Genomic DNA, 144179 nt, shown 5'->3' on the forward strand with positions numbered 1-144179 from the left:
TGGCCACCTGATATGAAGAACTGACTCATAAGAAAAGACCCTGATGCTGGAAAAGATTGAAGGCAGCAGGAGAAGGGGATGACAGAGGACAAGATGTTTGGATGGCATCACTGACTCAATGGACATGAGTCTGAGCAAGCTCCAAGAGGAGATAGTGAAGAACAAGGAAGCCTGTCATGCTTCAATCCATGGGGTCACAAAGAGTCGGACACAACTGAGCGACTGAACTGAACTGAACAATTCTCGAGTGAGATTTTGTACGTCGGTTGTCTTTGTTATCATTTCAAATGGGTGTTCAGAGTCTATTAAAAAAATTTATTTAACTTCTTTCAAACACATGTAAAAGGGTAGAAAATAGTATAATAACTCTCCCTATGAGTATTACCTGCTTCTGTAAGGATCAACATATTGCCTTGCCTTTCTGTAATTCTGTTCAGTTTTTTCAATAATAAGAAATGTTACACTTCCTGTGGTAACCTATGCTTGGTATTTTTAAAACATTCTGACAGCTGATGCTACCTTCTAAGGAAGACAAAGAAAGCAAGATAGAAAAACCTAGTGTTAAGTCAGCCCCCTAATGACAGATAAGCACAGTAACTCTCTTTTTGACTGTACAGAATTCATCATCTCGACTGCCCCCTGAGTCTACGAGATATGTCCGCAGACAAGCTGACTGCCTGCACCATAGTCAACAGTCAGTAGCATTAAGCTCCACCTGAGACAGATGTGTTTCCAAAACGCACAGAGGGATTTGCTGGCCTGAGCACAGCAAAAGTGTGATAACTGAAAAATAAATAAATAAATAAATAAAGTGGGATCATGCCCACCCATCCCTCCAGCTAGACTGCATGTTTTGTGCACAAAACTATGTCAGGGTAGCTCCTCCTCAGGGTAAAGAAAGAAAGAGCTATGGCCTGAAGAAGCCGTGGGCCTGGTATGCTGGGAGGGTCTGCTCTTCCAGGGTGTGAAGCTGGTCATGACAGACCCAGGGATGTGCGTACTTTGTTTAGCAAGGTGCTCAAGGTTTGGCACTTGTCAGTAGTTTCTATGGCTCAGCATTCTTGAATCGACAGTCTGATGCACTAATACCCGCCCATGAGAACTCACAGCTCCTAATGTTTTTTTATTCAAAAGTTAACCATTGAATGGAAAACAGACCAGCCAAAAAGACTCTACCCCAAACAAACAAAATACAAATAGAAAAACAAACAGCGCTGTTCAGAGCTCAGCTCTGTTGACTGTTCAGAGCAGAAATCAGAATTAGGCCTCATCTAGTTCTTTCAGAGAGTCTAGGGCAGAAGACAACTCCCTGGGTGTCAGCCGTGGTCTGAAGTCACCAGAATCTGGAACACATGAAGAAAGGGTGCAAGGATTCAAGGTAAAGGCAGCCGTGCGTTTGGTTTGGTTGTTTTGTTCTGGCCCTGCTCACCTCAGGAACACATGAGGTCAGACACCTGGCCCTAAGAAGGCTGCAAAGCATCTGATCCTACTGCACGTCTGCCTGGTCTCCTAGAAGGAAGGGCTTTCCTGCGGAGGAAGCTGGCTTACTGTGAAGCTTACCAGAGCTCAAGCTCCCGAGGGGTCACTAGCCTGCCTGCCCAACTCCCTCCCATAAACAATGCCCTTTGACTACAAAGTGGTGAGACTTATCTCGGGAGCCAGACTTGGAAGTATATCTCGTTGCTGTTTGGTTGCACTGGGTAGGTGACACACTTGGAACACCTCAGAGGACAGAGGGGTCAAAAAGGTGTCACTTTTTACCTAAAGCACTAAAACCTGTTCATCATGGGTAAGAACAGGGAGGGGAAAGAAGGGAAGACAGGAAGGAGAAGAGGAGGGAAGGACAGGAAGTTCCTTTTAAATTGTGGGAGAGTCTTGGGGAGACGGTCCCTTAGTGATGCCACATCTTGCCCTGATAATCTTCAAGCTCGTTATGTCCTTTTTTTTTTAAACTGAGGTATAGTTAGTGTATAATATTATATAAGTTACAGGTGTATAACATATCGAGTCACAATTTTTAAAGGGTATACTTCATTTATTGTTATCATAAAGTATTGGCTATATTTTCTGTGCTGTACAATAAATCCTTGTAGTTTATTTTTTTATGCTGCTTCAAATTACGTTTTATTAAAAGTTAGGACACCAGTACAAAACAATGCAGAAATAAAAAGGACCATTTTCTTTTTTTGAGAGGGGATAATATTTTATAGTTATTATAAAATATTGGCTATATTCCCTCTGTTGTACAATATATCCCCATAGCTTATTTATTTTATGCACAATAGTTTGTATATCTTAATCCCCTATCCCTATCTTGTTCCTCCCCTCTTCCTTCTCCCCACTGATAACCACCAGTTTGGTCTCTATATCTGAGTCTGTTTCTTTTTTGTTATATTCACTAGTTTGTTTTATTTTTTATGTTCCACATATAAGTAATATCATACAGTATTTGTTCTTCTCTAACTGATTTCACTTAGCATAATATCTTCCAAGTCCATCCATGTTGTTTTAAGTGGCAAATTTTCATTCTTTTTATGGTTGAATAGTATTCTGTTGTATATGTAGGTCACATCTTTATCCATTTTCCTATTGATAGACACTGAGGTTGCTTCCATATCTTGGCAAATGTAAGTAATGCTGCTATGAACATTGAGGTTCATGTATCTTTTCAAATTAGTGTTTTTGTTTTCTTTGGATATATACCCATGAGTAGAATACTTGGGTCATACAGTAGTTCAATTTTTAGCTTTTTTTTGAGAAACCTCTATACTATTTTCCAAAGTGACTGTACCCGTCCACTTTCCCATCAGTAGTGTACAAGGGTTCCCTTTTCTCTACATCCTCACCAACATTTGTTATTTGTATTCTTTCGTTGATGGCCACTCTGAGAGGGGTAAGGTTGTGGTTTTTATGTCTTAATTTCATGTGAAGTTTACCTTTGCATTTTGCATTACTATTACAGCAAAATGGCTTTCTCTCACACTTTCTGTTTCTAAAGTTGCTTTATTCATCTTATCACAACATTTGTTATTTCCCCAAGTGAAGAAAAACATTGGACCAAGTGGGAGATAGCAATTTAACCATTAACTGCCACCCATCCCCCATCTCCGTCAGCAATCACAGGACCAAACACAATGCGTCTTCCACGCCCTGCTTAACATAGCAGACATCACCAGACATTGCCATATCACAGAATTTGTTGGGGCTAATTCAGGTAATTGCAACTTCCACCTGAAGTATCTGGACAAATGCCCATAGCCACTGGCTACCCATGGCTTCTTGGAAAATAAATGCCTACCAGGGGTAACATTTTGTTTTTCCTGTGTGTAAGAAACTCAGCAGTTCTGGGAACTATTTGCCCACATTTAGTAGGTCATTCCTCCCTTGAAGGGATTTGAATAAGGAGCCAGAGGAAAGGGCTCTTTCTTTCACAAAGCCCGCCCGAATGTCTCTCTCCTGGGCCACCTGGCCCTCCTCAGCCCTGTGCTTTTGTTCAGCTGGTGTTGACATAGGTTAATTACACGGTCCTGTGTCTACACGTGAATCTTCTAAAAGGCAGGCAGCAAGTGAGCTGCGTGAAGCCAAGTTGTAAATCTCATTTACTTGTCCTTCCATCTTTCAAATCTCCGACTGGTGGGAAAAATTCACACACATCCCTAGGATGCAGGTAAACAGCATCATCCCCTCTGTGTCAGTGAAGAAACGGGGATACGGTGGAACTTTCTGATTCAGGGTCCCTGTATGGTCAGGCCATTCAAGATGGCTATCCTCTTGTCCTCTGTATCCCCAGCTCGACCAGGTCCTGCTTCTCTCACATGACTACCCAATTCTCTTAATTATAGGGCATAAGTATCCCTGGTAACTGAGCCCACCTGATATTAATTCCCGCAGAAGATCTCGCCAGAGTAACAAAGATGGCGGCCGCATCTGCTCACTGTCGTCTGCCGCACTAGGCGGGGTGTCTCTCCAGGACTCTGAGTAAGGCTCCCCCTGTCTGATAAACCACTGGCATCTCTGTCTCTGTTCTGGGCTCTTTCTTCAGTCTCTGGGCTGGATGACTACGAGGCTTGCAGCCATGCAGGGTGCAGCCCAACAGCTGCACAGCAAGCACTGTCAGCCACAGACCGAGCAGCACTCACGGGGTGAGGCTCCTGGGCCTCTGCTCCCACTCTGGGCAGCTTCGCCTCTCAACAGCATGTACTCCCAGGGTGGCTCAATTTGACAAAGGGAAGAAACATGAGACAATGCATATTTTAAAATGCAGCACTGATTGAGTGCTCAGAACCTCAGCTTGTCAAAGCCTCTAGCTCTGTATTAGAATTATTGAGGGCCAGGCTTTTGGTGGAATATATAAACTGGAAGTTTTACAAAGGCAGGGAATGTTGATGTTTTCTTGGCCGTTGTATGGCCAGTGCCTAGACCTGCTCCTGACTCATGGTAGGGGCTCAGTAAATACTAGATGAAGGATGAGGAATCTGGGCTGTGTTCTGTTAGCCTCAACGCTGACAGTTGGGCCTTGGCTGGCTTGTGCCTGTGTGAGTCTTGTACCTCCTAGAGTGGTGGTATTAGGAGTATGGCCTTCGGGTGGGGCCCTCGTGTTTTCTCTTTCTTCTCTTTCTGGCACAGTAAGAACATGACCATTCACAAATCAGGAATAATCTTCACCAGAGTCGGGCCAAACTGGCACTCTGATCTTGACTTCCAGCCCCCAGAATGGTGAGAAAATAAATTTGTTTAAGTCAAGGGTCCCCAACCTCCAGAATCTAATGCTGATGATCTGAGGTAGACCTGATGCAATAATTATAGAAATAAAGTGCACAATGAACGTAATGCTCTTGAATCATCCCCCATCGCCAGTCCATGGAAAAATTGTCTTCCATGAAACAGGTCCCTGGTGCCCAAAACGTGGAGGGCCATTGGTTTAGGCCACTGAGTATCCTGTATTGGTGGCCCCAGCTGACCAAGGTAATAACCGCATATGGGCTTTTCTCATACAAACTTGATGCAGGGTTAGACTATACTCATGGCTGCCCTGGAAACCCATCCACAGGTTCTTGACAGAACAGTTCTGTAGAGGATTTAAAACTACAGAGAAAGCTTCGTCCTTAATCTTGTGCCCTCACCTCTGCACAACTGAGTGGAGACACTGGCTCTTATTTGGTGTTCATTCAAAGGGGAGGACTTAAGCTGGGCTTGGCGAAATGAGCCTTTCTACGGGGCAGCTTTCTTAATTAGAGGGCATTTGGTTTCAGAAAGATTCAGTGGATCATATGAGTGGGAATCATAACCTCACTCCTCATTCCACATGCCAGGAAGTGTGTCTCTCTCTCCACCTTTTCCCCTTAGGCAATTTAAATCACTTGTGGGAAAATTCTTACTTCCTGGACAGAAAATCTAAGGCAGGCAGACAGATGTTTGACAACCTGTACGGAAATATATTGGAGAATCTTAACTGAGACAGGATTTTAGCGTTACCTTTTTCCAAAAGCGTGTATATTTCTTAAACATAAATATAACCTTCAATTTTCTTTGAAGGATATTTTACAAAAGGTCTGAAAAATATATGAAAAGGAATTATCTAGAATCCTTCAGATCAACTTGGGTCCCTACATCTTTTTTAAAAAAATTAATTTAATTTTGACTGTTGGGTCTTTGTTGCTGTGCGGGCTTTCTCTAGTTGCAGTGGGCAGAGGCAACTTTTAGCTGCGGTGCACAGGCGGCTTCTCTCATTGCAGAGCACGGACTCTAGAGCGTGCGGAATTTAATAGTTGTGGTACATGGGCTTAGTTGCTCCACGGCATGTAGGATCTTCGCAGATCTGGGATTAAACCCATGTCCCCTGCATTGGCTGGTGAATTCTTTACCACTGAGTCACCAGGGAAACCCCTGTGAAAGACTGCCAGGAATGAATTCCCTGGAGGTGGTATGTCTGGTAGGGAGGAAGTAGAGAGCTGACAACTGAGGCTGTCTTTGGACAGATGGCCCTGCAATGGCTGCTTTCTCCAGGGTCTTCAGATATGGAGAACCAGGCCCAGGGGGTGACTTCAGGACTACTCTTTGGGGGTGCATGGGGGACTTGCAGCTGGAGGTAGGGGTCAGCTGGGAGACTTATTCTAGAAGCTGTGCTTTCGTAACACTTTAAGCTTGAGAAAACACTCACTGTCTGTTTAAAGAATTGGCAAAGGTGACGAACAAGGATTAAAGGGTCTAAACCCCAGAAGCCTCCCCCTTGACTTGGCACTGGCTCCTGAAAGCCTACATGCAATTGCTATATAAGGAACTGAGTTAGCAGGCTTCTCTAAGAATTCTGAAAAATGTACTTCCTTTAGCAATGAAGATGAACCTACTTCCTGCATTAAGACTGAGAAGTCTTTTCCAATGGGAAAATTCACATGGCATTGCCCTATATCTCCCAGAATATATAACGTCCAGAAAGCTCAAATAACATTTTCATGTGTTCCTGGTGCCAAGCCAGTTAATGGGCGGCAAGAAATGTTCATACCAACAGTCATTACTAAAGTTTCCCACACGGCTGAATCTAATTAATTAGGCCTAGCTGAAGCTGCCAGCCACGCCCGGGACCCAGAGCATAACCCTTAGAGGATTTAGAAACACCCCTTCGACAAACACTCATTTATTACCACCTGTATTCAGTGAATCACCTCCATAACAGATACCGCCAGACAGAACTTCCTCAAAACTGGGTTCTTTATGAACTGAAAGTCCAAAACTGCTGCTTTATTTTTCATTAAGATCTCTCTAGGCTCTTAATAGAGCAATGGTGCTTGACATTCTTTATGCCACTTTACAAATGTTTGAAAAGTGTTTTGACACTTTGACACATAGTTTGCTTAAAATGAAGGATAGTGCGATTTATTTTTGTTCAGGCCCAGATCAAAGAATTGGATGGTTTCTACCAGCCCAATTTGTTTTCCTCAGAATTGTAGGGGCCTTGTTTTCTCTCTGAGGCCTGTAAAATATTCTCAGAATGGGTTAAAAACTTCTCTAAGCAGCACCCACCTCTCTTGTTTGAGGGCTCCGGAAAGTTATCCCAGCGCATATGTGCATCCTTTGTACCAGAGGTACCTTTGAAGCCAGGGCTTCATTCAACACATGCACATTGAGTGCCAGTTTTGTGCCAGATTCTGTTCAAAGTACTGGGTCATTGTGCTTCCTGCCCTCCCAAGGCTTACCTTCTAGTAGGCAGTGGCAGGGTAGAGGGAGATAAAGAAGCAAGGTAATTATCTGATAGTTACAAATGATGGTGATACACAAAGGATAATGCAGGGATTCCCAGCCTCAGGGATTGAATGCCTGATGATCTGAGGTGGAGCTGATACAATAATAGTAGAAATAAAAGTATACAGTAAATGAAATGCACTTGAATCATCCTGAAACTATCCCTCCCAACCCTGGTCTTTGGAAAAATTGTCTTCCATGAAACCGGTCCCTGGTGTCAAAAAGGTTGGGGACCAAGGGAATGGGCTAGAGTGTGCCTGAGGATGTGTGTGTTGGGTGCTCAGGGAAGTTTTGGAGGGAATAACATTTGAGTGAAGACGTGAATGACAATATTATGTCAGTTGTATCATGTTCTGATACTCTCTGTATTTAAAGCAATTCCACAAATACAAACTCAAATAGAGCAGAGATTAGGAAAGCATTGCTCTTTCATACTTTTTTCTTTTTTGAGTTGAGGGAGGTAGGCAAGGAGTGCTGGTAAATGGTTCAGTCTCTAAGGTCAAAATTGCAATATCCACTAAAATTAAAAATGCATTATTTGAAATTCCCTGATGGTCCAGTGGTTAGGACTTGGCACTTTCACTGCCAGGGCCTGGGTTCAATCCCTTCAGGAGGAACTAAGATCCTGCAAGCTGTAATATGAGGCTTAAAAAAAAAAAGAATTATCCTTAAACCCAACAACCCTACTTATAGAAATTTATTCTGTAGACACAATGGCATATATGCAGGAAGATGTGTGTGTGTGTATGTACATATGGATGTTTATCACAGTATAGTTTGTAATAGCAAAAGACTGAACAGCCCAAATGTTCATCACTAGGGGATTGGCTAAATTATGAAACATTCATATGAGAGAATACTTTATTGTCATTAAAAAGAATGAGGTTGAGCTCCAAGATAAATTTTAAGGCAGAGAAAAACATTCAAGAATTATGTTTACTATGCTATAATCTTTTAAAAACGTATAGACACATTATCTTTGGAAGGGTATACTAGGAACTCATAAAATTTTGCCTCAGCAGGGGTTAGAGGAGAATTCGGGAAATGCTGTATATTCTTTTGTAACTTCAGCATTTTTCACCTTGTGTATGTCTTAGCTATTTGATAAACATGTTGAAAATAGAGCATTGCAGTATAATTATATATAATCTTCATACAAAGATCTTTTCATGTGTACTCACACATCACAGTTCTGGCTGGAAAGAATTTAAATGTTAAAAGGGGAAAAGCTCTTAACATCAGTGTGTAATCGTCTTCTTGGCTAGCTCGATGTGTGGGCATTTCTCAATCAGGCTTGGATATGGCTTCAGTGAGAGTGAGTTTAGGACATATTGTAAGAAAGGCATTTTCTCTTAGAATGGGCCTCCTATTTTGGAAGACAGTGTACTCATTTCTAATCCATTTGAAGATCTGAACAACTGAGCTGACCAGTGTTCAGAAGAAGAACTGAAAAAAGATTTTTCTTGAAAAATACCTTCTAATGCATATGCAATATCATAATCTTCTAAGTTATAAGAGGCCTGGGTTTCTAAGAAGGAACTTGTTCCAGCAGGAATATTCTTCTTAGCTCTCACAGCTATTTCATGTTCTGGTCCATTTATAATTATGGCCTGATAAGAGTCTTAAGCTACTAGTAAAATTTTTGAAATATGATGGAAATCAAATGTTTTCAGATGTCTGTGTTCAGAGCATAGTCTGTATGGCTTCCTATATCAGTGTGCCAGAGAGGACAGCAAACAGTGCTTATAACCTCTGTTCTTCATGGTAATAAAATCTGCCCCATGTTAAATAAATCATATGTGCATATAAAAGTTTTATTGAAAAAATTGCCATCGATAATCTGCAATGCCCATGGAAATGACATTCAGTATCTATTTTAAAAATGCATTAAATATGTATCTAGTAGAAGTGTGAGGAATTAATTTGCTTGTAGGTGGAATTTCCATCAGCGGCAAGGTGGCTGTGAGAATCCAAGCCAAGGCAGAGCCTGGGGAATTAGCACAATGGCCTGAGGTTGGAGTCCCAGTGGGGCTGCAGAAAGGAGAAATGGCTCATTAGGAAAAAAAAAAAAACGATGGTAACACTCCAGGGAACAGCTGCATGTGAAGCTGAGTCAGAGCACAGCCTGATCAAGGAGGGGCACGAGGAACAGAAAGGGTTCACCTTCAACACGTGGCAGCAGCTTTGAATGCTCCATTCAAGAAGAGAATACCATCCATTCTTGGCAGAGGTTCCCCACTCTGGGAAGCTGGCACAGCACTGATGAAAGGTGTGTTGGAACTTTGGGCTCCCGGGCCATTGGCTTGCACTGCCGCCTGAGCCCCAGAGGAGGAGGCCAGAGTAAATATCCCTGAAGGCCTTTCCAGGTGGTAGTCTGTTATCTATTAAAAAGCGGGTCACTGGTGAGGACTGGGCCCACTCCACATCAGGGTACCCTGTCCTCATGATCAGGTTTCAGGGCAGGCTTTGGTGGCCCTTGCAAACACATGTTTTCTGGTATTCTTGGAGGAGGAAAGGAAAGAGTTATGGTGTGGGCACTGGCTAGTGGATGTGGAGAGAGAGAAACCTGAGAAAGAGAATAATTCAGGTAAAACTCTAGAAATTAAGACTAAGATTGGTTGACTCCAAGAGGAGCTGCTCATACAGGCAGTAAATGTTTGCAAGTCCTGTGGAGATCAGGGAGAGTGAATAATCTGGGTTTCGACTTGTATTTCCCACCTTCTATTTTTGAGATTCCTCTTTAGAGTCACAACCCTGAGTCACATGACTTCACGAAGCATATTATGTCACTAAGGTCAAGGTCTTCAGTATTAATGACAGACTTATTTCTTCATCTGTCTTAGAATCATTGAAGGTTGAGTAGAGACCTGACTCAGTCATTTGGCAGATAAGGAAACTGAAGACTATAATGGCTGGGTAACTTGGATGAAGCTATCAGAAAAGCTGGGACTAGAGTTTAGCTTTCCTCCTCCAAGCTGAGTCCTTTGCTACTTGTAAAGTAACATTAATTTCCTACTTTTACATTCTACCCACACCTCTGTTCACTCCATTTCAAACTGGTCCATTTCCCTATCCGAAAGAGAATGAATATGTTGATTCAGCAGGAGATTTTAGAGAACTGAGCTGAGAAAGCACACAAACCTATAGATAAGGCTCACTAAGAGTAGCATGACTGGAAGAGTCTTAATTGACAAATAATGTCCAGGCTTAACAACACTTGAGATATATAAAATGACACCAGCTCAAACATATGAAATACAGAAGACAGGCTTAGCCTTTATTTTCAGGGGAAGCCACACCTTGGTTAAGGACCACACGTCATCAGCTGGCTGGTGTTTTGACACGGTCCGGGACTCTGCCCTTAATCATTATAGGTAATATTCACGCGATGCCAAGTGAAAAGGGATTTGGCATTTTCCAGTTCAGTAAATCTAAACAAACCACATAATTTGGGATGAAGTAGGTTGTGTTTTACCAGAATTTTCCAGTTCTGCAATCCGTGTTGATCAAATCAACTAAATCATTGCCACTTTAACTATCTGTGAAAAAAACCTGGTTTATGCTTACCTTGCATCTCCTCTTGCACATCTCCTGATGATGGTGAAATATCCCTTTCTCCTGAGTCACTGTAATTTCTTCCCTCCCTCCCTCAGTGAAGCGGTGCTGAGATGCACAGTGACACTTTGGAGACATAAACTGCCTTATATTTTTATGTGTCTTATTTTGAAAGGGAAAGTGTTAGTGTCATGGAATTCTCCAGGCAAGAATACTGGAGTCGGTAGCTATTTCCTTCTCCAAGAGATCTTCCCAACCCAGGGATCAAACCTAGGTCTCCTACATTGGCAGGCGGGTTCTTTTATCATCTGAACCACCAGAGAAGTCTTGTTTTAGCTAATCTTACATTAACCTTATTCCTTAAGAAAGAGTTGAAAATTCTGTGGCTCTTCTTCTGTTACCTCTGTATTCACTCACTCAACAAATATTATTTATTGACTGTTCATGACACTTGGTTTCTTAAAAAAAAGTTACTGATAATACAAAGATACCATCACGGAGCTCCCAGTCTAGTGGTAGAGACATACCTTTAATTAAATTACAACAAAAGAGTGTGGTAAAAGCACAACAGCTTTGTCTGGATAGTGATGAGAAAGTCTGTCCAAAGCCCAAGCCCTATTCTGTCTCTTCTTCCACTGGTTCATCTGTAGTCCTCGACCTTCGTCCTTGAAGGAAGGCACTACATTGCCTCCCCACTCCACCCACCGTCTGTTAGAGGCAGTAAACACCCGCTCCTTCATTTCACCTCCCCTTTTATCTCAGTGACCTGCTTTCACAGGCAGATGTGCTATAGTTCTGAATGAAGACCTCAAAAGTGGGGTGTAAAAAATGATCAACAGAGATCAAAGACAAAAATTTGGAACATCTATTTACATTCATTTTAATCTAAAACTGTTTAAGAAAAATCTTGTTTCCCCAGCTTTGAACTTTGTCATAGGCTAATGGACAGAGAGGCCTGGCATGCTGTGGTTCATGGGGTCTCAAAGAGTCGGACGCAACTGAGCGACTGAACTGAACTCAGGCCTGTCTGTTGGATGGGTACACATCGTGTACGGTAGGCGTGGTACCCTCATGAAAAAGAGAGGTTCCCAGAGCAGATGGAGACACTAGCATTCTTTTCCCTATTGGAGTAACATATGGCAGGTTATCTCTGCTTGGTTGAGTGGATTTAAGGATTAGATCACCCTAAGTCTTGTGTTGGCCAACTATAGCCACAACCAAATCCCAGCTGATACCTGTTTTTGTAAATAAAGTTTTATTTCCACAGCCATGCTCCTTGGTTTACTATCATCTTTTTAGTATTATCAACAGCTGAACTGAGTAGTTGCAAGAGACTATATGATCTGGAAAACCTAATATATTATATTTCTATCAAAGCTCTTATAGAAAACGTTTGCCAAACCCTGTCTAAATAATTTTATTTTTGTAAAATTTTACAAGTTGGGTATGGAGAATTGTGACCATGAAAATCTTAGTCTCATATGTAGGTTCACTGGTTATCTTCTGACAAAAATGCTTGAAAGAACGGTAGCATTAAAAATGAGTTGTAAACTTTTATTTTATGAAAACACTAATGTTTCAAAGTTGCTGACTTTTCTTCTGATGATAAATAGCTGACACTAGTGACCTAGAAGATATTTTTGAAAAAACACAAAGCAAGCAATTTTGTCTTTTCAAGTGAAATTGTCTTTTCACTTTTAAACATTGCACAAAAATCTATTTCACAAGACATCTACTTTGGAGAAAACATTTTGAAAAAGAATATTTTGATGTGTTTCCATTTCATGTAATTCTGTTTCTAAAAAATATATATATATCACATAAAAATGCTCTCATGTACCTTCTTAGAAACATTTGGAAGTGAAAATTTCCATTTAAAAGTCATCTAAATGAAGAGTTTCAATGGAATTTAAAGCTATATGCTAAAAATACAAAAATACAACACCTTTTTATTAGTTTGCAAGAATGACTGACATCTAGAAGTATGAATATTTATTAGCTGAATTTCAACAGAAAATTTTGTCTAAGGAGGTTAAAAATGAAAAAAATAGGTATTAAGATTTACTAAGCTTAGTCAGTGATGGACATCTTCCATTTGAGTATTTTCATGATATATTTTTTCCAGCTACTACTATTATTTTTAGTAAGAACAAAAATATTTTTGTACATTTAATAAATTTAAAAACACTACAGTTCTTGTCTTTAAAATATTAAAAGCTGTTTATATTATAGTTGATTTATAATATTGTGTTAGTGTCATGGGTACAGCAAAGTGATGATTCTGTTATACATGTATGTATATCCATTCTTTTTCAGATTCTTTTCCCATATAGGTTATTACAGAATATTGAGTAGAATTCCCTATGTTACTAGGTCCTTATTGGTGATCTATTTTATTTATAGTAGTATGTATATATTAATCTCAAATTCCTAGTTTGTCCTTCTTCTCACCTTTCTCCTTTGGTAACCAATCATAACTTTGTTTTCAGTATCTATAAGTCTGTTTCTGTTTTGTAAATAAGTTCATTTATATCATTTTTTCAAACTCCACATATAAGTGGTATCATAGTATTTGTCTTCCTCTGTCTGATTTATATCCCTTTGTATGAAAATCTCTAGGTCCATCAATGTTGCTACAAAGGCATTGTTTATTCTTTTCTAAGGCTAAGGAATATTCCATTGTATATGTGTACCACATTTTCTTAATGTATTTCTCTGTTGATGGACATATAAGTTGCTTCCATGTCCTGGCTATTCTAAATAGTGCTGCAATCAGCATTGGGGTGCATGTATCTTTTTAAATTATGATTTTATCCAAATATATGCCTAGGAGTGGGATTGCTGGATCATGTGGTTTAGTCACTAAGTCATATCCGACTCCACAACCCCATGGACTGCAGCACACCAGGCTTCCCTGTCCTTCACCATCTCCCGGAGCTTGCTCAGACTCCTGTGCATTGAGTTGGTGATGCCATCCAAACATCTCATCCTCTGTCACCCCCTGCTCCTCTTCCCCTCAATCTTTCCCAGCATCAGGATCTTTTCCAGTAAGTCAACTCTTCCAATCAGGTGGCCAAAGTATTGGAACCTCAGCTTTAGCATCAGTCCTTCCAATGAATATTCAAAGTAGATTTCCTTTAAGATTGACCAGTTTGATCTCCATGTGGTCCAAGAGACTCTCAAGAGTCTTCTCCAGGACCACAATTTGAAGGCATCAATTTGTAGGCCCTGAGACTTCTTTATAGTCTGACTCTCACATCTGTACGTGACTACTGGAAAAACCATAGCTTTGACTATATGAACCTTTGTTGACAAAGTGATGTCTCTGCCTTTTAATATGCTGTCTAGGTTTGTGATACTTTTCTTCCAAGGCACAAGCGTATTTTAATTTCATGGCTGCAGTCATCATCTGCAGTGATTAGGGAGCCCAAGAAAATAAAACCTGTCACTGCTTCCGCTTATTCCCCATCTATTTGCCTTGAAGTAATGGAACAGATAGATGAGGAAACAATGGAAATAGTGACAGACTTTATTTTCTTAGGCTCCAAAATCACTGTAGAGGGTGACTGCAGCCATGAAATTAAAGGATGCTTGCTTCTTGGAAGAAAAGCAATAACAAACCAGGACAGCATATTAAAAAGCAGAGGCATGACTGCCTATAAAGGTCCATCTAGTGAGAGCTATGGTTTTTCCAGTAGTCATGTATGGATGTGAGAGCTGGACCATAAAGAAAGTTGAGCGCCAAAGAATTGATGCTTTTGAACTGTGGTGTTGGAGAAGACTCTTGAGAGTCCCTTGGACTGCAAGGAGATCCAACTAGTCCATTCTAAAGGAGATCAGTCCAGGGTGTTCATTGGAAGGACTGAAGTTGAAGTTGAAGCTCCAATAGTTAGGCCACCTGGTGCGAAGAGCCGACTCATTGGAAAATACCCTGATGCTGAGAAAGGAGAAACAGGGGATGACAGAGGATGAGATGGTTGGATGGCATCACCAACTCAATGAACATGAGTTTGAGCAAATACTGGGAGATGAAGGACAGGGAAGTCTGGGGTGCTGCAGTCCGTGAGGTCACAAAGAGTTGGACATGACTGACTGACTGGACAACAGCAACAATGGGACCTAGATTTTTGCATGTCTAGTTTTAAGCCAGCATTTTCACTCTCCTCCTTCATCTTCATCAAGAGGCTCTTTAGTTCCTCTTTGCTTTCTGCCATTAAAATGGTGGTATCTGCATATCTGAGGTTATTGACATTTCTCCTGGTAAACTAGATTCCAGTTTGTGATTTATCCAACCCAGCATTTCACATGCTGTATTATGCATATAAGTTAAATAGGGTGACAATATACAGCCTTGATGTACTTCTTTCCCAATTTTGAACCAGTCCATTGTTCCATGTCCAGTTCTAACTGTTGCTTCATGTCCTACATACAAGTTTCTCAGGAGGCAGGTAAGGTGATCAGGTATTCCCCTTCCCTTGAAGAATTTTCCACAGTTTGTTTTGATCCACACAGTCAAAGGCGTTAGCGTAGTCAGTGAAGGAGAAGTAGATATTCTTCTGGAATTCCTTGCTTTCTCCATGACAAAACAGATGTTGGCAATTAGATCTCTGGTCCCTCTGCCTTTTCTAAATCCAGCTTGAACATCTGGAAGTTCTCAGTTCACATACTGTTGAAGCCGAGCTTGAAGGATTTTGAGCATTACCTTGCTAGCATGGGAAATGAGCCCAATTGTGTATTCGTTTGAACATTGGCATTACCTTTCTTTGGAACCGGAATAAAAACTGACCCTTTCCAGTCCTGTGGCCCCTGCTGAGTTTTCCAAATCTGCTAGCATATTGAGTTCAGCACTTTAACAGCATCATCTTTTAGGATTTGGAATAGCTCAGAGGGAATTCCACTGCCTCCCCTAGCTTTGTTGGTAGTGATGCTTCCTAAGGCCTACTTGACTTCACTCCAGGATGTCTGGCTCTAGGTGAGTGACCACACCACCATAGTTATCTGGGGCATTAAGGCCTTTTTTATACAGTTCTTCTGTGTATTGTTGCCATCTCTTCTGCTTCTGTTAGGTTCTTGCCGTTTCTATCTTTTGTTGTGCCCATCCTTGTATGAAATGTTCCCTTTATATCTCCAATTTTTTAGTCTTTCCCATTTTGTCATTTTCCTATATTTCTTCACATTGTTCGCTTAAAAAGGCTTATCTCTCCTTGCTATTCTCTGGAACTTTGCATTCAATTGGGTATATCTTTCCCTTTCTCTTTTGCTTTTCACTTGTCTTCTTTTCACAGCTATTTGTAAGTCTTCCTCAGACAACATTTTGCCTTCTTGCATTTTTTTCTTTTGGATGGTTTTGGTCATCGCTTCCTGTACAGTGTTACGAACATCTGTCCATAGTTCTTCAGCACTCTACCAGATCTAATCCCTTGAATCTATTTGTCACCTCCACTGTATAATAATAAGGGATTTGTTTTAGGTCATACTTGAATAGTCTAGTGGTTTCCCCTACTTTCTTCAATTTAAGGCTGAATTTTGCAATAAGGAATTTATGATCTGAGCCACAGTCAGTGCCAGGTCCTGTTTTGGCTGACAGTATAGAACTTCTCCATCTTTGGCTGCAAGGAATATAATCAATCTGATTTCAGTATTGACTATCTGGTGATGTCCAACAACTCTACAGTTATCTCTTGTGCTATTGGAAGAGTATGTTTGCTATGACCAGTGTCTTCTCTTGGCAAAACTCTGTTAGCCTTTGCCCTGCTTCATTTTGTACTCCAAGGCCAAACTTGCCTGTTACTCCACGTATCTCTTGACTTCCTATTTTTGCATTCCAATCCCCTATGACGAAAAGGACATCTTTTTCTGGTGTAGTTCTAGAAGATCTTGTAGGTCTTCATAGAACTGCTCAACTTCAGCTTCTTCAGCATTAATGATTGGGGCGTAGACTTGGATTACTATGATACTGAATGGTTTGCCTTGGAAATAAACCAAGATCATTCTTTCACTTTTGAGATTGCACCCAAGTACTGCATTTCGGACTCTTTTGTTGACTATGAGGACTATTCCATTTCTTCTGAAGGATTCTTACCCACAGTAGTAGATATAATGGTCATCTGAATTAAATTTACCCATTCCCATCCATTTTAGTTCACTGATTGCTAAAAGGTTGATGTCCACTCTTGCCATCTCCTGCTTGACTATGTCCAATTTACCCAGGTGGTGCTAATGGTAAAGAACTCTCCTCTCAATGCAGGTGGTGTAAGAGATGCAGCTTTGCCCCCTGGTTTGGAAGATGCCCTGGAGAGGTGCATGGCAACCCACTCCAGTATTCTTGCCTGGAGAATCTCATGGACATAGGATACTGGCAGGCTACTGTCCATGGGGCTGCAAAGAGGCGGACACAAATGAAGCGACTTAGCACACAGAGTGGACCTAACATTCAAGGTTCCTATGCAATATTGTTCTTTACAGCATCAGATTTTACTTTTACCACCAGACACATTCACAACTGAGCGTCATTTCCACTTTGGCCCAACCTGTTTATTCTTTCTAGAGCTATTTCTCTGACACCTACTGAACTGATAGGCTCGTCGTCTGTGTCGTCTTTTTGCATTTCCATGCTGTTCATGCGGTTCTCAAGGCAAGATTACTGGAGTCATTACCTTCTCCAGTGGACCACGTTTTGTCAGAACTCTTCACCGTGACCTGTCCATCTCAGGTGGCCCCGCATGGTATGGCTCCCAGCATCACTGAGTTACACAGGCTGTGATCCATGTGGTCATTTTGGTTAGCTTTCTGTGATTGTGGTTTTCATTCTGGAGGCTGTGGGAATGCAGTTCTCGCTTCTTCTGTCTCCCCTCTGATGAATGGGGATAGAAGCTTGTGCAAGCTGGATCATGTGGTAGGTTTTTTTTTTTTTTTCAAGAAATCTCCGTATTCCTCATAATGGTTGTGCCAACTTATATTCCCATCAACAGTGTAAGAAGGTTCCCTTTTCTCCACACCCTCTCTAGCATTTATTATTAATAGATTTTTTTATGATGGCCATTCTGACTGGTGTGAGGTGGTATCTCATTTATAGTTTTGATTTGTGTTCCTCTAATAATGAGTAACTTTTCATGTAATTTTTGACTCTCTGTATGTCTTCTTTAAAGAAATATCTATATAGATCTGCCCATTTTTTGGTTGGGTTGTTTGCTTTTTTTTTTTGGTATTGAGCTTCATGAGCTGTTTATATATTTTGGAGATTTAGCCCTTGTTGGTCACTTCATTTGCAAATATTTTATCCCTTTTTGTGGGTTGCCTTTTGCTTATGGTTTCCTTTGCTGTGCAAGACCTGTAAAGTTAATTAGGTCCACCTTGTTTTGTAAAATTTTTATTACTCTAGGAGGTGGCTCACAAAAGATTTTGCTGCAATTTATATCAAAGAATGTTCTGCATATGTGTTCCTCTAAAAATTTTATAGTATCCAGCCTTATATTTAGGTCTTTAATCCATTTTGCATTTATTTTTCTGTATGGTGTTAGAGAATGTTTTAGTTTCATTCTTTACATGCAGCTGTCCAGTTTTCCCATTACCACTTATTGAAGAGACTCTTTTCTCCATTATATATTCTTGTCTTCTTTGTTGCAGATTCATTGACCATATATGTGTGCACTTATTTCTGGGCTTTCTGTCCTGTTCCATTGATCTCTATTTCTGCTTTTTGTACCAGTACCAAATTGTTTTGATTGATGTGACTTTGTAATATAGTCTTAAGCCAGGGCACCAGATTCCTCCAGCTTTGTTTTTCTTTCTCAGGATTGCTTTTGTGTTTCCATACAAAAAATTTTTTTAATTTAAATTCATTTTTAATTGGAGGATAATAGCTTTACAATGTTGTGTTGGTTTCTACTCTACAGCAACATGCATCAGCTATCAGTTCAGTTCAGTCGCTCAGTCGTGTTTGACTCTTTGCGACCCCATGAATCGGAGCACACCAGGCCTCTCTGTCCATCATCAACTCCTGGAGTTCACTCAAACTCACCTCCATCGAGTCGGTGATGCCATCCAGCCATCTCATCCTCGGTCGTCCCCTTCTCCACCTGCCCCCAATCTCTCCCAGCATCAGAGTCTTTTCCAGTGAGTCAACTCTTCACATGAGGTGGCCAAAGTACTGGAGTTTCAGCTTTAGCATCATTCCTTCCAAAGAACACCCAGGGCTGATCTCCTTTAGAATGGACTGGTTGAATCTCCTTGCAGTCCAAGGGATTCTCGAGAGTCTTCTCCAGCACCACAGTTCAAAAGCATCAATTCTTTGGTGCTCAGCTTTCTTTATAGTCCAACTCTCACATCCATACATGACCACTGGAAAAACCATAGCCTTGACTAGAGGACCTTTGTTGGCAAGGTAATGTCTCTGCTTTTGAATATACTATCTAGGTTGATCATAATTTTCTTCCAAGGAGTAAGCGTCTTTAAATTTCATGGCTGCAGTCACCATCTGCAGTGATTTGGGAGCCCCAAAAAATAAAGTCTGACACTGTTTCTACTGTTTCCCCATCTATTTCCCATAAAGTGATGGGACCAGATGCCATGATCTTTGTTTTCTGAATGTTGAGCTTTAAGCCAACTTTTTCACTCTCCTCTTTCACTTTCATCAAGAGGCTTTTTAGTTCCTCTTCACTTTCTGCCATAAGGGTGGTGTCATCTGCATATCTGAGGTCATTGATATTTCTCCCAGCAATCTTGATTCCAACTTGTGCTTCTTCCAGCCCAGCGTTTCTCATGATATACTGTGCATATAAGTTAAATAAGCAGGGTGACAATATACAGCCTTGACGTACTCCTTTTCCTATTTGGAACCAGTCTGTTGTTCCGTGTCCAGTTCTAACTGTTGCTTCCCGACCTGCAAACAGATTTCTCAAGAGGCAGGTCAGGTGGTCTGGTATTCCCGTCTCTTTCAGAATTTTCCGCAGTTTATTGTGATCCACACAGTCTATAAGTATACACATATCCTTTCCCTCATGAGCCTCCCTCCCTCACCCCCGTATTCCACCCCGTTACGTCCTCGCAGAGCACCGAGTGGGCTCCCTGAATTGTGCAGCAGCTTCTCGTTAGCTATCTGTCTTACGCATGGTAGTGTATATATGTCAGTGCTACTCTCTCAAGTCGTCCCACTTTCTCCTTCCCTTACTGTGTCCACAAGTCTGTTCCCCATGTCAGCTTTTCCACTGCTGCCTTGCAAATAAGTTCATCAGTAGCATTTTTCTAGATTCCACAGATATGTGTTAGCATGCAATATTTGTTTTTCTCTTGCCAACTTACGCCACTCTGTGTAACAGGCTCTAGGATCATCTACCTCACCACAGCTGACTCAAATTCATTCCTTTTAATGGCTGAGTAATATTCCATTGTACATATATACTACATCTTCTCTATCCGTTCATTTGTCAATGGACATCTTGGTTGACTCTATGTCCTGATGATTGTAAATAGTGCTGCAATGAACACTGGGGTGAAAAAATTAACACTGGGGTACATGTGTCGTTTTGAATTATGGTTTTCTCAAGGTATATGCCCAGTACTGGGATTGCTGGGTCATATGGTAATTTTGTTCCTAGTTTTTTAGGGACTCTCTCTACTGTCTTCCATGGTGGCTGTGTCAACTTACATTCCCACCAATAGTGCAAGAGGGTTCCTTTTTCTCCACATTCTCTTTAGCATTTATCGTTTGTAGATTTTTTTATGACGAGCATTCTGACCAGTGTGAGGTGATATCTCATTGTAGTTTCAATTTGCATTTATCTAATAATGAGTGATATTGAGTATCTTTTCATGTGCTTTTTGGCCATCTGTATGTCTTCTTTGGAGCAATGTCTATTTAGGTCTTCTACCAATTTTTTTGTTTGGGTTGTTTTTCTGATATTGAGCTGCATGAGCTGCTTGTATATTTTGGAGATTAATCCTTTGTCAGCTGCTTCATTTGCAAATATTTTCTCCCATTCTGGGGACTTTTTGTTTTGTTTATGGTTTCCAAGGCTGTGTAAAAGCTTTTAAGTTAATTAAGTTCCACTTGTTTATTTTTTAGTTTTCATTAGTCTAGGAGGTAGATCAAAAAAATATTGCTGCAATTTATAGAGTGTTCTGCCTGTTTCCCTCTAAGACCTTTATAGTATCCAGCCTTACCTTTAGGACTTTAATCCATTTTGAGTTTATTTTTGTGTATGTTAGATGTTGCATGTGTGCTAGGTCGCTTCAGTTGTGTCTGACTCTTTTCAATGCCATGGACTGTAGCCCACCAGGCTCCTCTGTCTGTGGCATTCTCCAGACAAGAATACTGGAGTGGGTTGCCACTTCTTCCTCCAGGGATCTTCTCAATCCAGGGACTGAACCTGCGTCTCTTTTGTCTCCTGCATTGGCAGGCAGGTTCTTTCCACTAGCACCACCTGAGAAGCTAGAGAATGTTCTAATTTCATTATTTTACATGTAGCTGTTCAGTTTTTCCAGCATACTTATTGAAGAGGCTGTATTTTCTCCAACTGTATATTCTTGCCTCCTTTGTCTTAGATTAATTGACCATAGGTGCATGCATTTATTTCTAGACTTTCTATTCTGTTCCATTGATCTATATTTCCGTTTTTGTACAAGTACCAAACTGCTTTGATTACTGTGGCTTTATAGGATAGTCTGAAGCCAGGGAACCAGATTCCTCCAGCTCTGTTTTTTCCTTTCTTAGGATTGCTTTGATTCTTTGGGATCTTTTGTGTTTCCATGCAAATTTAAAAAAAAATCTTTTTTCTAGTTCTGTGAAAAATGCTATTGGTAATTTGATAGGAATTGCATTGAATCTGTAGATTGTCTTGGGTAGTATAGCTGTCTTCACAATATTGATTCTTCCAATCTAAGAACATGGTGTATCCATCTGTTTGTGTTATCTTCTATTTCTTTCATCAACATTCTTATTTTCAGGGTATAACACTTTTGCTTCCGTAGGTAGATTTATTCCTAGATATTTTATTGTTTTTTAAGCAGTGGCAAATGGGATTTTTTCCTTCATTTTTCTCTCTAATCTTTCACTGATAGTGTATAGAAATGCAAAAGATTTCTGTGTATTAATGTTGTATCCTGCAAGGATTTTCTATGTATAGTGTCATGGTTATCAGCAGTTACAGTTTTACTTCTTCTTTTCCAATTTGGATTCCTTTTATATCTTTTTCTTTGATTACTGTGGCTAGTAAACATACCAAAACTATGGTTAAGAATGAAAAAATTACTATAATGATTTAGTAAGTTTTGTCAGTGATGGACATCTTCCATTTAGATATAGTCATGATATACTTTTACCAGCTATTAATATTATTATTTTTTTTAGCAAGAGTAACAATATGTATGTACATTTAATAAATATAAAAACACTACATTTCTTGTTTTTAAAACATAAAAAAATTATTTCATCTTTCTCTATTTTCATATTTATTTTATAGTGCATATAATTTATTAGTGGAGAAGGTATATACATATATGTATATAATTTATGAATAAATAAATATACATAGATTATAGTGCATGCCCTGAAGTTTTTAATTATGGGAATGTATCATCACAATAATTGGAGACCAGTGATTTTCAAGTATGAGTTTGGAATTTAGCAGACAGGTTTAAATAGGACTCTGCCACTCACGGGCTGCATTCCCGTGATCTAAATAATCTATTATAGGTCTTGTTTTCTCACTGTAAATTGAGATAAGGCCCACAAAGCATCTAATAGAGTGTACCATGTAGTAAATGTTCAATAAATATCATGAATGTTCGGTAAACATCAGTAGACATTATCATTGTGCCTAAGTATTTGCAAGTTCTCCAGTCTTCCAGGATCACCCTTTTCTTTAATATCACAATAAATAACTCAGTTCCTCCCACCTTACTTATTTATGAGAAGACCAGCATATGCCCCTGAATTTCGGTAGGAGGTGCTTAAATTCTTTTGGTGGTTACACTTCTCTGGTGGCTGCCTGATGTCTCTATCCCGGCTCAATTGTCCATCACCTGTAGTCTTTCATCCTATTCCTTCTCTACATGACTTTCAAGAGTGGACATAATCTCCTTTCCAGCATTCCTTGAGACTCAAGATTATTCTAAGATTTTCCTTAAGATTTGTGGATAACAAAAGGTAAATACAGTTTGCTGTTGTTGTTCAGTTGCTGAGTTGTGTCTGACTCTTTGTGACTCCATGGACTGCAGCACGCCAGGCTTCCCTGTCCTTCACTATCTCTGAGTTTGCTCAGATTCATTGTCCATTGATTCAGTGATGCTATCTAAATATCTCATCCTCTGCCACCCTCTTCTCTATTTGCCTTCAGTTCTTTCCAGCATCAGAGTCTTTTTCAATGAATTGGCTCTTCAAATCAAGTTGCGAAAGTATTGGAACTTCAGCTTCAGCATCAGTCCTTCTAATAAATATTCAGGGTTGATTTCCTTTAGGATTGACTGGTTTGATCTCCTTGCAGTCCAAAGTTCTTTCAAGAATCTTGTGCAGCACCACAATTCAAAAAAATACAGTTTACCCTGTATTTACCTTGTGTTACTAAGGGAATCAACTTAAAATCTTGATATCACACAATGTCCTTCTGAAGTTCATGGACTGCTGTCCACTGTTGGGAATCTCTTATTGATTCTGTGTGGCTTTGGGCCTGATCTGTCTCCCTGTTGTTAACACTAAGAACTTTTGAGAACTTTCTTCCTTCTTAGCTCTTCCTTGAATCATTGCCCCAGTTTCTCAGACCACTACAGGCTACTGTGTCATGCCAATGCCTTAAACATAGCTGCACTCTGAGCTTTAAACTCCTCCAGGGTGCTATTCACACTGATGTGTGAGTAGCACTTCCTGGAGTTACACAGTAAGGCAGCCCTGACCCTTTTCACCATGAGTGGAGGTGGTGAAAAAGCTTCACTTTCAAAATCAAGACTCCTTTAACATATTTTCCTAAAATTAAATAAATAAATAAAAATTACCATAGGTCTCTCTTTTTTACTAAACAATTAAAAGCAGTGTTTGAATCTACTGTTTTTCTTTTTTGACTTCAAAGTTATAAGATTGAATTCTGAGGCAGGGATCAAGGTCAGAATTTTTTTTACTTTCCTTGTGAGTCTTTATAATGGAGCTGGACACTACATAATTTATTACCCCTACTTTCTTTCTAAATCAAGTACTAGATGTCTGTTTTTGCCCCCTCTTTCAACCACCACCACTACGAATAGCAACAAAGCTATCATCACTATCATCCCCACCATGACCTACATGACCTCCTTGGCCAAGAGCATCACTCTCTCCACTGCCACCATCACCGTCACTTTCTCCACCACCAACACCATGTCAGCATCAACATGATGATCACCTCCCCCGTGATCATCATCACTACCACCATAGCCGTCACTACCAACTTGACTTTTCTGAGATCCTGTGGCAATTCTATGAAAAGCCATCAGAGCTCTCTGGAGGTCTTTCTTTTATCTATAGGTATGTCTGTGAGTTTCCAGCATTTATTTTGTTTTGTTTTTGTTTCTTTTTTGCTCATCAGATACCCTTTTCTTCCATTTCTGGAGAGAAGACCAGAATAAAACCAATGTCCCAGTCCTGATGTCTTATAGATCAGACATTGAGGCCTCTTCAGACTTGGCGCTGATCCTGAGCCTTATCAAACATATGGTCATAGTTCTATAATACAGTTTCTACCCTTTCCATCTTGTTGTCTCCCATCGTCTCCAGAGAACTTCCCTGGGCTATTTCTTGGCTCTAGGAAACCCCACCACCATCTAGACAACTCTAATTTTTTTTAAAAAGGGGGGTGAGTTATTATAAGTGACCTCTTGCCTTTAGGGACTTCTTTAGGTGCTTGGCCATCCTATGACCAAAAATCCCAAGTCAGAAAAGTTTTCCATCCCCTTGGTACCATAGTAAGGGACTGACCACCTGCCATTAGTGGATCCAGTTAGTTTCTCATCTACTCATGGTCTAATGGGAGGTTTCTCATAGAACATCAACAACTGGGTTTCCTTTCAACTGGGGTGTCTATCAGTGCAATGATGGACACCTTTCAATGGTGGCCTCATGATCCGCTGCCCCCAAAGTGGAAAACAGGCCTTTATAAGTAATGTTGGCCACGAGAACATAGCCTTCTTAAAGGTTTTCAGTCTTCTTTTTGAGTTGAACATGGTCTAATATAGGATAGAGAGGGGAAAAAATATAAATAAGTAATAATGCATTCCCTATAATTAGGAGCACAGCTACAGTAGGAATTAGAAACAAAAATTTGATACAGTACCTGGACATCTCAAGTAAGAAATAAAATTAACTTTGGTTCAATTACACTGAGTGAAAAGTGCTATACAGCATAGGTGACCTGAGGCTAGGATAAGGTTTTATTGGATCATAGCTATTCTCATTCACTTACACATCATCTGTGGCTGTTTTTGTGCTACAATGGCAGGGTTCAATAGCTGTGAGATTCTGTGTGATCCACCAAGTCTAAAATATTTATTATCAGGCTCTTTATACAAAAAAGTTTGGCAACCCTTGCTCTAAATAATGACTATTTTTTCTTCTTAGAAATGGTTTTTCTTTGTGTCATAGAAGTGAAGGCTTAACTTTACTTAAGGCATTAGATGTAGAGAGTAGTTGAAGCAGGGCTTCTATATATCCTGCTAGATCCAGGGTGTTTGGTCCTAAAACTATTGATAGAGTAGCCTCTGCCTTTCAAGCTTTAGTCCAATTTACTGTATTGGAGATTAGAGTCAAGACCTTGGCTGATAATAATCTCTTTGCTTAGTTCCTTTGGGCAAATACTTTCTCAGAGACCTTGTGGGAAGGTGAAGTGATAGATCCAAAGCAGAACAGGTCACACTCTTGATGGGGTATTCCTGAGTTTCTCAGTCAGATACTACCTGTTAGTACCTTAATTGGGTTGGGAAGATCCCCTGGAGGAGGGTATGGCAACCTAGTCCAGTATTCTTGCCTGGAGAATCCTATGGACAGAAGAACCTGCCAGGCTAAAGTCCACAGGGTCACAAAGAGTTAGACATGACTGAAATAACTTAGCATACATACATGATATTGTTTGTGTGCATGAATGGAGAAAGCTAACTGAGTTAGTTGCTGGTAATAAGACAATTTAAGTTTGTCATCTCCAAGTAGTTTTATCTCACTGCCACAAATTCAAGGCCTATGGTGGTCAGCACATCCTGACGTTCAGTTCAGTTCAGTCGCTCAATTGTGTCCAACTCTTTGCAACCCCATGGACTGCAGCATGCCAGGCTTCCCTGTCCATTACCAGCTCCCGAAGCTTACTCAAACTCATGTCCATTGAGTCAGTGATGCCATCCAACCATCTCATCCTCTTTTGTCCCCTTCTACTCCCGCCTTCAATCTTTCCCAGCATCAGGGTCTTTTCAAATGAGTCAGTTCTTCACATCAGGTGGCAGTTTCGGCTTCAACATCAGTCCTTTCAATGAATATTCAGGACTAATTTAATTAGGATGAACTGGTTGGATCTCCATGCAGTTCAGAGGACTCTCAAGAGTCTTCTCCAACACCACAGTTCAAAAGCATCAGTTCTTTGGTGCTCAGCTTTCTTTATAGTCCAAATCTCACATCCATACCTGACTATTGGAAAAAACATAGCTTTGACTAGACGGACCTTTGTCAATAAAGGAATATCTCTACTTTTAAATATGCTGTCTAGGTTTGTCATAGCTTTTCTTCCAAGGAGCAAGTGTCTTTTAATTTCATGGCTGCAGTCACCATCTGCAGTGATTTTGGAGCCCCCCAAAATAGTCTGTCACTGTTTCCATTTTTTTCCCCATCTATTTTCCATGAAGTGATGGGACCAGCTGCCATAATCTTAGTGTTTTGAATGTTGAGTTTTAAGCCAACTTTTTCACTCTCCTCTTTCACTTTCATCAGGGGCTCTTTAGTTCTTTGCTTTCTGCCATAAGGGTGGTGTCATCGGCATATCTGAGGTTATTGATATTTCTCCCAGCAATCTTAACTCCAGCTTGTGCTTCATCCAGCCCAGCATTTCGCATGATGTACTTTGCCTATAAGTTAAATAAGCAGGGTGACAATATACAGCCTTGATGTACTCCTTTCCTGGTTTGGAACCAGTCTGTTGTTCCATGTCCAGTTCTAACTGTTGCTTCTTGACCTGCATACAGATTTCTCAGGAGGCAGGTCAGGTGGTCTGGTATTCCCATCTCTAAGAATTTTCCACAGTTTATTGTGATCCACACAGTCAAAGGCTTTGGCATAGTCAATAAAGCAGAAGTAGATGTTTTTCTGGAACTCGTGCTTTTTCAGTGATCCAATAGATGTTGGCAATTTGATCTGTCATTTCTGCCTTTTCTAAATCCAGCTTGAACATCTGGAATTTCATGGTTCATGTATTGTTGAAGCTTGGTTTGGAGAGTTTTGCACATTACTTTGCTAGCGTGTGAGATGAGTGCAATTGTGTGGTAGTTTGAGCATTCTTTGGCATTGCCTTTCTTTGGGATTTCCAGTCCTGTGGCCCCTGCTGAGCTTTCCAGATTTGCTGGCATATTGAGTGCAGCACTTTCACAGCATCATTTTTAAGGGTTTGAAATAGCTCACCTGGAATTCCATCACATCCACTAGCTTTGTTTGTAGTAATGTTTCCTACGGCCCACTTGACTTCACACTCTAGGATTTCTGGCTCTAGGTGAGTAATCACACCATCGTGATTATCTGGGTTGTGAAGCTCTTTTTTGTACAGTTCTTCTGTGTATTCTTGCCACCTCTTCTTAATATCTTCAGCTTCTGTTAGATCCATACTGTTTCTGTCCTTTATTGAGCCCATCTTTGCACGAAATATTCCCTTGGTGTATCTAATTTTATTGAAGAGATCTCTAGTCTTTCTTATCTCTCCTTGCTATTCTTTGGAATTCTGCATTCAAATGGGCATATTTTCCTATTTTCCTTTGCCTTTTGCTTCTCTTCTTTTCTCAGCTATTTGTAAAGCTTCCTCCGACAATCACTTTGCCTTTTTGCATTTCCTTGGGGATGGTTTTGCTCACCACCTCCTACACAATGTTGCAAACCTCCATCCATAGTTCTTCAGGCACTCTATCAGATCTAATCCCTTGAATCAATTTGTCACTTCCACTGTATAAAGGATTTGATTTAGGTGATACCTGAATGGTTTAGTGGTTTTCTCTTCTTTCTTCAAAGTCTGAATTTTTCAATAAGCAGTTCACGATCTGAACCACAGTCAGCTCCAGTTCTTGTTTAGGCTGACTATAGAACTTCTTCATCTTCGGCTGCGAAAGATAGAATCAATGTGATTTCAGTATTGGCCATCTGGTGATGTCCATGTGTAGGGTCTTCTCTTGTGTTGTTGGAAGAGGGTGTTTGCCATGACCAGTGCATTCTTTTGGCAAAACTCTATTAGCCTTTCCCCTGCTTCATTTTTTTACTCCAAGGCCCAACTTGCCTGTTACTCCACGTATCTCTTGACTTCCTACTTTTGCATTCCAATCCACTATGATGAAAAGGACATCTTTTTCTGGTGTTAGTTCTAGAAGGTCTTGTAGGTCTTCATAGAACCATTCAGTTTCTTCAGCATTAGTGGTTGGGGCTTTACATTCTATATCTCAGTCCACAAGCAAACACTAAGATTGTGTAACTTTCTTAGACAGGCTTGTGACTAAGCCACTGCTCTCTGTGACAGTAATTCATTGCAAAATTGAGTAACAATGATTCACAAAATCTGCATTCCCACTCCTATCTAGCACTGACTTATATATGCCTACAAGTTAATTATAAATGAGACTACAAACTTTTTAAGAAAATGCATTCATATGGGTAGAAATTTACATTTAGAAGAAATTCAGCTGCATTTATGAGTGGTTGGAACTAAAGCTAGTAGTTACTGCTTTCAGTTGGCTTAGATCATTGAGAATAATTCTCATTCAATTTACGGTTGCTACTCTGAAGTAGAATAGTTTATTGCACTCAGCTTAGAAATTATGATTTAAACCCATAACAAAGATACTTTGAAATGCAAACCTTCAAGTAGGACCTTTGTCAGAAAAGTGTGGGTAATGCCCCAAATCCATTACTGCTGCTCAAAAAAAAAATATAAACTGGTGGCTGCATAAGGAATTCATATTAGCTTGGAAGAGTCCCACAGTCTCATATAGTTGGATAGCATCTCTTTACTGTACTCTTGCCACTCAGACCTGTTAAAATACTGTACTTAATGTGCTGTGAAACACTGAAGTGCAGTTGATGTATGTAGACAGAAGGCCCAACCAATGACAATTTGGCACCTAAAACTTATAAGAGAGGCTTCTGAACACTGTGTTGAGCCTCTGAGCTGATTTGATTAAGGCTAAATTTTAGGGTTAGATATAATTAAGGAGATAAAGTTATAAAACTTGAATTTAGAAATAGTCCAGCCCGGTTGTTTACAGCCTATTAACTTTAGCAGCATGTAGGAATTATTCTAAGGAGTCCATTAATACTCATGAGCCCTAAATCTTGTTGAGAAATTAAGTATATCCTACACATAAAATGTAGATATGGTTGTCATGTTAATATGAATTTGCTCTAAAAGATCACTGAATTCATAGGAGCTTTTGGTCATTTTCATCTTATTAATTAGGTACTTAAGCACAATTAGGACTTCCCTAGTGGCTCAGACAGTAAAGCGTCTCCCTACAATGCCTACAATACCTGGGTCAGGAAGATCTCTTGGAGAAAGAAATGGCAACCCACTCCAGTACTCTTGCTTGGAAGATCCCATGGATGGAGGAACCTACAATCCATGGGGTCGCAGAGTCGGGACACAACTGAGCAACTTCACTTTAAGTACAATTAAGCCCTTAAAATTCTAACATCATCAAAGTGGGTGGCTATCTGTTCTGGTTTGGAGAATTTAGCAGTATTCTAACATACAAATCTCCCACATATATGTAAGATTGGCTTCCCTGGTGGCTCAGAGGTTAAAGCATCTGCCTGCCGTGTGGGAGACCCGGGTTCAATCCCTAGGTCGGGAAGATCCCCTGGAGAAGGAAATGGCAACCCACTCCAGTACTCTTGCCTGGGAAATCCCATGGATGGAGGAGCCTGATGGGCTATAGTCCATGGGGTCGCAGAGTCGGACACGACTGAGCGACTTCACTTCAAAGCCTTAAAAGAGCTGCCATCTGAGAGTTCTAGTCAGGCATTAGTCACCCAAAATATATGCTGAAGAGTGAGTAAAGCAATAAAAGACCAGCTAATAATGGTGATGAAACTCTTCAATAGCATCTTCTTTCTGCCTATGATGATGATAGCTTGTAAGGTAAGCAAGCTAAGGAAAAGTGGTCTTATTTATTTTGCCTGCAATAAGAGTACCTAAGTCAATAAACTAAATGAGTCTGTTTTTAAAACCTGACACTATCATTGCTAAGGAAAATGCTTCTGGCTTTTTTTTTAATACTGAAGTATAGTTGATTTACAATGTTGTGTTTTCTGCTGTACAGCAAAGAGGCTTATATACATTTAGACATTCTTTTTAAAATATTCTTTTCCATTATGGTTTATCCCAGGAGATTGGGAAGTTTCCTGTACCATACAGTAGGACCTTGTTGATATATGTACATCCTATATATGCTAGTTTGCATCTACTAACCCCAAATTCTCCGTCCATCCCTCTTCCTTCTCCCCTCCTCTTTGGCAACGACACATCTATTTTCTGTCTATGAGTCATATGGCACCAATGAGTTTTTCATTTGTACCATATTTTAGATTCAACATTAAATGATATCATATGGTATTTTTGACTTATTTAATATGATAAATGCTGGTGCATCGATATTGCTGCAAATAGGTATTTCATTCTCTTTTATGGCTGAGTAGTAGTCCATTGTGCATCTATACACACACACCACATCACCTTTATCCATTCATCTGTCAGTGGACATTTAGGTTGTTTCCATGTTTTGGCTATTGTGAATAGTGCTGCTATGAACATAGGGGTGCCATGTTTCTTTCTGAATTGGTTTTGTCTGGATATGTGCCTAGGAGTGGGATTGCTGGATCATATGGTAATTCTATTTTTAGTTTTCTGAGGAACCTCCGTACTGCTTCTGGCTTTTAATTTGTATATAAATATTATTGGTTTGTATAGCATAAAAACTGGATTGTAAAGTCTCAAAGAACATTCTTATCATTTGTAGTCAGGAAGAAAACCTACAAAGATGAGAAAACTGACCACACAAAACCACTTACCTTCCTTAATTAATGGAAACCCCTCTGATTTAAAATGACCATACGGGACTGTTTGGGCATTATGTTTAAAAGTCATTTTCAGACCTAGTATCATAAAAATTTTCTCAAAGATCAATATTTCAGGCCCTAATGATGATTTTTGTATCTAAACCATTTACTGAAGGTGGTTTACAGCAAAAAGGTGGATTGGGCTTTAGAATTTATAAATACAAAGGGCCCAATATTTATTAACCTTACACATGTAAACTTTCTCGTCCACAGAATTGTATGACACTGGAATATTAGTTTGCAGACTTCTCCTAAAAGTCTTAACCACAGTTCCAGCTTTCTAAAATGGTATAAATTACAGTGGTGCCAGGAAGGAGACAGATTTGCTGAATCCCTTTCAGTGTTTTAAATCCATGGAACCATTACAAAATTTGGTCTGCCTCCACAGGTCTTTGCTTAGTTAAAACATACAATACTATACATGAATTTAAAAATCACACTGGAGAGAAAGTACATCAAAGAGGCTTATGTTTACCAGTCAGGTCACTTTAGGTTAGCTGAAAGCAGCTAAGGCATTGAGGGGGTTCCCTGGTGGCTCAGTGGTAAAGACTCCACCTGCCAGTGTAGGAGACCCACTCAGGTGTTTGATCCTTGAGTATGGAAGATTCCCCTGGAAAAGGAAATGGAAACCTGCTCCAGTATTCTTGTCTAGAGAATTCCATGGACAGAGGAACCAGGTGGGCAGTTAATGAGGCTGCAAAAGAGTGGGACACAACTGAGCGGCCAAACAGCAGCAGCAAGGTGCTTGAGAGCGGATGAAATTTTTACACTTCCTTTTTATATTTCCTTCAACACCTGCTGAAGGGGACAACCTGGTAATATATATATATTTTCTTACTATTGCTGTTTGCTAATATAAAACTTATCCCTTTCCCTCAAGCACTTATCTGCAAAATATTTACTATTCTCTTGTGATTTAAGTCACTTGCCAGATAATGCACTTTTTTGCTGATTTCTCAGAGCACAAGTGTTTAGTCTCTGGTTAGGTCTGTTCACTCAGTCATTCAATCACATGTTCATTCACGCAACTGACCAGCATTTACAGATCATAACGTGGCTGTCTTAAAGAGAACCAAAACAACAAAGTTTTTTAAAGAATTACCAGAACTTTTATTTTTGCTTTAGTTTTATTAAAAAAATAAATATGTCATAAAGCTTTTTTTTCTTTTAGGGAGAAAAAAAGGAACAAGTTTCATAAAACCAAATAAGCAACAGTAAGATGTCTTAACTTGAAAAAGATTGGGAATTACTGGTTTACAAGTTACAACTGAATGAAAGGACAACTATACCAGCCTCAGCTGGCTATTTCATGCCAATGGCAGCAAACAAAAAGATCAACAAGGGCAAAATAAATAACTGTGTGGAAGCCCTGGTAAGTGCTTAAACAGGCCAAGTCACTGAGACATCAGGATAGATAGATCTTGCTTTGAACAACACAGAAGTTCCTGAAGAGTTGTGTATAAATGAAATAACTGCAAACATTCTAGGAGAGCTTGGAATCTGAAAGAATTCCATAGTGAATTCTTTTGTGAACAACCACTTCCACTTTTGTATATCCAGGTCTGTTTGCTTTGCTTAAGGCAAAGTACACCGAGCGGCTACCTCTCAGCTCAGGCAGAGGCCCGGTCTCCTAACACTGCTCCTGCTGGGTCAGTGGCACAATTTCCAAGTCTGTGTTTCTGTGAAGTAGTGTAAGATACAGAGTTGACCAGGGAACCCAGCTACACCTGGCAAAGCAGGCAGAGGGGTGGGGGTCCACTTTTAATATTTCCATGTCAACAAATACTTTTTTGAGATCTACTTTGTGCAAAGTACAGTAATAAACTCTAACCAATTCAGTTACAGATGTATTAATTCTTTCTCTAAAACCTTCAGTCAGGGCCTACGTCTGGAACCCTAAAAGTAATACTTTTAATTCTTAAGACTGGCTTTAACCAAATCAGGTGCCCAACTCCTTCAAACTGGGGTGGACGATAACAAAAGACTGAGTTTTCTAAGGCTGAAGTTTAACAGAAGAACCATATTTTATATAACTAGTTAATGAAAAATTTTGCTGGTGACAAATTTTTCAAATGGTTCTTTTTTTTCTCTTATTTTCTCTAAACAGAACTGAGTTCTCAGGCAAACTCTGCAGAACAGTTAAAGTCATTGATTTAACTCTGTGGTAGGGTGACATATTTCAGTCCTACTGATAGAAACAGAAATTTCTTTCCACCCACCAGAATGCCATAAACTCATCCTACACCACAGCAGCAGTGCTTTGGACAGAGTAAATATGGTAGTACTAGTTCCAGTCAGTTTTAATCTTTGTAAATAAACTGGATCCTCACATTTGCTCACAGCCTCCACTTGGCCAAACTTCTACCAGGCTTAAGCCACATTTAGTTAGGCTGTTCCGTTTCTTTATTAAAAATGCTTCTAATAACATTGCTGCCTATAATGTACAGGTGTGAATGAAAAGAGTATGCAATCCGTAGTCTTTTCCACACTGAGTACACTAACAATTAGTAAATAATTAAAGAATAAGTGGTCATTTTAAAACTTGTGTTTTTCTTAAAAAAATTTTTTTTTCACTTTCTAGCACTTAAAAAAATGGTCTTAAAACTGCCCTATTTCCAGTGCTGTTCCCTGCTCTGCCCACCCATCCAAAACCTGCTACAAACGCTGGATTGAGTTTATACAAATAATTTAGCAGTACCAAGATTTTTCAGATGGAAACAGTGTTACTGACTTCTTCATATTGGATAACAAAATAAGGGTAACTCTGGTCGTCATTAAAAATGACAAAAATCTGAGGCTCAAAGAAATTATCGACACAAGAGTCATACAGGTCACTGGTGACGCTGCCAGGGTTGACGGGAGGGGGCCTTCTCATGCCGTGACTGCCCATCGTGTATCTGCCAGTTAGCACTTTAGCCAGAAACATGAAATGGACTCCTTTGGAGGACTTCTTAGAAAAGTTATGAGAGTAGCTTGCCTTCTTTGCAAAGTAACTGCCCTGTCCAAACATTGTAGCATGCTTTCCACAGACTCGCGGATCAAAGTTGTGCTTGCAGATCCCATCTACCACATCCTGGGATGTTCCATGAAATAAATGTCTCTCATTTATTATTCTGTCACGGCCAAACATTTTCCGGTTCATATATTCCTTTTTCCTAATGCAAAAAAGTGGACAGGAAATTCAGAAGAAGGAAGGTATAGATCAGTTTAATAGGCATGATATTCTCTTTATGGTTTCAATGGGGAGGAAATGTTAACATTGCCTTCAAGGGCAAAAATATCATCAAAGAGCATACTGCAAGTTTAAACTTCTCTTTTGCACAGCAGACAAAAGCCCTTTCCCTCTTTGCTCCACCAAACATTTGTTCACTTGTTCTTTTCAAATCTAGCGTTCAGAGCTTACCTTCTCAGGGTGACTTCCTTACCTAATTCCACCAACCTAAAGTCTCTCCAATTCTGAGGTTCCTCAAATCTACATGCAAGCTCCCCCCTACCAAATTACATTAATTTGTGGCTGACCTGAGATACAGCACCATCAAGTGATCAGTAACAAGGCCTCTGGTGCTAGCCTGCCTGGGTTCAAATTCCAGCACCATATCTTATTAGCTGTATGACCTGTGGCAAGTTATCTTACATTTCTTTCTGTAAAATGCAGACTGTAATAATCCTACCTGGAAGGTCTGTTATGAGAATTATGAATTAATATAAGAAAAAATATGACATTAGTTCTATACAAATCTTTACTATTATGTTCTGCATTTATCATTAACTACATCAAGAAAACCTCTCTTGAACTTTTCATACTGCTGACTCACCTTTTATATTTTTCCCAAAGAAACTGATTTTGGACTCTCAATATTTGCAAAATTCTATATTTAAACTCAGGCACAGTCTTATGAAAAAGATTATAGATAATTCGGTAACTTTTGTCCTCTGCAGAAACAGGCACTTGGATGAAGTCCTGAGAAGGATGCATATAAACCCAAGTTTCAGGGTAAAAGTTTGCTGAGGTGACCCCATCTGGGCAGATGATCTGCGATGACGAGGTTGCTTCAAGAGGTGGAGGAGCCTGTGTGGGAACACCACCAAGTGTCCTGGAAGGGAGAGGGAGGAATGTCCATGTAAAACCTCAGCATAAGTCCAACTCACATTACACTGCTCTAACATTATCATCTGAATAACTTAAATGCATATTTAAAAAACAACTGGCTGATACTCCAATATAAAATAGTTTTAAAAATTATAGAAAATGCTATCAATTAAAGGAAAGAAAAAAATCTTAGAATGAACACTGTACAGATAACCTATTATTAGCTCCCCCCGGCTTCCTTATGGAGAAAACTCTGGAATGTACTCCTGCAAGGCAAGAAAGCAAGCAAGCACCAATTTATAAATATCTTTTCCGAGTCCTGGATTCCTCTTTTGCCTATATAGTTACACTCCATTTCAAGTTAACAACAATTCGTATGTGTTCCTCAAACTTCGTTGTACTAAGCAGAAAACATATCACTACTAAAGGCTACTTAGATGGGGAAGCATAGTGAATGGAGACAGTAAGGCAGGTGGATAAGAGGGAGCTTACAGGGAGATAACAGAAAATATTAAAAAAAAAAAAAGCAGCTTATACTTTTAGTTTTTGTATAAAAACAGATCATGGAGTAGGCATCAAAAGAAAGCTAACATTTGGCATTTGCTTGTTTTAAATATCACGTTTAACAACAAAACCATCAATAGAATTCAAATGTTATAGCTTTAGATGTACTTAAGATAGAGCTAATTACCTTAAGCCCTAGACACTAGAATATCCTTGAATTTTAAATTCAGGTTTATTACTCTAAAGGATGAGTTTAGACAAGCAGTTACTTATTCCTGCCTGATAAAATGATTTAAATCCTATTTCTTGGCCATTTTCAAAATAGAGCAAAAGGAAACAAGCAGAGATAAAGGGAATCCTAACCCTGACGCTCAGATTCAGGGCACAGAAGGCCTGCCAGTTATCTTCTGGAGCATCTTCACAAAGACCTGACAGATTCCTCCAGAGCCTTCCTTGTCTGGTACATTTTTCTGAAAAGAGGCCCCACTGCTTTAATCAAATTCTGACAGGTACGTAACTCCTTAAAAAGCTGTCACTATTCTAGAGAAATGGCAGGACACAGACTGTAATCTCCTTATTTTTAGCTGTTCCCTCTATTCCTGCTGTGTGAAGAGTCTAACTTCTAACCCACCAGGTTTCCCAGTATTGTTAGGGGTTGATGTTACCAACGGAAGTTTCTGGGTTGAAGGAGGAAGGTAAGATTCTCCCAACCACTCTGCCCAAAATAGGTTATAGGTGATCACAGCTGTACTGAAAACCTGGCACTGACACCAGAAGAGACGGTTCCTCTCCCTTCTGCCATTCCTGCCAGGAAATCAGTGCACAAAACTGAAGCTTCACATTCAGCTCATAGGTATTCCAGTGACACACTGCAAGCTTCCCACAGACCTAGCCTTCTCTAGGGAGCCAGAGTCAGTCAAAGGCTATGGAGCATATACTCAAGGACCTCTGAAGAATGAATTCTCCTAATCTAAGGTCACCGTTTATCACTCTCCTTCCCTCCCCTGGCCATTCTGAATGACATTTCCTAACTTCAGTGATGAAGTAAAATTTAATTTTATCCTTTTGGGGAGGGGTCCCCAACCTCCCAGAGCTAATGCCTGATGATCTGAGGTGAAGCTGCTATAATAATCATAAAAATAAGGTGTACAATAAATGTAACATGCTTGAATCACCCAGAAACCTTCCTCTGACCCCTAGTCTGTGGAAAAACTGTCTTCCATGGAACCCGTCCCTGGTGCCAGAAAGGCTGAGGATCGCTGCTTTCTGGGTCTCAGGTCTTATCAAGACCATGAGGTGACTGCACAGGACAGATGTCCTGTCAACTGAAATGGACTTCCAAACTTCGAACACTGGTATTTGTGTGTTTAGCTCAAATATGCTAAGAATATTCAAGAATAAGATTTTTACTCAGTTCAGTCGCTCAGTCATGTCTGACTCTGCAACCCCATGAGTCACAGCACACCAGGCCTCCCTGTCCATCACTGACTCCCGGAGTTCACTCAAACTCATGCCCATCAAGTCGGTGATGACATCCAGACACCTCATCCTCTGTCGTCCCCTTCTCCTCCTGCCCCCAATCCCTCCCAGCATCAGGGTCTTTTCCAATGAGTCAACTCTTCGCACGAGGTGGCCAAAGTATTGGAGTTTCAGCTTCACATCAGTCCTTCCAATCAACACCCAGGACTGATCTCCTTTAGGATGGAGTGGTTGGATCTCCTTGCAGTCCAAGGGACTCTCAAGAGTCTTCTCCAACGCCACAGTTCAAAAGCATCAATTCTTCGACGCTCAGCTTTCTTCACAGTCCAACTCTCACATCCATACATGACCACTGGAAAAACCATAGCCTTGACTAGACAGACCTTTGTTGGCAAAGTAGTATTTCTGCTTTTACTAGCCCTATTAAAAACCAGCAAGCACATGGAAAAAAATTTAACTATGAGAAACACTAGCTAAACTTGATTGTGGTTAATATTTCTGCAATATATATAAAGTCATTACGCTGTGCACTTTCAACTTACAGTGTTTTATGTCAATAATGTTAATACAACTGGAAGGGGGAAAAGGCAGGAAAACCCTTTAAAAAGAGCCAACTTTGCAGGAAACTCATGAGCTAAGCTTGTACCCCGCCCCCCCCCAACCTCCCTACTCGAGCATTCCCAATTCTTAGGTATCTCTGATCCCCTGATAGCTACAGCCTTTTTGACCCCTATGATTTTCTTGGACCCTCTGCACTTACTAACACTTCAAAACAAAACTTTCTTCCTGACTAAGATCATGGTCTCTCCAGAAATCCATTTCTGAAATCTGTTTTTGGAATTGGTCCTCCTCTTTCTCCCCTCTAGGCCAGCCCTGGACTCTAGGGCAGACAGGAACTCAATGGCTGCATGCACCATCACACCCTGGTGAACCTGCTGCTACTCTGTTCTTTTCTCGCTGAAATGTCTGCATAATCTCTTTGATTTGCTAAGCTCTTACTTTTTACCTGATGATTACTGTTCCAGATAAGAAGACTAAAATAGGAAATTTTGAAAAAGAAGAGTGACTTTCTTTGTTCTCTTGTAAGCCAACATTATAAATAGGAAGGCCGTATTTGTGGCATTAACTCTACTACTGCTCATACTATTTTAACAGTTCATACTTCTACAAAACAAGTCTAAGATTAAAAAAAGTGAAGGGAAGGGTATACCGTAATTGCTAGTCTTAGGATCGAAACAAATCAACTTTCACTCTTCCGTAAAACTCTCCCAACAATGCAGCATTCAACGAGCGTTCTTCCTCCCACTCAGAAGCTGCATCATGCTTGATTGGCCCAGCATGCCAAGCTGCGGGTCTCACTGATGAGCTCTACTGTCTCACCAGGAGGACAGTATGTTCCTAGCTACTGGACGCTGACACTGTCTCCAGCTGTGCTAGTGCAATTACAGAACGGCATTTTTATTAGTTTCTAATAAAAAACCAAACCACAGGGTAAAATTTTCACACCTAAACTAAAAAGAAAGCACATATTTACCTCAAGTTTAGAAACACATATTTCTAAAATCTGCCTTACTGACAAACTGCTTTTAGGCACTGAGCATTTCAAGGATTTTTGTTTATATTTTGTTTTTAATGTTCCCTTTGCAATCTAAGAATCATTAAGACTACCATAATGATATGCGGAAAACACACTTTGGACTTGAAATAAACTACCAGTAAGAATGTAAGATGCCAACCACTATTACCCTAGATCTCCCCAGTTCACAAAACCAAGTAAACCAAGTTGTATTTTAAAAATCAAGCTCTAAATATGATCTATCTGACTAGAGTAGATAATGATTTCCCTAGAGACACTACCTTTCAGAGATGGCCTTGCTAATGGCAATGTGCCCCAGCTTTTGCCATCTATGGAGATATGCCAGTAGGCTCTCTAGAGAAAAGCAAAATGGCACTGGGGAAACTGGAAGGAGAGCTCACCTTTAATTCAGAAGGATGAGTTCAGTCTCAAACCTAGCAGTATGACAGGTACTTTCAATGAGTGTTAGAGGAAAATGGGCCTTACTGAGCAAATGAGAATGCAAATTGCTTGAAAAGGTGAATTCTCTCCATGCAAATTCACTGAAGGGAGATGAATGGAGAACACTACCTTGAGGGACAATCTCTACTTGCCAAGGCAGTTTACCTGGCCTAGAAAACAGTCCCATAACATGGAAGGGTATCTCAATCTTCCATGAAAGAGGCAAATGCAAACTCTGACTTAATCTAGATAGAACTACTTTTAGTTGTGGAAAAATGTTTACTTTGCTTTCTAGTCCAAAAAAATGCAAGAGGATGCTCATTCTTTTAGTGCTGGGTTAATTATAGCTCATCTGAACTCTATTTTTGGAAGAATTAAACTAAAAGAATAACTCAATTTTACATTTTAGAGATAATCAAGTTAGTCTTTTAAAGTCTTTTTGGCATTAAAAGTTATATATTTACATAAAATGGTGAGAATTTCTGCTGGACACTTACTGTAAATATGGAAGCAGTATAAAACACGAACGGAAAAGGGGTCTCCTTTTTATTTCTCTTCTGAAGAATGAGTTGTGGAGAATGTAGTGGTTGTTCCACATCATAAATCGGACTTCTTTCAAACCTCGAGAGTTGGCTTCTTCAATCAATCGAATAACAGACTATGGAGGAGAAAACAGAAGGCAAAGAAAAAACACAGCGAGTTAAAAAGCAATAAAAAGTCACTATAAGATAGGAAAAATGTTAATGTAACAAAAGGTAAAAACAGTTAACTTTGCTGTTAACATCAGAAGAGTGCCAAAAAGTACAGTGAATCAAATTATTTCCTGTTATAGGCAGGAATTTTATTTTTTTCTAAGATGCAGAACAGAAAGATGCTTCCATGGATCTCCCACCTTATGAAACATGTGAAGGGTTAGTCTATCCTAATTAGAGGCCTTACAAATGTCCTGGAGATTTTATTGTTTCTATTCCTTAAGAGAGTTTCAGAAGAGGATTAAAGATGGTAGTATATACTGCTCACATAAATCAATTAAGTTCCAAACCCAAGAAACCTCTCAAGAGGAAAAACACAAAGACAGTCCAACACATTGGACTATCCAAATACACTTTAAACAGCTTCTTATTCTTTTCAGAAGATACTAGATACTATTGACTACTTAAGAATAAGAAATTTTAACTCAATATTATGTTTTATACTAATTAATATACTAGGTTGTTTTCTTTTGCTGTTTCCTTAAAAGAAAATGTAAGGTAGATAAGTCAGTTCTCCCTTTTTGTAATGCTGGAAATGAATTTAATCAATTAAAGAAGTCAGATCTTTGGAATGTGAAATTAATCTTTAAATCCATTTCAGGGCAATTAATTGTGACTCAGAATTCTCATTCAGAGGAAAAGTAAAGTACCATCATTTTAAAACCTCACTGTGTAATGGATGAACTATTCTTACCATCTCAGACTACGGATACATGTGCACTTGTCATAGAATTTTAAATGACTGATTTGCTTGACCACACGGTTCAATAAACATTTTCAAGTACTTCTTCCAGGGGCTTAAGGGCAATTGTTTTCCCCAGTCTTCTAAAATGCTAATAGTGTAACACATGATCCAATCACCAGGAGCCAGATATAGCCAAACGTTACAGTAGTGCTCATCTCATTAAAATTACTCCAAAGTTGGCACTGAGTCTGAATACTTATCACAGTAAATACTTGGTCCCTATTGTAATAGGATACTGGGAAAAGCATTTTCTCTCTGATAACCATGGTATTTCATTTATGGGCTCCAGGAAATTAATGGTAAAAAAAAATACATTTCCAGAAAAATCAAGACAGAAAAGTATTACTCACTGTCAACAAGACTCAATTTTATATCCATAAGCTCTTTGGTTTGTGGTTCTGTCTAGTCATCGTCAGAAAGGAACAGTGAAAGACAAAAAAATTTAAATGCACTTTTTGGAAAGAGATTCTGTAAATACCTCAGGATACTCCCTCCATCCAAAGTGGTCCCTACAGAAGAATTTCCAGACTGTGTGGTAAATAGAGTTGGCATTGCTAGAGGGTGGTGTGGACAGCCTTCGTAGTTGGTCAAATTCAGCTGTTTCATACACATTCATGGCATTCAAATCTGCCCAAAATTCTTGTCCTCTAAAAAGACCCAAGAAAAAATGAACTGTTAACAGCAGTACATTTGCAAAACAGAAATACCTAAACATCTCATATGACATTACAAATATCTAGTATAGTATACTGTAGAATTTTCAAAGCTTGTTTTGTTTGGAGTAAAAAGATATCATTGTGAGTGGTTTCCCCATTTCTTTTATGTCTTTTCTTAACAAGACCAAAACGTCCAAGCCATGGAGCAGGGATTGATTCTCTCCTACAGCATCACTGGCCTGAACCAATCAACATAGTCCTGCTCTTCCCACCACAGTAGGATGAGCCAAACCTGGTCTCAACCAATCAGGGAGTCAGCTCTAGGACAAGGCTGACATGGAAAACAGAGAGAGAAACAAAAGAAACTTCTCTTGAAGCCTGTCTTTTTTTCAGAGGCATCAGTTCACCTAAGCCAACATAGGAATACACAATACTGCCTGATGAAAGATAGGAAAAATAAAATGACCTCAAATGAGGCAAGTACTGCTAATCTACCTAACATCATCTTTTATTCTGTGGGTGGAAAAAAAAAAGGTTGACAAAATATGATGAGAAAAAAAGTCTGGGACAAAATATGATGAGAAAAATCGTCTGGATTATCGTCACGTTCAGTTATGAGAACAGTCTTGTCATGTTGTTCTACAGTCTGCTGCTGCCGCATCCATACTTTACTGGGGGGGGGTCCCACTGTATAGATCAGAATCACCTAAATTTATAAAGGGTGGTACAAAAAACTTGTGTTTCTTTTATAATGGACTTCATCTAGAGTTTGACTCATCTGAACCATTAATGGCAAAATGTTCGTTTTTCTTGTTGTGTATATTTCAACATTTCCCTAAGAAAACATAACATCACAGCTATAAGCAGAGTGACTAAGTTTTTAAATGCATTGTTTCATTCTTTCCAGCACAAGTTTCTAAATGAATGTCTTTAACACATATCCAGATACTCCAGATCCAGTGGCACACAAAACTGGCTCATATGAAATCAAGGTGTTTGGACAGATATTCCCAATAATTGACATGTTTTCTTCTCATAAATTAGGATTTTGAAAAGGGTATGAATTTTGACCTATGGGTTTTGTTGGTTACTGTGAAACTCCAGACTGTGCTCTTAAAACACTTGTTCCAAGGACTGTTAAATAGGTACTCTGCACAAAAAAACATTCTGTGGTCAAGTCTGAAGAAGTTGTCTATACGGAGTTAAACAATTTACCTACTGCAGCTGCTCCTCTGTCCCTTAAATATGTGAAGGTAGATACTGAAGTATCAATGCCATGATGAGGGCTAGAAAGTACTCTTCCAAACCTATGACAACACTCTCCTTTTTACCATGAACACCTATTAACACCTCTCACTGAACACTCCTGGCAAATGTGAGGGAAAGAAAATATTTCCTACCCTCCACCCCAATGTTCATAATTTGTGAATTAGCTTCTCTTTGGGAAAAAAACAAAAACCAAAAAACTCAAAAGTCATATACGAACTGATGCGGCCATGGAGCACATAACTTGTAAAAAGCAGTTATGTTCCTTTAAAAATTCCTAAAGAGCTTCCCCAAACCCTAATTTCTTACTTAATTTCAAGTGAGGATTAGAATGCCTAATTTCATCCTAACTAGCAGGATGCAGTCTTAAAAAGAACATATAATTTTAAGTGTGAAATGGGAAGATAATAAAATGCAGTTTATATCACATTTGAACACTACTTTGTTTAAAATTATTTATGGTAAATAGGAATACATAATCCAGAATTTAAAAACAATGTTTCTGGGAAATTCTACAAAAAAGAAAAATATTGAAAACTGGAACTCCTATACTGAAACTTCACATCAAGTTGCTTTAAACAATTTTCCCTTAATTTTAGGAGAATCTGATGTTATCGAGTGGAGAGATATTAACCTCTTTCTTCCTCTTAAGTTCACTTCCAGTTTCTAAACAGATTTTCCTGCTTTATTTCCCAGTAACTGTTTCCAATTATGAGTCAACAAATCCTCAGTATTTTCTTTATGGAGTTCTCAGTAGTGCAGTTAATATGTTAACATACATTATACTATAAACAGCCAATGCTTTTTGCTGTTAAAGTATCAGATTTTATTCTGGACATCTCTCTAGCAATTTCTGTTTACGCCTATGTTATTAAGACTTCATAGATAATGATTTGCATGACAAAGACATCCAAAACTGCAGCCTTTGCTACATTCTCTGAGAACTTCAGTCTTTTGGGCATTATGAAATTTCTACGACAAATCCTAATTTACTACAATCAACTATTCTGTGGATTGATGTATCAAAGTACTGTTTTAGCTCTATTTGAGTTTCAATATGATTTTCTAGACTTGACAGAGACAGAATAACAAATCTGAAAAACATTAAATTATCTTTTTATAAGATTAATTTTACCACCTGCTCTCCCTTACACAGGGAATGCTTAAAAAATCCAAAGCCAAGAGTTTTTATTCTCTTCAATCTGCAACAGTATAAAATTCATCCAACATGAAAGCCAAATGTTCAACATTCACCACTCTTATCAAACCATTGTTTTGTATTATCAGAAACCGGTTATGAGTCGTGTGTATGGAAATGGCGAGGGTGGGCTGTTTTAGGCAATACACAAAGAATCAAACAGATGTAGTCCCTGGCTTCAAGAGAGAAAAAACTAACAAAATCTAAAACCAAAGAAGCAATACATCTGCCTATCTAACACAAGTACATTCTGGGAATGAGAGGACAAAGAAAAAGCATGCAGCATTATGGGAGCGGAGGTGGCTACTGCTCCAGGAATGGATAAAGGTAAAGAAAAGTAAGACGCTTTACAGTATCAATCTTTCTGTAAGAGAAAGAATGTTAGGAACAGTTTAATAGGAAATAGGGATTCCTCGGTAGTTCAGACAGTAAAGAATCTGCCTACAATGTAGGAAACCTGGGTTCGATCCCTAAGTTGGGAAGATCCCCTGGAGACAGGAATGGCAATCCACTCCAGTATTCTCGCCTGAAGAATCCCAAGGACAGAGGAGCCCAGCGGGCTACAGGCCACCGGATCACGGTCAGACATGACTAAATAACCTAACACTTCACTTCAACAGGAAATAATGACCAGAAAGTGAAGGTTATATGGAAGAAAAAAAGTTCTTCAAGTGTTTTGCTTGAAGGGTAGGGACAGGCAATAACAGGGCCAGAGTTGGAAAAGGAAACCTTCTCAACAGGGATACGTAAGAGATGAGAAAATGTGAACAGCATACTACATGGCACAGTGTAAGATGTCAGGCCATGAGCTAAGGAGGCAAGTCTAGGGTCTCAGAGCCTTAAATAAAGGTTGGAATTTAGACTGTTGAGCAGATGGGGGTAAAAGGTCAAAGTGGTCAATACAGGATGTGTATTAACTGAGCAACAGAGACAGTGCTAGAGATGGGGTTGGAGAGAGGAGACAGAGCTTCCTAAAAGCAGGGTGCAGCCATCCTGGCAGATGGGGACCCTGCCTGACCTAAAGACAGCCTGCCTGCGGGACAGCCAGAGAAGAGCAGGAGAGGGCCGCCGCACAGTACGCTCTAGAGCCAGTGAGACGCACCACGTGGCTGCATCGAGCCATCTGGACCCACCCAAAATAAAACTTTATCACAATGAATTAGGAAAAAAAACTGTGAACCTATGGCTGATTTTCTCTTTAATGGGAAGGAGGCTGGCCTGAAGAAATATCAACAATTCTGGGTCAACATGCTTCACCAAACACACCAGCACACACACCAATGTAAGAATTAATTTTGCAAAATTAATTAAAAATTCTGAAGAGAACACCCATTCTCATAATTTAGATGCTTACTAACAATCTCTCTTCCCACTCAACGAATATCTTGACATACCAACATTTCCAGCATATTATCAATGCACAGTGTACCAACAGCTACACCATCATTTGTTCTAGAATGTGTATGTCAGACACTAAAAAGTAAAAAGGGCTTGCCACATAAATGACAGAATGTAATGTAACGGAAACCAAAACTATTAAAGAAATAGTTGCTGAGTAAACCAGAAATTAGGACAGAATCCCTTCACTGGATAAATAGTTCATGGGATTATGCGTATGCATTTGGGAGCTCAGGAGAATATAACCACTTTAGGCAATTTCTCTATTTACAAATTGTTCAAAACCAAGAAAGAAACGTGACAACAAACAAAAGTAATCCTAAGTAGACACAATGACTAAGTGCTGGGCTATGGCCAGGATAAGATGAAAAAGGTAAAATGCCCAAAAGTCAGTGGGGAAAGAGACAAGCAAACTCTGTGGCACTGTGTAAAGTGTGGCACAAAGGTGGTCTGGGAACAATCCAGAGGCAGAAGGCCTAACTGCTGGGAAAAGGGTCACGGAAGGTGGTCAAGGGACGTGTCCCAGAGTAGGTGAAACGAGACCAAGTCTGGCCAGCCACCAGGCAGACCATGAGAGGCAGGACACCACATGCAGAGTGACTGACACGTGCAGAAGCCAACCAAGCGCGGCTCAAGCGAGCCAGAGCAAGCAGCACATGCAGTTCATGTGGGAGGCCAGGGTGTGTGTGTGTGTGTGAGCGGGACGATAACAGATAAGCCTGAACTGAACAGGTTGGCTGGGGCCAGATAATGAAGAGCTTTGTGTGCTGGGTTAAGAGGTCAGGACTTGATTCTGTGGGCTACAGGAATCACCGGTGGATTTCAACAAGGGTCAGATTCGCCTTTTATAAAAGTCACTCCAACAGCAGTGGTAGGGAGGGCTGATTTTGGTAGAGGGAGGTGGGGGAAGGGTGGAGATAGACACTTATTTGCTAAATATTTATTAGCATGTTTATTATAAATATTTTTATATTATGCTTAGCCATCTATAGCTACTAGAACTGCAAATGAGACAAATTATGGCAGAGAACTGAGGAGGCAACAATGGGGATGATTTGAGAGTATTTAAGAGTTAGACTGTTCCAGTTGATCTATTTCAAATCCTGAAAGATGCTGTGGTGAAAGTGCTGCACTCAATATGCCAGCAAATATGGAAAACTCAGCAGTGGCCACAGGACTGGAAAAAGTCAGTTTTCACTCCAATCCCAAAGAAAGGCAATGCCAAAGAATGCTCAAACTACCACACAATTGCATTCATCTCACACGCTAGTAAAGTAATGCTCAAAATTCTCCAAGCCAGGCTTCAGTAATACGTGAACCGTGAACTTCCAGATGTTCAAACTGGTTTCAGAAAACGCAGAGGAACCAGAGATCAAATTGCCAAAATCCGCTGGATCATGGAAAAAGCAAGAGAGTTCCAGAAAAAAACATCTATTTCTGCTTTATTGACTATGCCTTTGACTGTGTGGATCATAATAAACTGTGGAAAATTCTGAAAAGAGATAGGAATACCAGACCACCTGACTGGCCTCTTGAGAAACCTATATGCAGGTCAGACAGCAACAGTTAGAACTGGACATGGAACAACAGACTGGTTCCAAATAGGAAAAGGATATGTCAAGGCTGTATATTGTCACCCTGATTATTTAACTTATATGCAGAGTACATCATGAGAAACGCTGGGCTGGAAGAAACACAAGCTGGAATCAAGATTGCTGGGAGAAATATCAATAACCTCAGATATGCAGATGACATCACCCTTATGGCAGAAAGTGAAGAACTAAAAAGCCTCTTAATGAAAGTGAAAGAGGAGAGTGAAAAAGTTGGCTTAAACCTCAACATTCAGAAAACTAAGATCATGGCATCTGGTCCCATCACTTCATGGCAAATAGATGGGGAAACAGTGTCAGACTTTATTTTCGGGGGCTCCAAAATCACTGCAGATGGTGACTGCAGCCATGAAATTAATAGACGCTTACTCCTTGGAAGGAAAGTTATGACCAACCTAGATAACATATTCAAAAGCAGAGACATTACTTTGCCAACAAAGGTCCATCTAGTCAAGGCTATGGTTTTTCCAGTAGTCATGTATGGGTGTGAGAGTTGGACTGTGAAGAAAGCTGAGTGCCAAAGAATTGATGCTTTTGAACTGTGGTGTTGGAGAAGACTCTTGAGAGTCCCTTGGACTGCTAGGAGATCCAACCACTCCATTCTGAAGGAGATCAGTCCTGAGTGTTCTTTGGAAGGAATGATGCTAAAGCTGAAACTCCAGTACTTTGGCCACCTCATGCGAAGAGTTGACTCACTGGAAAAGACTCTGATGCTGGGAGGGGATTGGGGGCAGGCGGAGAAGGGGACGACAGAGGAGGAGATGGCTGGATGGCATTACTGACTCGATGGACGTGAGTCTGAGTGAACTCCGAGAGTTGGTGATGGACAGTGAGGCCTGGTGTGCTGCAATTCATGGGGTCGCAAAGAGTTGGATGCAACTGAGCAACTGAACTGAACTGTAGAGTTAGACTAACTGCATGGAGGGGCTGAATGGAGTGGAAGGAGTCCAGGATGTGTTCCATGTTTCTGACCTGGTAACTGGATTAATGGTACCATTACATGAGACTAGAATCACAGAAGATGGAACACATTTAAGTGGGAAGATGATGCAAATAAGATATAGAACTCAGACTTTAGCAAACGTCAGTTAAGTGAGTTTTCTGGACCTTACTCTGTACAGTTTTAACTAGATAAGTTGGACTTCGGAACCTTGGCTTCCTGCCTATAAAAGTTAACTGGTTTCTATAAGGATAAACCTGTGACCTCAAACTAATCAACACCCACCCTAACCAGCTGGATTAATCAGACACTATTATTTATTACTATGATATAAAGGGAAAATGTCACCCCCAGCTGAAGGTCACGATGAGAGAAGGATAAAGATCAAATGCAGTATCGAGAGTTATTTAGGCTCTTCTGCTACAGACTTGAGACAAGCATGACAGATGGGGTATGTTTGCTGCTGCTAAAGAAATTCCACAGGCACACGATATATAGCTGGCGTTTGATACCTGGCTTTGATGTTTCCAGGAACTCATTTAGCAGTGCTGGAATATCTGGCAGCTTATAGATTCCTTCAAATATGTTACAAGGTGATGAGAATCAAAGCCATGGCAATATATAATACCAAAATACACTGTGAAAGCAGTGTAGTTATTAAACTTCAGAGGACTATGTACTCTTTCTGCTTTAGAAGCATAATAACTGTCATTTATTCTGTCACTAAGATTTTTGCTAACACTGACTTGAATACATAGCAGGAAGTTATTTGGGGAGGCAATAAAAATTATCTATCTTTATATGTTGCCTACATACAAAGCAACATCTTTCACTGTTTACGAGGTTAAATTTCTCTACTTAACTTCTACAGTATGACTTTGGGTCCTGGTAACAACTGGGTTTTCCCCCTTGATATCCAGAAGTAGTTATAAATACAGATGTACCTACAAATCAGAACTCAAGAGTTTTGTTTTGTTTTTATTTTAACGTTACTTTGCGTATGACCCTCAGTAGTTACAAGCAAGCTAAGAATCAAATGTTGACTCGCAATTAAATCTGCCCACCTCTAAGGAGACCCTGACTTATTCAAGGTAGGATTGCTGAGACTTAGAGCACCCTGTAAAACAATTAACATTAAACTGGGATGATATATTTACCTCAAAAGATTTGGGGATAGGTAAAAATATTTCCCACTTTAAGATTCAACAGGGCTTCGAGTGTCCGGGGATCAACTTTCTTAGAGCAAACTTCTGGCTGTGTGTGCGGCTCTCTTGGTCCCTCCTAGGACATCTTGGAAACAGGTGAGTGAGATGGCAGTAAGTTAATGAGGGGATTTATCCACACAGTGGATAATCTGTGTGCTAAACCACATGCTTGATTTACAAATTGTCAGACACCTAATCTGTGGTGTTAAAGTGATTCTAGAAGTGAACACAGTGAAATAAAAATGAGAGGATAAGAAACAGGAGGAAAAAGGCAGGCAGGTAGGCTGTCTATATGAAAGGATACCTTGTTTTTTAAGTTTTTATAATTCTATATTATCCAAAAGCATGCGGGGAACTAAAGAGACACATGACAGTTTATTCTCAAAGAACTCTGTACCAGGACGTGGCCCAGACCTGAGTACACCTAAGTGTTTCCTACTGCTGCTGCTGCTGCTAAGTCATTTCAGTCGTGTCCGACTCTGTGCGGCCCCATAGACGGCAGCCCACCAGGCTCCCTTGTCCCTGGGATTCTCCAGGCAAGGACACTGGAGTGGGTTGCCATTTCCTTCTCCAATGCATGAAAGTGAAAAATGAAAGTGAAGTCGCTCAGTCGTGTCAGACTCTTAGTGACCCCAAGGACTGCAGCCTACCAGGCTCCTCCGTCCATGGGGTTTTCCAGGCAAGAGTACTGGAGTGGGGTGCCATATCCCTAACAAATCATAAGCCCTCTCTACCTCAGGCAACCCCTGAAAGCAAATTACAATAGCTACCTGAAGAAAAGAACCTATTAAAATACTGTTATGTTGGGCTTTTTCTTAAATTACAAAACTATCAGTTCAAAGCCAAATAATTCAAGAGAACTTTTTAATAATATGTGGATAAGCCTAAAATCTTTCATAAATAAAAATTATATTCTGAGATCAGAAGATCTTGCAGCTATCTGTTTATGGAGGCATGGGCCTAAATTTCACACCCTGAAGACATCAAAAATGTCATACAGCCTTAACTTTTATCCCAGTTCAGTCACATGTCCTGAGACTCTCAGAAGGTAACTTAAGTGAGACATCTCAATCACAGCCTGAAGAGGAAGTGAAACAATTTCTATAAGAACAGCTGGGATAGGAAACATATAGCAGATGAAAAAGAAATGTATCATGTCTTAGACTACCTTAAATTATGTAGTTATCACTTTTAATGAAGATTAGTAAATATCCCCTTGTCAAGTGAAGTATTTTTAAAGAAGTTTCTAATCTCAAAGTAGAAAATAAAAAATGTCTGTCATGTACTCAACTGATTAAGTTCTGTGATTATGAAATCTGACAATACTTAAAGTAGGCTGAATTTTATTTACTTATAAAACTTTTCCACATAATTATAAAATCAATTGTATGCAAACTGCTTAAAAATAATTATTTTCAAATAACATCAATTTAGAACTTGTTTACTCATAAATGAAATACTAATTATAAATAATCATAAAATTTATCTCCTAGTAGCCCCTAGACTAGGTACAATCTATTAGCTTATTTCTGAGTTGACTTTTAAATTTATAAATAACTCCTTTAGAGAAAGGTTTTTATTTAAAATTTTGCATGTAGCTGATTCACTTTGTTGTGTAGCAGAAATTAACACAATACTGTAAAACATTTAAACTCCAATAAAAAAATAAAATTTTGCCTTTCCCATTTAGTACAAACTAATTGATAAATGACCAAATTAAAAATTATTTTTTAGTAACATTAATTGTGGAACACTTTACATAAGTGGCATTATTTACTGATGAGTGGCAGCATTTGGATGATCGTTACATCAGAAAGCAAAGTTCTTCTGTTTTACATTCTCTGCCCTCCATTCAAAGATGTCTTTCTTTTATTACCTTGGAAGGCAAACCTAGTATTTCTCCTGTGCTTATTTTTATTCTTGCAATGCCTGGAAATGAAAGAGCGAAGCCAGGTGACAGTCAGAAACCAAAGACCAACCGCAGCAGGAAATTATTTAGAGTAGTTTGTGCCATTTGCCCTCCCTACGCCCAGATCAGCTGCAGGAACTGTGAAGAACACAAGGTGCAGGCAAGATTCTGAAAGTTCACTGCAAGCAAAGTTCACTCTTGGACCCTAACGCTGCCATTCTTCACTGACTATTCAGTGCTGGTAAAAACATAGAGCAAAGAAAATCACACAAACTTTATGGCTATATGTCAAATGAGAAGGCAACAGTTTAAGAAGTTCTTAATCCAAAAAGGGGAAAAAATTAATGAAGAGAAATTCCTGTAAATGTGGCCTAAACTATTTTCCAATCATTGTGAGAAGTGCTAGGTTTCAACATAAGACTATTCACAAATCCTTCCTTATGCTCAGAGGCAACAACACCAAAACAAATGATATCTATGTGCATACAGAATACAAATTTCCCAAACTCTTTCTCAGCAACTTAGTCACGAGGGATTTTAATGCACTCCTTACACATTTTGCGGTACACACATCCACAAATCACTGGTTTCTGTAGAACATGAAGCAGAACAGTTGCTCTAGCATTCTCACTCTTGTAACACGCTTATCCTTTCATTGTGATGACCATGCAAAGGTTCTTTACTGGCCAAGTGGGTGTTACCAGTAAGTAAACAGCACCGAGCAGAGAAAGATCGAGGAGACAGATATATTTTGTTGTGTGGTCACAGCAAACAGAAGTGCTTAGTTAACTCCCTTCTGTGCTTGTCTTAGCAACACCAATTGGCTAGGTCAGCAAGGAAACCTGGAGTTTTCATAATCAGAAGTTTACTAATATAATCAACTTTCTAAAATGAGCTCCTGCTCACAGAATTAGTCACATTTATTTAGCACAACACTACTATTTTTTGCACAAATCAAATATAAATCAAACTACCAAGCTCAGTAAGTGGAATTTATTTTTACATAAAATCCTTCATTTTTGAAGATCTCAAAATGTATCTCAGAAACTATCCCTTATAATTTCAAATCCTCCTATTAACAAGGAATTAATCTACATTAGAAATTTGAGGCTTTCAGCTAATGTGTTGGGGATTGGGCTGGATTATGTTTAACACTTACAGGGATTTTAAATAAAGGCGAGTCTGTGCAGTATGATCCCTGGTCCCTAGAAAGCACTGCCATAAATAATCTATAAATATAAAAATAACATTTTGTTCTGCTACGGGAGTCCATGTCTAAAAACATGACTTGTTTGCTCCTAGAAATGGTGAACTTTAATTAGAAATATTTTATTCTTCTGTACAGTTTCTGCTGATGGTGTTGCAAAGTGCAGTTCACCTCAGGATCTTAAGCTGTTACCTACGGATTTCAAGCCCAGAGTGAAAACACAAAATGGCTCAACCCTCAGCACTCTGCTATCTTCCAAAGATTAAAACATCATTCATATTCACTTCCTTTTAGCTTAATATTCTCAGATTTATTTAAAAGAGAAACTCTACTGCTTTTACAAAGAGAGTTTCTTGTAAAACTTACCAATGTCCAATCTGAACCAGCCTTACAAAAAATTTTTCCAGAATAACCAAGAATCATCTTGTAACTCAAAAATAAGCTTTCCTTTCACAAGAAGCCAACTGCAACTAACAGGATACTGGTAATGATCAAAGAGTACTGACCTAGGTTAAGAGGATCTCAGGTCCTAATTTTAAATGTGAAAAAAAATTATTTTTTTGACAAAGTATGCAGAATCTGGTGGTCTCAAATCAGGGGATAAGATACAAGAGGCCACAGGCAAACAGTCACAATCTTAAATGGCTGCATTTTATTCAAATTCCCTAAGTAGGCAAGGTTTGTAAGGGTTACCTACTGCTTCACACCCTTTAGAAATAGTCCCCAAACCCAATATGAAACTAAGAGTCACTAAGATCAAAGATGCACCCAGAAGAAATTTATGATTTTACCTTTGCTTTATGGTAGAATGCAAAGCTAGAATCTAGAAATTCTAGTCTAACAATAGGGAGTAGTTTTACAGGAACAGAGCAATCAAAAGTTGCATTTTCTGCACGTTCATATATGCAGAATGAAGTTTTAAATGTTGAATGGAATTATTATTTTTTCTATTAATAATAAAAAGTAAAAGCTTTAGAGTCAACAAGAAAATGTATAATGTATCATGCAATTATTTTTAGGAACTATCAGATAACCTTGTAAGTTATTTCCTCCAACTGTCTGATTTAAAAGTTAAACATCTTTGCTCTCTACAAGATTCATTTTCATGACCATGAATATATCAGGAACAGACTGACCCCAACCTGAAGCCAGGTGACAGCTGCTTCAAAAAGTCTAATCTGCTTACTGACAAAACCAGAAAGGGAATAAATGAATGATTGCTATTGATTCTCATGAAGGCGCTACACAGACCCAGTAACTTCCCTGGATTAGTATAGACAGAAGCCAATTAGCTTTATTTCATATGTAAATAGCATCATAAAGAGGTACAGAAAATAATTCACTGGATTGCTTTCTCCTGAAGCACAAGGCACACATTTTAAAAGTCACTTCAAACACAGTTCTTGCTTATGGAGCTCTCTCTTTCTCTTCGGCAGGAATTTTTTAAATAAATTCAAACTCATCCAGCTGTGTATATTCAAGAAATACCAAAAAGTCACAAGGCATAGTAAGTTTCAGCTGTTCTCCTCTCTCTGTGTTATCAATAACACATAATGAGTTAGTTCATACATCATCACAGCTGTGCAGGCCAGAGCTAACTTGGCTAATTTAACTATTCCAGTAGAGTTCAGTCAGGAGCTTGGTCTACTTTAGATAATCCACTCTGCAAGTCATATAGAAAAGAACCGCATGTGCTCTTCATTATCACTAATAAGCAATTCTTCTTTCACACAGTTCCTGTGACGTCTTCTAATGGTACTGTCCCTTGGACAGTTTTTTAAAAAACAGAAACAAACTTCTAAGAGCACTGGCAATCAAAATCACTCAAAACTAATGAACTACAGCTATGACAACACTCTAGTCTTAAGCCCCCAAACTTCTTTTATCAATGTTTTAATTCTAAAGAGGAGAAAAGAACACTATCTTCTGACAAAAATTAACCATGGAGTCAGTGTCTGCAACTTTCTTCTTCATCCTTCCCTTTTTCAGGAAATTCAGAGTTACAAATAATCACTGGTCATATTTTCAACTATAGGTTACCTCCAAAATAAGGTCAGCACAGTGCCTCTTCCTTATGGGTGATAATAACTAGGAGACTATTCTGGCACACTTTAAAATGAATGTAATGTGAAAACTAATGGCGATCTCAGTTGCTAAAGGGAGATTTGCACATCCTCCACAACGGTATTCTGCACAGTTCGTAAGACCCTTTTAAAACCGCTTAGTCCTGCCATTTAGTTATCATTTTCTACTAAGGATGAATGCCTAAACTGGTCAAAGACTATGTTTTCTTAATGGAAAACACAACATGTTTTCGATGTTGTTTTCTTAACTGTGTATTTGGATTTGGAAATTCTCCAAAGCTCATCCTGTGTGCAAAAGAAGCCTAGGCAACTAAATATGGGGAGTTCATACATACAACTAGTTTTCAGTTGATGTTGCAGATGTACAAAAGCAGTGAGAAAGCGAAGTGGAATAATATAATTTGCAGTGAAGGCAAAATTGGAAAAGAACAGTTAAAATAATTTCATTATAATGAACCAAATAAGCACTTTTATTATTGCAATCCCATTTTCATACGTGTTTTTAGTAGCTAAGCATCCTAACTAATAGTTGGAAGATACCTGTGAACTTATCTAGCTCAACTTTCCTTCCATTCACTCTTAAGAATAAAATGAACACTGCACATCTCATTGGAGTTAAGTCAGATGTTAAATCCATTTGCAAAAACCAAAGAATTTCATCTACACAGTTTGAAACTATGAACTCTTATCTTTGCTAGAGACGCAGAACTATGAACTTTCCCCAAGTTCCACACAATGAACTATTATGGGTATAGTATGTAAGAATGATTTACCAAGTCATATAAACTGCTGAAAACAAGTGGGATAAACAACTGCCATTCATTATTCCTGAATCCAGAGACTGCCAGGTTCGACTTGGGCATATACACAGCTGAACACACACTTCCTGGTTATGTGCAATCTGCACAGATAGACCAGCTTTACAGGCCTGACCACAGAGATTAATAGCTTTAGCCAAATAATGTGGTAACCATGTGAACCTGGGCTGCTCCAGCTTGTTTGTGAATCTCTCAGCAAGGCTCAACATGCCGTTATCTGCATCTTGTTGCCAGGAAACACAACATCGCTTTGGAATACAAGGAAAACCAGGTTGCAGTGACCACAGGTCAACTTCCCAAAAACCCATTTTTGACACTTAGCTATCTACAATCTTACAACATTTCTTACTGTAGTCCACGGCGAACTTCACTTTACTAATAATTAACAATATTTTTGGCTATTTTTATCAGGGCAGGACCACTTAACCACCAGTTAACAATACAGTGCCAGCAATAGTAACTATAATGATAATTCTCTCAAACTTTTCCTCTTAAGTGTCAAATAAACACTTACTTCCTTTAAACTGGGTTGGAAATCAAGCACTCACTGTAACCACTTTATAACTGATCCAACAATGAATGCATATGGGCTTTCCTCTATGTCTATTTTTCAGTAAAGAAAGTCTACCAAAGGATAAAATACTCAATACGCTGCTGTCCTAAGAATTCCTGGATTTTCTGGGATCAAAATACCTGTCTTGTCTTGCTCATGGTAAGAGAACATAATGTGTTGGACAATAATCCTGCTAGTTTCTTCCCAACCAATTCAAACAGACAGAAACTTAATGTACCAAGATGCTCAAGTACTCAGCAGACTGGAAATCTGCTTCATAAGAGTGAAGTGGGAGGCCACTGTTATGTACAGTTTTGCAATCTGGAGATGGAAGGATTAGAGAGGCTTTGAGAGTATATAAAATTAATTACCCTTGACATACCAATTAGAATTGCTAGCTCATAGGCAACAGAGATTTTGGACAATACCTTATTAAAAAGAATTTTAAGGCAAAATGGAAAACATTTTTCTCTCTTTCAATGCTGGCTTAAAAAAATAAGTCAAAAGTAGTTACAGGATCTAAGAATTCTGCTACCCAAGCAGGACGGGATCTTGAGTGCATTATATTATCAAGAGAATACATTTATGATCAGGAAAACTGTATTCTTGATATAAGCTTTACTTTTATCCCAAGAGGTCTTCTACATAACAATGCCTCTAAACTTGGGCTTTATATTGCTTCTCATCTTGCTCCACAGGTAGCTTTTGAAACACAAGATGCAAAATTCCACTCTCATGTAATTAAATTGCTAAAAAAACAGACGGGTCTGTGTACTGAAATATTCAAAGAAAACCACTTACCTAATACTAAATGGGAGCAAGAGAAGTTAAACAAAGGCCAGGTTACTGTGATGCCAACAATGCTCTGGCACTGTTAGAACACAGAAGGTTAACATCAAAACTAATAGGATTGGACAACATGGAAATGGTTCACTACCACCATTTGCCTTCAGACTCTCCAGACACTTGGGTCATATAATTTATCAGTGAATAAAACTGACTCAAAACTGAACTTTTGAGTTAGGATAGTCAGCCTGTTGTAAGTCCCTTTATACTACAGGAGAAACAACTTAAGAATACAAAGATCAGTGCTTATTATACAACCGTTTTTGCACTAGCAACTTTATATGTAGCAACTATTATTTCTCTATTTTCAAGTTCATTAAAGAACACAGATGTGGAAATTTCAGTTCCCCTATCAGTGAATAATGCTTGGATATCCATACTAAAAGAACCAATTTATTTATTGAGTTGGCCAGAAAGGTCATTCGGGTTTTTCTATACAATCTTTTTTCCAAATGAACTTCCTGGTCAACCCAATATAGGTCTTGCACACAAAAACATGAGGATAACTGCTTTTATGTAAATGACAAAAAAATATGTCCATTAGCATAGATTTTCCTTCACTCACTGTTAAAAGACTCTTTCAGGTTTAAAAAAATACTGAGTTGTGGAACAATTTATCTGTAAGATAAATAGAATAATAAAATTAATGATAAAAAGCTTTAAGGAAACTAAAAAAGAAACTTCACATGTTTGGGCACAATTCAGAAGTTTGGGAGGGTCTCAGAGTCATTCACAGAAAAATTTTCTGAACTATTCAAAATGAAAAGAGGGTCATGAAAATCTCCAACTACCACTACTTTCTTTTAAAAATATAGCAACTTCTCAGTATGCAAAACTTTAAAATTAGATAAATTAAGCATTCATAATTTATAAGATTCACCATAGATTTTCTTTCGAAAGCAAGCTCTCCTGTGTGATTAAAACAGTATTTGATTCACAATATTCAATGTATATGCAACTTCTCAGTCACACACATATTGCGCAGAGTGACATCTGAATTGTTCAAATCATAAAACCTTCATTGTCTGGTTAGATAAATAGCCTGCATTCAACTGCCATGAAAAATCAGGATAGCACACAGCCAAAAGAACAAAAGTAGAAAAAGAGGATAAAACCTGTTAGGTTACTACTGAAAGAAACCACCCTACTAAGCCTTTAGCCTTTTTACCTTCTCTCTAGGACTTCACAAGAGCTTTAGAGTAGTTATGAATACATACCCATACTTCATTCTCATTCTATCATTTTCTGGGTTACAGTAAAATCTTTCCAAGTGTTCCTGGGAGTCATTGGATACACTCTGCCACTTTTGCGTAGTTGTCCTCTTGATCTGCCAGTGATATGGCAAGATCGTGTGGTGCTTCAAACAATCCCTGCCATAAATACAAGTGCCTTGCAAAAAGTCCATGCAAATTTCAATTCCATTCTCTTGGTGAGTGTGGTACTGTAGCTGGTTCACCAGCTCAAACACAAGGTCAAGGGAGGCCTCCTCACTTTTGTCCTGAAAGAGCTCGGTACTCAACTTGTCACTGGTGTCCAAAATGTACTGGATTGTAAAACTGTTATCTTGGAAAACCCCTGGAACATAATCCATGACTTTGTCTATGCAGTCAGGACTAGCAGGAACATCACTTGAAACTGGGTGCAAAAGGTCAGTCTGGAAGTGCCCTGCTGTAGAATCTGCCACTGTCCCACTGATGGTTTCTGGTGGAAAGCTATGATCCTGGATTGGAACCACCTGCTCCGGAGCATCAGTGGGAGGATGGGCTTCTGGCATCTGGGCCCCAACATTTGTCCCATCAGGAATCAGGACAGACATACTGTTTTCAGTAGGTGGACACGATGTATTGATTTCCAACGGTTTCTTCACCATAGGTTCATGTAAGCTGCTCTCTTCTGCACTCTGGTTTCTAGATCTAAAAACCCCATCAAGTGAGCCAGATTCTAACAAAGTGTTTAATATTGGCCTCAAAGACCTCAAGGTTCCGGTTCCCAACCTCTTCTGATCTTTCTTCTTAAAACAAGTCTTCAACGGAGTGATCTTCTCAGAGAGTCTCACTGGGCATGAAAATTCATCAGGAGAAGGAGGCTGCACTACACAGTCTGGCTCAGGTTCGGTGGTTTCCACTTCCATGATGCAGATTAGCTCCAATTGCTCCTCAGTCTAAAAATCCTACCAGGAAAGGAAAGAAGATCATTTACAAGCTGACAACAACGGAATCCTTTTCATTCATCAATATGTTTTGTTTTAGTCTCTAAGTTCCTGAAATCCTTCCTCCTAAACTATATTTCATCTTTATATGTCACTTTTTAATTTTGTTGAGAATCAAGGCTCCAAAGGAGCCAAGGCTATTCAAAAGCCCACAAACAGGTAAAGATGAAAGAGAGAGAGACAGCATCTTCCACTAGGCTCCATTTATTTGTGGACTTAACAGATAATGATTTGTAATTCTGCTGGGATATGAATTTTTACAGTTTAAGTCTAGGATGGAGTGGAGAGAGGGGTAGAAATATGTGCATCTATGACAGTGGGGAAACCACATCTCTATTGCTCTGTGGTTCTCTTCACAGCTATTTATGTATCTCCTGTCTCATGAGGTGACAAAAACTGTAAAAAAAAAAAAACTGTCAAATGCAGGAAAAACTGCAAATTAACTGTGAGTGAATTTGCGGTATGAGGCTATATGGAGGAAGCAGGCTCTCAACTGAAATATTATATGAGAGAAAACCAGGAACCTGTTGAAGCATGTCTAGATGCAGAAAGTTCCAATATATTCCCTAAGAATGTTAAGGGTCTACTTTTGCAATCCCCAAAACATTACCACTACTAGTGGAAGAATACCAGGGTTTATTTAGCAACATAAGCTATATCAGCAACAACCACTGCACACTGTTTTAGAAACCAAAAGCAACTTCCTAATACAGAAAGGGGCCTCCCTGTCTTCAGAAAAACTACATATGTGAATTAAAAAAAAAAAAAATGAAGGCACAGAAAAAAAACACAAGAAAACAAAATGCACCAAATTTCAGATTCCTAATGAACTACTCAGGGACTTAAAAAGTGCTTTCTTTGTAGAATCAGACCTATTGAAAAAAACTAGAACTTAAAAAGCAAGGAAAACTTTGTAAAATGATGAATGGTGTCTCCTCCACAATCTAGCATTCATTAACTAATTCTGAAAATATTTACTGAGCATTATGCCAGGTGGAAAAGGGGTGGTGATGAGCAATTAATCCTCTTCTCCCTTATCCAATAGACTGAAAGAAATCTTTGATGCAAGGGCTCATGACTTCACCAAGTAGGCATCCAGGGTACAGTGCCTAGCACAATGCACACAGTGGGTGCTCCATAATATTTTCTAGCTGAATTATTGAAGAAAAAGCACCAATTAAATGGCAAGTTCCGTGAGCCTTTATGGGTCAAGAAAAGCAACATAATGAAAAAAATTGAGTTCCCAGAAAAAAAGAATAAAATATTTAATTGGAGGGACTTATAAGTCTACATTTGTAAAAAGTGCACAATAAACTCAGAAAAATTAAAAACAGTATATAACAAGGCGTTAATGTACAGGGCAAGTACAAAAAAAAGGTAGAAAAAGGAGAGTTCAGTGTGAGCTGGCATTGTTAGGGAAAGCTTCACGAAGGAGGGACTTGACATAAGACATAAATCAACTGGAAAGCAGCCAAGCCAGGCGTTATTATTCATCATTTGGTGCTCTTGCCTTAAGGCACAATTGGCACAGATTGTGGTATTCCCTCTCCACACCAAACTGGCCTGTGCCTTCCCCCACGCACGCACTCACACTCACACACACACACACACACAAATAACCACTCCTATCACACCCAATCAAGGCAAAACAGGCACGAAACCCAGTTCATTTATACGAGGGCACACACACGCCACAACTTTTCTTATTTTTGTCCTCTGTCAAACTCAGAAATAAAACCGAGAAAGAGGCAGAGAACTGGAGGAGTGGCTGGAGTGAGGAAGTCACTAGAACCTAGTTCCTCAATTAGTTTGCATAACAGAAAAAAAAAAGATTGGAAGGACACTTCCTCTAGTCCCTCCGCCAGCGACCTACAGCTTCACCATTCACCTCACGATGCCCCCGGGTGATGCCCCAGTTCTCAGGCACTCTGCACCCCACCGCCGTCGGGGAAACTGCCCCGCTCCCAACTCAGGACTCCGTCTGGGCGTAGAACGCCGCTCGGATCTCGGCCGGGGGTCCGAGGGACGCCTCCTGCCGGCCGCGGCGGTTTGCGCAGCTCGGCGCCCGGGACTGCACGAACTCTGCCCGGCGCAGCCGATTCGCGGCCAGATCCCTGGTGTTCCCGAGTAGCCCACCCCCTCCTGCTCCTATACCCCCGGGCCGGCCTCCTCCCACCCACCCAGCGACCCCCCGCCCCGGCTGCCCTCCCCCTTCCAGAAGCCACTCGCGGCGCCTCAATTTCTTTCTTTCCTCGACCGACCTTCCCGAAAAGATTGTCCTGCGAGGCTCGAGGACTCGGAGGACCGACCTGAGCAGAGCGGAGGAAACGCAGAGGGCGTTTCTCGGGCTGGCGGGGAGGAAGGCGAGGACTTTAAAGTTAATCTGAAAACAGCTTGCAAACTTCTGGGCTGCAGCCGTAACGCGGGTCTGCCGGAAGGCTCCCCTCAGCAGCCGTGCTCTCCCCCGCGATGTGCGCCTCAGAACGCCAGGGGTCTGCCCGGCAGGGGCGACCGCATAGACGCGCCCCCAAGCCTCTCTTACACAGTGGAAATGGGAAGCCGCCGGCGCCCTCGACTAAACCCAGTGTCTCACTCCAATTTATACACCTGCCAGAGACCCGAAGTGACTAAAAGTGTAAATCAATGCCACCCTGATATTGACTGGATCCAAGTGAATTCGGTACAAAAAGGTAGTCTAAACACCAATCACCCCAGATCTGTGAATGCAGGCAGCAAGGCCGGCACCCCCTTCCGCGACCACCATCCCAGCGAGGGTCCCTCACCGGCGCCTCAGAACCGAGTCCTTTACCTGAAACGGGCTGTCTGAGAGAACGGACCACAGGAGCTGAGCCGGGCGACGCCGGTTCGCAGGCAGCGTTCGCGCCAGAGGGTGGGCGCGGAGGGTGGGCTCCGGCGTCTAGGGGTCATAGGCTGGAGAAGCGGCGAGCGGCACTCGGGCCATTCTGCCGCGACTGCACTCCCGAACCAGCTCGCTCGCCTGTCACCTCGAGCTCTGCTTTAAAGTGGCTTCCGGTCGCCTCCTCTCAGCAGCCCTGTCGCGGAGGCGGAGCCTGAGGAGCAGGGGGGTGGGGTGGGGTGAGGGGACTGGGAGCTCAGTGGGTGCCGGGAAGGCGGCCCGCCCCACGTGCGCGTGCGCGCTCACTCGCGAGGAGGCGCGCGAGAGGTGTGCGTGCGGGGCCGCGTGCTCCCTGGAGGAGGCGTGTCCTTTGGCCGCCTGCTGTGTCGTGGAGGGTCCGCGTCTACACGCGTCTAGGGTTGAGCAGCTGTGAGGAGGGGAGGTGCGCGCGGCGTGGGAGGGGCGAGCTCCACCTGCCTGCGGACAGATGGAGGGTCACTTTGTTCGGAGGAAACCCGAGGGAGGATGTGAAACAGAACAACCCGTTTTTGTGCGGTTGGCTTTGTTTATTTGCCTCCTCACCAGAGGCCTCCTGCCGCTGAAGCCGCCGACCCCGAGAGGAGGTGATCGGCTGCTATGGCTGCTGCGGCCAGACGGGGTCGCCCGCCCCGTTCCGGACGGGCGGGCGCGCACCGCACCGGGGCGAGCGCTTGCCAGACCTGGTTGCAGGCATTCCTGTTTCACGGGAAACATTCGCAGCATTGCAGAAGGGAAACTTAGTTTTGGGGTGTTGAGGTATAAGCACGTTTATGTGTGTTTTAAAGGATACAGACACCATGATGACTTGTCTTTTCATTCAACAAATAGTTTTTCGAGTGCGGATTGCGTGCTGAGGGCTAAGTGGAGGTTTAGACTACAGCAGTTCTGATCAGCCCAGACACCTTCCCTGTCCTCATGGAGCTTTTGTAGCACCATGTACTCGCCTCTAAAATATTTGCCGTATATCCCAAATTTGCTATATTTTCTGGATTGTAAAACATCCTGGATGGTGAATCAATCTATTGAATATTTCTTCAGCGGTGGAGGAAGAAGCACTATTCATATAATCACTATATATGGAAAAAGTGGGGCTTCCCTTGTGGCTCAGCTGGTAAAGAATCCGCCTACAATGCAGGAGACCTGGGTTCGATCCCTGGCTTGGGAAGATCACCTGGAGAAGGGAAAGGCTACCCACTCCAGTATTCTGGCCTGGAGAATTCCATGGACTGTATAGTTCATGCGATCACAAAGAGTTGGACACGACTGAGCGACTTTCACTTCACTATGGAGAAAGTAGGCCCGGGTCAAAATCAAGGAAAATTAATCACGACCGTATCCCCATCAGCTGGTAGAAAAAGAACACAGCTCCCAAAGAGTTGCTCTCCTGTGACCTGAAATCTAAAGTGACTTAATTCCATAGCTTGGAGGCATTATGGGCTGAAAAAGTCAGTATTAATATAACTTTATCAAGCTTGTTAAAAAATAAGAAGGGATAATAATAAATACTATGGTTCCAAGCCTTTCTTAAATTGTTATAAACCAAACTGAGTGACACATCAGCAAAGAAGAGATTAAGGGTAGTATCTGGGTTTCCTAGGTGGCTCAATGGCAAAGAATCTGCCTGCCAAAAGAGGAGACACGAGTTCAGTTGCTGGGTAAGGAAGATCTGGAGAAGGAAATGGCAACCCACTCCAGTATTCTTGCCTGGGAAGTCCCATGGACAGAGGAGCCTGGCAGGCTACAGTCCATGGGGTCATAGAGTCAGACACAACACAGTGACAACAATATGCTCCCCCAGCAGGCCTATTTCATATGCATCAAGACAGGGTCTTTAAGGTGAGAATGTTATGGACAGAATTCAGAAACTACTAAGTAAAAGACAAGAATTTCCAAGCTTTAAAGATTGTACTGAGGGACTTCCCAGGTGGTCCAGTGATTTAAAATCTGCCTGCCAATGCAGGGGCGGAGAAGGAAATGGCAACCCACTCCAGTGTTCTTGCCTGGAGAATCCCAGGGACAGAGGAGCCTGGTGGGCTGCTGTCTATGGGGTCGCACAGAGTTGGGCACGACTGAAGCGACTTAGCAGCAGCAGGAATACAGGGGACACAGATTAGATCCCTGGTGTGGAAAGATCCCACATGCAAGGGGGCAACTAAGCCTATGTGCCACATCTACTGAACCTGGGCTCTCGAGCCCCTGAGCTGCAACCAGGGGACTGCAAGCCACAGATACTGAAGCCAGCACAGCTAGAGCCCCTGTGCTCCACAAGAAATGTCAGTGTAGTGAGAAGCCTGCACACCACAATGAAGAGTAGCCCCCCTTCACTGCAACTCGACAAAGCCTGTGTGCAGCAACAAAGATTCAGCGCAGCCAAAAATGAATAAAAAATTTTTAAATTGTATTGAGACAAATCTTGATCTGTGTCTGTTCATACATGGAGTTTCCTAGAATCAAGTATCTGAGTTTAAATCTGCCAGTTCACTGTTTGCTTTCTGTTTGTCTCATCTGTTTTATGTTTTTTCCTTTCATGCCTTTTGGAGTATTTTAAATTCTATTGTCTCTCAACAATTAGGTTACTTGTTATACATATATATTCTTTATTCTTTTAGTAGTGTTTCAGTTACTTATTGCTGTGAACAAATGACCCCAAAACTTATGACTTAAAACAACAACTCTTATTTACCTATGATTCTGGAGTCTCTGGCTGAAGAATCCAGTCAGGGCACAGGGCAGATGGCTCATCTCTGCTCCACCATATCTGGAGTCTCAGTTGGGGTGGCTCAGATGGCTGGGGCCTGGTTCAGGGAGGGTCATGTGTCTGTTCTGGCTCTTGGCTGACTTCCCTGGCTTTTTTTCCTACAAGAATTCTTCATGTGACTAACTTGGGCTTCCTCACAACATGGAAACTTCTCGCGTTTCCAAGAGGGAACATTTCAAGGGGACAAGTCTCAGTGCACAAGCCTTTGGTTGAATCATGCTTAGTAATATACTACGAGCCAAAGCAAATCACACAGCCAAGCTCAGAGTCTACGTGGGAGGGAAAAGCGAGGCTGGGAATATTGGGAGACACTTAGAATAAAAGCAGATCACTGTAATCCAATCAAAGATTAATAATCAAAAGTTACTCCCAGGGTGTAGCCCTTTGGAATTCCAGCTTGTTTTTTACCCATCGCTCCCTACTTACTCCTTTTGCTGCAACGGAGAACTCTAACTAGCTCTCAACCTCTCCACTACTGTTTTCAGAGTGTCAGTTGGCTCAAAGGGGAAAATGGCACCAAAACCTGGACTCACCAATCTTGGGTCTAGGCTCCTTGTACACAAATTTTACTGCTCTGAAAATGTATCTCCCCCACAATGTCTGCCTCAGATGTGATCCCGGGAATTTAATGCAGTAATAAGATCTTCTTGAAGAACAGAACCAGGAGCTGACAGATTAACTAACTGGCATGGATTCTTTGCTCTAGCCAACAGGATTTGAGATGCTCTGTGGACCAGTGACCACTGTGTTTCTGTCTTCCTTTTTCTGAATAGGGGTTTTAAAAACTTTTTGTTCCTTATCAGTTCAGTCGCTCAGTCGTGTCCGACTCTTTGCGACCCCATGAACTGCAGCACGCCAGGCCTCCCTGTCCATCACCAACTCCCAGAGTCTACCCAAACTCATGTCCATTGAGTCGGTGATGCCATCTAACCATCTCATCCTCTGTCATCCCCTTCTCCTCCTGCCATTAATCTTTCCCAGCATCAGGGTCTTTTCAAATGAGTCAGCTCTTCATATCGGGTGGCCAAAATATTAGAGTATCAGCTTCAACATCAGTCCTTTCAATGAACATCCAGGACTGATCTCCTTCAGAATGGACTGGTTGGATCTCCTTGCAGTCCAAGGGACTCTCAAGAGTCTTCTCCAACACCACAGTTCAAAAGCATCAATTCTTCGGTGCTCAGCTTTCCTTATAGTCCAACTCTCACATCCATACATGACTACTAGAAAAACCATAGCCTTGACTAGACAGACCTTTGATGACAAAGTAATGTCTCTGCCTTTTAATATGCTGTCTAGATTGGTCATAACTTTGCTTCCAAGGAGTAAGCATCTTTTAATTTCATGGCTGCAGTCACGATCTGCATTGATTCTGGAGCCCCCCAAAATAAAGTAAGCCACTGTTTCCCCATCTATTTGCCATGAAGTAATGGGACCGGATGCCATGATCTTAGTTTTCTGAATGTTGAGCTTTAAGCAAATTCTTCCACTCTCACCGTTACTTAATTACTTATATCATTACATTGCAAATAACTTTAAAAAAAAACTGATGCTAGTACATGAAGATACACATTGCTACTGCAGAGTATCCCACATCATTGGGATTTCTGAATCTTGGACTCTAAGCTCATTGCGGAAACCTTGGGATTTCTTTTTTCTCTTAGGGAGGGGTTGAGTATTCCTTATATGAGAAGAAAGGAAAGACATTGCTTGTTACCTCTTTTTTAATAGAAATATTCTGAAACTTTTTTTTTTTTTTGAGAAGGGCTAGCAATGTGCCTAGCCTCAAAATGCATTCCCTAGATCCTGTACACGTGTAGGTGGCCATGAGATATGGTTCTAGACGTAGAGTGATGATTTCTAAAAGAAAGATTTTTTTTTTCCTAATATAAAGATACCCCAATTCTTTACTTCCTTTTTTTTTCTTCCTGATAGAATACTAACATGAAGATAGAACTGGAACCTCATGACAAAAATGAAGGCGAACATAATGTGGAAAAGAAGAAGATGGTATCTACAAGCTAAGGACTCCGGAGCAGAATTATATGAGAAGCTGGGTCATTCATGGCATCTTAAAGCTGCTACAGTAGTCCTAGAGTGGCTACCCCTGGACTCATTGTTATATCTGAAAAATAAACCCCCAATTTGGTTAAACTGTTTTCTGTTACATGTAGCTAAACATATTCTTGGCTAAAGCAGAAACTGCCACAAGTTATCTTCTAACTAAATCTTCCTGCTTGCAGGCTCAACCAATTAGACAGCAGCATGACCTAGAATGTCAGAAACATAAGAACTGTCACAAAGCAATATTTCTACTCCTATAGCATTTCCTGCCAATTCCAGATATGCCAAATTATATACATGTTATATAGTACATATATTATATAACATTTTATAATACATGTTTATTAAAGAAAAAGAAAGCAGAGAGGAGACATAAGACTACCCATAGGTGAAACTTCCCAAGTCTCATTTTAACATTTTGCTATAGCTGTTGTTGTTTAGCCACTAAATCATATCTGACTCTTTGCAACTCCATGGACTGCAGCCCGCCAGGCTCCTCTGTCCATGGGATTTCCCAGGCAAGAGTATTGGAATTGGTTGCCATTTTCTTCTCCAGGGGATAGTCCCAACCCAAGGATCAAACCCTCATCTCCTGCATTGGCAGGCAAATACTTTACCACTGAGCTACCAGGGAAACCATGGTATAGCCCTGCTATAGTTATTCTGTCTTATTTTATTCAAAGGTTTTTTATTATAATATTATAGTATATTCATATTTTACCTAACATTATATTATAAGCAGTTTTCCATGTGGAAACAAATAGCTGTTTAACTTTCCAAGTAACTAAGGTTTACTTAACTGGTTTCTTGTCACTGAACTTAACTTAAAAAACTTCTTAACTTTTCACTTAAAAAAATCATTTATTCACTGAGTACTACATTCAAGTCACTAGATTAAATATTAGAAGTACATGTACATGAAGAAGTGCCTATTCGAATGCTCTTCAAAACTACAAGACACAAACATATATGCAATATATATGGCAGATGCATGTGCATACTTTCTATATGTGGCCCTAAGTCATCTGTTTTTAAATATGCTTATAGGATTGAAATATTCCAATTTCTTTTCAATGGCAACCCACTCTAGTATTCTTCCCTGGAAAATTCCATGAACAGAGGAGCCTGGCAGGCTACAGCCCATGGGGTCACAAAGAGTCAGACACGACTAAGCAAGCACACATGTACTCCTTTTATTGCTAATTCGCATGATTCTTTTCTGCTGGATTTACTTTAGTATGACTGCTCGGTTCAGTATAGTACTTCCAATGAACAATTTATTCATGTAAAAGCTGAGATTACTTGAAACTTCAAGTGACTGAAGATCTCCTGTTTTCATTTTTACTAACAGAATGTGTGCTGTAAAGTATTAATATCTCTTTCTTGCTTTCTGATTTCACAATTATTAGTAATAGTTAATTCCCCAACAACCTTCTGGTGGAAAGACAATCATTTCTGGTTCCCAGTCCAAGAAGGAAACAGTGACTAGCATGACTCAGAAAGCACAATGAAGACCTGAGACTTTAAAACAGAGGGCTTGGCTCTCAGCAATTTCGTTCTGAGAACACAGCCAATTTGCATAAATGGCAGGTTGACAATTCCTTATCTTTGAGTGCTAAGTCCAAGCTGTAATTTTTTCTGGCTGTGTATATAAGGACAGCTTATTCTCTAACTCAAAGTACATGTATGTGATATATTCAAAGTGAGAGAAAAGTCATACTATTTTTATGCAACTGAATTACTGATGTTTTAAAACATGAAACCTATTGGTGAAAACCCTATCTTGATGTTGTTACTAATGGGCCACTCTTGGAATTTATCTGAAGGAAGATTTCCTATTTTCCTGAGAGGCAGTTCTCTACTCTTGGATCCTAGAGTAAGAAAAGATTCTGGCTGAAATTTATTTACCTCAAGTGGATCTTAAATATAGTGTTGGTGGGAGAAGATTGGAAAATGCTACTAGACAATATGTCACAGCAACTAAAAGTAGAGAATTTCATCAGCAGGAATGAAGGGTGAATTAATGTAAAGCTCAGAGGTAAGATGGCTTAGAACTTAACATGAACATGTTTTGATAAATGTAAAGTTAAGATTCATATTTTCAAAAAGTGATAGAATGTTCACTTTGCAGACCATTTCCAAGTTTTAAAAATATTTCTCATTTATAATCTCCTTTTATCTTGAAACTCACATCTTTTCTCCACCTCTGATGAGGCAACAAGATACTTCTGTCTGGGAAAAAGTGAAGGCTTACTGGAAAATGATACAGAGAAAATAGAATGAATTCTAAAATGCTTATGCCAGATCACAATCTATTGTGTTTATCCAAATTTTATTTGTAAAGTGCCTAATAATCTATTGACCTGTTCTTTTTTTTTTAAATAATTTTATTCATTTATGACTATACTGGGTCTTGTTGCTGCTCTCAGGCTTTTCTCTAGTTGTGGCAAGCAGGGGCTACTCCAGTTGAGGTGTGTGGGCTTATTGCAGTGACTTCCCCTGTTGCAAAGCATAGGCTCTGGGGCACGCAGGCTTCAACAGTTGCAGCACGTGGGCTCAGTAGTTGTGATTCCCAGACTCTAGAGCACAGGTTCAATGGTTGTGGTGCACAGGCTTAGTTGCTTACTGGACTGTTCTTATCTTCATAGAATCCATGACAGCCAGGTGTAATCTTTAATCCCCTTCATTTTAGACCTGTTGGTTAATTCATGCAGCACACAATCAAAGTTTAATCTAACTGGTTTTCATCTGTATTAAATGATTCCTTCAGAGAAGTCCCACAATTTTACCAGGCCATTCATTCAGTTTATTCAATTCACTTCTATTGGGTGTGTACATACCAAGTACTAGTTATGCAATAATGACTAAGATAAGTCCTACTTTCTGTTGGTTGTTTGTGAACTGACCACCCAGATCACCTGGAAAAGTCAGCTACAGATTGCCTAGCCCCACCCTAGACCTCTTGAAATAGAAATGTCAAAAGGCAGAGGATTCTGCACTTTCAAGATGTTCCAGACACTGCTGCTTTAAGAGTTCAGAGTTTAAAACACTCTGGGGTTGGAGGAAGGGAGAATGTCAGGGGGGTGGAGAGGGGTGGACTTGGGGAGATACATATGCTAGGAGGGAAGGGAGGCTTGGCGGGTATGGCCAAAAAGTAAAACAAATAAATACATTATAGTGTGGTGGGTGCTTTAATAGTTATACATGCAAAGTGCTAAGAATATATAGTGAGGAAGAATTAAGCTGAACTACATATCGTCAGAGAATTACTAAGATTTCTAGAATTATTATATCTAGTATTATTGATATTATTTCTTAGCATGTTAAGCAACTCAGTTGTTTATACTCGAAGTACACCTAAATTTAATAGGGAAAATGTTTATATATTTAAAAAGTGAATTCCCAAGTAATAAAGATTCCCAAGTAATCTTGAAAATTGTATGCAGGTACCATTTGAGTTAAAAGCATTTCTCCAGCAGCAGCAGCATCATCTGAGTTAAAAGCATTTCTACTGTGTGAATTTATCCTAGCAATATAATTAAGGTGTATGCACAGGTTTGATAACAAAGTTATTCCCTGTAGTGAATAAATTGTGACCAAGTGTTCATTTTCATCAAGTCCCAGAATCAGTTCTCCATAGACAACCTCCCTTTTCCCACTTATATATTGTCATAAGACATTCTGGACTATAAACAGTTTCCATTTCTTTTCATGCCCTGCAAAGCCCGTACTCTGTCTATACTAAACGTTTTCCAGGGACAAAAACAGAATTTAGGAATTTAATTCATCATTAGCCCTGGCCAGTCACACTGGGCAGGATCATGTACAGAGCATAAATTTTCATGCTAATATCCAAGTTCAGTGTGTTGATTTTGATAGACTGGACATGCTAGCCATTCACTGAAAAGAGATGGCTTTAAAGTCCACCTGCCTTTCATCTCTGACTCCTCTAGGCATATAGCACCTAGACCATAGGTTTTCAACTTGGCCTGAGAATCACTTCAGCTACTTATTATATATGTGTGTGTGTGTATCTGTTTATATATATAAAGAATATATATGTATATATTCTTTACATAAGACCAATCAAACAAGAATCTCTCAGCTGGGACTTATGCATTGAACATAGACCGTCTTAGCTTCTCCTGTCTAATTCACAGGAGAGCATTTAACATTCAGTTCAGTCCAGTCGCTCAGTCGTGTTCGACTCTTTGAGACCCCATGGACTGCAGCACACCAGGCTTCCCTGTCCATCACCAACTCCCAGAGCTTGCTCAAACTCATGTCCATCGAGTTGGGTCTTTTTTAATGAGTCAGTTCTTTGCATCAGGTGGCCAAAGTATTGGGGTTTCAGCTTCAGCATCAGTCCTTCCAATGAATATTCACGATTGATTTTCTTTAATATTGACTGGTTTGATCTCCTTGCAGTCCAAGGGACTCTCAAGAATCTTCTCCAACATCACAGTTCAAAAGGATCAATTCTTCAGTGCTCAGCTTTTTTTATAGTTCAACTTTCATATCCATACATGACTAATGGAAAAGCCATAGCTTTGACTAGATGGACCTTTGTTAGCTAAGTAATGTCTCTGCTTTTTAACATGCTATCTAGGTTGGTCATGACTTTTCTTCCAAGGAGCAAGTGTCTTTTAATTTCATGGCTGCAGTCACCATCTACAGTGATTTTGGAGCCAAAAAAGATAAAGTATCTCACTATTTCCACTGTTTCCCCATCTATTTGCCATGAAGTGATGGGACCAGATGTCATGATCTTAGTTTTTTGAATGTTGAGTTTTAAGCAAACTTTTTCACTCTCTTCTTTCAGTTTCATCGAGAGGCTCTTTTGTTCTTTGCTTTCTGCCATAAGGGTGGTGTCATCTCCATATCTGAGGTTACTGATGTTTCTCCTGGCAACCTTGATTTCAGGTTGTGCTTCATCCAGCCTGGCATTTCACAGGATGTACTCTGTATATAAGTTAAACAAGCAGGGTGACAATATAAGCCTTGCCATACTCCTTTCCCAATTTGGAACCAGTCTATTGTTCCATGTCTGTTCTAACTGTTGCTTCTTGACCTGCATACAGATTTCTCAGGAGGCAGATAAGGTGATCTGGTATTCCCATCTCTTTAAGAATTTTCCACAATTTGTTGTGATCCACACAGTCAAAGGCTTTGGTATAGCCAATAAAGCAGATGTTTTTCTGGAACTCTCTTGCTTTTTCTATGATCCAACAAATTCAACATTTAACATTAGCATGTACTTAATGACCTATTCCCTCATTCCTTCAACACATTTACTGAATATTTGTGCTCTAAGCATTTCTAAGTGCTAGGGATACTAGAGAATAGAAAAAATGCTCAATTCCTATCAATATTCTAATAGGAGGAGACAGACAGATGGTATCAGGTAGTGATGAGTGCTATAAAAATAAGACATGGTAACAGTCTGGAAGCTTCCCTGGAAAAGGGAATGGCTACCCACTCCAGTATTCTTGCCTGAAGAATTCCATGGATAGAGGAACCTGGCGGGCTATAGCTCGTGGGGCCAAAGAGGGTCAGACATGACTGAGTGACTAACACTTTCACATTATTTTTTCAAGGGTAGACAAGCCACATAATGCATCAAACAAGGACACATTGAGAGTAATTATTTATAGTTATGTTAAGAGAATGCAAATGAAACTAGGACTGTCCTGGATAAAGATATACAGTCTGGGTAAGATGTTAAAAAACATAGTTTGAGTAAGTAATGAGGGCCTTTTAAAAAATGATGTGCCATTCAGAAAGGCATTTCCTTCAAGAGAAACATCTAAGCAGAAGCCTGGGGAAGATACAGTCACTAGCCATGAGGATATTAGGGGAAGAGCATTTCAGGTAGGTGGAATAGCATCTGAGGTAGAGGCAAGTTTGGCATGTTAGGAAAAAAAAATCTATAAATCTAAGCTAATTTACAAGTCTTATTATCTAACTTTGTTAATGAAGATCCCATTGGGGGAAGCTATGAAATTAATTTGAGTCTAAAAAAACAACTGACATTTGTATGGGTTCTATTTGTTTAGAGGAAGAAAAATAGCCAAGTCAAGTATATTATAATATGAAAAACAAATTTATTAAAAAAAGAATTGAGGGACTTCCCTAGTAGTCCAGTGGCTAAGACTCCACATTTCCAATGCAGGGGTCCTTGGGTTTGATTCCTGGTCAGGGAACTAGATATCACATGCCACAACTAAGGGTTCAAATGCCACAACTAAAGATCCTGTATGCCACAACTAAGACCCAGTGCAGCAGCCAAATAAATAAATATTTTTAAAAAATTGACACAGGTGCATACAAGTTTCTAGCAATGTAAGCCAAAGTCTGGTTTTAAAACAAAAACCTATAGTAGCAATTAGAGTTCCCATTATTTATTGACTTCTTGCCTACAAACTTTTAAAAAGCAGCTGTCTTTTATTTTCAAATGCAAAGCAGATGGAAATTTACCAGGGAAATCTATATTAAACAAAAGGAAATATTTGCAACATTATTAACTGAATTCTTTTGACTCTATCACCTACCTGAGACTCTGACTTTTATTTTTCACTTTCTAAAGACTTCACTTAATTGGAAATCAAGGCTCTGAATTGGTTATTTCTCCATCAGTGTGTTTACACTGAAACCTCTTGGTTTCAGAGTTATGTAAAGTCATCAAAAAACATCAAAATGTTTCTTTGGTTAAAAAGAATCTTCTACAGACATGAGATCAATGTGACCGTAAGAGAAAAGGAAACTGAAACTGTTTATCAGGCTTCAAAGTTAAAAGCCAGGAAATTGTAACAACATCAACAAAATCCTGTATGTGGACCCGTTGGTAAAAAAAAATAAGTGGGCTAATTGCATATGTAAGTGACCTAGAAAAGGAGTGTTGATTGACAATTAATTTTATTCATTCTTCTATTTTGTTGAATGCCTGCCACAAATAGTTGCTGGGTGTGTAATGGTGAGCAGAACAGACATGATTCCTGCCTTCATATAGGATATGGAAGATGACAGATATTACTTGAATAATCACTCAAATCAATCTAAAATTACAAACTTTACTAAATGCTTTGAAGAACAGCAGGGTGTCATCACTGAGACCTACCTAGGCTGGGGAAGCCAGGGAAGGCTTCATTGACGAATAAACATTTGACTGAGCTCTGAAGATTAAGGAAGCATTAACTAGCTCAGAGTGAGTTGGGTGGGAGAAATGAACAGAGGTCAGGAGATGGGAACCGCAAATGCAAAGCCAAAATTGTGAAGGTGTGGCATGCAAAGAGAGCAAGTATGTCTAGAAAGTAGAAAGTGAGGAGAGTGGCTAGAGATGTTGTGGGGATATAGACCTTCAGGCTTGATTAAGAATTTGGCAGAAATATAGGCAGTCACTTCAGTGTTTAAATTAGAAAAATGATGTGACCATAGTTTATTTTTAAAGGTCAGCTCTGGGGTCAGGAGAACTTCCACTTCCAGTAATAGATTAGGTAATTCAGGCTAGCCCTCTTACCCAGACAACCCACAAAGTTGGAAAAAAAATCTTTTTTAATTATTCCAAGAGCTAACATAAAGAATTACGGTAATTAGACCTGAGAAAAGAAGACTCAGAGGTGAGCAGAACATTTCAAGCCACTTTTCCCAAAGAGGTGGTTGAGAAGCTGAAGTGAACTTTTGACAGCCTAGCAGGGATCGAGGTATAAAAACTGAAGTTCAGGAAAGGTCAAGAGGAGAGACGCCAGGTTTGGGGTTGGGACCCAAAGGACTACATGGGGAGTGAGGGTAAACCAGAAATAGACCAGCCCTCCTAGCTTCAAATCCTCTCAGGTTCTGCAATTGGATTAAAATGATCTAGGATTGCTAGTGGCCTTAACCTCTTGCCAGAAGCAAACATAAATCCTCCTTGGAGAAAGATAATATTATTGTAGGCCTCAAACTATTTTTACAATTATCTAAATGCAATATCTGGCACTCAATTAAAAGCAACCAGATAAGCATTCCAAACTAATGGGATATGTCAAAGGACACAGAAGCCAGATTTAAAGTTTCTCCTACTGGCCAAAACAGGGCAATTTGAATTCTAAAAATAATGATGGCAATTCATTATAATATATTGAATGAAAAAGAATCTATGAGTCAATCAAAATACTCAAAAAAAAAAAAAAAGAAAGAAAGAAAGAAAAAAAGGCAGGGAGTGGAGGCAGGGTACAGAGGAGGACGGAAAGCTCTTCTTTACAGAAGGGTTCCAGGTAATAAATGTAGATGGATCGACAAGATTAGAAAATCATCATTTCATAACAACTAATAATTGACAAGGAAAGATCATCAGTGGATGTTAACACTACTGGGTGAAAGGTTGGAAAATAAAACATTCACATAGTCTCCAAGTATCTCCTTGTACATTGATAAAAAGAAAAAGTGAAAGTGTTAGTCGCTCAGCTGTGTCCAACTCTTTTTGACTACATGGACTGTTGCCCACTAGGCTCCTCTGTCCATGGAATTCTCCAGACAGAAATACTGGAGTGGATTGCCATTCCCTTCTCTTGGGGACCTTTCTAACCTAGGGATCAAACTTCGGTCTCCTGCATCGCAGGCAGATTCTTTACTGTCTGAGCCACCAGAGAAGCCCAAACATTACTCATTAATAACTAAAGGAAAAATGGGATTTCCCTGATGGTCCTATGGTTAAGAATCTGCCTTGCAATGCAGAAGACTTGGGTTCTACACTTGGGTTCCCTTGTTGGGAAACTAAGATTCCTCACGCCTCGGAGCAGCACACTCCACAACTATAGAGTCCATAAAGTGAAGTCGCTCAGTCGTGTCCGACTCTTTGTGACCGTGGTCTGTAGCCCATCAAGCTCCTCCATCCATGGGATTCTCCAGGCAAGAATACTGGAGTGGGTTGCCATTTCATACAAGGCAACAAAAGATCCCAGATGATGTAACTAAGATCTGATGCAGCCAAATAAATGTTTTTTTTTTAAAATAAGTAAAGAAGTAATCTGACCATTAAAGAAATCACACACTAGCTTAACCCAATGGTCAAACTTAAATGACTGCTAATAGACATTATAAACCTGATATGATGAACAAAAGAAGACAAACCATCATCTATGTAGTATTCTTGTCAAATATATTGACCTTTGATTATAGCGTAAGGCATGTGTTTGGAGCTTTAGATGAATGAGACCTTAAGATAAAACTTTGTCTTCTCTGAATTCAAGTTAATAAATAGTTCATGAGGTAAGCCATCCATGAAACTTATAAGAATTATTTTCTTTGCCAAGGGTAAAACAGCAATATCACAAAGATCTGCAAATGCCCACCTGATCATCCAAGACTCTAGCTCTCTCCTATATGAACTTATCAATAAAAACTGTTAACACTCTGAAAGCAGTGCTTTAATGAAGACAGAGTTTGATATGGAAGTCTCAAGTTTACCTACTGAGCTATATGGCAATTTAACTGAACAAAAAATTAGAGGTTCTATTATGCCTTGGCAACTGGCTGGGCACTGAACATATTTCTCAAAAGGAAAACTCTCCTCTGGGAGATGTGACTTTTTTAAACTACTGGTAGTCATTTCAAGTTTAGTGAAAGAGTTTTCAGTCTTTTCTGGAGAGTGCATTTTGACTGGAATGTGCAGGCATTTAAGCACCCAAGGGGTTAAAAGAGGACCTGCTCTAGAAACAATAGAATGAAGGAAGTGCATGATGGAATTTCAGTCCTTCTCAAGAATGTGTGGGAGGGTTGAGGGAGCTAGTTGTAGAATAGTTTGGTTTTGTTTTTTGGAGAGAAGAGGATTGGTTAGTTACTTGGTTAAGGAGAAAGAAAGGAATATAAAGAAAAGAAGGACATTACAGAAATGTCAGCATACCTTCCCATAGCTACCAGGGGCCTGGTTGGGAAGTGGGAGTAGGGTAGGTGGAGGCAAAAATTTCTAGAACATAAATGTCTTAATCTAAGCATGAGAGAATAATCACACAAATAGTGGGACACTCTGCAGAACTCAGTAAGGAATAGCAGTGTTATGAGAGGAAAAGAAAACAAAAGCAGCCAAAGTATTCTAGGTTAAAGGAAACTAAAGGCCATGTCTGAGCTTTATATAGACATTAGATATTAAAAAATGCGGCAAAAACTATTATTCAGACGGTTGGGAAAATTTGAATACATAATGGATATATGTTATTAATGTCAAACTTCTTGAGAGTGGTAAGAGAGGTATTGCGATTATGTAGAAGAATGTCCTTGTTCTTAAGAGACAGAGATACATGTTGAAATATTTACAAGATGAAGCATCATGACATCAAATGGTTTAGAAAAAAAAAAAAATGTGTACATATATGCAGTCCTCATTTTGCCTGGTAGTGCAAAACTCAAAAATGACCACGTTAAAAAAAAAAAAGACTGGTGGCATAGTGGATAAAAATCCACCAGCCAGTGCAAGGGGACATGGGTGTGATCCCTGGTCCTGGATTATTCCATATGCCAAAGAGCAACTAAGCCCAGGTGCCATAACTACTGAAGGCCACGTATCTTAGAATCTGTGCTCTGCCGCAAAAGCAGCCACTGCAGTGAGAAGCCCTCACACTGCAATGAACAGTAGCCCTTGCTCACTGCAACTAGAGAAAGCCTACACAGTGCAACCAAAAATAAATAATTTTTTTAAATGACTGTGTAAAGTGAAACTGTGCAAAAGTATTTTTAATGATCAGTGGGGGAAATGATCACTGTTCTATGACCTGTAAACAGTTATATCAAAACACTATAAACTCTTATGTTCAGTTATAAATATAGGAAAAGGAAAAGAAGGAAATGGCAACCAACTCCAGTACTCTTGCCTGGAAAGTCCCATGGACAGAGGAATCTGGTGGCTACAATCCATGGGGTCACAAAGAGTCGACATGACTGAGTGACTTCACTTTCACTTTCAATTTTTGTTTAGTATGCTATCATTCAGTTGCTAAATCATCTCTGACTCTGCAACCCCATGAACTGCAGCACACCAGGCTCCTCTGTCCACTTCTATCTCCTGGAGTTTGTTCAAATTCATATCCACTGAGCTGGTGATGATATCTAACCGTCTTATCCTCTGCTGCCCCCTTCTCCTATTGCCTTCAATCTTTCCCAGCATCAGGGTCTTTTCCAATGAGATGGCTCTTTGCATCAGTTGGCCAAAGTTATTGGAGCTTCAGCTTCAGCATCAGTCCTTCCAGTTAATATTTAAGGTTGATTTCCTTTAGGATTGACTGTGTGATCTTGCAGTCCAAAAGATTCTCAAGAGTCTTCTCCAACATCACAGTTCAAAAGCATCAATTCTTTGGCACTCAGTCTTCTTTATGGACCAACTCTCATTATCCATACATGACTACTGGAAAAACCATAGCTTTGACTGTAGGCACCTTTGCTGGCAAAGTGATGTTTCTGCTTTTTAATATGCCGTCTACGTTTGTCACAGCTTTCCTTTCAAGGGGCAAGCGTCTTTGAATTTCATGGCTGCAGTCACCATCTACAGTGATTTGAGAGCCCAAGAAAATAAAATCTGTCACTGCTTCCACTTTTTCCCCTTCGATCTGCCATGAAGTGGTACTGTAATTTAAAACACTAGAAATATTGAGGATTAAAGTATTTCATTTCTTCATAAAAACTGAAGAGTAGTTTGAACAGTTCTTCTGATCATGTAACTATATAGAATCTTCTCTATGCCTTTCAAATTGTCATACTCCTAAGTTTGAGTCAGTTTGCCGCCTTTCATCTCTTTCACCTACAACGTTATGAAATATTTCCAAACGCTCCTATAAAGTGAAGTGTTTGATACTGTCACTTCCCTGGGACATCGTCATCCTTTTCATCACAACCGCTTTCCTCATTAATCTTCACTAAGAAGATGGATAGATTTGCCTTCACTAAGTTCCTCTGGCTGCATTTCCAGAGCATATCTAATGGTAGCAGTGTCAATATTCCCAGTTAAGTCTTGCATAACTCCATTTATGTTTGATTTGAATTTCACTTTCAGCATTATTATTTATCATTTCTTTCTTGCATTTTCATCTTTTTTGGTCAATACCCTTTTTATAAAATGTCTTGTGAATTTATCACTGAGAGGCAAGGAGGCAATACAATTGTATGCTGTGCTATCTCTGCATAAACTGAGTAACAGATGTGTAGTGACCATTCGAACAGATTTGAAAGACATGTCATGATTGGTCACTGTCACAGGTCATTACAAGCATCTGTTAATTATGTAGCTATTTGAAGACTGAAGCGCTGGCAGTGAAGTTTGTACTTTACACAGTTACAGTTAGTGTACCATGGTAATTGAAATTCGAATCATGTCATTGTGTAACTGCCTCTCTCTGTGTGTGTACACCTATTCATGTGTGTGAATCTCAATAAAAGATATATAGGTACCCATTGCACTATTCTGGCAGCTTTCTGTAATTTCAAATTTGTCATAATAAAAATTGGAGCAAGACGGGGAAAGAAGCAGGTCGTGGAGGAAACAACGAAATAAGAAAATGTAGAGAAACAATAGGCAACAGAAACAGACCAACAGGGAATCCAGAGAATAGAAAAGCCTGTGGGATTAGACTGCTTCAGTTTGAATCCCACTTTACCCATCAGCTGTATGATCTTGGACAAGTTATGTACTCTCTGAATTGATTTCCTCTTAAAAAAAAAGGAGTTAAAAAGGCTACCTACTTCACATGGTAATATGATGACTAAATAAGTTGTATATGGACTTCCCAGTTGGTCCAGTGGTTAAGAATCTGCCTGCCAATGCAGCGGACACAGGTTTGACCCATGGTCTGGGAAGAATCCACATGCCTTGGATCAGCTGCGCCTGTGCACCCTAGAGCATAGGCATGGCAACAAGAGATGCCACCGCATTGAGAAGCCAGCACACAGCAAGTAGAGAAAGCCCAAACTGAAGTGAAAGGAAAGTCGTTCAGTCGTGTCCAACTCTTTGTGACCCTATGGACTCTAGCCTACCAGGTTCCTCCGTCCATGGAATTCTCCAGGCAAGAGTACTGGAGTGGGTTGCCATTTCCAGAGAAAGCCCAAGCACAGTCATAAAGACCCAGTGTAGCCAAAAATAAAGAAATACATAAATTTTTAAAAATATATAAATAGGTTACATATATAAAGTACTTAGCACAATGGTGATACACAGTAATTACTTTATGTAAGCTATTGCAGGTTTGTTAATCTAGGGGAGACTTTAATATATTCAGATACCATAGAAATCCAGATTGAAGAAGCGTTAATGGATATGGTTCCTAAGAAAGTGAGAGGGAATGAGATCTGAAGAAGAGACAGAGGCATTGGTCTTGGACCAAAGTATGAATACCTCTATTTTAACAGGAGGGACAGAGAATACCGTGGGTGCCCATGTAAGTTGGGTGGTAAATATGCTAGGGAGAAGGTGTTACAGTATAATGACTTCTGTTTTCTCTAAGAAATAAAAGATAAGATATTTTCTGAGTGAGCATCAAGGCAGGAGTTTGGAGATTGAGGAGTGTGGAGAAGATCTGAAATGGCCCTTGCAGAGAATAAGAGAGCCCGTTGGCCAAAGAAATATAACAGCATTGTTGGCAGTGAGGGCCCAGAGCTCAGTTCAGTTTAGTTGCTCAGTTGTGTCCTACTCTTTGCGACCCCATGGACCACAGCACGCCAGGTGTCCCTGTCCATCACCAACTCCCGGAGTTAAGGAGACAAGGGACTTACTGAAAGCATGAACCATGAAATCTAACCTGGGATGCAGGGAGGCAGGACATGTCCTGTGGTGAAAGTGAAGGGAAGCATGGATTAAGGAAAGGTCCCCTTAAGATCAAGGAATGGTCCCAGTGAAACTTGTTTAACAAACAAACTAGCCATTTCCTAAATTAGGGAGCAGTGCTGTATGTAAACAGGATGTTCAGTAGGGGCTCTTTCTGTTTTCCTTTTGGCTGAAGCCCTAAAGATTGAGAAGAAAACAATAGGTGCTATAATGAGGGGCTATATCACCAATGCAGGGCTTGTAAAGGGGGGTCAAACTGGTTTTGTGACCTTAAATCCACTCAACTGGAGTATGTATAAGCACAGGGGTTGAAAAATTGGGAGACATTTTCTTTTAAGAATTGGAATACCTTGACTGTTTCTTCTCCCCTCTCCTAGGTGAAGGGAGTGGTTCTCCTCTCTTCTCAAACCAAGTGAGAGAGATAATTTAAGAAAGCACCCGAAGAGCTTCCAACATGCCTCCTTCGGTTCAAAGAGTATAAGGACTGGTAAGAGAAGCTCTGGCCAAATGGGAGGTGGTGGGGGCCGCTGAGCTGCGCTGGAAGGCCATCTCCCGGGCCAGAGGCGAGGAGCATTGCTCCTGGACCAGATGTGGGCCTGTGGGAAGAGGCGGTCTGGAGCTATCTCAGATTTCAAGATGGGCTAGAGGGAGTGGCCACCAGATGGCCTGGGGCTGAGGGAGGAATGTAGGAAGCCAGTAGGAGGCAAGAGACATTGCTTTCACACTTTAGTGTGATACTGCTGATGTGGCTGTGGGAGGGGCTGGCTTGAAAGGCCTGGACTAGAAGGTCACTGAGGGTGAAGAGGTCAAGATAGGAAAAGTCTGCTGTTAGCTGAGTCTTCTGTGTGGATGATGATGCATCCACGATGTTGGCAGAGATTGGGGTAGAAAGACTGCAAGCTATATATGCCCAAGGCCAGAGGTTCTCAGACTGGAGGGCACCATTTAGAAGATACAGAGGTAGGCTCATTGAAATAAGATAGAGACTGGATATCTGTTTATTTTTACCAAGTTCCCAGGTGATCTGGAATATCCAGCAGGGTCTGACAACCACTGCCCAAAATTTAGTGCAAAGAACAGAAGATTGTTCAGTACATAACAGTTTCTACCAGAAGAATACTTTAAGAAAGTAAGAGACGGCAATTTACCCAAATAACAGAGGCCTTAGAAGCAATTTTTTGTTAAAACAGGGTAGGGAAGTAGTGGTCTGTAAACATTAGCCTTCCAATGTATTACCCATAACTATCACTTTTCTTTCTTCCTCCCTTCCCTCTCCCTATCTTCCTTCCTGTGAACATGAGCATTATGGGATGAATTATGTCTCCTCAAAAAAAAAAAAAAAAAAAAGAAAGATAGGTTGAAATCTTTATCCCTAGTAAGTTAGGATGTGAACTTAATTGGAAATAGGGCCACAAAAATTTGGAAATAGATATAATTAGTTAAGATGAGATCATACTGGAGAAGGGTGGGACCTAATTCAATATAATAGTGTCCTTGAAAGACACAGCCACAGGCAAACACAGAAGCACATAGTGATGAAAGCAGAGACTAGTTCAGTTCAGTTCAGTTCAGTTACGCAGCTATAAACCAGTAAATGCCGAAGGTCACTAGCCAACCACTGGAAGCCAGAAAGAAGCAAAGAAGACTTCCTCTGTAGGTTTCAGAAGAGAGCAGGGTCCTGCTGACATCTTGATTTGGGGCTCCTAGCCTTCAAAACTGGGAGACAATACATCTCTGTTGTTTTAAGCCACCCATTTGTGGTACTTTGTTATGATCACCCTAGGACAATACTACAATAATGAATACAATGAGATAGTCCTTTCTTGATGCACCATAAATCATCTATCTCTATTACATTCTGCCCATTTTGTGTCCCTGTCTCCTCTTCATTGAACTTCTCTTGTAGCTCTGAGTAAAGAATCTGCCCGTGATTCAAGAAACCCAGGTTCAATTCCTGTGTTGGGAGATCCCCTGGAGAAGGAAATGGCAACCCACTGCAGTATTCTTGCCTGGGAAATCCCATGGATAGAGGAGCCTGGCAGGCTATAGTCTACAGGATTGCAAAAGCAGGACATGACTGAGTGACACCACCATCACCACCACCACAGTCTCTCTCAGGACACTGAGAGCTCAAGTGTAAGCCAAAGGATGTCCTAAGAACAAGAAAAAGTTCACTACTTGACATGCTTAAGCTGAAATACAATACACTTTGTGTTCTTGATGAAACAGTCAGCCTCCACACTGGCTTCTGCACTTAGTATTGACAAATGAGTCATTTCATGTAAGATGGGTAGCTTATTTGAGTAGGTGGATGTTAAAGTTATTTTGAAAAAAGGAAAAGAAGCCTGTAAAATAAACCTGTATGCAACTCTCACAAGAAAGAGGTCCCATGAGGAATCTTAAAACACAGTCTAAACCAAAGCGTTGAGAAAAGTTCTCAGCAATCATACATAATGGGCTCCACTTCCAAAAATCCTCCCACTTTCTCTAATTTTCATAGCTATTCTCTCCTTCGCAACACTGAAAGAAAGTCTTGGGCCATTGAATGGCTCGAGAGGCCACACTTACTGACTAAAAAAAGAGGAAGAGCCTGATTTATTTAGCAAAGACTACAGAAACCGAGCAGAAGTAAGGGTACCACTCAGAGCAGGAACAGAGAGAGACAGCATATCTCATTCAGCTATCTCCAACCTCCCACGATCATGCCTCTGACATGTCAGATCAATATGTATCTTGTGGCCCAGAAATGCTACTTCTAGAAATTTCACTTATTAAAAAAAAAAAAAAGAAGAAGGGTCACAGAAAGGACTAGGGTGGCTTATGGAGAGAGGAAAGAGCCAGTGGTTACTAGGTGAGTTCATCAATAGTCTCCCAAGACTTAGGTCTAGAAGAGAAATAAGATGCTAAGTCTCCTATTTTACATCAGGACCTTGAACATGGACTGTATAAGGGGACAGGGTATATTAAAAGGGCATCTGGGCCAGAGATGCCTGCTCCCCAGCTTTGGCTGCACATACATGGTTCCAAAGTTCCCTCTCAAGTCATTTAGCCTTATGTATGATATTTTCACTTAGATGTTCCACAGTTACCCGAAGCTCTCCACACCTAAAAACTTAGTTCATCTCCACCCCATATCCCTTCCCCTAATCAATCTCTTCCTCTTGAATTTCCTTTTTATGTGCTCTCTGAATCTCCCTCAAGAGTTATCTGCTTATACTGTCTCAAATTGCTCAGCTCTGTCATGCTCTCCAATTGAACTGGTTAAGGCCTCCAGTGACCTTGGTGTTGGCCAATCTAATAGTCACTTTATTCTCCTTACACTTCTCAGTGGCTTTTGAGCGGCACACTTCTCAGCTGACCATTTCTTCTCTTGACCTCTGGTACATTGCACCTCCTGCTTTCTTTTCTATTTCCTTTCTCCATTCCTTCTCTATCTTCTTACCCTCTCCTCTTCAATCCCTAAAATACAGAGTCCCACTAACATATCATTAAATACTGTTAATATACACTGATCGACCATATATCCAGTAGGCTCTAGATGGTACAAATACTTACTTACTTGACATTTCTCTCTCAATCTCTCTCAGGCATCTCAAACACAACATCAGTTCAGTTCAGTCACTCAGTCTTGTCCGACTCTTTGCGACCCCATGAACTGCAGCACGCCAGGCCTCCCTGTCCATCACCAACTCCCAGAGTTTACCCAAACTCATGTGCATTGAGTCGGTGATACCATCCAACCATCTCATCCTCTGTTGCCCCCTTCTCCTCCTGCCCTCAATCTTTTCCATCATCAGGGTCTTTTCAAATGAGTCAACTCTTCGCATCAAGTGGCCAAAGTATTAGAGTTTCAGCTTCAACATCAGTCCTTCCAATGAACACCCAGGACTGATCTCCTTTAGGATGCACTGGTTGGATCTTCTTGCCCAACACAGCCCCAGTCAAACTCCTGATTCTCTTTCAACTTCTCCCAGGTCAACCTGTCCTCCTCCAGTCTTCCCAACCCAGTCAATGGTATATTCAGTTTCACGTAATTGTGCCAGCTGGAAGCCTCTCCCTCTCCCTGGTCCCCTACATCTAATCCATATGTAAGCTCTATGGTTTCTACCTTCACAAAAAATCTTAAATGAATTTCTCTATATTCCTCTTCTACCACTTTGGTCTAAGCTAACACCTAGCCTTGAGACTGACTTCTCTGACATATCTCTTACCACCTTCACCCCAACCTGCATCTCTTCACCCAGTTAGAAAGTGAAATTTTAAGAACTTCTTACTACAACCTACAAGGCCACACATGATGTGGCTTTTCGCTAGCCCCTCCAGGCTTATCTCATTCCCTTCTCTCCTTCGCCCACAGAGCTTAAACCTCCTGTCCTTTCAGTTCCTGGGACCAGCCCAGCTCTTTTCCTGCCTCAGGGCTTTTGTATAAACTGTTCCCTTTTCCTTGAACACTTTCAGCCTACTCCTTTTATGTGTATTCAGTTCAGTTCAGTCGCTCAGTCCTGTCCGACATTTTGAGACCCCATGAATCGCAGCACGCCAGGCCTCCCTGTCCATCACCAACTCCCGGAGTTCACTCAGACTCACGTCCATCGAGTCAGTGATGCCATCCAGCCATCTCATCCTCTGTCATCCCCTTCTCCTCCTGCCCCCAACCCCTCCCAGCATCAGAGTCTTTTCCAATGAGCCAACTCTTCGCATGAGGTGGCCAAAGTACTGGAGTTTCAGCTTTAGCATCATTCCTTCCAAAGAAATTCCAGGACTGATCTCCTTCAGAATGGATTGGTTGGATCTCCTTGCAGTCCAAGGGACTCTCAAGAGTCTTCTCCAACACCACAGTTCAAAAGCATCAATTCTTCAGTGCTTAGCCTTCTTCACAGTCCAACTCTCACATCCATACATGACCACAGGAAAAACCATAGCCTTGACTAGACGGACCTTGCTAGTTGAAACTAATTTGGCCATTAAAACTGTTTTTCTTCTGTATTTGTAATTTTAATTATTTTAGACACCAGGACATGAATTCTTAGGTAATTTCCATCAAGAGGAGGAAGAGGATGTGCTGCTGCTGCTGCTGCTGCTGCTAAGTCACTTCATTCGTGTTCGACTCTGTGAAACCCCATAGACGGCAGCCCAGTGGTGTACCACTCTTAGTGACCCCATGGACTGCAGCCCACCAGGCTCCTCTGTCCATGGGATTTTCCAGGCCAGAGTACTGGAGTAGGGTGCCATTGCCTTCTCCAGGAAGAGGATGTAAGTATCCATAAAGTAAACATTTCTCCATCCATGTGCTTTAGAAGTATCTAAATAAACTAAATGATATTTTCAAGCTGTCATTTTGACATTTCCTAAAAAATGACCATGTCAACAAAATCACTGTAATGGCACCCCACTCCAGTACTCTTGCCTGGAAAATGCCACAGATGGAGGAGCCTGGTAGGCTGCAGTGCATGGGGTCGCTAAGAGTCGGACATGACTGAGCAACTTCACTTTCACTTTTCACTTTCATGCATTGGAGAAGGAAATGGCAACCCACTCCAGTACTCTTGCCTGGAAAATCCTATGGGCAGAGGAGCTTGGTGGGCTGCAGTCCATGGGGTCGCTAAGAGTTGGACATGACTGAGCGACTTCACTTTCACTTTTCACTTTCATGCATTGGAGAAGGAAATGGCAACCCACTCCACTGTTCTTGCCCAGAGAATCCCAGGGACAGGGGAGCCTGGTGGGCTGCCCTCTATGGGGTCGCACAGAGTTGGACACGACTGAAGTGACTTAGCAGCAGCAGCATAGAGGTGTTCAAGGGATGCAAGCAAATCATGTTTAAAAAGTTCTAAAGAAGAAGAATACTAATCATAAAATCATTGAATAACTTAACACCAGAACTCAAGATTTCAATCCATAATTTTGCCAACAGGTTTTTGCTAATTCTTTTATATTTTTATAGCTTTTGTGTGAGAAGCAAGCTGTAGTTTAGTTGGTGGAAATTTTATGTTACTAGACAAATGCTTGATAGATCAAGATTTTTGGTTCTTAATGCACCCTGTGATGGACCCAATCTCCACCTCTTTTTCTTCGAGATGTTCACAAACATCCCCATCTTCAGACTTTAAAGGCCTTCACAGTAAACATTTTTCTCCATATTTTAACCACAGACAAAACAACTGTAGTGACTCTTCTGAGGTTATTTGTAGCCTTTGCAAAGCTAAAATCCAAAGCTGTGGGTTCTTTTTCATTAGGTATTTAAGAGTTTTTCTTTTATTGTGGTAAGGTCCATAACAAAATATGCCATTTTAACCATGAAATTCAGAGGCACATTAACTACACTCACAATATTGTACAACTGTCACCAGTATTTATTTCCAAAACTTTTTCATTACTCTAAACAGGAGCTCTGTATCACTAAGTATATTTTATGTAATATGTTGATTAAGTGCTTATTCATTAAATAAATAGTTCATCCACAAAGAAACATTTATTAAGTACCCACTATGCTTATCATCCCATGGTTGATACTGGAGATGAATAAGGAGCAACGGAAGAAAAATAAACCAACAGAGGGAGTAAAAATATTTCATTTTTGAAATATTTGTGCCTTTCTATGGATAGTCATGTGACCAAGAAAACAATATTATATTTGCTGTCTGATCTAAGCACATTCTGTATATTCATTCATTTAATTCCTATAACAATTCTGTGAGGTAGGTACTAGTAATATCATGTTGATGCTACAGATGATGACATGGAGGCTAAGGGAGATTAAACAACTTAACCAAGTTTACATCACTAATAAAGAGTTGGAGCTAGGTTTCCAGCGTAGGCTAACGAGTTCACCGTGTGTGCCCTTAAAGAAAAGTTAGATAGTTCTAACTTTTCAAAAAATAAGTATTGAGATATAATTTCCTTAAAATGTGCCTAATTTAAGTTATAGTCTAATAAGTTTAAACAAGTGTGCACAATCATGCCACAATCATAGTCAAGAAACAGCACATTTTCATCACCCTAAAATGTTCCCTTATACTCTTTTGCAGTCCATTTTTCCTAGATCCACAACCCCTAGTTTTAGGCAGCTACTAGTGTGCTTTCTGTAACTAGATTAGATTTCTCCTTCCTCTACTTTCATATAAATAGGATCATACAGCTTGTACTTACTCTTTTATGTCTAGTTTCTTTTGCTCAGCATACTATTTGAGATCATTGATACTGTTGCATGCATTACTAATTCCTTTCAATAACTGAGTAATATTCCACTGTATAGATACTTTATAATTTATCATTTTATCCATTGATAGACACTTGGTTTATTTGCAGCTGTGACACTATGAATAAATCTGCTAAAAACATTCATATATAGATATATACACCCTTTCGTTTGTCTTGGGTAAATACTTATGAATGACATAGGTGGATTGTATGGTAAGTATATACTTAACTTTTTTAAGAATCTGCCCGATTATTTTTCAGAGCTGTTGTAGCATTTTCTGTTTCCATCCACCAGCAATGTATGACAGCTCTAGGTGCTCAATATCCTTGCCAACAGTTGGTATTTTGGGTCTTTTTAATTTTAGCCTTTAAAATGAATAAGTTGTGGTGACTCATTGTGGTTTTACTTTGCACTTTCCTGAAGACTAAGGATATGAACCATCTTTTCATGGGTTTACTGGACATTCATATATCTTCTTTTGTAAAGTTCAAATAATTTGCCCCTTGTTTTATTGGATTGTTTTATCTCCATACTGGACATGGACTAACAGACTGGTTCCAAATAGGAAAAGGAGTACATCAAGGCTATATATTGTCACCCTGCTTATTTAATTTATATGCAGAGCACATCATGAGAAATGCTGGGCTGGAGGAAGCACAAGGTGGAATCAAGATTGCTGGGAGAAATATCAATAATCTCAGATATGCAGATGACACCACCCTTATGGCAGAAAGTGAAGAGGAACTAAAAACCTCTTGATGAAAGTGAAAGAGGAGAGAGAAAAAGTTGGCTTAAAGCTCAACATTCAGAAAACTAAGATCATGGCATCTGGTCCCATCACTTCATGGCAAATAGATGGGGAAACAGTGGAAACAATGGCTGACTTTATTTTTCTGGGCTCCAAAATCACTGCAGTTGGGGACTACAGCAGTGAAATTAAAAGATGCTTACACCTTGGAAGGAAAGTTATGATCAACCTAGACAGCATATTAAAAAGCAGAGACATTACTTTGCTACAAAGGTCCATCTAGTCAAGGCTATGGTTTTTCCAGTAGTCGTGTATGGATATGAGAGTTGTACTATAATGAAAGCTGAGTGCCAAAGAATTGATGCTTTTGAACTGTGGTGTTGGAGAAGACCCTTGGACTGCAAGGAGATCCAACCAGTCCATCCTAAAGGAGATCAATCCTGGGTGTTCATTGGAAGGACTGATGTTGAAGCTGAAACTCCTATACTTTGGCCACCTGATGTGAAGAGCTGACTCATTTGAAAAGACCGTGAAAGACTGAAGGCAGGAGAAGGGGACGACAGAGGATGAGATGGTTAGATGGCATCACTGACTCGATGGACATGGGTTTGGGTAGACCCTGGGAGTTGGTAATGGATAGGGAGGCCTGGCGTGCTGTGGTTCATGGGGTCACAAAGAGTTGGACACAACTGAGCGACTGAACTGAACTAAATCTTCATACTACTGAGCTATACACGTATTTCATATATTCTGGGTACTAGTCTTTGATTTAATGTGTATTTTGCAAATATTTTTTTCCAGTTTGTGGCTTTTCTGCTTTTGTTTAAGAGCAGAGGTTTTTCATTTCGATGGGTTCAATTTTTTTCCCCCCTTATCTTTGTTTTAAGAAATCTTTGCCTATCTTCTGAAGAAAGCTTCAGAAGACTTTCTCCCCATGTTTTCTCATCCAATCTTTTACAATTAAGTATGGTGTTAATTGCAGGCTTCTGTAGATTTTTTTTTTAGCTCAGGTGTAAGAAGTTCCTTTCTACTCCTGATTTGCTGAGAGATTGTCATAAATGAATCATTTATCAAATGATTTTTTTGTATCTATTAAGATGATCATATTATCCTTTATTTTGTTAATATGGAAAAGTGAAAGTGTTAGCTGCTCAGTCATGTCCAACTTTTTGTGACTCATGGACTGTAGCCCACCAGGCTCCTCTGTCCATGGAATTCTCCAGGCAAGAATACTGGAGTGGGTTGCCATTCTCTTTTCCAGGGGATCTTCCTTAGGGATCAAACCTGGGTTCTCCGGCGTTGCAGGCAGATTCTTTAGCATCTGAGCTACCAAGGAAGTCCAATTTAACAATTACCATATTAATAATAAATATTGATCAATTTTTGAATTTCAAATCAATCTTGTTTTCCTGAGATAAATCTTACTGGATCATGACAGGGTCTCCTTTTAATCTTGCCGGATTCAATTTGCTAATATTTTGCTAAGGATCCTTACATATACATTCATGAGGGATACTGGTCAGTGCTCTTATAATATTTTTAACAAGCTGTCAGTAATGCTGGCTTCTTAAAATGAGTTGGAAAATTTGCCCTCCTCCTCTGTTTTGTGAGGGAGTTTAGGTAGAATTGATACTATTTTTCTTTAAATGTTTGGTGAAATTTACCAGTAGAGTATTTGCATCTATTGCTAGGCCCAGATTTGGGCCTGACTTTTATTTATTGATCGAGTGAGGCAGCTTGTGGGATTTTAGTTACCCCACCAGGGATTGAACCTGGGCAGCAGCAGTGAAAGCAGAGTCCTTATCACTGGACCACCAGGGAATTCCCAGGCCAAATTTTAATATTTTAAATACATAGTAGGAATTCAATTTCTTTAATGAAGCTAAGCAGGTTTCCCATTTCTTCTTGAATCAATGTTGACTGAGTCTTTTAAGGGATCTTTTTCATTTCATGTAAGTTGCCAAATTTATTAACAAAGGTGTTCATATTACTTTATTAAGCTTTTGATATTTATATAATCTATAATAATGTCCCCTCTTTGGTTTCTAACATTCTTCTTTCTTTTCTATTGGTTTTATTAATCTTTATAAAAAATTAGCTTTGGGTTTAATTATTCTACTAATTTCTGGTCTTATTGTCTTTCCTTCTGCTTACTTTGGTTAAAGTTTTCTTTTTTGTAGCTTAAGTTGAAAATGTTACTGATTTTATACCTTTCTACTTTTCTAATAGAAGTCTTTAAAGGTAGAGATCTCCCGCTAAGTACTGCTTTTGCTATGTCCCACAAATTTTGATATGTTATGCTTTCATTTTAATTCTGTTCAAGATGTTTTCTAATGGTTTTGTTTTTTCTTTGATGCATAGGTTTATGTGTAGCATAATTCCAAATATTTAGGGATTTTCCAGATATGTTACTGATTTCTAATTAATTTACCTTGTAGTCAGAGAATATCTTCTGAATGATTTGAACTGAGACTTGTTAAATGGCCTTGAATATGGTCTTTCTTGATGATTATTCTGTGTGCACTTGAGAAGGATGTGTATTCTGCTACTGTTGGGTAGAATAGCCTATAAATGTCAATTAGATCAAGTTGATTGCTGTTCAAATAGTCTATATCCTTTTCTGTCTACTTGTTCAATAGATTATTGAGATAGTAGTATTGAAATCTGACCATAACTGTGGATTTGTCTACTTTTCTTTGCATTTCTGTTAATTTTCACTTCATGTATTTTGAAGTTCTGTTACTAGGTGACATCAAGGACACTTGAGCTGTACAGAACTCAAATGTCTTCCAGGACTATGTGAACACTGGGATTGGCTTACAGCTTCCCAGACATTATATGAGCTCTTAAAATAAGCTGGATACTGTGTCCATCAGTGAACACAGGCTAGGTTATGTTCTAATAACAGGCAACCCCCCAAAGCTCAGCGGCTTATAGCTTACAACGTAGTTTTCTTTCTTACTCATGCTGCATGTCCACTGCATGCTGGGTTGTCACTATTCTACATTTTCTTTACTTTGAGACAAAGTTTCAGAATAGTTGCTGTCTAGAACATTGTTGGTTGTTATGGCAGAGAGAAAAGGGAACATGGCAAACAGTGGCTCTTAACTTTCTGTCTCAAAATGTCCTAACTCACCTTCATTCATATTTTATTAGCTAAATTGGCCCTCATGGCCAAGACTAATATCACTAGAACTGAGAAATCTTCTCCTCCTCCAGGAAGGAGCACCGAATGTTTATGAACAATAAAATAGCCCACCATAACTATATTATGCATTCAAATGCATTCTCCTTTAATTTTCACAACAGCCTTCCAGAAATAGGTACTATTATTATCTCCATTTTACAGATGAGGAAACTAAGGCTCAGAGAGTAAGCTGGCAAGAGTCAAACAAGAATCAAGGGCAGGGCCTGGCCCCAGTTTGTTCGATCCCATTGTAATAGTGCTATCCTGCCAAAGGAGAAAAGGAGTGGGAGGAGTGGGAGGAGTGTGGGAAAGAATGTAGCAAAGAGACCCTGAAGGGAGACACCAAAAGTAATTGCAAACAACTTCCTATGGAACTCCAATCCAGGGATCAAAATGGGGTAAGGGGAAGAGAATGGGGAAGGCCAGAGACAAGAAAACTCCTCTCACCTCAGTTCTTTTCAGTCCACCTTTCACTGGATGTCCATACCATTCTATAGATCCCTCTCTCACCAACCCTGGAAAGCCCAGCTCCTGCCTCTCCACATTTCAAAGGCCCTGATCCTATTACCTGCACTGAGATTCCTTGAAATCTCAATCTATTTTAATTGATTATTTTGTTTATGTGGTACACTCCTCCCCCAAAATGAGTTACCACATGAATTCAGAATTCACCAAAGATATTTCCATTATTTATAGCTGGCATATTGTAAAAATCCCAACATTTGACACTTTTGTATCATTGTCTCTCAAAGCATGTATGTTAGGAATTTGCACCTGCCCTTTGAGCCAAAAAAAAAAAAAGTCCAATGCTTTCTTTAGCACTTGTATGAGAATTGGAGGTGGACATAGTTCAATAGCACAACTTTAGAATTACATTAAAGAGAAAAAATAAACTGGAAAATATTGTTGGCATATATTAAAAAGGCTTAAAACCTATATTCTAGAGGATATTCATATAAAAATATCAGGTCCTTACTGTAGTAAATGAGTTGGGGAAAGAAATAAATACTACATTCAAAAGGAAATATTAATAACTGATAAATATAATGAAACAAATTCAATTTCATTAATGTAAAAGAAATGCAAATTAAAACAACAGTGAGAACCGTTTTACACTTATTAAAGGGACAGACAACTCTTTAAATGTCACTACTTGGTCATGGGATTTTTTTGTTTTCTTTTTCCCTTCAGAGTTAGTGATGCTCCTTGTTGAGAATCATGTAATAACATATAACGTGTTCATATGGGTTAAAGTTCATAATATTTAAGCCTACATTTTCCTGAAATGGACCATGACCTTGTCCCAACATTCTAGTAGCGGAACAGCAACCATTTGATAAACCTCTGATGGATAACTATCCATCTCTGATGGAAGAGGTGGGAGTCCATGAGTAGGGACTCTCAGAGCCCCTTGGTCAAAGGGTAAAATCAAAACCAATTCACATCCACTCATTTGACCTTCTATCCTATTTCTTGGAATGTATTCTGAAGAAACAACCCAGAAGGAAAAAAATCCAAATGAACAACGATTAGCTGCTACATTAATTATTATAAAAAAAGATTGCAAAATAGATGTCCAACAGCAAGGGAATAATTTAAAATATGGTATAGTAATTAAACTTTAAATTAGAAAGACTACACAGAACATGGAACATGCCTCTGAGATGGTATGAACTGAAAATGGGAGAATGAACTCATGGCAGTTTTTTACAAGGGCTGCATGGGAGCAGGTTCAAATGAAAAGTCAGCTGTGCTGAGGTGACTGGATTCTGAGCAAAAGTTCTCTCAAACTTATTTAGATTTATTGTGTCATACAGAGAGAATATTTATGTAATAAGAAATCTATTTTTAGAGAAAAGGAGAAACAGGACACTATGAACCTTTCTACTCTGCTTCTCATTGGAGGCTCCAGGATTTCATTAAAATGCAAAACTCAAAATCAACCTCATTTCTGGCTGGTTCTGATAAATACATTATAAGCTTACTCTGTATTTGAATTGGTCATCCTCACGAGAAGGTTTGTGTGTTGATAAATAGCTCTATTAATCCAATTAGCTCAGAAGACTGTAAGGGAATGCACACCCAGTATAGTGTCCACTTGTTAAGGTTTTTAAATTACAGGGTGTGATATGGAGTGTTTGTAAAATCAGAAAGCATGGGAGAAACTTACGTTTTAAAGCTGAGTATTTACATTTTACATAATGTTCAATATGTTTTTGTTTTCAACTACATTTCAGATGAAGAATCGCTCTCTTTTAAAATAGTGTATTTAATTGTTAACATGAGAAAACATAAAATTTTATCTGCGTTTCCAGACTTCTGGATATGCCTGTAATGTTTCATTGCACTTTTCAGATTAACAATTGGGACGACTACGTTACAGTTTAGAATGCTTCACCTGAAAAAGGGTTCGGAGGTTGAAGAAAAATATTCAGCGTATTACTTGGAAATGTAACTAAAATACTGTTTACAAACCAGTGTAGCTGACATTTTGAGCACCTTGTGGTATCTTATCCTTAGAACTGCATCTCATCAATGGCAGAAATAGAAAAGCAAGACACAGTCTCCCAAACTAGGGGGCTGGGAGCATGGAGGCAGGAGGGCAGGGGGATGACGACTGTGGGGGAGGTGGGAGGGGAGAGGAGGAGACAGAGGTGGTAAGTGTCTGTGGCAGTCTTGACTGAGAAAGTTAGGTTTGAAAAGAAGACTTGAGGGGACTTCCCTGGCAGTCCAGTGGTTAGGACATTGCGCTTCCAATGCAGGGGAGAACTGGGATCCCATGGGCCAACATGGTCCGAAAAAGAAAGAAAAGAAAACTTAAAATGAGTTATGGGCTCACTCATCAATGGGAATGAAATTGAATGGAGAGAACAGGGGAAAGGAAAACAATGTGCCCTCCATACTTCTGGGAACAGCTTTCTCAGTGTCCCACAGTAAGGCAGAGATAAAGTTGCAAGATGGGTGAAGCTCTAACTACTTCTCTCTCCTCAGTAGCTTTCCTAGCCCTCACAGATGACATTGGGAAGTGTATGTATTTATTTGTGTGTGTGTGTGTGTGTGTGTGTGTGTGTGTGTGTGTGTGTGTGTGTTTGGAGTTGGGGGGGGGGGTGGAAGCAGAGGCAATGGTATGAGGAAGGAGAAAAAAAATTCTGAGAAGATAATGAGGCTGTTGAGTGTGGGAGCCCAGAGCAGGAACTATTCTGGGGCTTGAGAGAACAGGAAGGCATGTGTATAAATAAGTGTGTGTGTGTCTTTTTAGATCCTTTCATTCAGGAGGCATCTCCCTGGAGACTAAGGAGATGCTAGGAGTCCCCTGGGGTACAGTCAGCTCCATTTACTGAACTTGTGGAGAAGGAGTGAAATACGAGGTAAAGGAAATGTTTCCAGCCAGCTCCCAGGGAAAGGCAGGGCAGGGAGAAAGGAGTGGGGAGCTGAGAAGGACCTCCGACTGAAGAGGTTTCCGCATGTGGTTCCCTGCTTACCCTCCCAAACTCACTGCACTAGTTCAGGAAGGAAAACTGTACTTTCCCATGATGCTCTCTGGCCCCAGGACAGCTGGACGTATGCTCCCCAAACTCATGCGTTCCCCTTCCTTACTTCTGGCCAAACTCCAAGGCCCCCAGCTTCAAAGAAGGGCCATTCCTGGGACAAGTCCAGGGAGTATGGCTAGAAAGCCAACACCTTCCCTTCAGGGTCTTCACAAACTCTATGTCCTATCAAACATTCTCCTCCACCACCACACCCCACCCACTGTCTGTTCTGCCTCCTTGCCAACGCCTGACTCCCAGAGGTTTATTTCAGAACAGGAGCCACTAGGGGCAAAGGAAGTTTGTGGGGCTGATACGTCACACCATACATTTGCAACAGCCTTCTTGGCCACTCTTTTTCATTGCAAATGTAAAGTAATCCATCTGCAGTGTGGCTTCTGTGGTCCTATTTATATCTCTGTTTCCGGGGAAAGTGTGCTCCGTCTTGGGTGGAAAAAAAAGACCCTGATAAACAAACGTTTGGAACACAGATTCTTTAAAGAATGTTGTCTCAGGACTTCCCTGGGTCTAGTGGCTAAGACTCCCTGCTCCTAAAGTGCAGGACCAGGGTTCCATCTCTGGTCTCAGAACTAGATCTCACTTGCTGCAACTGAGGACTCTATGTGCCGCAGCTAAGACCAGGTGCAGCCAAACAAATAAATGTTAAAAAAAAAAAAGTGTTGTTTCAAGCCTCTGAAAATGGCACTTATTTACTACAAGAAGCATTGCATGCGTACATTACGCCAGACTGGGACATAGTGTGTCTGTGCTTTTACAAACTGGGTTGTTGCTACTGGTGGGATGGCTTTAGGTTGTACACAGGCATGGCAGCAAATGCCATTGATTTGCACAGTGAGAAAGTTATTACCACTTGAATTCTCTTTCATTCTGATTACACCAAGGAGGAGGTCTCAGTTGGGAACTAATAGATCCTTAACACTGTTCCAACACTTGTTTATCGCTGCTGCTGCTGCTAAGTCGCGTCAGTCGTGTTTATCACTAGTATTACTATTTTCACAGGTGTAGGCTCAGAGCTTTTGGCTGGTTTGTTGGTACAGAGGGCAGAATTCTAATGGTGTCTCTGCAGCTGGATTGAGCCAGCAGGTATGGTTTGCACTGTACAAAAAAAAAAAAAAAAATTTTTTTAAGCCAAAATTTAAAAGCTCAGGAAACTTTGCCTCAAAATTCAGATTTCCAACTTCTGTTGAATCATCAGAACATTGGGCACCAGCAGGTCCCAGATTTCCTCTTGGCAGCAGCTGGTCCCCTCTCCCCTTTAAACAGCACACATGCTCTCCAGTTTGCTCTGCCCAGTCTCCACCACTCCCTACTGTAGTGTGGGTGTTACTCATCTCCATTACCTTCCCAGCTCCTCTAAGCATTTGGGGCCTATTTTAGGAATTTTATGGCTGAAAAGGTAGGTTATAGTTGAATTTGAGTTCCAAGATGAGGTATTTGGTCTTCATTATATAGGAAATGAGCTTCCCAGGAGGCACAGTGGTAAAGAATCCACTTGCCAATGCAGGAAAAGCAAGACTCGGGTTCGATCCCTGGGTCAGGAAGATCCCCTGGAGAAGGAAATGGCAACCCACTCCAGTATTCTCGGCTGGAGAATTCCATGGACAGAGGAGCCTGGCAGGCTACAGACCATGGGGTCGCTCAGAGTCAGATATGAGAGCTATTAATTTCTTAGCAGGGCAGCCAAGGCTTAAAGCAACTCTTTCAAAAATTATTCTTTTATTTGAAGCTGGGAACAAGGGGAGGAGACTAGAGAGGGTGGGGGTGCTGGTGGAGAGGTGACTTCAAACCTCCTTGCCTGGGGAGATGTGAGCTGAGGCCTTTGGCTGGACTGAGGTGCTAGGAGCTGGTCTAGGCAGTGAAAGGAGTGGGCCTGGCCTACATGGCTTCTAGGCTTTCATTTAAGAGCAGAGTTAGGAGCCTTGGGCAGTGCAGGAAGCTACAGCTGGACTGGAAATGCAGTGAGGTGAGGCTGATGGCTCAGAACCTCGAGCGACTCCTTGAAGCACAGATACAAAAGGAGGGGGCCTTAAATAGGGACCTATGAGCCAGAAAGGAACCACCAAAGAGGTCAAACTGGTTCTAGTCAGGAGACCACACGAGGGTGGGTGCTACGCGAATGGAAATAGCTAAAGAGACCTAAGAGGCATCTCAAAGGAAGATTCAATAGAACTGATGACTCATAGGAAAGAAGGTCTGAAGGAGGAATGCAAAAAAGGACTCTAAGACTAACTAAATTGGGAGCCAAGGAAATAGTAATGCTAGTAACACACATTGCGTAAAAAAGTGAAGAGGAGGAGGAAGAAAAGTTTTAAATGAAATATGAGGTACCATCATGTCTAGTAGGCACTGGAAGGACTGGAATGTATAGAGATCTAGGCTGAAAGTAAACAGTAAGCCATCATCTGCAAAGAGATAAGAGATGAAGATGGAGGAAAGGCAGAGGGAAAGGGAGGGGGGTAAGGGTGAATCTGGGGGTGTATTTACTTAGGGAGCCTGGGAAATTATCAAGAGTGGTGTGAGATGGAAGAGGAGAAACCTGTAGCTCCATGCTGGTCCAGGACATGGCCAGGTGCTCAGTTAAGTCAAAACCTTCAAGGACCAAAGGAAATGAGAGCCGAGAAACAGCAGCAAATCCAAAGGAAAGTATTTTCTAGAGAGATCTCCACATTCATTCATTTGACAAATATATGAGAACCTGGCCCTTATCCAGGCCCTGAACCAACTAAGATGGGCAAAACAGAAAGCACCCTCAGGGGTTCACATCCTGCTGGTGCAGATGGACAGCACAGACACGTCATCACCAGTACAAAGATCCATGAAGCCGGTCAATAGATAAGACAGTGACAGGACATCTCCAGGAGGAGATGGCTCTGAGGAGGTGGCATTCTGACAAAACCATAAAGCAAGGGAGAGCATCCCAGGCTGAGGGGACAGCAAGGGCCAGGCTGGAGTCTGGCGCATGTTTGATGGGCGTGCAAGTGGCAAGGGGGCCAGAGCAGTATCCTTGGAGGGTTGAAAGAATACAGTGACATAGTGTTGCTTCACTCTGAAAAGGACTGCTCTGGAAGTCTATCTGTGGCTCAAAGGGCAGGTCCAGGGAGAGTACAAGAGGGCACGGAGGTGGTCAGAAGGTCCCAGCAGTGTGGAAGTGAGAGACAGTGGTTTGGAGCTGGAGGGTGGAGCCATGTGAGACGGAGATCTGGAAGGAGCTGTGGGAGGGGAAGGGCATAGAGGGAGGAGAGAGACTGTTTCATGCTCATAAAATCATCTACAAGCAGGGCTGTTCAGAAGTTCTGCAGACACAAGGAAGACAGGATACTCTGGCCTGCAGCTGGTTGGGTTTTTTGGTTTTGCAGGTCTCTGTGAAATGTCTATAGGTGTCAGGGGAAGGCAAATTTGGCAATGTGGAAAGTCAGTTCCTTTGGGGAGGAAACTTGATTTTGTGTTTCTTATGTCAGATAGGAGAACGTCGACCTCTCCAGACCTCAACCGTAGGTCTAGAACAGAGAGTGGCTCACCTCAGACTAACCAGAGTTTTCAAAACAACACCTCATGAAATCTCTGCAGCCCGACTCCAGTTTCCTGGACTCTGGGTACCACCATGGGGTGGCCCTGTGCCCCATCCTGAGGGCCACCACTCTCCAATCCTCTCCACACAGGCAGCTTGGTCTGTCTGACTCTCCAGTCTGCAGGCTGGTCACTAATTCAATGCTCTCAAACCACTGCTTGGATCACATCAGGTTTTTTCTCAAAAACCTTCAATTTAGCAAGTTGAAATAAATGCCTCTTCTGAATGGCCCCAGCCTATATCTGTGCCCCATTGGTCTCCAATTTAGACCAGGATCCAGTCAAAATGTCATTGCTTGTTTTTCTCCAGGTGTGTGTGCACACACACACACAGACACACACACACACGGGCTTCCCGGGTGGCTCAGTGATAAAAAAATCTGCCTGGCAGTGCAGTAGACTAGGGCTCTATCTCTGGGTTGAGAAGATCCCCTGGAGCTGGAAATGGCAACCCACTCCACTATTCTTGCCTGGACAATCCCATGGACAGAGGAGCTCAGCGAGTTATAGTCCATGGGGTTACAAAAGAATTGGACACAACTGAGTGACTAAACAACACACATTCACTCACTCACACTCTCACACACACCCCCACACACCACCTTTTCTTACCACCATGCTTTTGCTCCTGTTCTTCCCCCGATATTGATACTCTCCCCATGCTTTTCTGCCTGTAGAAGACCTACTTACCATTCCAGCCCCACCTCTAATACCACACTTTCTCTGTCAGATCTTTTGAAGGTGACCACCCTCAGGATCCTTTTACAACTCACACAATTCTTATGGCGCTTGCCAGATCCTTTGTGTTGGGGTTATCTGTGTGCTCGACTCAGCCTCTCCTCTTTCCCTACATAAGTCTGGTGGATTAAGGACAAAAGATGCCTCTTCTTCATGTTTGTCTCCTCTGAGGTTGGTAGCACAAGGCCTTGAAAACAGTTAATAAATACTGACTTGGTTGCTTTTCAGATGAGACAAACAACAATTCTCAGAGAACTAAGAGTGGGAGGAAGGAGGCTTATGAGCAAACACTCTCCAGTGCTGGAATGTGTGGCAGGGGAATGAGGAGGGGTGGCCAATGTGGTGGTTGCGGGCGTAGGGGACAGCTAGTCCCAGGTGCCTGCGGTGAAGGAGGCGCAGGCCTGGAGTCAGGACCACAAGGGCACCCTCCCACATGTGGCCCTGCGCTCTCAACTAGCCACCCAGGGGTCCATAGACAGGAGAGACTCTGGGCACTCTCACTGGAGAAGGCTGGCTCTCCCACTCTAGGCTCCTGCAATGGGCTAGGACTGTTGCTTAGTTGTTCAGTCCTGTCCAGCTCTTTGCGATTCCATGGGCTGTAGTCTACCAGGCTCCTCTGTCCATGGAATTCTCCAGGCAAGAATACTGGAGTGAGTTGCCATTCCCTTCTCCAGGGGAAATTCCCGACCCAGGGATGAAACTTGGGTCTCCCGCTTTGCAGCCAGATTCTTTACTGACTGAGCCACCAGCGAACCCTTCCACTTCTGGCTAAAAAGGGCTCAGTCTTGCAGACCTGTATAGACTCCGCTCTCCTTGTTTATTCTGGTTTTCTGTTTTTCACCTTGAAATTATCCCAAATCTGGGCCTTGCACCTAACCATCAAAATAATTTGGTACAAAAGAAGACCAATCCCCCCCAAACAGCTATTTCTGCTTTTAGAGTGGGAAACACCCTCTACTATTAGTACTGAATTCAGTATCTTCCCCACCCCCAACTAGGCTGCAATGCAAAATCGGCCACACACATTTCCTGGGCCCCACCTGTGGAAATCCTGATTCAGTAGGTTGCGGTGGAGGCCCAGAATCAGAATTTTAACACACCTCTGGGGCAGTTCTCACACAGCCCTGGGAATGCTGACCTGACCTCTTCTTGTCACTAACAGCACTTCCTCAACACCTCATAGGGTACCTTACTTTACTTGATCTTCCAAGAACTTGGAGGCCTGTTGTTCTCACAGGCTCAGCCCCAGTTCTCAGAGGAAGGCAAGCTGCTCTGGGACAGGCGAGTGACTAATCTAAGTTCTCACTGTCAATGAACGGATCGAACCTGCACTTGGATTTCTTGAGCCCCAGTCCTGCCATTTTTAACTGAAAAACAAGGGTCCGGCACCCAAGCATGAGGTGGATAGGGCTGGGTAGGAAGGACATTCCAAATCAAAGTCCACATAGTTCTGACCCCTTGTTGCTTGAGGTCACCTGAAAGAAATGAATAGTGTATAAAAAAATGCATTAACTTACCACAATGTTCACAATCTTTATCATGACAATTTAACCTTTTACACACATTTTTCACCTTGAAACTGTTCCAATACACAAACTCAGAAAGAATAGAATGATAAGTTCCTATTTATCCCAAATCCAGATTCAACAATCATGATTCTGCCCTAGTTGCTCTTTCAAGCCCCTTTTATTTTTTCTCTTTCTTCATTCTCTGCTGAAGTTCTTAAATATTTTAAAAACATATCCCAGACCTCATGTCATTTCTTTCCTTTGTATGCCTGGCTGCATCTCATCAGAACATCCAGGCTTTGTGTTGGGAGTGTGACTTTGTAGACAGAGCCGGCTGGGCCCCCTGTATCAGCAGCACAGGCTTCAGTGAACACCACAGATACACCCGGGTGCTGGCAGGGCGGGCTGAGTCTGGCACCACATGTGGGTTCTCAATCATCCCAGCGAGCAAACACATTCTGGGCTCGCTCCAAACCCTCTGACACATTCGAGTGTTGACTTAATCCAGTCTCAGTTTGCCAGTGGCTGCTGAGTGCTACCTTGCCCGCTTCAAGACTGTCAGAACAGGAAACTGGGAAGTAGCCTCAAGACAGCCGTTACTCAACTCCTGTTCACAGGTAGAATTGTAACTAATCCCTTTCCGCAGCGAGAGAGAGGACATCTAATCCTGCTGCCATAAATCTCAGACAATCACACCGAGAGAACTCAGCTGGAGTCTCTAGTGTACATCAGGCAGGGAAGTACAGTCATTATTTTTAGCAACTACTTGTTAAATATTTGCCAGGTCGGTACTGGGGTGCCTACCAGCCACACTAAGATGACAGGTAATCTAAGGCCACCTCTGCAGCAGGCAGGCGGATGTGACAGAGGGCCCTTTTATAGTTCACTTGGTTAGGGCTCTCCGGCTACAAGCCACCAGCTGTTGCCATCAGTACAACACCTATGAAATCAAAAGCGAGAGTCATGAAACGTGGACTGAAACACATCCATCTTAGCTTCAGTCCGGAGGCTCTGTCTCAACCAAAGTCACGTGTGACTTCCCTTCCTGCGCCCAGCCGGCGTCCCTCCCTCCCTGCTCACCCTCAGGAGACATCCTTAGGAAGCTGCCGAGTGTCAGGCCACTCAAATGCCTCACCGTGCATTCTGCTGACGCACCATCCAAGCAGGCAGCGCACAGGAACCACAGCTTTGGGTTGAGTTACCCACACTTCTATTTCTGGGAGACCGCAGCATATATGTGTCCTAAAACGCTTTTGGGAAACCAGGAATAGCCAAGCTTGACACATATTTTTACAAACACCTACTAGTTTCCACTTTTAATTCTAGTCACCGATACTTGAGTGCTTTGTAGCTAGAGGAGGACCTCAGTCCTGGACTCTGCCTCCGCCACGCCTATCCAACACCCATTGACTCACTTAATTAAATTCTTCTCTCACAAGATCACGTTTCTGTTTTCATGTGGGTGAACAGGGGCGGAGACAATCAGCTCTATGGTTATTTTTCAACTCAGAAGGAACGGGTGTCACCTGACACTGAGATGCAGACCCCAAACTGAAATTAAACTGTGGCATAACTTACGTAAATAAACGTATGTGTCTTTATGATGCTGGAACCACCACTGCTGCAAAATTAGATAATTCAGTTGATTTAGCTGATGGTTTTGTATAAAGGATTATTTGGGGTTGCCTCTTAAAGACAGGCAGTACCTGTTAATGTATCTAATCTGAATCAGAGTAGACAATAGGGTGAGAACAAATGAGGTGCCTAGGGCACAAAATTTAAGGGGGCACTCACTCTCAGGGGCAACCACTCTGGGAGTGAGTGCCCTTTAAAATTCACCCCTGGACTCTTTGCCTCACCGTAGTCTCAGCCACCACGTGGGGACTGGGGCCAGCAGGGAGCAGAAGTTAACTTGTTAAGTTGTAGAGTTTCCCAGTACAAATCTGGGCGATTCCAATTCAGAACATCAGGGTGAGCTTCAGGAATCATTTAAAATAAGTTCTTTTGTGTAATGCTGATATGTAGCTAGAAATGTTTAGAATTAAATAGAAGGCAACAATCCTTTAAACTTAGGTGACAGTCCTTTAAATTTAGCATTAGCTCCAAGTATCAATATTGGATCCAATTCTGAGTTTTCTCCAAGTAGATAGTACTGGGAGATCTGATTCTCTATCAGTTAGGATAGTGTTCTGCTGCAACCACTGTAAAATCCTCCTATGGCTTAAATAAGTAGTAATTTATATTTCCCATAACTACAAGTATGGAAGTGGGTTACTGCTGGTATTGGTTAGCAATGTACTATAACCAGAAGCAAGATCTATGAGATTCTCTTGGGCTTTCCTTGGGTTTGCTTGCCTTGCAGCCCCCCAAATGGCAGCTATAGTGCCAGGGGCCTCCTACCTTCAAGATGGCAAGGAAGGATGAAGAAGACACATACTGTCAGCCTTGTCAGTCCTCCAGCATCAAGAAAGTAAGAGCTTTCCCAGAAGCCACCTCTTCCCAGACCTCTACTAGGTCTCATTGGCCAGAGCTGGGTCGCATGGCCATGTGTTGTGAGGCTGGGAAATTAGGGACCAACTTCATGGTAACTGGCTTAGTTACTAGACTAGTGTTTGTCAAACTTCAGCAAGCACTGGAGTCACCTGGAGGACTTAAAACACCACTCATCGCATCCCCCGCCCCGTCCCCTGCCCATACCCAGCACCTCGCCTGAGATTCTGATTCAGTCAGCCTGGGTTAGGGCTTGAGGATTTTATTAAAGTTCCCAAGTGATACTGGTACTGCTGATCTTAGGGAAATGCTTTGAGAACCACTGACTTGTCACCAATGGCTCCCAACCCTGGTAATGCATTAGAAACACCTGGAGAACATTTTTAAAGGTAAATTAAGGTTCCCTGTCTTCCCTGGTGGCTCAGACAGTAAAGCATCTGTCTACAATCCGGGAGACCTGGTTTCGATCCCTGGGTCGGGAAGATTCGCTGGAGAAGGCAATGGCAACCCACTCCAGTACTCTTGCCTGGAAAATCCCATGGATGGAGGAGCTTGGTGCAGGCTACTGTCCATGGGGTCGCAAAGAGTCGGGCACGACTGAGCGACTTCACAAGGTTCCCTAGTCCCACCTCTAAATGTTCTAATTTGTTGGTGGGGTCCAGGCATTCCTAATGTCAAAGCTCTACAGATGATTTTAATGTTACTTAGGGATGGAAATTACTGTTCCCTGATTATGACTGCTAATCTGGCGCTGCTATTTGAAGTTCTATTACCAAGGAGGAAGGAGAGGAGGAGAACAGGCCAGTAGCAGGTTCAGACAGGGGTTCAAAAACTTGTCCACAATTTCAAATCATTTGGAAATCTTTTCAAAATTCCAGAGTTCAGGACGTACCCAGACAATTAAATAACAATCTCTAGAGGTGGGACACAGGCTCCAGTAGTTTTTGAAGCTCTCCAGGTGATTCCAACTTGCAGACAAGTTTGAGAACCTCATGTTTGAGAGACGATTACCATGAAGATGATGACATTTGAAAACAATGTAACAGATAGGTATGAAGAAAGGTTATTCAGATTGGAAAAGAGAAACCTGAAGATTTACATAATTATAGCTTCCAAGTGTGTGAGAAAATTTCACAAAGGATGCTGTTACCCATCCTGAACTGAAGACCAGCAAGGAGGAAATAGGATTAACCTCATCACAGCCCTTGGCTTCGATGCAAAGAAGAATTTCCTAGCTGCAAATTATTACAATGAAATGTGGTGCAGGGAGAATGGGGTTGTGCAATCTTGTCACTTAAGAGCTGTAAAAATAGTATAGATTCTCATCCGCTTGGAATGTTTCAGTGTCATTTTTTCTGAAGGTGAAGAGGTGGATGAAATGACCTGTCTAGATTTCTTCTTTGAAAATTTTCCATTTTATTCTTCTTCTCCTCCTTTCACATCTCAACTTAGAAGACAGGCCTCCACATTAACAATTCAAAGAAACATAACCTTTGCCCACCTATCGACTTGAATGGATAAAATATCTGACAGCTAATAATAGGCTGAGATGCCACTGGCCCAGACTGTTTGGATCTCTAAAATGCTATTTTGAGTTTCTAGATGACAAACATACTGCCAAATAGAGAGGGTCATCTGAATTTGATTTGAATGAGTTCTTGTGTTTGAAATATAAATGCTCAAGGATGATACTCCATCATGTCTGAGCCTTGCCATACATACACACACACACATGACCAGAATTGCTATTTTCATGCCACACAGAAATACTATATGTGTTCAGATATAGCTACAATTAAAATATGTTTTCCTCTGTATATTAAAATGTCACAGGCTATTGTCGGGAGGACATGCCCTTGCGGGACTGGTAATGGATTCACCTTGATCATGAAAAGCACATTAGTCACTCAGTTGTGTCCAACTCTTCCACTCCCTGGGCTGTAGCCTGCCAAGACCCTCTGTCCATGGAATTCTCTGGGCAAGAATACTGGAGTGGGTTGCCATTCCCTTTCCAGGGTATCTTTCTGGCTCAGGGATCGAACCTGGGTCTCCTGCATTGCAGGCAGATTCTTTACCATCTGAGCCACCAGGGAAGCCCTGATAATACCTAGCCGTGCTACCAGTAATATGTATCAGTCCAACTGCTGGGGCCTCAATTCAGAGGGAGAAATAGAATGAAACAATTCAACATGCAGCGGATCTTAGGTTAAAGGGCAAAAATGTAGAGTCTTGTTCCCAAACTTTGCTGCATGTTAGAATCACCACAGAGAGCTATTTATGTAGAAGCCAAGCATCACTAGTCTTTGAGATCCCCTTTGAGATTCCCATGCGCAGCAAAGTTTGACAAATACTGCCTTAGCCACCTTCATTATGGGGTCTAAATGTCTCATCGAAAGAATTTCTTTTAGGTCTCAGGTCAAGAGTAGAGGTGGAATTAGGACAAATTTTCTCCTTGTTGGGTATAACAGAGATTAATTGTCCCAAATATTTACTCTTCCTAGTTCCTCTATAATAAAAGAGTTCTAATAGTTCTCTGACTACACGACCACTCAAAATAAAGCCCCCCTTGTAGCAGAGTGTGGCTTTACATCTAAATTCTGGCCAATTATATTAATATAATTAACTTCCACTTAGTATTCCTGGACAATCCATAAAAGAAATGCATGTATTTCTCTCCTCTTCTACCTTCTTGCCAGCTGGAATGTAAACATAGTAGATGGAGCTCCAACAGCCAGTTGGACAATGAGATGACTTTGGGGAAATGGAAGCCACGCAAAGCAAAATAACAAGGTAAATAAAGCCTGGTTCCCAATATGACAGAGCTTGATACCCACCCTAGACTGACCAGCTATCTCTGAGCTTCTTAATGGATAAGAAGAATAAACTTCTCACTTGTTCATGGCACTATTTCTATTCATTGCTGCTGCTGCTGCTAAGTCACTTCAGTCATGTCCGACTCTGTGAGACCCCTATAGATGGCAGCCCACCAGGCTCTGCCATCCCTAGGATTCCCCAGGCAAGAACACTGGAGTGGGTTACCATTTCCTTCTCCAATGCATGAAAGTGAAAGTGAAGTTGCTCAGTCGTGTCCGACTCTTAGCGACCTCATGGACTGCAGCCTACCAGGCTCCATCGTCCATGGGATTTTCCAGGCAAGAGCACTGGAGTGGGGTGCCATTGCCTTCTCCGTCTATTCATTGCAGCTACACTCAATTCTAACAGAGTCAGTGATTCCCAAATTTGGGGTTATATCAGAAACACTTGTAAGGCTAATGAAGCATATTGATGATGGTGATTCTATTACCTAAGTTTGAGAACAACTATTCAGGTATCACTGGAAGGTACAGACAGGAAGTATGAGTGTGCTTTCTCAGTCATGTCTGGACTCTTTGCAACCCCAAGGACTATAGGCCACCAGTGTCCTCTGTCCATGGGATTCTCAAGGCAAGAATCTTGGAGTGGGTTGCCATTTCCTCCTCCAGGGGATCTTCCCAACTCAGGGATCAAACCTGTGACCTGAAGCTCCTTCATTGCAGGCAGATTCTTTACTGCTGACCCACCAGGGAAGCCTTAGAGAGAAGGTACAGTGAAGGTAAAAATTTGAAAAGTAATGAGTGGTTACATTCATTTTGGAGAAGCAAACCTGCAGAATAAAATATTTAGCAGGATAGTGTGATGATTAAGTATCTCATTTCAGGGGGTAAATATACCCAGACTTAAATCCCGGACTTGCCACTCACTGGCCGCAAAGTCAAGCCAAGTTAACTTTTCTAAGCCAATGAGCCAGAAATGGTAGCTATTGCTGGTGGTATTGAGAGAATTAAATGAAATAATTTAAGATGGTGCCTAGTATAGTAAATGTCACTTAGTAAAGGTTCATTAAGTGTTGGCTGGGGAAGAAAATGAGAGTTGAATTCATGATCTGACTTCGAGTTACATTTTAATCCCTGACTGTTGGTTTCACTCTCCAATGTGGTAGCTACTAACAACATTTGTCACCACATTTATTAGAGGATGACTACGGTTAAAAAGGACAATAATGGTGTTGCCTTGAATGTGGAAAAATTGAAAGCTGTATACATTGCTAATAGGAATATAAAATGATGCAACCACTTGGGAAAACAGTTTGGTACTTCCTCGAAATGTTAAACACAGACTTATCCCATGATCCAGTAATTCTAGGTATAAACCAAGAGAAAAAAAAAAAAAAGCCCACACAAACTAGTACAGAAGTAGTCACAGTACCATTATTCACAATAGTCAAAAAGTGGAAAAACCCAGATGTCTATCCACTGATGAACGGGCAAATGAAATATTACCTGCAATGGAATATTATTTGGCACTAAACAGGAAGAAAGTACTGATATGTACTAAAGTACAGATGGACTTGAAAACATTATTCTAAGTGAAATCAGCAGTCATGAAACCTCATATACTATATAATTCCATTTACATGAAATATCCAGAATAGACAAATTCATGGATATAGAAAGTAGGTTTGTGGGTGCTGAGGGCTGGGGGTGGGGGTAATAAGAATGACTGATAATAGGTATGGGGTTTACTTTGGGACAACAAAATATTCTCAAATTAGGCAGTGGTGATGGTTGCACAGGACTATGACTGTACTAAAGACCACTGGATTGTAACCCTTGAGAAACCTATATGCAGGTCAGGAAGCAACAGTCAGAAATAGACATGGAACAACAGACTGGTTCCAAATAGGAAAAGGAGTAGGTCAAGGCTGTATATTATCACCCTGCTTATTTAACTTATATGCAGAGTACATCATGAGAAATGCTGGACTGGAAGAAACACAAGCTGGAATCAAGATGGCCAGGAGAAATATCAATAACCTCAGATATGCAGATGACACCACCCTGATGGCAGAAAGTGAAGAGGAACTAAAAAGCCTCTTAATGAAAGTGAAAGAGGAGAGTGAAATAGTTGGCTTAAAGCTCAACAGTCAGAAAACAAAGATCATGGCATCCGGTCCCATCACTTCATGGCAAATAGATGGGGAAACAGTGGAAACAGTGTCAGACTTTATTTTTGGGGGCTCCAAAATCACTGCAGATGGTGATTGCAGCCATGAAATTAAAAGACGCTTACTCCTTGGAAGAAAAGTTATGACCAACATAAATAGCATATTCAAAAGCAGAGACATTACTTTGCCGACTAAGGTCCGTGCTGTAGTCCATGGGGTTGTGAAGAGTTGGGCATAACTAAGCAACTGAAGCAAACTGAACAGAACTGAACTAAGAACAAACCATAACATGCCCCTGCCCCCAAATATTTTTTAAAACTATCTTTGTTGGAAGATAGGGAAATTCGTCAAGACACACATGTATAATGGAAAGAACTTTGTCAAGATCTAGATATTAGGTCTGCAGTTTAGCAACAGCAAGGCTTAGGGCAAGTCTCTTAACTTCTGTCTTCATTTATTACAGGATGAGGGTTCCATCTCTAATATTTGCTGGCAATGATATCTTTCCTGTTGACCTGATAGACCAGCTGTTGCATCAGATTCTCAAGGGGCTTCATGATCCAATACACAGGTGAGCTGCTGCTACTGGCTTCAGCCCTGAATTCTCTTCAAGGGAAAAAATCTGATGAAATACCTGCAGGGGAGTCACAGGTTGGCAGGCCAGTGAAACATCCCTTCGTTAGTAGGAATTGCTTAGTGTATTCCCTGCAATTCCTTCACAGGAGGAATCCCACAAAGAGAGAGAGGATTGAGTTCTCAGTTTTGTTTTGTTTAATTTTTATTTTATATTGGGGTATGGGCTTCCCAGGTGGCACTGGTGGTAAAGAATCTGCCTGCCAATGCAGAAGATGCAAGAGTTTACAGTGTTGTGACTCCATTTTGATGGAAAAATTTGGTTCAGGTTATGCAGACCAAGACAGGTATAAGGGAGAGAAAGTATTCATCAAGTTATTTCTGCTCAAATTATTCCTCCTTATACTATATCAAGAACAAAACAAACAAAACAAGAAATCTTGCCAATTATAGACTCATCTCAAAAATAATAATGTAAGTACTGGGACTTCCCTGGCAGATCAGTGATTAAGACTCCATATTCCCACTGCAGGGGGCTTGGGTTTGAGCCCTGGTTGGGGAACCAATATCCCACAGGCTGTGTGCCTGTGGCCAAGAAAAAAGAAAGAATAATATAAAAATATAAGGGGAAGGGACATTTATTCCAATCATCTCATCTCACACGTGGAGATCAATTACTGGGGGTTTAAATGACTTGCTCATGGTCCCGTTCGCTGTAGCCTGGGACTAGAACTCTTAACTGTAAACTCCAATTCTGACGCCTTTTTTCTTCAACCTAATATAATACATCTTCTTAGCTGAATTTCACAGAGTGGGAGAGGAAAATTGAGCCTCACACACATCTTAGTTTTATTTAATTAAACAATAAGGACAATTAAATTACAAGGGACTGTTGAAGGAATTAAATCTCAACTTTTATCCGAATTACCTCAATCAAATTTGAGGCCAGAGCTTCCAAACTTTTTTGTTGAAAAGTTAGCATGCATCTTGCCTCAAAATTTGGTCCTCTTCCCTCTCTAGGCTCACTTTGTTGGTGATGTTATGGTGCTTCACTACGTTAAATATTCTTCTCTCTTCTTCACAGCCTATCACAACTCCACCAGGAAATCCTCTTGACTTGCCCGTCAAAGTATATTGAAGTATATTGACTTCAGAGTTAACTTCTTTGACGTCATTGTTGCCATATTGGTCCAAGCCACCATCATCTTTCTCCCCTGGATTTCTGCCATGGACTCTCAACCATTCACTTGCCTCTGCTCCATGTACTGGGTGAAACAATGCTTCGCAGTGTAAATTGGGTCATGTCACAACTCTGCTCAATGCCCCCAATGCCTTCTCACAAAAGCCAAAGTCCTTACTGCTGCTGCTGCTGCTAAGTTGCTTCAGTCATGTCCAATTCTGTGCGACCCCACAGACGGCAGCCCACCAGGCTCCGCCATCCCTGGGATTCTCCAGGCAAGAACACTGGAGTGGGTTGCCATTTCCTTCTCCAATGCATGAAAGTGAAAAGTGAAAGTGAAGTCGCTCAGTCATGTCCAACTCTTAGCGACCCCATGGACTGCAGCCCACCAGGCTCCTCTGTCCATGGGATTTTCCAGGTAAGAGTACTGGAGTGGGGTGCCATTGCCTTCTCCGAAAGTCCTTACAGTGGCCACCAAAGCCCTGCATGATCTATCTACCTCCTCCCACCTCTTTGGCTTATTCCGCTCTTGCTGCAGGGGTCTCCTTGCTATTCCTGGAGAAGGCAGGTGGACTCACCTCACAGGCTTTGGTCTGTTTCTTCTCCTGGAAAGACTGTTCTGCAAGATAAATACTGAAATGCATACAACTTTGTGACCTTTGTTTAAAAATTACAAATAAAAATTAGATCCAAGTTCTTGAAGGGGCAGCCCTGCAAGTTAGGCATCTGAAATTTCAGCTTCACAGTAAATCCATTTTTTTCCTCTGATGTCTGCTTGACTGACTCACTCCTCTCCTTCAAAGTTTTGTTCTAATCTTACTTTCTCACTGAGGCTGGCCACGACATCACTGCGACGTATTCCTCCACTGTCAACTTCTTTTTCCCCACAGCATTTACTATTGTTCAATATACTATATAATTAACTTATTTATTATACTTATTGCTGCCCCCCCCCAATAGAATGTAAGTTTTAGGACCCTCAGCCCCTAGAACAGTCTTGGCATAGAATAAGTGTAGAAAAAATAAATTTCTGTTTCTCTAATGCTATTTTAAAAGCTACTGAAACTCCTAGACCTGGCATATTCTAGGTACTCAGCCATCATCTTGAAGAATAATTTTAAAAAGCTGTCATTTAAGAAAAAAGCCATCACTGGATAAACAACAACGTCCTACTGCATAGCACAAGGAACTAGATTCAATATCCTGTGATAAGCCATAATGAAAAAAAATTTAAAAATAATGTATATATGTAATAACTAAATCATTTTGCTATACAGCAGAAATGAACACATTTTAAGTCAACTCTACTTTAATTCTTTAAAAAAGCAACAATAACAACAAAAGAGTATCATTGCTTCTATTCATCCAGTACCTAGCATGTGCCAATCTTTTTTTTTACATTCTCCTAATAGCCTTACTATTATTATTACATTTTACAGATGGGAGAACCAAGTTTAAATACATTGCCCAGGGTCACACAACTCAGAAATAACCAACCGGAATTAAACCCAGGTCTTATTCCAAAGCCTGTGAATTTTCCCTTTTGCTGGTAACAAGTGACATTAATAATTCAGTTCCTTTCTGGCATGGCTGAACAAGGCAATAGAAAAACTGCCTGAGTTTGAGATTAATGCACAACTCCAGTGAATACTTGCTTTGAGATCCTGGTTAAGTCTTCTTAACCTCTGAGTTTCAGTTTTCTCCTCTGTAAAATGGGTCTCACAAAGCCTACTTTGAAGGATAGTTAAGAGAAGTAAAGGCTTGTGTTGAGGCTTTAATCAGCATTAGTAAATATTCCCCTCAAAGGATTTGAAAGAGTTTATAATTAAATAGACATTCATAACAGCCTTTGGAGGAGTGTGCGAGCCAGTTGCCATGGGGAAGTCAGTGGCAGGGCCTTTCCGGAGCCCAGCACACAGGGCTGGGCTGAGAGAGCACTGCAGGAGTGGGGCAGGGAACCCCAGCGTTGCAAACCACAAGGCAATGAAAGAGCCTCTTTTCTGAAGTTACATTTTGTGCTTGCCTCCTACAAGCTGGCTTGCTCACATCTTTCCGTAAGACCCTGGAGTAGGTCTTTTTTTAACACTTCAGTGAACAAGTGTCACAGGATGTCTGAAGTTTCCTGGAATTGAGTCATCCCGTACAATTTCAAATATTTGAAGTGCTAAATGAAAGAAAAGCTCCAAACTCCTGTTATATTTCTGCCAAGCTGCTTTGGGAATAATGGGTGAGGAGAGCCAGTCTGGCAGTGTGAGCTGTGGGGGAGGCTGAGCCAAAGGCTGGGAGGCCCCTAGGTGAGAAGGAGCTGGCTAGTATCCCCAAGACTCCAACTAATTAACTCAGCTGAGAGCCCCAGGCTTGCCTCATGCACCCCGGAGGGGCCCACATCTTACACAGACTCTGGCATAGGGCAGCATTGATTTACATTACTTATTTTCTTCTAGAGATGTTTTAAACATTCCTTAAATTAACAATTTGATCTTATGAAAGATAAATTCGCATCTGTAAAATATTATAAAAGAGAAATTGAAAAACCTACAACCCTAATGTGGCAACAACTGAAAAAAATATGTATTTTATAAAGAATGGGTCCATGTACCTAATATATGTCACATTCTTGATTTTCTAACTCGTAAGGCAGGGTTCTGATATTGAGGAAGGTGGGGCAATAGGATAAAGTCTGGCTATGAGTAATCGAGTCCTAAAAAATAAGATTTGATTCAGGTCATACCTGAATGGTCTAGTGGTTTTCCCTACTTTCTTCAATTTAAGTCTGAATTTGGCAATAAGGAGTTCATGATCTGAGCCACAGTCAGCTCCTGGTCTTATTTTTGTTGACTGTATAGAGCTTCTCCATCTTTGGCTGCAAAGAATATAATCAATCTGATTTCAGTGTTGACCATCTGGTGATGTCCATGTGTAGAGTCTTCTCTTGTGTTGTTGGAAGAGGGTGTTTGCTATGACCAGTGCATTTTCTTGGCAAAACTCTATTGGCCTTACAAATAGCTGTGAAAAGAAGAGAAGCGAAAAGCAAAGGAGAAAAGGAAAGATATAAGCATCTGAATGCAGAGTTCTAAAGAATAGCAAGGAGAGATAAGAAAGCCTTCCTCAGAGATCAATGCAAAGAAATAGAGGAAAACAACAGAATGGGAAAGACTAGAGATCTCTTCAAGAAAATTAGAGACATCAAGGGAACATTTCATGCAAAGATGGGCTCGATAAAGGACAGAAATGGTATGGACCTAACAGAAGCAGAAGATATTAAGAAGAGGTGGCAAGAATACACAGAAGAACTATACAAAAAAGATCTTCACGACCAAGATAATCACGATGGTGTGATCACTTACCTAGAGCCAGACATCCTGGAATGTGAAGTCAAGTGGGCCTTAAGAAAGCATCACTACGAGCAAAGCTAGTGGAGGTGATGGAATTCCAGTTGAGCTATTTCAAATCCTGAAAGATGATGCTGTGAAAATGCTGCCCTCAATATGCCAGCAAATCTGGGAAACTCAGCAGTGGCCACAGGACTGGAAAAGGTCAGTTTTCATTCCAATCCCAAAGAAAGGCAATGCTAAAGAATGCTCAAACTACCGCACAATTGCACTCATCTCACCCGCTAATAAAGTAATGCTCAAAATTCTCCAAGCCAGGCTTCAGCAATACATGAACCGTGAAATTCCAGATGTTCAAGCTGGTTTTAGAAAAGGCAGAGGAACCAGAGATTAAATTGCCAACATCTGCTGGATCATGGAAAAAAGCAAGAGTTCCAGAAAAACATCTATTTCTGCTTTATTGACTATGCCAAAGCCTTTGACTGTGTGGATCACAATAAACTGTGAAAAATTCTGAAAGAGATGGGAATACCAGACCACCTGACCTGCCTCTTGAGAAATCTGTATGCCGGTCAGCAAGCAACAGTTAGAACTGGGCATGGAACAACAGACGTATTCCTTTCCAAATAGGAAAAGGAGTAAGTCAAGGCTGTATATTGTCACCCTGCTTCTTTAACTTCTATGCAGAGTACATCATGAGAAACACTGGACTGGAAGAAACACAAGCTGGAATCAAGATTGCTGGGAGAAATATCAATAACCTCAGATATGCAGATGACACCACCCTTATGGCACAAAGTGAAGAGGAACTGAAGAGCCTCTTGATGAAAGTGAAAGAGGACAGTGAAAAAGTTGGTTTAAAGCTCAGCATTCAGAAAATGAAGATCATGGCATCTGATCCCATCACTTCATGGCAAATAGATGGGGAAACAGTGGAAACAGTGTCAGACTTTATTTTGGGGGGCTCCCAAATCACTGCAGATGGTGATTGCAGCCATGAAATTAAAAGACGCTTACTCCTTGGAAGAAAAGTTATGACCAACCTAGATAGCATATTCAAAAGCAGAGACATTACTTTGCCAACAAAGGTCTGTGTAGTCAAGGTTATGGTTTTTCCTGTGGTCATGTATAGATGTGAGAGTTGGACTGTGAAGAAGGCTGAGCACGAAAGAATTGATGCTTTTGAACTGTAGTGTTGGAGAAGACTCTTGAAAGTCCCTTGGACTGCAAGGAGATCCAACCAGTCCATCCTAAAGGAGATCAGCCCTGGGATTTCTTTGGAGGGAATGATGCTAAAGCTGAAACTCCAGTACTTTGGCCACCTCATGCAAAGAGTTGACTCATTGGAAAAGACTCTGATGCTGGGAGGGATTGGGGGCAGGAGGAGAAGGGGATGACAGAGGATGAGATGGCTGGATGGCATCACAGACCTGATGGATGTGAGTCTGAGTGAACTCCGGGAGTTGGTGATGGACAGGTAGGCCTGGCGTGCTGCGATTCATGGGGTCGCGAAGAGTCGGACACGACTGAGCGACTGAACTGAACTGAACTGAAAAGAGTTTAAACAGATAGAAACTTATTTTCTTTGCATTTAAAATAAATCTAGGACTTCCCTGGTGGTCCAGTCTTTAAGAATCTGCTTACCAGTGCAGGGAACACATGATCTAGTCCAGGAAGATCCCACGTACCACAGTGAGAAAACCACGAAGCCCACTTGCTGCAACTAGAGAAAGCCTGCACAAGCAATGAAGACACCACACAGCTAAAGGGAGGTAAATAAATAAAAAATTTTTTAAAGAAATTAAAGAAATCTATAGAAAGTCACTCTAGGAGTTGTATGTTGTTTTGTGGTCACCAAGGACCAGAACTCCTTCCAACTTGGTATGTCTGTCATTCTTGGATTGCGTTACTCAATGGCTGCTGGAGCTCCTTATTTGAAGCAATAGAAAGGGAAACTGAAGGGTCTACTGATACTTTCTACAGTTGCACCTTTTTTCTGCTCCCATCTGATTGGCCAGAACTTAGTTACATGGTCACACCCAACTGCAAGGGAAGCTGACAAATGTAATCTGTTAGCTGGATGTAAGGTGACCCAGTGGTAAAGACTCTGCCTACCAATGCAGGAGATGCAAGAGACACTTGGATCCCTGAGTCAGGAAGATCCCCTGGAGTAGGAACTGGCAAGGTACTCCAGTATTCTTGCCTGGAAAATTCCCTGGACAGAGGAACCTGGTGGGCTACAGTTCACGGGGTCGCGAAAGAGTCAGACATGACTGAGTGCACTCATGCATGCGTGGTGACCAGAGAAAAAGTAGGTTTTGTTATAAGGAAGAGGGGAACAATATTGAGAGGCTATCTGCACTCTTCTTCCACTTCCTTTCTAACTCTAAGTTGTGGTGAATAACTGGATACTTCTGGTGTTTGAATATTAGATAAGGATGGCTACATAAATTATCACATTTAACCCTCATATAGTTAATAAAAACGCTGCAGGATGGGAGTCAACAGACATTTAAAATTAAGAAACAAAGTAGGGCACAATAACAATACAAGATATAGGTTTGAATTCTGATTCTTTTTCAACTGAGCAATCTCAGCTGACCTACAGTGGTAGTGAGTAAAACCCCAGAAAAGTATGTAAAATTTTTAAAACCCTTAGCTAGTGATATTTTTGTGTGAATTGTTTAGTAGCAAGTTTTTTAAAAAAAAATCCTTGGGCTGTTTTATATATATGATTTTTTTAAAGATATTTGATATGCTTAGGAGAAGGTGATGATTCAATTTTAAGTCTGACCTATTAATGAATTGTTTAAACTCTCAAAAAGATTTTGTTTGTGAGATTCATAAGTCTGTACTGTGAAATATTTGAGGTGTTGGAGAGAATAAAATGTAGCAAAGTCATATTTGAAGTGTCTACAGGAATCTGGCTAATCATGTAGGAGGTATTGGCCATTTAAGAAATTTTCATTTATTAAATTTATGAATGAATTATATGAATAATTTCTTGTGTGTCTTTCCAGAAACATTCCATACTGGTGTTGGAGAAGACTCTTGAGAGTCCCTTGGACTGCAAGGAGATCCAACCAGTACATTCTAAAGGAGATCAGCCCTGGGTGTTCTTTGGAAAGAATGATGCTAAAGCTGAAACTCCAGTACTTTGGCCACCTCATGCGAAGAGTTGACTCATTGGAAAAGACTCTGATGCTGGGAGGGATTGGGGGCAGGAGGAGAAGGGGACGACAGAGGATGAGATGGCTGGATGGCATCACAGACTCGATGGATGTGAGTTTGAGTGAACTCCGGGAGTTGGTGATGGACAGGGAGGCCTGGCGTGCTGCGATTCATGGGGTCACAAAGAGTCGGACATGACTGAGCGACTGAACTGAACTGAAGTGAACTCATTCATAACCATGTGTGCATACTTCCCAGTTTAAACTCTTCACTGTATACTCTCATATTATTTGAATATTTTTTATCAAGTGAGTATATTACTTTTTCAAAAACAGAGTTTTTCCCTGATTATTGTTAGGTAGGAAAGGAGTTTTTAAAATTCTGCTTTTGGTTCACAAGACTGTTTATGGAGATTCTCTTAGCACATGTGGAATCACAATTCTCTAAACTGCTCACTGGCAGAGAAACAGGTGCTGTGATGGACAAGACTGTGCCTTCAAGATAGTTTATCTGTGGTTATTTGTCTTGCTCTCTCAGGAACCCAGCTCTCAGCACACAATTGAGGCAGTAATGGAGGCTCAGATACCTCTGGTTGGCTTCAGGATTCCAGAGCTTTCTGAGGCGAGTTTCTCAGTATTCTGTTGTAACCACAGACGTACAATAACCTTGGAAATCATGAAGCCCTGTAACTAGGCATGAAGACTCGGGAGCAGAGAAATCCCTGTTGAAGAATTAGTGGGAAAATTCTTTCAGTGATTAAGAAAGTTCAAGAAAATGACTGTCATGAGAGAATCTTGTAAGAATTGTTGCCTGGATACTAGCAATAACCAATAAAGCCAGTGTTTTCCACACTGTGGACAGTGTACTACCTTGATCACTTTGGGTTATATTCAAGTACAACTCTGCTATTATTTACTTATTTGTCTTACAATAAATTAATTTTTATTTATATTTAAATTAAATGTATTAAGCTATTGTCCACAAAGTAGCCAAAGTGTCATTTTTTTAATGTCAGTCAGATCACATCACCTCTCTGCTCAAAATCTTCCAATAGCCTTGATTGCTTTACAGCATTCGTTGTCTACAGGGATCTATGCATCTTGTGCCTCCCAGTACCCTCTCGTCTCATCTTCATGCTCCATCCCAGCACTTAGCTTCACCCACAGTGGCCTCCTTACTTCTTCCCCAAGACGTCAAGCTCATTTCCGACACACAGTCTTCACACTTCAAGGTGGCTCTGCCTGGAATGCTCCTCTAGATATCTCCCTGTTTCACAACGTTGATACATTCTGGTCACAAACAGTTCTTTCTCAGAAATGGTGATCGCCAAATGGCACTTGCTTGTCATTATATGACCCTCACCCTGCTTTATTTTCCTTCTTAGCATTTATCACCAAAAATATTATACAAAAATATAATTGTTCATTTATTTATCACCCATCTCCCCTGACTAGAATGTAAGCACCAAGAAATCAGGGGTTTTACTGTTTAGTCTGCTATTGAATTCCCAGAACCTACAATGGGGCCTAAAACAGAACAAGGGCTTACTAGGCAATTGTTGAATGGATGGACGGGTAGAAAAATGGAAGTTTGATATCTGAGGAAAGTGAAGTCTCTCAGTTGTGTCCGACTCTTTGAGACCCCATGGACTGTAGCCTATCAGGCTCCTCTGTTCATGGGATTTTCCAGGCAAGAGTGCTGGAGTGGATTGCCATTTCCTTGCAGAACCTATAAAGGAGGATTTATAAATAAATGGATGAATGGATTAGTCAATAGAGGTTATAGAGAAATCTGACCAGTCTTTTTTTAAGTGAATATAGATACTTGTCACTATCATACAACTAAATATGGATTTAAAATATGGATCATTTAGAGAAAATATACTTTTTAAAATCTCTAAAAATATAGTTGAATTTTCTTCTGATTTCTCATTGGGAAAGAACTTTCTAATCTAAAATACAGTAGAATAATAATAAATGAAAAGGTCACTATATGTGAATTCAAAACTTAATTTCTTTAGGACATTTATTGCGTTAAGCCTTATTTATTTGTTTTTACATATCTCATGGAAATGCAAATTAAAATCACAATAAAACACAACTACACATCTATTACAATGACTAAAAAGCAATACTCCAAAACAAAACAAAATCCCCAAAACAGGGAATTTCCTGGTGATCCAGTGGCTAGGACATTATGCTGTGACTGCCAAGGGCCTGGGTTCAATCTCTGCTTCAGGGAACTAAGATTCTGTAAGCTATGTGGCACAGCAAAAAAACAAAAACTACAAACAAAACTGGCAATACTGAGGACAAATGAAGGTATGGAGCAAAGGAAATTTTCCTGCAATCTTGATAGGAATACAAAATAGTACAGCCATTCTGGAAAACAGTTTGGGGGTTTTCTTATAAAGTTAAACATTCACTCACCCTATAGCCTGGTGATCCCACTTTGAAGTATTTACCCAAGAGAAATGAAATTTTGTGTTCAAACACTTACAAGTGAATGTTTATAGTGGCTCTACTTGTTATTGACAAAATCTGGAAATAATGCAAATGTCCTTCAACTAGTATTTGGAGAAACAAAACATGGAATTCCATACATGTTGCTCAGCAGTAAAAAAGGAACAAACAACTGACATACACAGTAACATGGATGCATATCTCAAATGCCTTATATTAACTGAAAGAAGCCAGACTAAAAGGCTGTTCAGTTTAATTCTGTTAGTCGTGTCTGGACTGCAGCACACTAGGCTTCCTTGTCCATCACCACCTCCTGAAGCTTGCTCAAACTCATGTCCATCGAATCGGAGATACCATCCAACCATCTCATCCTCTGTCGTCCCCTTCTCCTTCTGCCTTCAGTCTTTCCCAGAATCAGGGTCTTTTCCAATGAGTCAGTTCTTTGCATCATTAGTCAAAGTATTGGAGCTTCAGTTTCAGCATCAGTCCTTCCAATGAATATTCAGGACTGATTTCCTTTAGGATTGACTGGTTTCATCTCCTTGCAGTTCAAGGGATTCTCAAGAGTCTTCTCCAACACCACAGTTCAAAAGCATCAATTCTTCAGTGCTCAGCTTTCTTCACAGTCCAACTCTCACATCCATACATGACTACTGGAAAAAGCATAGCTTTGACTAGACAGACCTTTGTTGGCAAAGTAATGTCTCTGCTTTTGAATATGCTCTCTAGGCTGGTCAGAGCTTTTCTTCCAAGGAACAAGCGTCTTTTAATTTCATGGCTGCAGTCTCCATCTGCAGTGATTTTGGAGCCCCCAAAAATAAAGTCTGTCACTGCTTCCATTGGTTCCCCATCTGTTTGCCATGAAGTAATGGGACCAGATGCCATGGTATTAGTGTTTTGAATGTTAAGTTTTAAGCCAGCCTTTTCACTCACCTCTTTTACTTTTATCAAGAGGCTCTTCAGTTCCTCTTCACTTTCTGCCATAAGGGTGGTGTCATCTGCATATCTGAGGTTATTGATATTTGTCCTGTCAATCTTGATTCCAGCTTGTGCTTCATCCAGCCAGGCATTTTGCATGATGTACTCTGCATAGACATTAAATAAGCAGGGTGACAGTATACAGCCTTGATGTATTCCTTTCCCAATTTGGAACCAGTCTGTTGTTTCATGTCCGGTTCTAACTGGTATATTCTGTATGATTTCTTTATACAACATTCTGGAAAAGGCAAAACTATAGAGACAGAAAACAGATGAGTGGTTGCCATGGGTTAGAGGCTGGAGAAGTGCAGAGATGGGTTCACTACCAAAGGACATGGGGATTGCAGGGAAGGAATGGAGAAGCAGATGTAGACAATGGGCTTGTGGACACAGCAGGGGAAGGAGAAGGTGGGAAGAACTGAAAAGGAGCATTGACATATATTCACTGTCATGTGTGAAACAGCTAGCTAGTGAGAAGCTGCTATGCAACACATGGAGCCCAGCCTGGCTGTCTGTGAGGACCCAGAGTGATGGGAAGGAGGGGGAGGGGAGGCTCAAGAGGAAAAGGATATACAGATAATTATGACTGATTCGCATTTTTGTACCGCAGAGACCAACACAACACTGTAAAGCAATTTTCCTCCAATTAAAAATTTTTTTAAAAATTTAAAAAAATTGTAGGGACATTTTTTGGAGGTGATAGAAATATTCTATAAACTGAGTGTGCTTCTGGTTACCCAACTTCATGTGTTTGTAAAAATTCATAAAATTTATACTAACAAGGGGGAACTTTACAGTATGTAAAATATACCATAATAACCCTGATTTTTTTTTTTTGAAAAAGGAAACATAGAACATAAGCAAACTGGAAAATGCTTTTAAAAAAGTGTGACAAGAGCTTCCCTGGTGGCTTAGTGGTAAAGAATCTGCCCGCTAATGCAGGAGACCCAGGTTCGATCCCTGGTCTGGGAGGACCCTGCATACCAAGGAGTCTGACCCATTGGCCAGACTACTGAGCCTGGGCCCTAGAGACTGGAGTCACAGCTACCGAGCCCATGCACTGTAACTACTGAAGTGTCTGCACCCCAGAGCTCATGCTTTAAATAAGAGAAGCCACTGCAATGAGAAGCCCACGCACCGCAGCTACAGAAGCCCGCAAAGCAAAGACCCAGCACAATAAAAACAAATACATAAATAAATTTTTAAGTGTGAAAAAGTAAGTATATTTTTAATAAAATTGATGAGAAACACTAGTTGCTAAATAACAAAAGAAAAAAATGTCCATTCTAACTAGTAATGCACTAATTGAAATTAAAGCACATTGAAATACCATTTCCCACATTTATTCTCTTCCTCCATTGCTTTTTTAAAAAGTTTAATACAGAATATGGGCAACGGTGTGGAGGGATACATATGCTCACACAATTCTGGTGAGAGTGTAAATTGATTCAAATCTTCTTGGGAAGTAGTCTGGCAGATCAACATCAAGAGATTAAGAAGTGTTCACAATTTTCATTACAGTAATTTTACTTCTGAGAATCTGCCCTAAGGAAATAAACCAAGGTGTGAGAATATTTTTACGTATAAAGATGATTGGGACAAATTATTTACAGCAGCAAAAAGTTTGGAACAATTTAAGTGTCTACATTAATATAATGGTCAAAAAATTGTATAAAAATTATATATTTATTTATTCACACGAAGAAATAGAATAAGGTAGCCATGGAAAATGATGTTTAAGAAGAATTAATAACAGAAAAAGTGCTTTTGAAATAATGTAAAGAATGTAGAATAGGGCTTCCCTAGTGGCACAGTGAATGGGAATCTGCCTGCCAGTACAGGAAGATCCCACATAATGTGGAGCAAATAAGCCCGTGCACTTCAACTTCTGAGCCTGTTCTCTAGAGCCCGGGAGCTGCAGCTACTGAAATCCACACACCCTAGAGCCTGTGCTCCACAAGGGAAGCCACTGCAAAGAGAAGCCTGTGTACCTCAAGAAAGAGTAGCCCCTTCTTGCTGCAGCTGGAGAAAAGCTCATGCAGCCAAAAAGACCCAGTCCAGCCAAAAATAAATAAATAAATAAAACTATTTTTTTAAGGCATAAAGAATTTTTCAAAAAAAGAATGTGGAATAGCATAAAAAGTATAATCTTAATCGTGTAAAAGTATAACATATTAAAAAGCAGAGACATTACTTTGCCAACAAAGGTCCGTCTAGTCAAGGCTATGGTTTTTCCAGTGGTCATGTATGGATGTAAGAGTTGGACTGTGAAGAAGGCTGAGCACCGAAGAATTGATGCTTTTGAACTGTGGTGTTGGAGAAGACTCTTGAGAGTCCCTTGGACTGCAAGGAGATCCAACCAGTCCATTCTGAAGGAGATCAGTCCTGGGATTTCTTTGGAAGGAATGATGCTAAAGCTGAAACTCCAGTACTTTGGCCACCTCATGCGAAGAGTTGACTCATTGGAAAAGACTCTGATGCTGGGAGGGATTGGGGGCAGGAGGAGAAGGGGACAACTGAGGATGAGATGGCTGGATGGTATCACTGACTCGATGGACATGAGTTTGAGTAAACTCCGGGAGTTGGTGATGGACAGGGAGGCCTGGTGTGCTGTGATTCATGAGGTCACAAAGAGTCAGACACGACTGAGCGACTGAAGTGAACTGATCCATACATAATAGAGCTCAAAAGTTAATTTGCTAACATGTTGATCTTAGTTATCTCGAGTAGCTGGTTTTATTTTCCTTCTTACTGGCTTCTGATTTTTGTTTAAAATACCCAAAAAATGTTTTTGTGAAGAAACATTCTAAGGTTAAGTGGACTCAGCAGACATCCCAAACTTGGATTCCAGATGACTGGTGTCACTGTTTCACAGAAGCTTGAAATTCTACTATATTTGTAGGTTTTGCTTCTAAAAACCATAAACCATAACATTCTGAAATAAAATACAATAATATTTGGGCTATATTAGAAGTTTTCTTAGAAATTAAATTATGGCCCAGTTACACTTCTGCAGTTGGAGTTCAAATTTTTATATTATTTTTGGTTGCACCTTGATGCTTGTAGGATCTTTATTCTCTGACTAGGGATTGAACTCAGGCCCTGGGCAGTGAGAGCTTGGTGTCCTAACCATTGGACTGCTGGGGAATTCCCAGAGTTCAAAATTTTGAATGTGAGATTCAAAACTCTCTAAGCTTTGACTGTCCAATATGGTAGCCGCTAGTCACACATGGCACTTGAACTGTGGCCAGAATTAACTGGGAGGTTCTGAAAGTGTAAAATACATAGCACATTTTGAAGACTTTAGATGAAAAGAAGAATATGAAATACATTGTTAATAATTTTTAATATTGATACACATTGAAATGCCACATTGTATATATAGGTTAAATGAAACGTACTATTAAAATTAATTTTACCTGTTTCTTTTTACTTTTTCAATGTGGTTACCAGAAAATGTTAACTATATAGCTTGAATTACGTTTCTATTGGGAAGAGCAGTTTTAAAATCTGTTCTCAGTCTAGCCTTTGAATCTCATTTCCTCGCCTATGTTTGCACAGGAATAAACAATGTAGACCCCTCTTTCTTTCCCATAAGGTAAACTGCTATTTTATTGGGCACTTTTTGCTGCTGTTTACTCAGGCTTCAGTGACTTTCTTCATTTTAATTCACATCTAAATCCTGTTCATCCTTAGGCACAACTTAAATGTTGCCATATTAATGAGGCTTTCTGCATTAAATTGGGATCCTATTCAGCTGTAAACAATGGAATCCAGCTAGATACCTCTATCAGCTAGGGGTTTTTCTTTCTTCTGTATCCAGAGGTTGGCCATCCAGGATTGATTGGTGCAGTAGCTCCATGATACCACCAACCTATAGGAGCTTTCTGCTTTTCATTCTACCATAACCTTGGCATAGGGCTTTTCTATTCATGATCACTTTATAGTCACAAGATGGCTGCTCCACCTCCAGCCATAAATCTCATTCCAGGTAGGAAGAAATGTAATAAGGAAAAGTAACAAGGAGGAGGGAGGCATCTATAATAGGAAAGTAGACTTTTCAAAAAATCTTCAGTAGACTTTGACTTGTTTCTCATTGGCCTTGTGTTGTGTCAAACAAAAACCCAGTCTGCAAGAGAGCAAGGAATTTTAGTTCTTTTGATTTTTGCTGTCATTGCTGCTCTTGCTGTTGGCTTTAGTTTTGATTTTTTTCTTTCTTTCTTTTCTTTTCTCTCTCTCTCTTTTTTTTTTTTTTGCTGTACAGATTGCTACAAGGACATATCAGTAGAGAAAAGGCAATTCTAGTAGTGCCTGCCCACATCTTTGATTTTAGTGGTCAAAATTTATTTCCCTGGGTGGTGCTGGATACACACTGAAATTTTTGTCTATTTTTGCTTCCCCCTTCCTGAGGGATTTTGTTTCTCCTATAAACAGTTTTCCTTCAGGCAAAGAATGCAATCGTTTATCACATTTTTGATTTTCTTAATTACCTTCGCATTCCAGTCTTGCCTCTGGGGCCTTTTTATTCATTGTGCACAATGCCTAGAGCCTCAGAGCTTTTCAGGGACCTGAATATTTTAAACCTGAAAAAAATGTATCGACTTCTAAATTCACAAAGAAATGGTGATATCAAAACTCATTAAATATTTAGTTAAGTGCCTCTGAAATATAAAGTTATACTCAAACATTAATTGTTAAATTTAGTATTCACAAAAATGTTATTATATTTGAAATATATTTGCAGATTATGGGCTCACTTTCCTGAGTATGCATACTGATTACACAGAAATCATAGCCAACCAGAAGTTAAACAGTTTACTCCGAGCTTTAGAGGACATTACAGTAGTCTCCTCACATCCTTTCCAGCCAGATGATAACTCCAAGCCTTTTGCAGGACCTGTAATTCTGAGTGAGTGATTGAGTTGGGAATGGAGAGCTCTAAGCCATTCACGCCAATGAAATATGAGTACAACAGTGCTGGCCTTCTCTCCCCGCTTCTTCCAGGTGTGAATAAGTAAGGGTTTTGCCCCTGTTGCTGCTGGCAGCCATCTATCTGGCCACCATAAAGAGACCTAGGCCTAGGACAAAGCTCACTCTTGTGGTGGGAGGAACAAAGAAAGAAGAAATGAGCTAGGCCCTTGAAAACATGATGACTCCACTAAATCAATAGCTCTGAAGTCTCTAGCCTTCTGGACTTCCAGGGGGTGTTTGCTGGTAAAGCTCGGTGTTCTCTGAGATGCCAATCTCCTTAAAAATAAATGACATATTTAAGGTTTAGGAACCATGCAGATCTCAGAATATCATCATCTAGTTTCTAATCTGAAGGACACGGAGGCTCATGGATTCAAGTCATTTTCTCATAGTTTGCTGTATTCGTTTGCTAGGGCTGCCATAATAAACCACCACAGACTGGGTGGCATACACAGCAGAAGCTTATCACAGTTCTGGAGGCTGGAAGTTCAATGAAGGTGCGGGCAAGTTTGGTCTGTTTTGAAGCCAGCCTCTCTCCCTGTCTTGCAGACAGCCAGCTTGTTGCATGTCCTCGTATGGCCTTTCTTCTTCTCACACCCCACTAGGGTCTCTCTGCGTGTCCACAGAGGGGGGCCCACCAAAGAGCTTCACTTAACGTCCTCTTCAATGTTCCTATATCCAAATACAGTCACATTCTGAGTCACTAGGGGTAAATAGGTGTGTGAGGGCAAATGATTCAGTCTCCAGTGGTTACACTGTACTTTCTTTCCTCAATGGCAGAGGTCGGACTAGGACCCCTGCTCCCTAACTCCCAGGTGTGCTTTCTTACCACAGTGAAAGGAATGTCCAGTTTCTGTGTATGAAACATTTTAGGAGGAATCAAAGTAGCATTTAGAAAGGCATGGAGGTGCAGTTCAGCAGCAAAAAAAAAAAAACTGGAAGGAATGTGGAGGCTCCAAAAATCCAGTCTGATCTGCCAGTTCTAGAACCCAGTTATACAGAGGAACATTTTCATACCTTCCAGTAATAGAGGATTGTTTGGCATATTCATCAACTTGGAATACTATGCAGCCTTAAAAATTATGAAGTAGGTATACATGAAGAAGTCCTTGGGCCTAGAAAAGAAAACAATGGTCTCAAAGGCCCTTGCTGAATCATCTAACTTCAGGGAAAACAAAACCGAACTTTTAAGTCCCGCCCTGATGCTCTGGGCCAGTTGCATCTACCTGTGACATATCACCCCCTGCCCCAAACCTCCCACCCCCTGTTCAACTGCAAATGCCATCTCAACTAAAGATTACCCAAAACGTCCTGCCTGGCTAACGTTTCCCTTATCATTTCCACAAACCTCCCTTTAAATATGAAGCCTCCATGATCCCTCTCATGCTCAGCCTGGTCGTTAGGCCAACTGTTGCCCCTCCTTGCCTGAATAAAAGTAACCTACCTCCGTTGAGGTTGTCTTTCCTTTTTCTCTGCCTTGGCCCAAACTATACCTTACAATACATATTTCTAAACATGAAAAGCGAAGCATGATTAGATTTCTTAAAATTTATAAAGATCAGGACTCACCCTGGAGGTCCAGTGGTTAAGATTCCAAGTTTCCACTGCAGAGGGTATGGGTTTGATCACTGGTTGGAGAACTAAGAGCCTATATGCAATGAGGTATAGCCAAAAACACAACAACAACAAAAAACCCAGCCTTATAAAGATCACACAACTATATGATCTGTTCTGGTCTTAAAATATACATATATGTATATGTGTAATTACTGGCAGTATTCACATTAGTGTAGTATTGGATACCTGGATTATGGAAAGCAGTTTTCTCTTTGATATTTTTTTTTAACTGAAAAAACCTTTAAATAAATCTGTATATTAACAACTATAAAAGGTATCTGTATCTACCAGTCAAATGTGGGGACCTCCCTGGTGTCTCAGAGGTTAAAGAGCCTGCCTGCAATGTGGGAGACCTGGGTTTGATCCCTGGGTCGGGAAGATCCCCTGGAGAAGGAAATGGCAACCCACTCCAGTATTCTTGCCTGGAGAATCCCATGGATGGAGAGGCCTGGTGGGCTACAGTCCATGGGGTCTCAAAGAGTCGGACACAACTGAGCAACTTAACTTAAGCTGGCAGCAGTGAGCCACAAAGCAGATAAACTTTGGCACAAAAGACTGCAAACCAGCAGCTGCTGTAAGAGCTCTCTCTCCATTTGACACAGAAGTCTTATTTCAAGAGGAATTATTTCTGCTTTTTCTTAGGGATTTGGCACCCTGCCTTCCCTCTCTAAAAGGAGGGAAAGGTCATTTATTTTCCACTTCCACCTTTTCCAGTTGCTCTGGGGAGCAGAGCCCACCCTCCTGTCATCCATTTTGGAGGCAGCTGTATGAGCAAGGAGAGCCCAGCCCTGGAACTGACTCATGCATGGTGCATAGCTAAGACAACCACGAACGGAGCCTGCAGAACTACTCAGCGCGCACACACCAGCCTGGTTGGCTTCCTCTTCCATATGCCAGTGAAATGTTAGACCCCCAGCAGCCAGTCATTTGGGTTGTTGGGAAATCTCCCTTTGTCTGCTCTCCACCCTGAGCACGAACCCTTGCCTCTGGCACTAGCCTGATAGTTATCACATGATCGGCACATGAGCATCACAGTATACTGAGCACTTCATCCATGCCATCCTTTCTGGAGAAGGAGCAGTGAAGGGGTGGGGAGCAGCTGAATTTTAGGCACCTGACAGGGACAGGCATTCAGAGAAGGGCCCCGTGCTTGGCTTAGAATTGTTTCAAGACCATTTTCCGCTAACTTTTGCCTCCTGGTGTTTTCCTCTTGGCAAGCTGGGGCTAGAAAGTGAATCATTACATACCCAGTGTGGTGAAGAGTGGTACCTGCATGGATCTGAGGTTTTATCAGCCCTCTTGATCCCTCTCTGAGTCTTTGCCCTGAGTCACCAGCACCAACCAGGGGAGAGGTGGCGAGGTGCCAGGAGATGACCCACCTAAGAATGAGTGTGACTTGGAAACTAGACAGGAAAGCTGATGGCTGTTATGCATTTTTTACCCATTGCTTTAGGATAAGCAGGAGACCTCAAAAGTAAAAACATGTGGCTATTTTTTTTTCTAGGACCTTGGGAAACCCCATGATAAAATAGAGTAAGCAATAAAAACTTTCTCTGAAGCACTAATGAGCTTAATGTTAATTGCGTTAGTATTCCTGGAGGAAGATGCTGTTTGATTTTCAGCGTTGCCATTTTTGCTTACAGAGAAGTGAGATAAATGGAGGCAGTGGCACAGATTAAGTAAATTCTTGTGTGGGAAAAGTCTGAGTTCTCATATGCTTTTAGTTATTTAGTCTCTTGATTATATCAACTAATACATAACATCTTGTTTTCATAAGTGGACAATGTTATAATTTATTTCTATTAGCAACTAGGAATTATAATATAGATGCCAGATCAGTAGTATAGAAAATAAGCACAGATTTGCCCTAAGGCAAATATACTTTTTTTTAGTCGACAACATGGTGAGTTGAGAAAAGATTGCCTGAAATATAATCAAGTGAGTGGAAGCCATTGCTATATGATTCTAATGGATATGGAATCTTTATAGGAAAATAACTGTCATCATCTACAGTGAACACTTTTTAAATTTCCGGTCTCCTAACTAGGGTGAGGAACTTCATGGAAGGAAGATCATGTAATCAACACAAATTTGTTGAATGACAGTTCTGTTCAGGATACTCTCTGAGCACCTCCTACTCACCCAATCACTGAAGGAGGGATGTTGTTGTTCAGTCACTAAGTTGTGTCCAACTCTTTGCCACCCCATGGACCGCAGCATGCCAGGCTCCCCTGTCCTTCACTATCTCCTGGAGTTTGCTCAGACTCAAGTCCATTGAGTCAGTGATGCTATCTAACCATCTCATCCTCTGCTATCCCCTTCTCCTTTGCCTTCAATCTCTCTCAGCATCAGGGTCTTTTCCAATAAGTTGGTTCTTCACATCAGGTGGCCAAAGTATTGGCGCTTCAGCTTCACCATCAGTCCTTTCAATGAATATTCAGGGTTGATTTCCTTTAGGATTGAATGGTTTGACCTCCTTGCTGTCCAAGGGGCTCTCAAGAATCTTCTTGTGCAACACAATTCAAAAGCATCAGTTCTTAGGCACCCACCCTTCTTTATGGTCCAACTCTCACATCCATACGTGACTACTAGAAAAATCATAGCTTTGACTATACAGACCTTTATTGGCAAAGTGATGTCTCTGCTTTTTAATACACTGTCTAGGTTGGTCATAGTACAAGATGGCCAAACATAACATACCTGACACTGGACAGATGAGATGGACAGCAGGTTATTAGTCACATACAGTCTGTGGAAGGACATCACACACCATGTAGGTTCATTTAGAAGTTGAGTAAGCCAGCAGGGGCAGTGGGAGGCAGGCTTTGTATTAACCAGAGGGTAGAGTGACCCCTTGGAGAAGGCAATGGCACCCCACTCCAGTACTTTTGCCTGGAAAATCCAATGGCCGGAGGAGCGTGGTTGGCTGCAGTCCATGGGGTCGCTAAGAGTCAGACACGACTGAGTGACTTCACTTTCATTTTTCACTTTCATACATTGGAGAAGGAAATGGCAGCCCACTCCAGTGTTCTTGCTTGGAGAATCCCAGGGACGGGGGAGCCTGGTGGACTGCCGTCTATGGGGTCACACAGAGTCGGACACGACTGAAGCGGCTTACCAGTAGCAGAAGAGTGACCCCTGGAGAAGGCAATGGCACCCCACTCCAGTACTCTTGCCTGGAAAATCCCATGGACGAAGGAGCCTGGTGGGCTGCAGTCCGTGGGGTCACTAAGAGTCAGACGTGACTGAACGACTTCACTTTCACTTTTCACTTTCATGCATTGGAGAAGGAAATGGCAACCCACTCCAGTGTTCTTGCCTGGAGAATCCCAGGGACAGTGGAGCCTGATGGGCTGCTGTCTATGGGGTCGCACAGAGACAGACATGACTGAAGCGACTTAGCAGTAGCAGCAGAGTGACCCCTGGTTCCTGTGGGAGGATGTGATTGGCTTGTTTGAATAGCTTCATGGCTAACAGGGAAATAATATCCATTAGGTTGAGGACCAGAAAGGACGAAGCTGGTCAGACAAGTAGAGAACTAGCCAAGTGGGGTGCCTTTCCTACCTGGTTGGGTGGGGGGGTCGTATCTGTCAAAAGCAGGGGAACTTATGGTTTGGCCTCTAGGGCCCCAGGGGGCTCAGAGATGTCAAGGCAGCATTTGAAATTTTAGATCTTCTGCTATAAATACAAACGAAGAATAAGACATGGTTCCTGACTGCAAAGAGCTTGAATTCTCCGGGCTGGAGCAGGAGTGGGGAATGCGGGTGTGTGAGTGTCAAACTGTTGTAAATGGTTCTGACTGTAAGCACAGGAGGACTTCTGAGCAAATCTAGGAAATATGGTACAGTAACTGGGGCGGGTAGGCTTTGTTGAAAACATGGAGCTTGGGGACTTTCCTGGTGGTTTAGTGGTTAAGATTTCTGACTCCCAGTGCAGAGGACCTGGGTTTGATCCCTGGTCAGGGAACTAGATCCCACATGCTGCAACTAACACCTGGCACAGCCAAATAAATAAATAAAAATATTTTTTAAAAAGCATGGAATTTGTCTAGAACTTCATGGTAAAATGCATGGTTCAGTTCAGTTCAGTTCAGTCGCTCAGTCGTGTCCGACTCTTTGCAACCCCGTGAATCGCAGCATGCCAAGCCTCCCTGTTCACTTAGTATCCTGTCATTTTGCCTTTTCATACTGTTCATGGGGTTCTCAAGGCAAGAATACTGAAGTGGTTTGCATTCCCTTCTCCAGTGGACCACATTCTGTCAGACCTCTCCACCATGACCCGCCCGTCTTGGGTTGCCCCACGGGCATGGCTTAGTCTCATTGAGTTAGACAAGGCTGTGGTCCTAGTGTGATTAGATTGGCTAGTTTTCTGTGAGTATGGTTTCAGTGTTTCTGCTCTCTGATGCCCTCTTGCAACACCTACCATCTTACTTGGGTTTCTCTTACCTTGGGCGTGGGGTGTCTCTTCACGGCTGCTCCAGCAAAGCACAGCCACTGCTCCTTACCTTGGATGAGGGGTATCCCCTCACCACCACCCTTCCTGACCTTCAACGTGGGATGAGAGGGAGCCAAACCAGGGGACATTTCAGAGGAATGAGAAAGAACATTCTTGCATATGTTGGGAGAACATTTGAGTCACACATGTGACATATACTTATTGAGGAACTGCTCAGGGGACAGACAGCCCAGAGGATAGAGTAAAAAAGAAGTCTAACAACAATGTGGGCCTTGCCTATTGGGCTGTCTGGTCTGAGCTGGGTGTGAGCCATGGGGCAGTGGAGTCCAGGAAGTCGAGTCTGCCACTCCCTGAGGGTCTTGAATGTAGACTTTGGATACACGCTCCAAAGAGGTAAAACAACCCCAGAAATTCAGCGATGGGCAAAAAAAAAAAAGGTGTTCAATAGACAACTGTTTCAAATACTTCAAATATGCCAGATTTTCTCTTTTTTTTTTTTGAAGGGGCCATGCCGAGCAGCATGAGGGATCTTAGTTCCCTGACCAGGGATCAAACTTGTGCCGCCTGCATTGGAAGGGTGGAATCTTAACCACTGGATAGCCAGGGAAGTCTCAAAATATGCCACAACTTCAGTACCCTTTTCAGCATTTTATACCAGTACTCTGAAGAACATGGAAGTAGGCATTGTGTCCCTTGAATTCAGAAGGCCCTGCCAGCGAGACCGCTCCCGGTGACCACATCCTGCTGAGGCCCAGCTGGCTCTTCAGGACCCATCTCTGCATTCCCTCCTCTTGGGCCATGCTGGGCATTCCCACCTTAGAGTCCCCGGAGAACTCTGGGCCTGTTCTCTCTTGTGGAGCAGTGGGTACTTAATGCTCCAGCCAACTGAGCTAGCCAGTCTGTACAGAAGCCTCTAAATTACTGAACGGAGCACTGTGTTCTTCCCAGGACAGGGCAGTCATTTTCAGCTGTCCAGTACGAGTGTGTACCCTCTAAGATACTCATCAGAGACTCGTTTCTCCTCCTGTACTTGGCAACCAAGCACATAGATGCATACTAACATGTCCTCGGGTTTGCTCTAATTTTATATCCTAAACATCCCCTGAGAGAAAAGAGAGAGGGGTGTTCTTTAGCCCCAAGAAATTCAAAGGGTCTTAACTTCCTCTTCCTGAATAAATATGTGCTATGTAATTATTTATCTGTGATACTCCAAATTAGCTGGGAAGATGGAAAGAGAAAGAAACCTTGCAACATCTTTAAAATAAACAATGACAACAACAGAAAAGTTAAAACATGAGAGAAAGAAGAAAAAAAACCTTTCCTGGATACAATTATCCCAACTGGCAGCAATGAAGTCTAAAAGCTATAATATAAAATAGCTCAAACGCTCGTGGCAAGAAATGAACTTGTCCCAGCATAAATGACTGCAGAGATGAGCCCAGGGAGTTCCAGCACAACCAAAATAATGGTTTGTTTTGAGGGGTGGGAAGGTGGGGAGGAATTTGTGCAAACATCACATTAGCTGTTCTGAGAACTGTTTGCAGATTTTTAAGACAACTGTAACTACTTTCACAGTGACCCTATGGGTGATGATGTTCTCAGATCTGGACATCAGGAAATCTTTAAGTATGTACTAGATCAGTCAGAAGGAAGCCACAGTGACCCTAAACACGATTATGAGTTCAGTTGACACCTTAGTAGGAAAACAAAATATCCAAAGTCTGTTAAAGACTCACTAAAGCATATAATGTCCCGGAACAGGGAATCATTGTACTGCACATTCTTGCAGGAGGTGTAACATTTCAGATGTGTTCTTTCAGATGAGATTATCTGGGAAACGAGTGTATAAGAATCATAAGATTGAGATAAATGCCCACTTTAATCTTGAAGAAATGCTGATTTCATCTTTAAACCGTGGTTTTCTTTGGAAGCCTGAGTTGTTTTTGAACCACAATACATGCTTCAAATCGATCAGAGGGGCTTTCACGTGAATCTTAGGGAGATAGAAATGTGAGATTAAAGGATACTAGACTCTGGAGTCATGTGGTAATTGCTAAAACGCTAATTGAGGCCCTGGGTCTATTAGTGCTGCATTTCTGTCCCTGACTGACCTGGTGAGCTTCTGAGCCACTCCTCTAGATGCAGGAAGTACTATGGTTTCTGTCTACTCTCACACTCATAAAACTGTATCATCCGGGGACTTTCCTGGTCTAGTGGCTAAGACTTCAAATTCCCAATGCAGGGGGCCCAGGTTTGATCCCTGGTCAGGGAACCAGATCCCACACGCCACACCTAAAGATCTCTAAGACCAGGCACAGTCAAATAATACATTTTAAAAATGTATTTGCTTATCTGAAATCTAAGATAGCTACACAAAAGAGGAAAGAGTAATCACACAAACAAATGCACATGACTTCATTTTGAGAGTGCCGGAAGGTTCATTTGTAAAGCATATGTGCACACACACACACACACACAAATTCTTTCTTTTTTCAATTAGAGTATTACATTTGTGAAATGCATCTGTTTTAAATCCAAACATTTTATTTATTTAATGGCCTATAAGTGGTTACTTTAGTGTATCTGATGAAAAATACAGACTATACCTGGAAAAGCTTCCATCAGAAAAGAGCCCAGATTACTGACATAGCATTATCCTCAATGTATATGTATTTAAAGCACATAAACAGATGAATGTCAGTTTTTGTTAAAAATATTTATTTAAATAAGTAGAAAGAGCTCTAAACAAAGGACCTGCAGTTATGATTCAGATACATTAAAAACTCATCTATGTTCAATTCAGTTACTCAAAATGCTTATCTTTAAGTCAGTAGTATTTCATTTTAATATGGAAAATGTCTTAAATTTTGACAGCATGCCTGAGTGAGAATGTGCAAATGATCTACAATCCCCATGGAGATGACCTGGTGACCCCTGCATTTTATTTAGGTCAGTGTGGCCAGCAGGGCCAGCTCCTTCCTCTATGCAAATACTGCAAAGAGAAGAAGAAAAAACTAGACAGGAGCTGGTAGAGGGGAAGGAAGGGAAGCCGGGCAAGACTGGGAGCCAGGAAGGCCTGCCTGGGGGAGCCGAAGGGCTTTTGGGACCTGTGGTGGTACATGCAGCCACAGACAAACTGTTTTAACGCTGCCCTGGGGCCTGGGGAAGGTGGGGGAGGGAGAGCATCCACGTGGCTGCAGTCTCCTCCCCTAACTGCATGGGTGGGCGTTTGTAGCACCCAAGGTATGCACTCAGTCTAAGAGGGTAGAGATACTAACTCAAGTTTTCTCAGATGAGGACTATTTATGTTATCTCATCTCCTGGCTTTCTGCTTGGCCCCTTCTCCAGGCGTCCTCTCTGCACAATGGTGAGATTTCAATCCTCCCATCTAATCATGTGGCTCCTGCCGGAGACCATGAACTGACTGCATGGCAAACCCCTTAGCTTGACATTTGAGCCCTGTTGTGGGCTAGTCCCTGCCTTTGGCTCTGTCTGCAGAACTCTTCATGCATTTGCAGCTGCCCAATCTTCTACAAATGTACTTTTCATTTCCTTCTATTTAATTTTTAAAAAATATTTATTTATTTGGCTGCACCAGGTCTTAGTGGAGGCAGGCTGGATCTAGTTCCCTGACTAGGGATTGAACCCTGGTTCTCTGCATTGGAAGCTCAGAGTCTTAGCCACTGGACTACCAGGGAAGTCCCACATTTCCTTTATCTTTTTTTTTATTGAAGTACAATTTGTGTATGGGCTTCCCAAGTGGCTCAGTGGTAAAGAATCCACCTGCCAGTGTAGGATACACAGGTTGGATCCCTGGTCCAGGAAGATCCTCTGGAGGAAGAAATGGCAACCCATTTCAGTATTCTTGCCTGGGAAAACCCCATGTACAGAGGAGCCTGGTGGGCTACAGTTCAAGGGGTCACAAAGAGTCTGTCTTGACTTAGCAACTGGACAACAAAATAACTTGCATAAAGTTTACTCATTATAAGTGTACAGCCTTAGGAATATTTACACCTGTCTGTATCCATAGGTAACCACACCCAGATCAAGATGTACAATTTTCTCCCCACTTGAAGTTTCCCTTGTCCCCTTATCTGCCTATATACACTCTATCCATCACCTCAGGTTTTGCCTGTTTCTAAACTTAATATGAATAAAATGATACAATGTGTATTCGTTTTTGCTCGTCTTCTTTCAGTGGAACTGCTTGGGAAATTCAACCATGTTGTACGTATATTTAGCTCATTTTTCCCCTAGTATTACATGGTATGCATAGATCATAATTTCTTCCTTCTTTTATTGCTTCTTCGTATTTCTCTGTTGGCACTTAGCATAGTGGTAGGTTTGAAGGAAAAGAGTCACAAAAGCCTAGGCACTGCCTTGGAGGTGGTTTCCTGAAGCCTCAGGGGGATTCAGTCCTGGTGAAGAGTCTGACTTGAGCTGAGGCAGAGGGACCCAGAGCATCCGTGTCCTAGGGACTCAAAAAGTCAGCACCCATTCATTTATTCAAAGTGAGAAATATGACTGTCATATAGTCAGGTAAAGACACTTCATGTATTTTTTAAATGGTTCTGTAATATTTATGTAGCCTTTCTTCCAAGAAACTATGAATATATTTAAATAATGAGTTGCCACAACATCCTGGGAAATAGACTGTTGGAATTTACAAATGAAGAATCTGGGACAGATGGAATAACTAAGGCTACCCAGGGCAAACTGAGGGGAAAATAACGAGGAAAAAACACATCAGCTTTAACCATACCTCCCTGCTTTGTTTTTCCTTAATCTCAGGAGGAGGGCCTGCAAGTGGTTTAAGCTTCAGTCTCTGGCCAGAGGTGGTGGGTTCAAATTTCTGCTCTGTTCCCACTTCCATGACCTTGGGCAAGTCACACTACTTCTCAGTTGCATCACTGGAAGGATGGGATGATAGCAGGAGTTCAGGGAACTGACAGACAGAGGCAGAGTGATATGAACCATGCTGGATGGAATGTAGCAAGCAATTTTAAAATGTTAAAAATGCCAGCTATGATGATTATCTTGGTTTCCATAAATTGTCACTTTCCTCATTCTCAGAAAATTAGATCACATTTAGGCATTACTAACTACTAAGGCCTCAGCTTGAAGTCATGATGATCGAATCATCATTTTTAAATTCCTAAGGGAGAGGTATTTCTAGAGAAGACTCAGTACTGACAATACTCAACAGATTCTTTTGATGGCAGCTAGGAGATTGGGCGTCCCTGGTGGTTCAGTGGTGAAAAATCCACCTGCCAATGCAGGAGATTCGAGTTTGATCCCTGGGTTGGGAAAATCCCCTGGAGAAGGGAATGGCAACCCACTCCAGTATTCTCACCTGGAAAATCCCATGGACAGAGGAACCTGGCAAGCTACAGTCCATGGGATTGCAAACAGTCAGACACAACTGAGCAACTAAACAACAAAAAGGAGATTAGGGGAAAAAGACCCAACATTAGTCAAAGCATCTGAAGAGATAAAAATTTTGTAAACAAATATCCCAAGGTGACTACAATGTTTTAAATAAATATATTGTGTTAGAGAAACTGATTTGTATATCTGTTCTATTTTTGCTTCTTTGAATACTGTTCTAGAAAGGCAGGGAATCTGAAGCATTATTAAGCTGAGGCCTTTTCTGGGATGTTGCTAAGCAAAGTTCACAATCCAGGGCTACTAATTAAAATTAATTCTGCTTATTGTGCATAAATTATGTCCTAATGAGATGAGAAACTGCAGTAAAAGTAATGAAAGAATGAAAATACATCCTCTGAATAAAAACAAAACCAGGGAGGCTTTATATTCTCAATTCTATCTTGCTTCTCTGCAGCCTGCATTTGGATTAAAAAAACAAAACAAACAAACAAACAAAAAAACCAGCTCTGAGAACAGGGAGATGGAAAACAAAAAAAAAATCTTTCATGTAATTAGCTTATACAATTCCAGGTAGGGCAAATAGAACTCCTATGAATGGTAGAGAGCAAAGTCTTTGCAGGCGGTGAAAGCGAAGCCACTCTGGGACTTTTAGTTCAAGACCAGTCCCAAAGTAAAAGATAAGCTCATGCGAAAGGATCTGATTCCAAGCCAGAATGATATGAATGTGTCAAAAGAACCCAATTTCGTTGTGATCATGTACACACATCGTCCGTCCAAAGGTTCAGTTCAGTTCAGTTCAGTCACTCAGTCATGTCCGACTCTTTGCGACCCCATGAATCGCAGCACGCCAGGCCTCCCTGTCCATCACCAACTCCCAGAGTTCACTCAGACTCACGTCCACTGAGTCAGTGATGCCATCCAGCCATCTCATCCTCTGTCATCCCCTTCTCCTCCTGCCCCCAATCCCTCCCAGCATCAAAGTCTTTTCCAATGAGTCAACTCTTCACGTGAGGTGGCCAAAGTACTGGAGTTTCAGCTTTAGCATCATTCCCTCCAAAGAAATCCCAGGGCTGATCTCCTTCAGAATGGACTGGTTGGATCTCCTTGCAGTCCAAGGGACTCTCAAGAGTCTTCTCCAACACCACAGTTCAAACGCATCAATTCTTCGGTGCTCAGCCTTCTTCACAGTCCAACTCTCACATCCATACATGACCACAGGAAAAATCATAGCCTTGACTAGACAGACCTTAGTCGCCAAAGTAATGTCTCTGCTTTTGAATAAGCTATTTAGGTTGGTCATAACTTTTCTTCCAAGGAGTAAGCGTCTTTTAATTTCATGGCTGCAGTCACCATCTGCAGTGATTTTGGAGCCCCCAAAAATAAAGTCTGACACTGTTTCCACTGTTTCCCCATCTATTTCCCATGAAGTAATGGGACCTGATGCCATGATCTTCATTTTCTGAATGTTGCGCTTTAAGCCAACTTTTTCACTCTCCTCTTTCACTTTCATCAAGAGGCTCTTAAGTTCCTCTTCACTTTCTGCCATAAGGGTGGTGTCATCTGCATATCTGAGGTTATTGACATTTCTCCCAGCAATCTTGATTCCAGCTTGTGTTTCTTCCAGTCCAGCGTTTCTCATGATGTACTCTGCATATAAGTTAAATAAGCAGGGTGACAATATACAGCCTTGACCTACTCCTTTTCCTATTTGGAACCAGTCTGTTGTTCCATGTCCAGTTCTAACTGTTGCTTCCTGACCTGCATACAGATTTCTCAAGAGGCAGGTCAGGTGGTCTGGTATTCCCATCTCTCTCAGAATTTTCCACAGTGTATTGTGATCCACACAGTCAAAGGCTTTGGCATAGTCAATAAAGCAGAAATAGATATTTTTCTGGAACTCTCTTGCTTTTTCCATGATCTAGTGGATGTTGGATATTTGATCTCTGGTTCCTCTGCCTTTTCTTACTCCTAAATAATAACTTGTATTGATGAATACAAGTTAAACACAAGTGGTTCCACACTTTTAATGAAAATTATTTTTGAGTAGGCAGCAAGAGTAACAAAGAAAGAAATATTGAGTGAGAGAGAGATGCAGGAAGTCAATATCTCCATGCACAGAATTTCCAAAAACATGAAAATCCCAATGGGACTTTCTGGAAAAGGCAAATTCCAGGTTGCCTATTCTGGGTACATGTGTGCTAAGTTGCTTCAGTCGTGTCCCACTCTTTGCGACCCTATGAACTGTAGCCTGGGTTCCTCTGTCTATGAGATTGGTCAGGCAAGAATACTGGAGTGGGTTGCCATGACCTTCTCCAGGGGATCTTCCTAACCCAGGGAGTGAACCCAAGTCTCTTACATCTCCAGCACTGGCAGGTGGATTCTTCACCCCTAGCACCAGCTGGGAAGCCCCTCAATTTGTGGTAAGATTTGTGTTAAATACAATGTGTGGGTGGGGCATTGAGTTTCCTGGAACTGGAGATTACAATGTGGTGACCCTTAACTGAAATCTGTCTGCAAAACCATTTTTGATGATCTACACTGATTTTAGAAATATTTTTGAAATCCAGCTGTCACAAAAGAAGATGTCACTTTTTTTTTTTTTTTTAATAAAATTGCAAGTTCTGGATTCTCTCACAAGCTCTGAGGTTCTGGCAACACTGGGCCAGTGTTCTTGCCTACCAACAGCTGGCAGTAGCTGTGTGGCATCTCCCATTCGTCTGTTAGCTGCCAGGCCCTGCAGGCTTTTGAGGTTTCATCCTTATCAAGGGTATTTATGTCGGTAGAGGTGTCTTAGGGGTGAAGAACAGTAGGACCTTTGGAAAATCTTTTTCGAGGCAAAATACATCTGTTTGAAAGCAAACAGATGGGAGTATTGTGGGATCTCTTGGGGGACCCTAATAGACAGGTCTTTGCTCTACCTGGAAGATGGCACCAGTCTCTTCTCAGGTCACTGTCAGGGTATAAAGATTTGAATAACAACCTTCAGATTGAATTTCTCAGGACAGTTTCCTTTGTCATCGAGTCACCAGTTTAGCAAAATGCATGGCACAAATTGTGCCTAATAAATATTAATTGAATGAACAAAAGTTCAGATGACTGTAATGTTCTCCACTCTCTAAATTGAGCATGAGAAGGTATTTACTTTTTTTTTCCTTAAAAAAAAAGATAGTAGTTCAGGTCTCTGGGTGTCATCTCTCCCCCACCATACAGGAAAATCTCCATTTCTTCTATGGACCTTTATGATCCTCAGGAAGTTCACCTCCTACTAACCAGCAAACCAGACACCAGCAAACTGGACCACCTCTAGAGTCCCTTCCAGCATTTAAAATGAGCCTGACAAGAAACGAGCCAAGAGTATACCAACTGATGACCAGCTGTGCTACAGGGAGGAACACGGGGCATTTGTCACTTGCTTATCTGGGCAATACAGCATTGAAATCAGGACACACCCGGCTTCCACAAACTCAATGAATAATTCTTGTGTCAACCAGCTGCTTTCATTTTGTTAAAAGGAAACTGTTTTTCAGTGTTCCAATGTACTTGGCCGGATTTTCCACAGGATAATGATGAGCAAATGCTGGTTGTTTATAAACCTTGCTTATAAACCAGGAAGTCCAAACTCAGAAAGCCTACAGAGCCAGGCAGGTAGTGGACATGAATGAACATTGCTGATACGATCAAAAGGGACAGCCACTCTCACTACAAGTTGCCATTCTTAAGCTGCTAAATCATATCCGGCTCTTTTGCACCCCCACGGACTGTAATCCACCAGGCTCCTTGGTCCATGGGATTCTCCAGGCAAGAATACTGGAGTAGGTTACCATTTCCTTCTCCAGGGGATCTTCCTGACCCAGAAACTGAACCCACATCTCCTGCACTGACAGATTCTTTCCCTCTGAGCCACCAGGGAAAGTACCTGAAGCTAACGTAGGAATTTGGGTCCAGTGTTGCTAGGCATTCTGATTTTTTTAAGTGAAGCCATGTATCTGACTTATACAGACAGTTCCAAATTAAACAAAGCAACAAAAACAGACCGACCTGAGCAGGCCTTCGGTTTGGTTCAGTCGGTTCAGTCGCTCAGTCGTGTCTGACTCTTTGCGAACCCATGAATCGCAGCACGCCAGGCCTCCCTGTCCATCACCAACTCCCAGAGTTTACTCAGATTCACGTCCATCGAGTCAATGATGCCATCCAGCCATCTCATCCTCTGTCATCCCCTTCTCCTCCTGCCCCCAATCCCTCCCAGCATCAAAGTCTTTTCCAATGAGTCAACTCTTTGCATGAGGTGGCCAAAGTACTGGAGTTTCAGCTTTAGCATCATCCCCTTCAAAGAAATCCCAGGGCTGATCTCCTTCAGAATGGACTGATTGGATCTCCTTGCAGTCCAAGGGACTCTCAAGAGTCTTCTCCAACACCACAGTTCAAAAACATCAATTCTTCGGTGCTCAGCCTTCTTCACAGTCCAACTCTCACATCCATACATGACCACAGGAAAAATCATAGCCTTAACTAGACAGACCTTAGTCGCCAAAGTAATGTCTCTGCTTTTGAATAAGCTATTTAGGTTGGTCATAACTTTTCTTCCAAGGAGTAAGCGTCTTTTAATTTCATGGCTGCAATCACCATCTGCAGTGATTTTAGAGCCCCCCTAAATAAAGTCTGACACTGTTTCCACTGTTTCCCCATCTATTTCCCATGAAGTGATGGGACCTGATGCCATGATCTTCATTTTCTGAATGTTGCGCTTTAAGCCAACTTTTTCACTCTCCTCTTTTACTTTCATCAAGAGGCTCTTTAGTTCCTCTTCACTTTCTGCCATAAGGGTGGTGTCATCTGCATATCTGAGGTTATTGACATTTCTCCCAGCAATCTTGATTCCAGCTTGTGTTTCTTCCAGTTCAGCGTTTCTCATGATGTACTCTGCATATAAGTTAAATAAGCAGGGTGACAATATACAGCCTTGACCTACTCCTTTTCCTATTTGGAACCAGTCTGTTGTTCCATGTCCAGTTCTAACTGTTGCTTCCTGACCTGCATACAGATTTCTCAAGAGGCAGGTTAGGTGGTCTGGTATTCCCATCTCTCTCAGAATTTTCCACCGTTTATTGTGATCCACACAGTCAAAGGCTTTGGCATAGCCAATAAAGCAGAAATAGATATTTTTCTGGAACTCTCTTGCTTTTTCCATGATCCAGCTGATGTTGGAAATTTGATCTCTGGTTCCTCTGCCTTTTCTAAATCCAGCTTGAACATCAGGAAGTTCACAGTTCACGTATTGCTGAAGCCTGGCTTGGAGAATTTTGAGCATTACTTTACTAGCATGTGAGATGAGTGCAATTGTGTGGTAGTTTGAGCATTCTTTGGCATTGCCTTTCTTTGGGATTGGAATGAAAACTGACCTTTTCCAGTCCTGTGGCCACTGCTGAGTTTTCCAAATTTGCTGGCATATTGAGTGCAGCACTTTCACAGCATCATCTTTCAGGATTTGAAATAGCTCAACTGGAATTCCATCACCTCCACTATCTTGAGTCCTAAACCCTCAGGTTTTTGAAGTCTGCTGTTTAGGCAGGTAGCAGGTAACTTCCTGGGTGAAGGCTTTCAGGAAAAGGAAGGCATCTAAGGCACCTTGGTGGCCTGTGCAGAGCAATAGAAAAATCTCCTCTCCTCCCCCATCCTCAGCTACAAAGGGCCCTAGGACCCTCTGAAAAGAAACCTAAGTTTTATTTTTTCTTAGGTTTTTTTCTTAATGAGGCACTTTGGAACCTTTACAAAAAAGAACCATACAAATGCGAAGTAGTTAACTCACAAAGCACCCATGTGGGAATGCTTTAGTAGTATCAGCCAGAGACAAGAACACAACTCCTCTGCCAGCAGCTCAAACTGTGGTGCACATGAACGTCTGTATCTGTACGTGTATGTGTGTGTGTGTTTACAATAGGTGATTAACGCTGAATGTTTATTGTAAGAATGCTTTTTTCTTTTTACATTCCCAAATCTGGTTTTAGCCATTTTCCTCCTTCACCAAATAACCCTGGGACGGAAATGCATCCCTTGCCCAGATCGGTTTTGTTTCAAATGTGGGGAAGGAAATAGGCAAACTTTTCAGACTTTGATCCCTGGACCGATTACTTTCTGACTCACAATGAGGCCAGAGAGAGGACATGTGAAAAGAACAGATGCTGAGAATCTACACTGTCCCAGGCCTCAGCAGTGGAGTGGGCTCCTCTAGCTAGGTTTTACAGTAATGATGAAAATAAAATACTATCATCACTTCCATTCTGGCTGTGTGTCTCATTTTGTGCAGAAAAGAAAAAAAATTGTGACTAAATGCCAATTTTTATTTTTAAAGTTTCATTTGTAAAGTGGAGATATTAATCACTACCTTGTAGGATTTTTGTGAGCATTGATAAGTTTAACATCTATAAAACACCTAGAAGAGTACCCAGTGTATAGCAGAAATGAAAAGATGGTGGGTGCTATTATTTGCTATTACTTTATAGTTTTTTGTATGCTTTGTGACCTTGCTGCTTTGCGTGTAGCCTGGGATCCCCAGGGTCCATATCCTCTGGGTGCTTGTTAGAGACACGGGATCTCAGTTCCTCCTGCAGACCCCCTGGCTTAGTCTGTTTGGGCTGCTGTATCAGATTACCCCAGACAGGGTGGTTTAAACGCCAAGTACATATTTCTCACAGTTCTGGAGGGAGCAAGTCAGAGAGCAGGGTGCCAGCTTGGTCAGGTTCCAGATGCATGCCCACTTCCCTGTTTACAGAGAGTGGTCTCCTTGCTGGGACCTCACATGGTGGGAAGAGAACGAGCTGGCTTTCTGGGCTCTTGTTATCAAAGCACTAATCCCATGAGGGCCCCACCCTTATCACCTAATGACCTCTTACAAGGCTTCACCTCCAAATACCATCACCCTGGGTATACGATTTCAACATATGAGCTCTAGGAGACGCAGACATTCAGTCCATAACACCTATTTGAATCAAAAGCTGAATTTTAGCAAGACTGCAGGTGAGCCATGTTCCAGTCAAGCTGGAGAAAGCTTAGCTTTATGAAATATTGCTGTAGTTTGGTCACTAAGTCAAGTCCGACTCTTTTGCGACCCCATGGGCTGTAGCCCACCAGGTTCCTCTGCCCATGGGACTTCCCAAGCCAAGAGTATTGGAGTGGGTTGCCATTTCCATCTCCATCTCCAGGGGATCTTCCCAACCCAGGTTGGGAAGATTAAACCCAAATCTTCTACATTGGCAGGAAGATTCTTTGCACTTTTTATATTTTAAATATCCTTAAATAATGTCCTGAAATTTGAATTCTTTCGTACCACCTACACAATGTTTGCTATATCCGTGTTCCATCTGCACCATTATTTATTATACCTAATACATATTTTGAATAGTCCTAATTTTTTAAAAAAGATTTTAACTTGTTCCTGAATAGTAATATAAAAGATTCAAAGCCTAGTAATATTTGTTTCTAATATACTTTGAGATAAATAATTAGCTATTAAGTTAAAAAAAAAAAAAGTCCTCATGTACCAGTAAAAGCCTGAGTGTGTCCAGGGTATGCACACCGTCTTCCAAGCAACATTTCCCCTGGGCAGAGGGTATCACTGTTTATAAGAAAGCTATGCTCAGTGATTTAATAAAGTGAAAGCTCTTTTTGCCCCACAGATCTGAATAATCACTCCCTGGTTTTTCTATTTTGTCAGTTCAAACTGAGGCTGCATAATATGACAGAAAAGATTTTACCAGTTTGATAGACCACTTCCCAGTATGTATCTGGGTCACATTCCTTTCTCTCTTCTTTCTTAACTTCCATCGGTATCTATTCAGTAGCCACTACATGCCAGGCCTAGTGCTTGGCATGAAAGACACAATTGAGGAACAGAGTTCCTTCTCGAGGGCCCTGCCGTCTGGTAGGTTGTGATGAGTGTAGTAGAAAGTGACAAAGGTTTTGGTAGAGTAATGCTCAGGATATCATGGAGGCACA

At 41.0% G+C, this 144179-nt stretch overlaps 1 protein-coding gene across 1 annotated transcript; it reads right to left on the reverse strand.

Annotated features, from left to right (window-relative positions):
- On the reverse strand, positions 32189–61633 carry TIPARP (TCDD inducible poly(ADP-ribose) polymerase). The gene is made up of 6 exons (XM_005675405.3): positions 61398–61633; positions 57597–58549; positions 41168–41336; positions 39690–39850; positions 34918–35196; positions 32189–34257 (listed from the first exon to the last, which is right to left on the reverse strand). Exons 2-6 carry the CDS (start codon positions 58508–58510, stop codon positions 33810–33812), a joined length of 1971 nt encoding a protein of 656 aa, XP_005675462.1. The 5' UTR covers positions 58511–58549; positions 61398–61633; the 3' UTR covers positions 32189–33809.

The sequence above is a fragment of the Capra hircus genome, chromosome 1, assembly GCF_001704415.2.
Source record: "Capra hircus breed San Clemente chromosome 1, ASM170441v1, whole genome shotgun sequence".
NCBI lineage: Eukaryota > Metazoa > Chordata > Mammalia > Artiodactyla > Bovidae > Capra > Capra hircus.

Bases quoted from the DNA above. Each gene is read 5' to 3' on its own strand.
- TIPARP (XM_005675405.3), bottom strand. From the start codon at position 58,510: ATGGAAGTGGAAACCACCGAACCTGAGCCAGACTGTGTAGTGCAGCCT. The intron at 35,197-39,689 runs GTAAGTGTCCAG...TCTCCCTTCCAG, and splicing joins ATACTGCTTCCATATTTACA to GACACTTGGTGGTGTTCCCA. The intron at 34,258-34,917 runs GTGAGTCAGCAG...TTTTTGCATTAG, and splicing joins CTTTGGGAAAAATATAAAAG to GAAAAAGGAATATATGAACC.